The 144,179-nt window shown below is 44.0% G+C and overlaps 3 protein-coding genes and 2 long non-coding RNA genes across 7 annotated transcripts; 2 read left to right on the forward strand and 3 right to left on the reverse strand.

Moving 5' to 3' along the window:
- Positions 1-15,110: 15,110 nt before the first annotated feature.
- On the reverse strand, positions 15,111-23,860 carry LOC136620133 (translation initiation factor IF-2, mitochondrial-like). Its single transcript, XM_066594852.1, has 7 exons — positions 23,834-23,860; positions 23,203-23,275; positions 21,619-21,759; positions 20,102-20,266; positions 17,105-17,245; positions 16,838-17,023; positions 15,111-15,381 (listed from the first exon to the last, which is right to left on the reverse strand). The coding sequence occupies exons 1-6, from the start codon at positions 23,858-23,860 to the stop codon at positions 16,854-16,856; spliced, it is 717 nt and encodes a 238-aa protein (XP_066450949.1). The 3' UTR covers positions 15,111-15,381; positions 16,838-16,853.
- A 227-nt stretch (positions 23,861-24,087) lies between these two features.
- Positions 24,088-29,584, forward strand: LOC136620134 (leucine-rich repeat neuronal protein 4-like). Its single transcript, XM_066594853.1, has 2 exons — positions 24,088-24,131; positions 28,513-29,584. Exons 1-2 carry the CDS (start codon positions 24,088-24,090, stop codon positions 29,582-29,584), a joined length of 1,116 nt encoding a protein of 371 aa, XP_066450950.1.
- A 26,823-nt stretch (positions 29,585-56,407) lies between these two features.
- On the reverse strand, positions 56,408-92,052 carry MTIF2 (mitochondrial translational initiation factor 2). 3 transcript variants are annotated; one of them, XM_066595683.1, is made up of 15 exons: positions 91,968-92,052; positions 88,445-88,682; positions 87,021-87,138; positions 81,932-82,103; positions 80,604-80,764; positions 78,748-78,924; positions 76,693-76,832; positions 74,210-74,334; positions 72,770-72,974; positions 68,266-68,512; positions 64,066-64,206; positions 62,576-62,740; positions 60,242-60,382; positions 59,972-60,157; positions 56,408-56,677 (listed from the first exon to the last, which is right to left on the reverse strand). In XM_066595683.1, the coding sequence occupies exons 2-14, from the start codon at positions 88,676-88,678 to the stop codon at positions 59,988-59,990; spliced, it is 2,196 nt and encodes a 731-aa protein (XP_066451780.1). In that variant the 5' UTR covers positions 88,679-88,682; positions 91,968-92,052; the 3' UTR covers positions 56,408-56,677; positions 59,972-59,987. The 3 variants fall into 3 exon arrangements, with proteins under 3 accessions (XP_066451780.1, XP_066451778.1, XP_066451779.1); XM_066595681.1 differs by having other exon boundaries at positions 87,021-87,141; XM_066595682.1 differs by lacking the exon at positions 91,968-92,052 and adding an exon at positions 91,875-91,953 and having other exon boundaries at positions 87,021-87,141.
- A 199-nt stretch (positions 92,053-92,251) lies between these two features.
- Positions 92,252-95,901, forward strand: LOC136619752 (uncharacterized). Its single transcript, XR_010791019.1, has 3 exons — positions 92,252-92,513; positions 95,230-95,375; positions 95,620-95,901. It is a non-coding gene; the product is annotated as an uncharacterized lncRNA (long non-coding RNA).
- A 3,859-nt stretch (positions 95,902-99,760) lies between these two features.
- LOC136619753 (uncharacterized) lies at positions 99,761-103,075 on the reverse strand. Its single transcript, XR_010791020.1, has 4 exons — positions 102,839-103,075; positions 100,363-100,508; positions 100,036-100,134; positions 99,761-99,948 (listed from the first exon to the last, which is right to left on the reverse strand). It is a non-coding gene; the product is annotated as an uncharacterized lncRNA (long non-coding RNA).
- Between the last annotated feature and the right edge of the window lie 41,104 nt (positions 103,076-144,179).

The raw sequence follows: 144,179 nt of genomic DNA on the forward strand, positions 1-144,179 counted from the left end.
TGAACATAGCCGAAGCCTGTCGTCCATGAACCCCAGAGGAAAAACTGTAGAACATGAAAAATGAATGAATGCGTCTGGTATTCACCTGCTGAATCTTCTCCATCTTCCCCTGTTATTGCTGGTTTGGCTGCTGGCGAAAATATATATGATGAGAAACCCAATGTTCGAAAACCAAACTAAAGCATTATATTGTGTGGCGTCCATGACGGACCGTGAACTAATGATGTCATGTGCTGTAATAATTACATATATAATATAGTTATATATATCTGTAGTGTAGTGGAATATATGGTGTATTTATACAATAAGCACATTCTAGATGACCCTGTACTTACACAGTGATGGAGTCACATTCTTCTATGACGGAGGCAGTTGGTAGGCCGGTGGGTTGTTCTTCCACCTCATCCTCGTCTTCCTCTCTATTGAACAACGCATAACATATAGATAAATTTAGTTTGGGCAGCTAATGGAAGCAGACAATAATATAACTGGAAGTGTAAAAAGCTAAATCTATAGGTGGCATGGTTAACCCCTTAGGGACTGGCCTGTGTTGTGCTTAAAAGATGCAGTAATTCATTTTAGACTTTTTTTAATTTGCAAGTTCATCATAAATGTTACATTTTGCCACCAGTGGATTCATATAAGGGCTTATTTTTTTTTCTAAATTAATTTATTTTAATGACACCACTTCGGGGTACATGGGGTTTATTGAGGAACCTTCATTCTTTTTTTAGGAGAATAATGAAGCAAAAAAAAACAGCAATTCCAATAACAGGTATATCAGAGAACATTATCTGTATCAGTGCGAATATATTCCTACTTTTATAGACTTACGGTATCGGCTCCAGCCTTGGATGGTATTTCTTGTAGCGGAATTTTTTGCGCCTGGAAGAGAAAATAAAGAACCACTTATAATAGAAGAGACAGACACCTACCAAATACATCCTCTATATACTGTGCTGGTCCTAGATAACCAGGGGGTGAACTTCTGGGGTCTATAAGTATTCCCATAACTTATAGGGGATGATTGTCCTTTATGAGGACATATTAGTGCTCACACCAGGAATACTCCGATATAACTCTGTAGGGAAGACCCTGAGATGTAACACTAGAGATAGGGACATTATGCTAGCAGATACTTACCGGTAAAAGACGTAATGGAGCTTAATGGAATTTCTCCATCTGTGTAAGAGATAAAACAGAAAAAATATAAATATGACATTTACAGCTTAGAAAATGGTCAGGAAAAGGAGAATATATTTAAAAAGATCAGGAACAGACTGAAAAAAAGGAATTTTATGACACAAACAATCAGATTGCAGCCAAGATTTTCTGGTGGTTGTATGAATGATTATTTTATATCACTTGCTTGTCATGGCTGGATGCTGCTATGGGCTTCTCTCCACTCCTAGGAGAGCAATGCAGATGAGCAACCTGATAATAGGGGCTGCTGCGGGTCGGTGATATTTGTATTATATTTCCTTCTTTTATTATTGTGTTATATACGGCCCCTTGTCCCTGGGGTGTGATTTTCTGAGGAGTGTGGTGGACATGTCTGGGATGATTAAAACCAAATATTGGGGTAACAGTCAGTATTGCGGGGCTCCTACAGTGAGATACTTACACCCGCTCCATGAATTTTTCCACTTCTTCCTTCGTCATGCCACCATCAGATGCTTTAATTTCCAGAGGTGCAGGAGTCACTTGTTCCTCTGGGATCCTGCAAGAGAGTAAAGAAGATGGTGACAATCTAGGACATTGTCTCTCTACTATAAGATGTAGGAACATCAGCGCCTGCCATGAATGTGTCCCGTGTACCAACCCAACACATCATCTATTAACTATCTATAATGTAGTGTGATATATGGTGTCTATATATAATAAGCACATTGTAGATGATTCTGTACTTACACAATAATGTCATCAGATCCGCTGATGGTGTCATTGATGATTTCTGTCGGTTCTTTATCTCTGTCCTCATATTGATCTCTGTTGAACAACATATCATTAGTGATGAGTGAGCATACTCGCTACGGGCAATTGCTCGAGCGAGAGAAAAGGTTCGGCTGCCGGCGGCTGGCAGGGAGCGGCGGGGGAGAGCAGGGAGGAACGGAGGGGAGATCTCTCTCTCCCCCTCCCCCCCCCCGCTCCTCCTGCTCACTGCCGCAACTCACCTGTCACCCGCGCCGGCAGCCGAACCTTTTCTCTCGAGCGGGCAGGTACTGGCTATGGACAATGCTCGCTCGGGCCATTGCCCTTAGCGAGTATGCTCGCTCATCTCTACATATCATGTATAGAAACTTAGTTCTGGCAGATAATGGGACCGGAGGATAATATGATAACTGGAAGTATAAAATGGGAAATCTATAGGTGGAAGGGTTAACCTCTTAAGTCCTGGTGGGTTGTGAGCTTCAAGATTGCAACGTGTTTTGATATTTTTGCATCCCCACATTCTAATAGCTATAATAGGCACCATATGAGGGCTTATTTTTGTGGGATAATTAAATTACTTTTACGAGCACCATTTTGAGATACATGGGGGATTTACAATTGAACTGTCTTTTTTTAAGGAAGAGAATTAACAAAAAAAACAGCAATTTCGAAAAACTGTAGAGAAATAGGGTCATTCTGCTGGAAGATAATTACCTATAGTAAACTACAGGGAACCAATCAATAGTCGGGCGCCACCTGTGTAAGAAGGGAAAGAAGAAAGATGGTGACAATCTAGGACATTGTCTCTCTACTATAAGATGTAGGAACATCAGTGCCGGCCATGAATGTGTCCCGTGTACTGACCCGGCAGATCATCTATTAACTATCTGTAATGTAGTGTGATATATGGTGTCTCTATACCATAAGCACGTTGAAGATGATTCTGTACTTACACAATGATGTCATTAGATCCATTGATGATGATGTCATTAACAAGTTCGGTTGGTTTGTCACCTCCGTCCTCGTCTTCATCTCTGTTGAACAACATATCATATATAGGGAAATTTAGTTCTAGCAGCTAATGGGACCAAAGGATAATATAATAACCAGAAGTATAAAATGGGAAATCTATAGAAGGTCGGGTTAACCCCTTAAGGCCTGGTCTGTTGTGGTCTTTAAGGAAGCAACAAGTTTTGATATTTTTGCATCTCCACGTTCTAATAGCTATAACTTTGTGATTTTGCCATCAGTGGCACCATATGAGGGCTTATTTTTGTGGCATAATTAAATTATTTTTACGAGCACCATTTTGAGGTACATGGGAGATTTACCAATGAACTGTCCTTTTTTAGTAGGAGAATTAACAAACAAAAAGCAGCAATTTCCAAAAACAGTAGAGGAAAAGGGTCATTCTGCTGGAAGATAATTACCTATAATAAACTACAGGGAACCAATCAATGGTCTGGCGCCACCTGTGTAAGAAGGGAAAGAAGAAAGAATTATAAATATGACATTTAAAGGCAGAAATACAATATTTATATACAAAAATCTAAAACAGACAACACTAGGTATTTTCTCCAATAACCAATCATATTGTAGATGACACATTCTAGTGATTGTATGAAGTATTATTTTGTATTATTTGTCTATACTGGGCGGCTGTTGCTCTCGGCTTCTCTCCACTTCTCGGAGAGCAATGCAGGTGAGTAACCTGATAATAGGGGCTGCTGGGTTGCTGATATTTGTATTGTATTTCCTTCTATATTCCTACTCTTTGTATTGTGGTATATATGGCCCCTTGACCCTGAGGTCTAGTTTTCTGATTAGTGTGGTGGTCATGCCACCAGATACCAACAGATATTGGGGTAACAGTCACTGTCACGTTGGTCCTGCAGTCAGATACTTACATGCCTTCCAAGAAGTTTTTTAGCTCTTGCTGCGGCATTTCATCCTGAAGATCCATTGAGACACCCTCCACCTCCTCCTCCTGGGTCCTAGGAGAGAGTAAAGAAGATTGTGACATTCTAGGACATCGTCTCTCTACTATAAGATGCATATTTCAGGAACACATTGTATATTAGAAGGGATATAGATAATCTTGAAGGTGTTCTGTGGTGACATCATCATTCAGGATATTCCATAAGGAGCTTTTTATCTTAGATTATTAAAATGTATTTTCTAAATGTGGGTTGGAGTGCCTGTGTATACCTTCTTTTATCTTTATTTTGATAGTTTTTGAGTAATGATTGTAGGATGGCCCCGTAATCATCAGGTATTTTTCCTTCCTCAACCTTTTTTTTCAATCATCTTGGATAATTCCACAAGGGGACTTGAAGATCATCCGATCGTTTCCACAATACACTGCACTACCTAGGTATTATTATCTCTGTGTAGCTGTAGGGTGGGCCCCTATAATTAGTTTCACTGGAGGGCCCGAGGTGCTCCAGTTCTACACGTGTGAAATACCTTCTTCATGTTAGTTTTGTATGACTCTAATAACATTTAATATGTTTGTCACATTTAAGTGCGCCGGGATCATCCTTATGGACCTGTTTTTGGCTCCATTATCCTGGTTTTTGTAATAGGTTGGTTGCACCTTGTTACATTTTGTTTTTGTGATATCCTTCCATTAATCTAAACATCATCCTGGGGTCATACAAAAGGTTACTTACATCTCATCTGGATATTTGTTCTCGAACTCTTCCATAATCTCTCGCTCGCTAATGCGTGCCAACTCTCTTGCCATACTATTAAAGAGTAAACAGGTTAGTGAGAATCTAGATGTCTGGCTCAGCCATTATTATATATAGGACTCTACGTTATACATAAGACCATTATATAATAATACATTATGGGCTCTTATCATTTGTGTGTGGCCCTGCCAGATATTGAGGACCTTTACATTTTCCAAAACTCCCCACCTAGCATGTACAGATAGCACAAGCATTAATGTACTTGACTTAACGCATTAACCCAACGCTCCGACTCAGTAAGGAAAATTACAGCAATGCATTATGGGCTTTAAAAAGAATGGATCGGGTGTGATATCCCGCTTTCACCACAATAGCAGATGAAGTCAGATGTTCATCCTGCAGTCCAACTATAGATTATAGTCAGCTAAACTGTAATCAAGGAACAAGAAACATTTGTTTCATTGGTTCCAGCAATACGAGATCAAGTTTATTTGTTCTATAAGGCCCCCCTCGAACAGGCGCTTCTTACCAAGATTAGAGAGAAAAAAGAGAGCAATACTCACCTAGCAGGCGCTGTCTGGGTCCCTGCTACTGCTCATTGAATGGCTATGATTGGTTCATCGAGCGCTGACTCTGATTGGCTTAGCCGGTGCTCAAGAACCAATCAGAGCAATCTCTTGCTGGAGGCGAGGTTTTCAACCCTGTTACCAGCAATAGATGCTCTATCGCCACTGACAAGTGCATGGGAAGCCTGTAAAAGCACCTGAGAGCAGCGGTATGGAACCAGGCGGTGCCTGCTAGGTGAGTATTGCTATTTTTTTCAGTTTCCTTGGCTGCAGTTTCATCTTTGCTAAAAACACAGCCAAATCGTTGTCAGAAACGCATGACAACGCTGCTGAAACCGCGGTAAACGCAGCATTGAAAAACGCAGCTTTTCTGCAATCGCCTGTGTGAGGGCGGCCTAAATCTGCCATTGTAAGTTAGTTTAGTAACCAAAGCCGAATAACAAGCGGCTTGACGAGTCGTGTGATCAGCCGCTGGGTCGTGAGCATTGGAAGTGCTGGAGACAAGTGTTACATATGATCATTAACATGTGGTTTGTTAATGATTGCAGAACTAAACCTGTTGCTCCCAATGAGGCTTCATTCAGTTCTAGTAGCTACAATGAAGCCATTAATTTGCCTTAAACAGCGAGGTATAGCGGGAAATCTGCAGCAAAATCTGCGCTATTTGATGCAGATCTGCAGCTGATTTTTGCCCCTTCAATTGAGTTACGGAAGCAATGACACCAAATAAGATTTTTGTTTTATTACTTAGATACTGTTAATTATTATAAATACAGCAAAAAAAAACTTTTATTACTTTTCACTTTTTTTAAATAATTAATAAAACTTTTGAAACTATTTTTTACATTTTTTTTAGTCCCCATAGGGAGCAAGAACATGCAATGACTTGATCGCTCCTGCAGTATGATGGATGCAGTATGATCGCTCCTGCATTACATTATACCGTGATCTGACAGGCAATCTATCAAGCACACCATGGCTTGATAGGCAATCTGCAATGGCAGCCTTGGGGCTTTTCAGAAGGCCCCAGGGTATCCTGGCAAACATGGGGCAACCTGCAATCTTATCGTGCGGGGCAGTGCTGGACTCCTGAATATCAACCGGGGCACTTAAATGCCACTGTCAGTATTATCGGCAACATTTAAAGGGTTAACAGCTCAGATCAATGGCGCTGCTTATCAGAGCTGTTGTAAGTGGGTGCTGGCTTGGGGCTCCTGCACACTTGTGTTTTTTTCATGTGATATCGCTGCGTTTTCTTCACGCGATTGTCAATGGGACTTTCTAATGTTAAAAACGCATCGCACAAAAATTGAAAAGCACAAACTTGCGATGCGTTTTTAACATTAGAAAGTCCCACTGACAATCGCGTGAAGAAAACGCACAAGAAAAATGCAAGTGTGCAGGAGCCCTTACCCCGAACCTTCAGGACATAACTACACCCCCTCTAGCGGATTTAATGTGCATTTTCTGCTGCGAAAAATTTGCCCTAAATCTGCCGTGTGTGAATGTAACCTAATGGAATCTGAAGCAACCGTAGTATAATAATACAATAAAGGATGTTAGAATTAGGGGACGTAAAAATAAGCAGACTGGCACAATACCGTATTCTAGACATAGTGGACTGCTGAATACTGTATATGCCACAAACCACAGCCTGCTCGGATCACTAAGCAGTTACTCGAGAAGAGCGATGCTCGCTCGAGTAACTGCCTTACCGAGTAGGCTCGCTCAACTCTAATGGTGACATTTGCTACATCAGCCCAACAACCTTGTACCGCCACCTCATCACATCACATTATACATTTACAATACAGATTTACTGCAGAAGTAAAGAAGTGATCAGGACTGAAGAAGAGGAGACAGGAGAGAAGATAGTGAAAGACACAACAGGAGCTCCACATACAGCGGACTTACCTCCAACGGCAACTACAACCCTCAACGGAATGTTGGCGCTGCAGCTGCTTATATAACCTGTGACATGTCATAATCTGATGATGTGAGGGGGAGGAGCCAGCAGCTGCAACATTCCGTGACATCACCTGCTGCAGCCGTTAGAGACCAGATGAGGATGAGCAGCCAATCACATTTCATATAGATAAAATGGCCTGTAAATTTTCCCAGCAGACCCCAAAACTTTGTACAAGGGGCAATAATGTCATTATTTCTATACAGTGTAATTGTGTCATCATTTCTAGTGATTCTAACACTAATAGATCCGCGACAATCACTCATATATGCCGATAACACAGAAGCCACATACAGCAGAACATGGGATTGTATGTATATTAGATGGGGCGCAATGCACATACGCCCGTGTGACACTGCCTTTAGGATGGCTTTACACGGCACAACTATAATCTGAATAGTCGCTCAAAATAGTCACAAAAGCGTCCAAATGACTGTAGATAAATTGTCACAATTTCCTTTTAGAGGGATAATATGAGTTCATTAACCCCTTAGTGACAAAGCTATCTTTTGCATTGAGGATCAAGTGATTTTCATTGTTGCGCTGCAAGAGCCATAACTTTTTTACCCAATATTTGAATTGTCTTAATGACATGTTTCAGGCTGTTGGTGTCCGCCTGACACTTATATGTGTTCGGCTCTTTCTTCATACGGATTTTTGATTGCTTTTTCTGTCTATTTATACATATGGTTTTGGGATCATACATACATTTAGAAATGGAATTATGGCCATTGTGGCTTTTAAGTTTTTGTATGTTTTTCTTTATGAGAACCAAGAAGCCGCAGTCAAAACTGCCTTTGGAAACACTGACTGGTTTGAAATCAGGAAAGGCGTCCAACAAGGGTGCATTCTATCCCCAGCCCTGTTCAACCTGTATGCTGAAATAATCATAAGGCCATGCAATCCGGAAGAATCCCCAATTGGAGTGAAAATTGGTGGAAGAAACAACAATTTTCGATATGCTGAGGACACAACTCTACTCACTGGAAATAAAAATGACCTTGAATACCTAATTTGATGAGTCAAAAAAGAATGTGAACACATAGGACTGTATTTCAATCTTAACCCCTTAATGACCACACATACAGGTTTTACACCTTGGGTGGCTTGGCTTTATTCTATAGGGCCTTGTAAAAACACACTTGCCCTGTAGAGTAAAGCCCCGGGGGTCTCTGCATGTGACAGCTCCCTTCTAACGGCTGTCGGAGGTAGCCCGTAGCTGTCATCGGGGATCACAATGGATAACGGCAATCCCATAAAAGTAAATAAAAAGTGAAATATAGTTAAAGTTTCAGCTCCCCTCATGAATTGGATCCATGAGGGGCACCGAAAGTACTCACCTCTGTCCTCCGTGGACCTGACGCCAACTTCTGCACATGGGTGCCAGACATAAAATGTCAGGTGCATTCACAGAAGGCCGGGGAGCCTGGGAAATGTAAAATCTACCAAGAGTAGCCGAGAGCAGGGAGATGTCACCGGGTGATCATGTAAAGTGAAAAAAAAGTTGAAAAAAAAGTTTCATCTCCACTCACGGATCGTATCCATGAGGGGAGATAAAATTACAAACCTAAGGCCCCTGGATTTATCCGCAGACCATACCCCGGCTTCTGCACATGTGGTCATTGGCTAAATGGTGGAAACATGAAAAAAAAGCCGAGGATTGGGGTAGAAATCTCCCTGTTCCTGGATACCAAACATAGTCAAGAGCCTGGAGATTTCAAAATGGTTGTCATTGGTGGGGGTTCTCCGTTGTTTTCACCACTCAAGGGCTATACAAGTGTACAATGGGGCCTAAAACACCTTCAAGTAAAATGTCTGTTCTGAAAGCCATCAGCCAAAAAATTAGTGGCCTTTTACTCTTGGCAATGGTGGATATCACAGGGCGAACACCCAACTAAGTTACTTTTATAACTTGTCTGATTGACAGGTCATAAGGCTAAAAAAAAAGGTACTAACATGGAAGGACCCGTTTATGGAATTATTTATGTCTGATTGGCTGAGCGCTGCCTGTGATTGGCTGAGCGCTGTGACCAATCACAGGCAGTGTTCAGCTGTCATTCCGTGCTTTCTGAAAGTGCTGTGACCAATCATAGGCACTTTCAGAAAGCGCGGAAATTCCCACTGGCTGAAAGATCTTCAGTACAGAGTTGGGGTGCAAAGCGGGACGTCATGCCGAGCCCCGGCAGTGGCGGAGAGGTGAGTATATATATTTTTTAATTTTTTACACACGTTTGGGATGATTTTCAGGGAAGGGCTTATTTTTCATGCCACACACACACACAAGTCCCAAAAATCATCACCGTGGGGAGTCCCCTCCCTAGTGAACAATGTGACAGTGCTTTCACAGCGTTCAGTGATGAGGGGACTCACCACGGGGGTGAAGGTATCCTCTACCACTGCTATTACAGCAGTGGCAGCGGATCTCGATCATCGCCTATTGATTTCAATTGGGCCGGAGACGCTCTCGCACGTCGCATGTCTTGCATTGGAGGCTATTTTAATTTTTTCCTTCCGAACGCATGCCTGACGGTGGTTAATACAAATACACATTTTACGAGTGAATTGTGTCTCATAATTGTTTATTGCAAAGAAAATAAAAAGATTTGTAAGAAGATAATTTAAAAGGCCGCGCCGAGGACAGCTCTGTCTTGAGATGGTGGCGTTTAGATGGCTCGGCAGTGTCCTCCACTCTGTGTGTAGAGGTGAGTTGGCACTGCCGGAGAGGAGGCTCACGGGACATCACCTATACACACTGTACTTACCTATAATGTATAGATAAGTGGGTATCTAGTGAGTATATAAAGTCACACTGCGTCGGGTCTCCATTCGTGGAGCAGGAAAGGGGAATTCGATGATCAAACGGGATCAGTCTTATAATGGAAGCGAACAGCGCCGAACAGACACCAGTGACTATAATGGCATCCTTTCTGCTTCCGCTCAGCTGCCTGGCATTTTACCAGAAGAAAAAGCGCTGCATGCATGACTTGCTGTATTTCGTGCCGGATCTGAGATGGAATCTCTGAATGGAGGCTCTAGCGCAGGTGTGAACCCGGCCTCAATTAGTTCAATATGTGCTCTTTTCGTGCGCAAATTCGCAGAAAAAAGGGATCATGATGCGATTATTTTTTTGTGTCTGTGAATGAATTGTGTGCATAAAAAATGTGTATGAGATGAACCCATTTAAATTGATGGGTTTTATTAACTGCATATTGCGTGTGTAAAACACTGCACAAATATGTTCTTCGACACAGGCCTCACACGGGACAAGGACCCATTTATTTGAATGTGTTAATGCACACAAGTGATTTTTCTCTCAAACTGAAAGTACAAAATCTGCTGCATTTCCTATTTTTGTGTTGTTCTTCTTCAAGAACCACCTATTATTTTCTTTGGGAGCAGTAAAAAAAAAAACACATTGCAATCACATGCCATGCGAGTGCAATACTTAATAACGCAGGTTGCTGTGGGGACCGCATAAGAAAAGAGCCAGGAAGTGCGAGTAGAGGTAACTCTATAGAAAATAGTCGCATTTTTCACTGACCAAAATCACACTCGCTTGTGTATACACAGCCTAATAAAGGGGCCGTCCTATTGTACATTTACCCTTATAGGGTGTAGAGGGGTATACAAGATGAACCAGCCCCTCTATTGGGATTATGCATCCTTTAAAGATTGATAACTTAGGGTCCATTTAGACGGTATAAATGTCGGTCAAACAAGGCCTGACACTCGTTCCTGTGTGTCCTCACTCTCGTGCTCCTGCACCGGAGCTAGTAGTGCTGGTCTTACTCACAGAGCGGCCAGCAGGGGGGCAGGAAGGCTGTAGGAGATTTCTCTCCTCGTGCTCACCTGCTCCTCTCTATTGACATAACATAGCGATCAGCTCATCGTCCATTGTTTATGCTGCATAAACGATGGACAATGAGCTGATCGCTATGTTATGTCAATAGAGAGGGGCAGGTGAGCACGAGGAGAGAAATCTCCTACACCCTCCCCGCTGAGAGCGAACGATACTAGCTCCCATGTAGGTGCACGGGAGCTAGTATGTGCAGGGATGAGTGTTAGTGATTGGTGGGGGTCCGACACTCAGGATTCTTGGTATATCCTCGGGATAGGCCCTCAATATTTGATCGTGTGGGTCCGACACTCGGGATTTTTGGCTCATCCCCGGGATAGGCCCTCAAGACCTGATCGTTGGTTGTCCGACACTCAAGATTCTTGACTCATTCTCAGGACAGGCCCTCAATGCCTGATGGGTGGGGTCCGACACTCGGGATTCTTGGCTTATCCTCAGGACAGGCCCTCAATACCTGATTGTTGGGGGCCTGACACTCAAGATTCTTGGCTCATCCCGAGAACAGGCCCTCAATACCTGATCGGTGGCATCCAACGCTTCGGATTCTTGGCTTATCCTCAGAATAGGCCCTCAATACCTGATTGGTGGGGTCTGACACTCGGGATTCTTGGCTTAGCTTCAGGACAGGCTCTCAATAACTCATTGGTGGGGGTCCAACACTCAGGTTTTTTTGGATTATCCTCAGTATAGGCCTTCAATACCTGATAATAGGGGTCTGGCGCTTGGGATTCTCGACAATCAGCTGATTGCACAAGCGTTGCGGTTCCTGCAATCACCACAGACCTGACATCTGAGCATGATGCAGTTACTGCTCACCCGCCATATTTTTAGAGCAGTCGTACTACAGGCTTGTCCCATTCTCTTTGAATAGGATTTTGCTTAGACATAAACATAGAAGAGGCTGCAGAGCCCTGTAATCCTGAGAACAGGCAATCGATATTTAGGGTCCTCCTCCTCGACTTTCTTTTAATGTTTCCTATGTGAACAGATCAATGATGATCAATGTACTTTCATTGGCTCCATTCACCGTATATTATGCGCATGTACATTGTTCATTCCGTAAGAACGCAGCACTCAGGCATGCACAAATACAGGTACGCTCGTGTGACGCCGGCTGTAGGGTCAGTTCAGGGTTTCCGCTTTGTTTCTGGAGGAGAGAAACTAAAATAAAACTGAAAAAAATACATCATTTAAAAAAAAAAAAAAAAAAAATAGGAAAGCAAACAGAAAGCCTCCCGCTCGCTTCCATTCCATCAGGTTTCCATTCTTTTGGATGGAAAAATAGCGCAGTCTGCGGCAAAACTGCGTTGTGTGGCCATAACCGTACTTAGATTGTTCCAGACACTATTTTTATTGAAAACCAGACTGCTTTAGTAAATCCCTGTGTTTCCCATAGAGTAACAATTCTGGAGCTTCTGTTCCTAGAGCTCCGCCCACTTGCTGCCTGCAAAGTGCAACATTGTAGCAATAATCTGCTGCAAATCACAACATAGACAGCTGAGCATTCCCAGCCGCCTCCAATCCCAAACCTCCTTCACATGTATTAGGGCTCCTTCCCACGAACAGATTTCCGCCGCGTAATACGAGTCGAGAATCCGCCGCATTGCCCGCAGCTATTAGGTTCTATTAGGTTCTATTTATTCCTAATAGCTCAATGCTCACGGTGCGGAATTCCATTGCGGAATCCCTTCCCCCCAAAAAAACCCCCACAAAGTGTAGATTTCCTCTTCCTTGCTGTGTAAATATGCAGTACAAATGCATGTATCATTTGTACTTTTACCACTCAGATAGACTTGAATGAGCTATTTTGGTCTACAACACGGACGAAAAGAGATCTTCTTTGATTTTTTTTTATTACATGTGTGAAAAACTGATGTTTAAAAACCCCAATGGAACTTTATGGTCTTTCAGAACTGCTTATAAAAAACAGAAAGCAGCAATATACTGATACAGTAGGGCAGGTAGAACCACCACATCCCAAACATGCAGACAGCCAAACTGATGGAGGAGCAATTGCACAGGTGCAATGATCAACAGCCACTTACACACTTTCCTTGTATTGGGAGGGGGTGGAAGTTGCTTAACAGTATTTCTGCAGAAAAAAGGGCATGTACAGGGTGTCAGGCCACACAGTACGTGTAGTGCACCATGTAGGCTTACAACCCATTAATGATGCCATATTTCAATCCGGCGGGTTGCCCTGTACCCCCATAGGTGACCCACACTAAAACCAGCACCCACAGCGTTCAAAGCCGCATTGCATGTTACTAATACAAGGTATTGGTTAATATTTTGGACAAAATACATATAAGCTCACAACCCACGTCAAGGGTCCTTGCTTACGGTGAATCCCTACACGAATATCAATCAAAATTTATATAAGAAAGGTATGTGAGTGGTTGTTCATCAGTACCTTGCACCTGTGCAACGCTCCTCCATTTAGCAGTTTGGCGGTCTGCATGTTACATATCTATGCTGTAAGGGAACTGAGCGCTCCCTTTTCTTGAGAGCTTGGGTTATACACAGTAAGCAACCTAAACGTGCAGAGCTGCAACCTAAAGTATAGGTGATGAACAGAGCAGCCTACGGCTTCATGCACACGTGAGGATTTTTGCTGCAGAATCCAGAGCGGGCGTCCACCTCCGGATTCCGCAGTCATAACCCTCCATAGCATGCTATGGAAAAACAATTCTTCATGCACATGAGCGGAAACCAATTGCGGTTTCCACTCATGGATGTAAAAAAAAGAAAAGAAAATCGCAGCATGCTCCATTTTATTGCGGATCCCGCACGGATGTCTCCCGTAGCAGTCAATAGAAGCCTTCCGACCCACCGTCCGTCTGCAGTTGACACTGCGGACGGACCACAGATTCCGCAGGAGATTTAAAAAAAAAACAAAACTGTACTACGCACATGTGCTGGTTCAACGGCAGGCACATGTGCAGTACAGAAGAAAGAAGACACGGACAGGTACCCAGGGGACACCGGCATGGGCAGATTCCGTGCGGGATTCCCCATGCAGAATCCGTGCATGCCATGGACATGAGGCCAAAGGCCGGCTTTACATGGACATATGTGCAATTGTGCATGCCTTAGTGTTAGGCCTCATGTCCACGGGTTTAAAATCTGCAGCGTTTTTCTCACACGCAGATCCGCGCCCCATAGGCATGCATTGGACACCCGCAGGTAGTTAAATACCTGCGGATATAATTTTTCCCGTCAGGCGCTGATCCGTGTGGGGGAAAAAAAAATGGACATGCGCCGGAAGATGCGGTTCTTCCCTTCTTCGCGGCCGGATATACTTTCTTCGGCCCGGCGGATGTGCCCGACACGCCGCCGATGTGCCAAGCACATCCACCGGGCTGAAGAAAGAAGATCCGGCCGCAAAGGAAGGAAGATCCGCATCGTCCGGAGCAGGTGAGTTTATTCTGATTTTTAGGCTTCATGTCCGCGGGGCAGGAGGGACCCGCTCCGGATTCTACATGAAGAATCCACGGCGGCCTTGATTTTTCCAGTGGACATGAGGCCTTAGATTTTTGTGCTATAAACAAATTTTTAGCAGGGAGCAGAACACACACCCCAATTGAAATTGCTAATTTGTCTAATGAGTTCCAGATGTGTTCATTTTACCGCGGAATTATACAGTGCTTCACACATCTCCTTGAGGCCTCATGTCCACAGGGAAAATCAGGCCTGCTACGGATTCTCCATGGAGAATCCGCAGCGGGTCCCTCCTGCCCCGTGGACATGAGGGCTGAAAATAAGAATAAACATAAATGTGAACGAACCCATTGGAATTCTCTGTGTATGCGCAAATTTAAGTGAGCACAAATACGGCCATTTGAACCTGGTTTATGCCTTGCATGTACTAGAAAATGTTTTTTTTTTCTCGGATTCCTAATCATGGCCGTGCCAAAAAGAAATCATACAGCAGTGACATGTTAAAAAGGACAACTCCAATGTAATGTTAACGATAGCACATTCCATCAATCCGTTCCCAGGATAGATTCATAAGGAGACAAGTAGCAGAAATTAAAATCACAGGAGCGGTTTTATTTTTATATTCTTCAATATTAATTTACAAGTTTTTTGGGGGGTTTTTTGCACAAAAATAAATATAAAAACCTGTCAGATTTTACAGCATATTTATACAAGACCGTGACGTAGGCGCTCATATATAAACCAAAGAGTCCTAAGATGCAATGCAGAACATGGATGTCCATATCATGTACTGAGATATAAATGACGACCTCGATCAGGGGGGGTATTTGCCACCATAAAGTCCATTTCTTCTTTTTTTTTAAAAATGCGTAAGGTTTGTCTGAACCAGATACAAAACCCAAGAAATGTGAGAGTGGTAAGAGTTCACTGTGAACAGAAAAAACAGACATGCAAATGAGAAAGGTATGACTTACCCGATCCTGAAATATGTCATACATACAAACGATATACACCAATCAGCCATAACATTAAAGAGGTACTACCAAGACAGCGATCTATCACCTATCCATACACTTCATTCGGACGACTAGAGATTGCATCGCTCAAGCGCTCGGCTATCTCTATTGGTCCCACTACAGTGAATGACCTTGAGGCGTGTATCTGCAGCCTCTGCTGCCAGAACTTCGGGCAGTGCTGGAGGTGAATTCTTTGAATTGGTAGGGGTCCTAGTGGTTGGACCTGCACTGATCAGCAAGTAATCCTCTATCTGGTAAATAGTGGATAACTTGATGAGATGGGAATACCCCTTTAAACTAAAGATGAGCACCTAATCCTTTCATCGGATTTAACTTTTTTTTTTTTTAAAGCATAATTAAATCATCCTGTCCACATATCCTATAAAAGGAAGAAGTCTGGTCCTCTTTATATAAGCTAGTGAGGACAGTTGCAGAGAGTTGCTTCTTCTGTGGAAGACTTGGCACAGCCATCTATTACATGGTCACTCATCAGTTTAAATGGGTGCCAAGTCATACGGCTTTTCCTGTGGAGCGATCTCTGTAAGGGAAGTGTGCAAATGTTCCTAATAGTCGATCACTGGGGATTGCAGATCTGCAGCGGTTAAACAGGTATGCTTGGAGATTAGACATTTTTTAAAGTTTTCACCCATCCACTGGAACTAACACTGATGCAAAGAACAAAGGCCCCATTCCCCCTAGTTGTAGACTCGCTGTACCCCCTGAAGGAGATTGAATGGAGCCACCCCGTTCATTTTCAATGGGACTGCTGGAAATAGCCGAGTACAAAGCACTCTATCATTTCCATTAGAAATGAAAGGAGTATGCACAGCTAGCGCTCCATTCAATCTGACATGACTGCAGGTTGGAAAAGCCACCCGAAAGTGAAGAGCAATGAGGAAATGGGACCCTCGTTCTCAGGATGCATTGATTGCCTGGGTGGGCACATTGTGAAAGGGGGTGATCCAGCTGGCACAAGTTCTTTAACCCGTTTAGGACCAGGCACTGTAATTTACGGCATCTGGTCCCGGGCTTAAAGCCCAGCCGTATGTAAAATTACAGCAGGGATTTAAGCCTCATGCTCTGCAATCAGGGCAGATCGGAAAAAAAAGTCAGTGAAAAAGATATTAAAAAAAATAGCCCCATATGTCACGAAAAAAAAACAAAACAATTTTGGTAGCTGAAGGAAGAAAAAATAGGGCAGTGAAATCCCTAAAAAGTGTCTGGTCCTTAAGGTACAAGACAGCCTGGTCCTTAAGGGGTTAAACATCCTGAAGACGTTTCAACTGAATTTATCACTTCTAATACCTACAATGTATTGCCCATGTCTACCAAACTGATGGATCAGGACTGTAGAAGGTAATACACACCTAATGGACATTGAAATTAGAAGCCGGGATCCCATGAGATTTTCTGAGGTACTGTGTTTTCTTCAAAGCATATTATTTCATCTCCAGCTTGAATCTCCACATCTTGATCCAGACTCAGGCCACACTCCACCCCTGTTTTTACTGTAGGCACATCATTCTTGTGGTGCTTCAGAGACGTTAATGATCCTGTAGAGGGAAAGGATTTCATATTTCGGAGGCCATTATCCAGAAACTGAACAAATGAAAAACAGAAACTGCACATCTCACCTTCCCACAGAACATTGTTGTTACGGATTAACCTAAACTTCATTTTCTTATCTAGAAAGCCCTTCTGCACCCGGCAGCCCGCCACCTGCAGAGTCTTCTTTCCTTCGGTGACATCAAATAAAGCCAGAACAGAAGCCGTACCTGCAAGGATAAGAAATAGTTTATGTTGTTAACGAATTGTGATTGTTCTCAGCAGGTCAAACCAAGTGATCTTGTAGATATGATACCCTTTAATACGTGATGCTTTAGCGAGCTTCCGAACCAACGCAGGATTCTTCTTCAGACTGTGAGAAGGTGACCGGCAAAGTGCTGGAGGGCAGATATATCTCGCCTAGGATGCTCTCCTATGAGGCTTTGGGGAGTGCTTGGGCAGATACGTGCCACCGAGCAGCCTGGGCTCGGTGGAGGAAGCCGGCAGTATAGTGTTAGTAGCATTAAGCCACTAACACGTTGTAGTATGTAAGTGGCTCCAAGCCACATAATCCGGGCCGGCTTTTCCTGGAGTGACCAAAGTGAAGGGTGGGATGGACACTCCCACGTACCAGGTGGGGCTGGTACCAGGCCATATAAAGCCTGGGCCTACAGGGCCTAAGAGGAAGCTGAGACCTCTGCAGTTCTGAGAGTCATGGCTGGCTGTGTGCAGGAGCCATTTGTTTACCAGTACGTAGTCAGGGACGCTACATGTATAGTAAGTGCTCAGACGAGCAGGATTTATGTTATATTTGCCTGATGTTAAGGCCTGTATTTTGCTTTTGTTTGCTTGGAAATAAACCCAGGCAAAGCCTGGACTAAAGACTTTACCGCAAGTGTCACTGTCTCTGACTGCTTATGCCCAGGTTGCTACCGATCCTAAACGCTAATCCCTCACAAGACATAATGAAATAGATCCCGAAGAGGCATGTATATTTATACACACCTACTTATGACAAGGCACAGACATGGATGTGATTAATTTGCACTTAAAGGAATACTACAACAGAAATACAAACTTCAAATAGTCACTGATAATGGAGTGACGGTTTTATGGTCCCTGAATTACTGTTGGGGATTTAATCTTCGGATTTATTCCATTTAAGCCTGAAGAACCACCCTGCATTGGTTCAGAAGCTTACATTATAATGTATTTTTGTTAGCCATTAAAATAATATCATATGTACAAGATTACTTGATTTCTCTTCCTGGGAACAATCACATTTTGCTCTACTGGTTAACACGGTACCAAACTTTTTTTCATGTTACCAATGTGTATCAAGCACCATCATAATCAGTACCATAAGCTGAAAACAAATTCTATTGTTAAATGCCATATAATCTATTTAAGTGTACCTGTACTTCCAGCTGACTTTTCAGAAAAAGCTGTCATGCGTGTGTACATGAGGAATAACACTATTTCTGGCCATTATATGACATTTATTACTAGTTCTCCCCTCTACAGGCTCCATCACTAATTTTCAGTCTTCCCTGAGCTGATGGGTGTAGACTAGCTGCTATGATAAATCCTATACATAGCACACATTCTGTAGTAGAGCCAGTGCCCTAGACCAAAAAAAAAAAATTAATATATATATATATATATATATATATATATATATATATATATATATATATTGCCTCCAAGGCAGCAATTCCAAAGCTGAAACATTTTGAAGCCAAATTAAATTTTTAGTCGCCAACTTTAGAAACATACAGCAGCAATCAAAATTACTACTTGGCAAATTTACCTAATTTGCAATAATTTAAAAAACTTTCAGTTGTTTGCAAAATACCAATCAAACAAGAACAACTTAGAAGAGTTCTACATTCTTACACTGAAGCGCTCGTGCTCTATCAGCTGAAATGGCCCCGTACTGCGGTATTATTGTTTTTTGCAAACAGCTGTAAATTTGGCAACTAAACCTAATTTGCAGCGGGGTTTGAATAATTTTGACTGCAAATGTATATAATTAAGTGTGGTTCACCTATGAGGCGCAGGGCAGCCTGGTGGAATGAAACAGGGCATTATTAATAGGTGGTGAGCCTGCATGGTGCACTACACATACTATGTGGCCCGATATTTTTCATATGCTTTATCTATGTACCAGTATAGTACTAAGCAGCCGCCCCCATCAGTATAATGGAGGGGTGCGAGTGGTTGAAAGGTTGAAGGTAATTTCCCTCAGGGTGGTTTTCTGAGGCTGTGCCACATTATAGGGACTTCCAATCCCTTATTTGAGTCCAGCAATTGCTCGGATCTCTTCCGGTCACTGCGACCACACGTCGAACTTTGGTGGCGTGGTGCCTGCTTCCACTTCTGTTGCCCGCACTACTTTGATTGCCTCCCCTATCAGTTTGGGGTGGGATTTTCGCTATTAGAGATCGATCCCATCCCCAATTTAACGCCCCTCTCATCCTGGGTGCCATTTTCTACAGCTCTTCTGCTCCTGGACCCGGGTAAGATCTGCCCTGGGCAGCTCCTTGCCACCATAGCCTACTGTAGATCTCAGCCTTTACATTGTGCACACGTTGCAGCGAGGTAATTTTTTCCCTGCACACACAGCTACAATGTTGGAAAACCAAGTCATCAGAGCCCAACCTGAAGAGGTGTTGGCACCCAGTGTATCAGCGTGACTCTTTTCTTTAGTCAGTGTGCACGCACTTCTCTCCATGGGACTGTGCATGCACTGAATGAAGAAGAGTCAGACATAGTGCAGAATTCCTGGGAACGGGGAGCCTGGTAAGCATGGAAAGTACACCCCTGACCTCTCGGCCCCTGTTCTATAAGCCCCATAACTTACGTTTATGGTGCTTATAGCATGTGACGGGGTCTTTTTAAATGTGCTAGGTGTGCAAAGAATGAATGTACTGGATCCCCAAGAGGGAGAGATCTGTTGCAACTCTCGGCTATGCATGAAGGTTTTTAAGTTTTTTTTCTCTTCTCCTAATCAAAGCCAACAATAGATACTAGAAAAGAAGGAAAAGGCAAAGCTTTAAAAACTTGTAACACATTGTACTGCATACCTTTCACAGTCTCTTCGGTTAATTCTGGTATTCTACCACTGAGTTCTTCTTTCAAATCATCAAAGAGTTGGTAGATGACCTTGTGAAGTTTGATTGGGACTTCACCCTTGGTAGCAATGTCTTGAATGGATTTGCTAGCATTAACATTGAATCCGTATATGGAAGCTGTGTACAAAGAGCAAATAGTAAAGTCAGAAGCATGTTTTGATCACTCACACAAAAACAACCAGATCATTAGTTCTAGTCTTTGTCTGCTTTTTTTCTTAGCCGTACCTCTTTATTACATAGCTACAGTAACTGTCTACAGCTATGCTGCATTGTCTAAAAGTCTGAAATCTAGCTCTGCTTCACTCATAGTCTCAGGCTTCTCCTCCATCTTTAAAGCAACCCTCCAGGTCAGTTACAAAATTCTGAGACTGGACCGGAGGGGGTATATTACCTGCACTTGATTTTCACTTCCATCCCTCGGTTGCGCTGAATCCGCTCACGTTTTCGGGTGGCCATTTTTCTAACTAGACTGCTTTTTGATTGACCAGTGCTGATCATGTGAGCAGCACTAGCCAATCATAGAGCAGGTAGAGAGCGTTGGAATTCTTACATTACCAAAGCACTAGGAATCATGTAGTCTAAAGATGGCGGCGGGCATCTTGTCAGCCTGCAAACAAGACTGGAAACAGCGAAACAGGAACGGAGATGATCAAGTGCAGGTACTATAGAATCATAGAATGGTAGTGTTAGACAGAACCTCCAGGGTCATGGGGCCAACCCCCTGCTCAATGCAGCATTCACTAAATCGTCCCAGACAGATGTCTGTCCAGCCTTTGTTTGAACACTTCCAATGAAGCAGAACTCACCACCTCCCGTGGCAACCTGTTCCACTCATTGATCATCCTCACTGTCTAATATCTAATCTGTGTTGCCTCCCTTTCAGTTTCATCCCATTGCTTCTAGTCTTTCCTTGTGCAAATGAGAATAGGGCTGATCACTCTGCACCGTGGCAGCCCACTTCCACCCTCGGGTCCTGGGACAAAATTTAGCCCCAAAACCAGAGGATCACTTTAAAGCTGTGTTCACACCACGGCTATATGTTGAGTGTATTCCCTAACGTATGCCACTATATAGCCATACAGTGGCATACAGTGGCTATTAGCCACAATGTTTCAGGTAAAAAAAAAAAAAGAAGTAAAATAATTGTAGTCTGCTGGGCTCTTCTATATAGGTAAAAAAGGTGGTCAGCACATATAAAAAAAGGCACTCTAGGCCTATAATAGTCATATGCATGATGTAAACATAGCATAACACTGCAGATCTGCCTCTTCAGACTCTTATGTGTATAAAGTACAGAGCACCAGGACACCAGGGCATAGGATAGGTATGGATATCATTTGTTCTACCGTTTCATTTTTCGGGCCCCATACTTACTACTGCAAAAAAAGTTAGCCACTTGAGATGGCAAGAAAATCCAAGTAAAACAAAGGGTGAAATAAGCAGAATAGGTTTAAACTAAGTTTCCTTACCGTTAAATGTTTTTGCAAGAGCAACATCACCCTCACTGATGTCCCCAACTCCAAAATGGACCAAATCCAGTTCACAGGTGTCATCTGCATCATATGTGTCCAATACATCAAGAATAGCTTCAACTGACCCATCAACATCACCTGAGCAGAAGAGAAAAAGTTCCAAAACCTCCAAGGCACAGTCATAGATTTGCATGAACTGGTAACATAGGTTTTGTGACCCTGTCAGGTGGGGCCCCCGTATGGGTCCTGGCGGCGAGTCTTTCCCGTATTCCACCCTTCCTCATTCTCCATAATTCCTCTTTCCCTTTCCGCACCTCCTCCTCTCCCCTCTACTCCTCCCTTCCTCGACTCCCTGCCAGTGAGACACGCATGGACTGCCTCATACTCTGACCATGGGGTCTATGGTGCAGTTCCCCATTCAGGTTCTACCCTCCCAGATTACTTTCATCCTCCATTTCAATGTTCCAGAGACACTCTCATTAACAAGCACATCCCTTGGGCTGAAACCCTCTATTCAAAGATTTCCGCTATGGGGGAATTGGCCCTTCTTGTTAAATATTATCAGCTGTACTATTAGTCATGTATTAGTCATGCTTTTGACTGTTTCACTACGTTACAAAAGATGTCGTGATTTACTTTTCAATAAAACGAGTTTAAATAAAAATAAAATAATCTGCAAATGCACCAGTCCTGGCTACTCACCCCCTTACACATCCCATCCCCACTCCAGGACACATTCTCCGGTGGCTGTCCACACTGGTCGTGCATGACCATTAGTGCCTGCCTTTACTTCTATGTAATCTCTGAGCGGTGTTTCTGCTTTCTCTGTCCCCCGCACTCAGTAAGCACAACTCAGTTTCCTATTCCAGGACAAAAAGTTAACCCTTTCATATGCACAAGTACAGTTGTATGGGTCTTATCAAGGCTGTGAGACATAAAGGGCTATAGCTCTGCCCTCTGGTTGTTTACAGCTTATTAAAAGGTAAACAGACCACCCCTTCTATGGAAAGACTAGCTGACATACCGGACTTCGCCCAAGTAAATTTGATACAGGTGTTTACGTGTTGTTTGCACGGAAAAGGTTATGAAGTCAAGGTTACTTTAGAGTAACCGAGAAATAAAATATGTATACAAATAAAGGAGCGTTAGATTCTCCTCAGGCTGCATGCACTGATGTCCCTCTTAAAAACGTGCCACCTCTCCCACTCTGCTCATTTAGGACCTAAAGAATGCTTGCGCCAAATTTCACGCTTGTACGATACCAGGAGGTTACATTACATAGGGGTGCACTTACTTTGAATAATCTAGTTGTGACCCCTTTACTTTTCCTATTCAGGACCTAAAGAATGCTCCTGCCAAATTTAATGTTTGTATGACACGGGAAGTTAGAGAATTAGTGGCGAGTCAGTCAGTCAGTAAGGGCTTTTTTTTAACCTTATATACTTATCTATGTAGATATCGCTCTGATGGATGGATGGATGGAGTGCAATGGTAGCTGGTGGCCGGGCCGAAAGCTAGTATGCATGCCCTCCTGAGATCTTGGCCATCAGATTTAGATGAAAGAAGTGCACAAGCGCTTACCTCCTCTATGGTCAGTTTCCCGGGCAACAAGCAGTGAACAACCAGAGGGCAGAGGAATCAATATCTGCAATATCTGGAGAATGGAGCATTCATAACAATGAAGAAGCCGGTTCTAGGCTGTGTAACGCTTAGGAATGTTTTGGGCAGTGGCGACCACTATAGCCAGCTATATGATGTCACAATTTAGCCCTCAGTCCCCTTTCACACCGCCGCTTCCGGCTGGAGCAGCGCAAGCTTTTGCGAGCTAGGGACAGTGTGCATTCTCTTCAGTTTTACATTCAGCGGGCAGCGATAACCACCCCAAACGAAGTTTGTGAGAAGTAGTTTACACCAGACTTCTCTTCAGCGGATGCAAAAACAGGACAACACCACTATACAGGACTTCTTTGGAAGGGATCTCCCTGCTGACTGACAGGTTCCCTGGTATTTATGGTGAGTGTCTTCAGTCCACCAGTTGCTGGTTTGTACATATACGGTTTTGTTTTACATATAAAATTGGGATGTTTCGGTATTACTAGTTGAGGTGTTGCTTTTTACCTCTTATTAATCCTCATTTGTTCTTCTGTGCGCTGTTCTGTCACTGAAGTAAATGATGAGAGTTGTGGTGTGATTAGATGAACGGTCTTGTCACCTGAGACCCTAAAACTGGTTCCCCCATGGCCTATAAAAGTCTCCACTAGTGTGTAGTGACCTCTTTTGGAGACAATGGAAGCTGTCCGATCTGCGGTCCGTCTCCAACTGACATTGTGGACGGGCTGCCGATTTTGGCACTTCTGTACACATCTGCTGTACAGAAAAAAGAAGATAGGCACAGGTATGCAGGATCGCTGGCAGGGTCTGATTCCACTATGGGTTTCGCATGCGGAATCCGACCCACCCGTGGACATGAGGCCTAAGTCTGGCATTTCATACACAAGTCTTGAGCAAAAGTTTGTTAGAGTAAATTGCGCCAAAATGACAAACCCTTCTCAAATTTAGAGCATCTTGGACTGCCCTAAAGACTAGAAAGGAGTTCTACACCTGCTGTGATCAGTCCTAGATCTGCTCTAAACTTTGGGCCATTTTACATCTTTACTAATACTAATTAAGTCATAAAGGTGCAGCCCTTGTGCCTTCCAGGTTTTTTTCACCACATTACAAAGTGACCTGAAAAGCTGTTAATTTTAGTGTAAACCTAGCGTGTGGAGATGAGCGAATATACTCGTTTCAAGTAATTACTCGATCGAGCACCGTGATTTTCGAGTACTTACGTACTCGGGTGAAAAGATCCGGGGGGCGGGGGAGGCGTGGCGGAGCGGGGGGTAGCAGCGGGGAACAGGGGGGAGCCCTCTCTCTCTCCCTCTCCCCCTCAATCCCAGCTGCAACCCCCCACTCACCCACGGCGCCCCCCAAATCTTTTCGCCCAAGTACAGAAGTACTCGAAAATCGCGGCGCTCGGGCGAAAAAGGGGCGTGGCCGAGTAGGTTCGCTCATCTCTACTAGCGTGCACCAAAATCAGCACTTTTTCAGTTTTTTTTTTTTTAAATACATCAGAAAGCTGGTACAAATATGGCTTGATGAAATCCTACGATTCCAGATTGTTTGCCGCACTTTATTCAAATTAAATACTAAACTATTAGAGGGAATCGGTCAGCTTGAATATGCAGCCTTCCTTTTTCCCCAATTTCCCTACAAATTTTTTTACAAAAGTTATGCAATACATTATATACACCCAAAAATGATGGCATCAAAAAGTACAAGTTGTCCCGCAATAAACAAGCCCTCATATGGCCGTGTCAGTGGGGAAATGAAAAAGTTATGGCTCTTGGAACACGACCGCAAAATTCGTTGAAATTAAATAATTAGACCATTTAAAAAACCTGCCCTGGTGGGTCTGACAGGGTGGTAGGAAACCCGCCACTCAAGGGGTTAAAGTGAGTCCATCAGCTTGAACATGCAGCCTGAGCTGCATGTATGATGTTATAGAGCCGGAGGAGCCGAGCAAATTGATATATAGTTTTATGGGGAAAGCTTCAGTAGAACTTTATTCATTTATATCTCTGCACATTTTGGGTCCAGTGGGCGGTCCTAACAGTGATTAAAAACTAGCTTTGTATGTATGTTCAGTCATACACAGATAGCTGTCAATCACTGATAGCTCCGCCCATTAGACTGTTCATCTCAGAATGTGCAGGGATATAAATGTAGAAAAGTCCTACCGAAGGTTTCCCCATATAACTATGTATCAATCTGCTCTGCTCCTCCTGCTCTATAACATCATGCCTGCAGCTCAGGCTGCATGTTCAAGCTGATGGACTCACTTTAACCCCTTGAGTGGCAGGTTTCCTACCCCCCTGTCAGACCCACCAGGGCAGGTTTTTTAAATGGTCTAATTATTTAATTTCAACAAATTTTGCAGTCGTGTTCCAAGAGCCAAAACTTTTTCATTTCCCCACTGACACGGCCATATGAGGGCTTGTTTATTGCGGGACAACTTGTACTTTTTGATGCCATCGTTTTTGGGTGTATATAATGTTCTGCATAACTTTTGTAAAAAAATTTGTAGGGAAATTGGAGGAAAAGAAAGAAATTCTGCCATTTGTTTTTTTCGATTTCATTTTTACAGCGTTCAGCGTGCAGAATAAATAACGTGATAACATTATTCTCAGAGTCAACACGCTTCTGGCGATACCAGGTTTATACAGTTTTTTTATGTTTTTTGCTATTTTTGTACATTTAAAACATTTTTTTTCTTTGCTTTTCTGTCGCCACATTCCAAGAGCCGTATTAATGTTATTTTTCCATTGCCAGAGCTCTAGAAGGCCTTGTTTTTTGCAGGATGAACTCTAGTCTTCATTTATCTAATTTTTTGAAACATGTAATATTTTGATCGCTTTTTATTCCATTTTTTCTAGAGGCAAGATTAACAAAATCTGTAATTCTGGCATGTTTTTTATTTTTATTTTTCACTGCATTCTCTTAGCAGTATAAATAATGTATAAAAGTCATTCTGCAGGCCAGTACGGTTATGCCAATACCAAACTAATAGTTTTTTTTCTTTTTCACGACTTTTTCACACTTAAAAAAAAAAAAGTTATAAAAGTTTAAATCACCCCCTTTTACCATATCTATAATAAAAAAATCTAAATCATAAAAGGAAAATACATATTTGGCATCGCCGCGTGCGTAAATATCTGATGTATCAAAGTAGTGCATTATTTACCCCGCACAGTGAACGTAGTCTGAAAAAAAATAAAGAACGCCACAAATGCACTTTTTCAGTCACCCTGTCTCCCAGAAAAAATGCAATAAAAAAGTTGTATGTATTTTGGATTGGTACCAACGTAAACTACAATACATCTTGCAAAAAATGAGCCCTTGCTTAAGTACGTCAATGGAAAAATAAAAAAGTTATTGCGCGCAAAAGATGCAGCAGAAAATAATTTAAAAAAATTTAATGTCTTTGAAAAAAAATACAAGTACTACAGCAAAAAAAAACTATACAAGTTTGGTATCATAGTAATCGTACTCACCCAGAGAATAAAGTTAGCATGTCGGTTTTGTTGCAGTTTGTGTGCCGTAGAAACAAAACGCACTGAAAGATGGCAGAATGTCTTTTTTTTCATCTTATCCCACTTAGAATTTTGTAAAAGTTTTTCAGTACATTATATGGTACTTTAAATAGCACCATTGAAAAATCCAACTCGTCCCGGAAAAAAACAAGCCCTCATACAGCTACGTCGATGGATAAATAAAGGAGTTATGATTTTTAAACGGGGGGAGGAAAAAAAGAAATGGGGAAAAAAGAAAAAAAGGGGCTGTGTCATTAGGGGTTAAATAATGTACTAACTTCTTTCTCTGGGTCATTACGACAGGGATACCACATGTGTAATTTCATTTTTAATTTTTTGCAAGGTAAAGGGAGACAAGTGTTTTTGTTTTTATTTTTTTTAATTATTTTTTTACTTATTTTTTTGTCCCTTTAGGGGACTTCCACAGAGACCCATCAGGACCCCCTGATCACATTCCGGGGGTCCGATGGTGACAGCCCTTTACATGCCGCAGTCACATAGACTGCAGCATGTAAAGGGTTAACACAGAGATCAGAGGTTTTCTCTGATCTCTGCTGTAAGAGCTGGTGCCTGGCTGTCCTCTGACAGCCAAGCATCAGCTCTCCCTGCCACAGAGACCATCGGCTTGCTTCTGACAAGCCGATGGTCTCTATGGCAACCTGTAAACAAACCAGTGCAGAAGTTTGAATTCAGAAGCGGGAGATTGCCAGCAGATCGGCAATATCTCCCTGCTTCTGTTTTCTGGTTCTCCTGCACTGGTTCTCTGTGGGACTGTAAAGGCAGAGCATAATGCCACAGCTTGTGGCATTGTGCTCTGCAGCTCACATAGTGATACATAGCCCAGAAATATTCCGGGCTATATCGCTATGGGCAGTGGAGCTCGTCCCGGAAAATTTATGGGTGTGCCACTCAAGGGGTTAAAAGGTCTGTCTGGCTTAAAAAGCCTTTAGAGATCACGTTTTTTCTAGATGCATAACTACCCAAGAGAATGCTTTCAAATTGCACTGCAAAACCATTTGCCTACCAACGAAATGATCTAACATTTATTCTGGTTCTTCCGACTTGTGTTGGCGGTGTGGGCAAGCACTGAGCACCTCATAGATCATATATGGTGGGGGGTTGTCCACTTATTACCCTCTCCTTGTCCCAGATAAAAAAAACAATAAATGCAATTTGCGCTGCCCAAATTAAGCTAACCCCTGAATTGATACTTTTAAACTCGTCATCCAAGGATTGCCCTTTGGGTAAAAATTATCTTCCAACCTTCCTAATCATGGCAGCTAAACTACTAAATAGCTGAGCAAAAGCCCACCAGACTCTAAAATGTGGTGAATAGAGCATTTCTGATCTCTCGTCCGGAGGAAACCTCAAGTTGGGAATCCTGGACACGGTAGGTTTTCTTTTGTACGCGCCCCTTGGTCAGCCTGGTGTTCATCCAGCCCTCTTGCATAGTGAACCTGACTGTACCTTGCTAAACCTTCTATTATGAAAGGCGTTTGTGCCATGTTTATGGGTATAAATCACGCAAGCATTACCTTCTTATCCTGTCCCCCTTTTCTGATATTTCCTTACATCGCTATTTTCCAAGATGGCCATGTTTTCCCTGCTGACATTCAGCTTGAAACTACATTTAGCACTATTCCCCGCTCTGTACTTTCTTCTCATGGATGTCCCCACTAAGCGCTGCCCAATAAATCTGATTATACTCTATTCAATGTTTTATTAGATCTGACGTTTTACTCCTACTTTTATCTTTTAGACCAAATGAAACTTTCTGCAGTTCCTTGACGGGAGATGGATCAAGAATCTCAATACTTGAACTATATAACCAATGCCAGTCAGGCCAGAGTGAACCAAGTGATGAAGCTCAGGATTCTGTCACCTCCACAACGGAAGTAAGAAAATCTGATTTTATACCAGGAACAACAGAAGACTCTTTGAACTCAGCATTATCACTGCATACAATAAGACAAAAAGATCTTCTACTTTCTCCTACAGATTTTCTGACCACGGTTTTTGAAAATGACCCAACAACTTCCTTCTCCATAACACAGTCTAGTATTGTTACTCCAAAAACAAGTTCAAGCAGTGACGTATTACCTAAAGAACTCACCGATTTACCAATAACTAAACAGACGTTTCCAGAGAATGGAAGTTCCAGTTGGAACCAATCAGAAATCCCAAGAGACTACCCGGAAGACTATGACGAGCAAGAGATTCAACCTATTGTAACAACAGTAGGGAGCAGAATCACAGCCTGTGACTATGACCATTGTAGACATCTTCAAACACCTTGCTCTGAGCTTCAACGCCTAAAACCATGCATGTGCCCAGGTCTTTCAGGAGATCATCTCATTCCAGACCCACCTCACCTACAAGGAGTTTTTGAGATAACAGACACCTCAGCACAGATACTTTGGTGTTCCCCAAATTCTATAGTGGAAAAGTACCAGCTTGTTTATGATCATGAAAGTGATGCGAATCAAACGGTTGATAACATTTATATGACAATGAGACAGTTCACTCTATATAACTTAGTGCCTCATACAACATATAAGGTTTGTGTAATGGCCTTTAATAAGAAAGGGCATAGTGCGCCAATAAACAATGGATCAAGAACCCCTTGTGCTGAATTCAAGACCAGACCAAGCTACATTCTCATCCTTTCCATATTAAGTGCTCTAGGCGGGCTGTTTTTAGCGACCATCGCAGTGCTTTCTATCTGCCTATATAAGGCTTGTAAAAATAGTGTTAGCAAATATGATACGCATCTCGTGTCCTATAAGAACCCCGCATTTGAATATCACTGTACTATTCCATCTTATCATTAAAATCTTGTTACAAATCCTGTCTGGAGTCAATCCTTTCTTTATCCCTATGAAACCTCATGGTTAAGCATAGGATGAGAAGCTTCTGGCTAAAGATCCTTTTACACAGGCAACTGTCCGGTGCATTAAAATAAGCATAAAACATTGGAAGAAAGAAAGTAGAACTAATTAGAGAGATAGCAGGTTGAGAAATCTCTCATAGGACAATCACAACAAATACTCCTAATCAAATATCGGTATAGCAAGGGTGAATTACTGGTAAAACTTAAGGCCTGTTTGACACGGGTGATGCAATATCACCATGAAAAAAATTGCAGCAATATCGCATCAGTGCCGCTGAATTTTCTTGTGTTGCTAAAAAGTTGCACGCAGTGCTTGCTTGTAGATTTCTCTCAGCGCTTCTTAGTCAGGGGTTCAAATTCCCTGCCTCCAGGAAGCACTGGCTGGGATTGGTTCTCGAGCACCGCGGCTCAGCCAATCAGAGCCAGCGCTCGATGAACCAATCACAGCCATTCAATGAATGAATGAATAGCTGTGATTGGTTCATCGAGTGCTGGCTGATTGATTCTCACGCGCTGTGGCTCAGTCAATCACAGCCAGCACTTCCTGGAGGCGGGGATTTTGATCGTCCAATCCAGGAAGGGCTGGCAGAAGACTAAAGACAAGTGCCAGAGGTGAAGAGGAGATGCGCCCCGAGATGACAGCGCCTCTTAGGTGATGTAATATTTTTTTGTTTTTTGATGCAGCTAGGGCTTATTTTAGGGATTTGACAGTAGGATTTCCTACTGTAAAAGTTGCATCGCACCGCACAAAAACCACATTTTCGTGTGATGCGATGCAACAGAAAGAAAGCTCCATAGGGAAACATGGCTACAAAACATTGCAAGTCGTGAGCATATCTAGCAATAAAAAGGAAGGCTCCATAGGGAAACATGGGCTACAAACCATTGCAAGTCGCGAGCCGATCTAGCAACCTGCGATTTTTTTTCTTACAATGTCACAGGCTAAGAAACATCGCTAATATGAAGGAACTCATAGGAAAGCATGGGATTCACATATATGCGATTTGTCGCATTGCGAGAAAATTGCGCGTGTGAAACAGGCCTAATGTATAATTAGATAGTAAAATATCAATATCATAAATCTTAAGGTGCCTCCACAGACATTAGATAAACATCACCTGAACCTGCATTTTACAGTGCACTCAGTTGACCATCTTATGTGGATGGGGGTGAACTGACTTTTCACCAACTGCAGTTGACAGTCTCTGTGAGCATGCCGGTACACCTCTCCGGATCTGCTGCGAGTGTCTTGCCCGGCAAGTTGGGGCACATGCGCAGTGCAGCGCATGACGTGCCGGCGTGGATTCTCACGGTACTTCCGCTGTGCTCACACAGACAGCTTCCATTGACCGCAATGGAAGCTGTCCGTGAGATTTACGGCATAGAATTCAACATGCTGCGATTCTTCCACGCAAGCAGAAAATTGCAGTTGATTTCCCGTTGGAATGGGAGAATCATTTACCACAGCATGTCTATGGACTGATATTGCTGCGGCATTCGCGGCGGGTGTCTTTTCGTGAATTCCGCAGCAATAATCCTTCTGTGGGCATTAGCGCTAAGGCTGTATCTATTCGCCAAGTAAGTCTATCTGTCCCTTCATACATACAGAGGGAAATTCAAATAGAAGTTGGTGGGTCAGCTTTATGCCACTAGTCTGTTTAACTTACTTTAATACAACATTCATATTAGTATTACATCATTGACCCCAGATGTATTGGATCACACTAGAACATCTCAGAATATTAGAGATAGAAGCCGCACTCAAAATAACTTAGGAGCCCTAAGCTATCAATAGTAATTGCTGGGGCAGGATACAGACTCAATATATCCAGCCTCTACGTAAAGGACATCAAGGATAAGGCTATGTTTGCTTAATTTCTTCGATACATTGATTATGTTTCTTTAATATAGTTGTTCAACGTGTTTCCCTGATAACGCAGTTCATCAGGAACGTAAATCATTAGAGAACTAATATCAAAACCAGGGTATAGGGAATAAAGACCTTATCCCATCCTATGTTTAAATATACAAATCTGGATATCTGCATCAAATGTAGGATCTACCTACAGCAAAAGATCAATCCTTGCCCAAGGGTCTGCATAGCACTACCTGAAGCTGCTAGTCCACCATTAGGGCTAGTGGCTACACTACTTTCTCTCTGTTTTTGTTTTTTTTTTCATTTTGATTTGCTTTGTGGTGATTGGACTGTGATTGCTAGGCAGGGAGTTCTGGGGTATTGATCACCAATAAGTATTAAGCTTGTAAAGAGGCCAGTATGACATAATGAGATTTAGCGTTTGAGAGTTTTGAATTTGTTGTTTTTAGCCGTTTAGTTGTTAACGACCCTCAGTGACCCTAAAGGCGAGCTCCCTCCATGTTTTTCGGTTTTGCCGGAGTCGGAGTCGGAGTCTGGTCATTTTCGCTTCTAGTTATATATGGGGTCTTATACGATTCAGGACTTCTCTGTTACTCTCGCCGTCCTGGGCATACGCAGCAGCTTTCGCCAGCATCATAATTCGAATGCATTAATCCTCCTTCTATCAGCATTTTTCGCAGGCCAGCTTTCACATCCATACATGGCTAAGGGGAGAACAATGGTTTACACTATCCTGCATTTAGTTGCGATACTGATAGCCCTACCTTTCTAGATTTTGTCCATATTTAGCATCGCACTTCGCCTCAGTGCTATCCTATGTTTTATCTCTGGCATAGATTCTCCAGCCTGGTCAATTTTCAAATCAAGGAAGATGAAGTCTTGCATGCATTCTACAGCCTCGTTGTCGATTTTGGTTTGAACTTGGCCATTTTTTGTAGTTGTCATAATTTTAGTCTTCTTTAAATTCAGATATAGGCCTATGTTTTCACTTTTTAATCTTACATATCAGCTGCTTCAGACCTGCTTCTGTTTGTGCAAGCAGAGTTGTATCATCTGCGTAATGGAGATTGTTGATGTTTCTGCCACCTATTCTCACTCCAGTTTCCAATTTGTCTAGGTTCATTTTCCTCATGATCACTTCTACATATAGGTTAAACAAGAAGGGTGAGAGGATGCAACACTGTCAGACACCTTTGCCGATCCCAAACCAATCTGTGTCCCCATCTGTGTTCTCACAGTGGCTTCTTGATTAATATAAAGTGATTTATTCGCTTGACTAGATGTGCTGATACGCCCAGCTCTTGTACAGTGTGCCATAGCTTGTCATAGTCAACGTAGTCAAAGGCCTTGATGTAGTCGATGAAGCACATGTAGATATTCTTTTTGTATTCTTAAGCTTTTTCCTTGGTGCCATCACAGTTGTGTCCTTGCCGGAATCCTGCCTGCACATCAGGGAGTGCCACTTCATCTACTAATCTCAGTCTTTCCTGTGTAATTTTGAGAAGGATCTTGCTTGCATGCGGAATGAGGGCTATTGATCGGGAGTTGGAGCAATTCTGGGAGTCGCATTTCTACGGTAGAGGGATGAAGGCAGATCTTTTCCAGTCCTGTGGCCATTATGCGGATGCCCATACTGCCTGGCACAGCGCTGTGATGGTTTGCTAGGGATTTAGAACTAAAAAGGAGTTTACCCATTTATTGCTAGTATCAATTTAAGTTTTTCTTTAAAACTCTGATGGTCAAACTCATTATCGGTTTGTCAAATTTCACTGTAATAGGAGTAAGCCATATTAATTTGTTGATATTCACACTTAAAGGATAACGTTTCAGGTCAACCCATCATTTACTATCTGAAGAGTGGGCTAAGTCAATCATGTGATTTATATGTGTAGCATTCTTATATAATTCAAAATGTGGGAGACTGATTCCTCCCCGTTTCTAGGGCTTGATTACAGTCATATATTCAACTCTGAAGCCTTTACCTTGGCAAGCAAAATCAGTTTTTTTGTTTTATTAGGGTTAAAAAGCTAAAAAAAAGATTTTTTTAAATGTATAGTTGTTTTTTTTGTAATATTATTATATATACACAATATAAGAAAGTACAAGAATGGGTTCCTCATTTTGCTTCAGATGCTTTGATACATAATTTGCATTGTTATGGATTACACATATGGAGGGCACATACGGTGACGGTTTTGCTTGGCATCGGTGGTGGGTCTTTTTTTTAAAATATATATATTTTAACTATTTTTTTAACATCTAAATCTCCCATGACATCATATAGGACCTCTGGGGGTCAATGACATGGTCTTTTTTATTTATTTATTTTTTATTTCACAGTTTTCCATTGCAGCTGCAGCATTCATGGGAGTTACAGGTGAAAATATTACCCAGTAGTGACATCAGTCAGTAACAGAGCTGATCAGTTTTTCTTAGGACCCTGTAGCTTTGCTGTGGCAGAGGGCACCCTGCAGTCACATGGGTCGCAAAGCAGAACTAACACTTCAGCTTTCACTTTTTAGTACATAGTGCTCATTGAAAGCTATGTAGCATGGAAAGGAGATGGACGAAGTGGTTAAAAATGTCTTCTACCTTCTCCTCTGGGTCCTCAGCTATGTCTGACAGCCGAGGACTCAACCTGCCCCTACTTAATTGCAGGAGCAGAGGCTTTAATCCTGTGTCGTAATTTTTTCCTATCAGCCCGGATAAAAGCTCAGTCATTAAAGAGTTAAAGGGGTTGTCTCGCGCCGAAACGTTTTTTTTCTTTCCATAGGCCCCCCGTTCGGCGCAGGACAACCCCAAGGGATGTGTTAAAAAAAAACAAAAACATATTACTTACCCGAATCCCCGCTCTGCGACGTCTTCCTTCTTCCTTCTTCTTCCTTCACCAAGATGGCCGTCGGGATCTTCACCCACGATGCACCGCGGGTCCTTTCCCATGGTGCACCGTGGGCTCTGTGCGGTCCATTGCCGATTCCAGCCTCCTGATTGGCTGGAATCGGCACACGTGGCAGGGCGGAGCTACGTGATGATACGTAGAAGAGGGCGGAGCCAGAACGCCGCTCGTGCCAGACCGAGCAGAAGGGGAGAAGACCGCACAGCGCAAGTGCGTCTAAAAAAGCAAGAAAACAGCGAAATTAGACGGAGCCATGGAGACGGGGACGCTAGCAACAGAGCAGGTAAGTGAATAACTTCTGTATGGCTCATATTTAATGCACGATGTACATTACAAAGTGCATTAATATGGCCATACAGAAGTGTATAACCCCACTTGCTGCCGCGAGACAACCCCTTTAATATCATTATTAATCAGTGAGATAGGCCTATAACTACCACAAAGGGTAATAACTTTCGCCTCTTTAGGAATGAGAGTTAAATGAGTTGATAAAGCTCCTTTCTGGAAAGGATTGGATTTATTTATATGGTTACAATATTGCAGAAGATATGGAGCTAGAATATCCTTAAGACCCAATGCCCACGGATGGATTATCGCTACAGAATATGCGGCCAGATGCACACAGCAAATTCCGCAGCAATGTCCATCAATAGACATGCCATGTTAAAGGATTCTTCCCTGCCCATGAGTGGAAATCAACTGTGATTTTGTGCTCACGGGGCAGAATCTCAGCATGTTCTATTCTGTGTGGAAAATTGCATGGACAACTTCCATTGCAGTCAATGGAAGCCATCCGTCCAGCGGCGAGTCGCTGTGGATCTGCATTATTGCCGTCGCAACGGCAGCATCATTTCCTGCACTACGCATGTGAGACGTCCGAGACTCTCTCCACGGATCCAGGCAGGTGAGTATAGGGTTTCTAGGGGGTGCCGGGTCTGTTTCCGCTGTGAGATTTTGCAGTCGGAAGCCAACTCGGCCGTGGGCATGAGGCCTAAAACTTTTATGATTTAGAGAGTTAAAGCTATTTGCATGGGGAAAGCTGGCCAGCTACCGCCTCAGTGATGCAGGCGGCTGTCAGCTTCGTGCCGCCTGCCGCCTCTGTGCCCACTTACAGCCACTCCCCCGCTGACAGCTGGCAATTCTGGCCCACTCTCTGCCTGTGGTCCACCGCCAGGAAAGCCCCTTCCAGCTGCGAATCCTTAGTGGGCTTCCAGGACCTACAGGAAAACCAGGTGTGTAGTCTATCACATACAGGGGGTGTCACTCCCCCTGTCTATCTTGGCTCCACCAGGTCTTCCTGGTGGCATCAAGATACAATAATACCCCACAGGGGTTGGTTTTGGTCCCTATTCTTTTTAATATATTTACCAATGACTTGGTAGAAAGATTGTGCAGTAAAATAGCAATATTTGCAGATGACACAAAACAATGTAAAGAAATAAACACTAGAAAGGATGCAAAGAGATTGCAAGAGGATCTGGATAAGTTGGGGGTTTGGGCTGAAAAGTGTCAGATGAGATTTAACACTAATAAATGTAAAGTTATGCACATGGGCAGAGGAAATACATGTCACCATTACATACTAAATAGGAATGGATGCCTTTCTTGAGTGAGGGGGGGGGGGGGGGGGGAGGGATAGGCTGAACTGGTTGGACATATGTCTTTTTTCAGCCTTACATACTATATAATTATGCAGATCACAACTCTAGGACACCTTCCTATAAGATGAATGGTTGGCCAATTACCCTTATTTGTCATTTTCAGCTGATTGTGCGCAGCCCCTTCAATTGAAGACTATGGGTGTTACAGAGTAAGCAAACTAGTTGTGCTGTGGAAATGCCATAAATGCACATGATGGCATTACACCTGTATAGACCTAATTCTTCTCCTAGCTGATTCCTTCAAATCAATATACAACTCTTTAAACAAGTCTTTAAAACAATGATTGTAAATAGGAAAGCAAGCCAGAAAACCACGCAGAGACAGCTGTTTTGGGGTGTTTGCCTAGAGACATGATAAATATATTTCTTCCATATAGTTATTTGACCTGAGGTCAGTGACATAATCACAATATCACATATCTATCTATCTCCTATCTATCTATCTATCTATCTATCTATCTATCTATCTATCTATCTATCACATATCTATCTATCTATCTATCTATCTATCTATCTATCTATCTATCTATCTATCTATCTCTCTCTCTCTCTCTCTCTATCTATCTATCTCAGATCTATCTATAGCAATTATTCCTTCCTATTAGTAAGTGAGGACTTCGCTCCACGAGATCCTGGAATATCACCTTGCTGTAACTCCTGTAGATAAAAGGTGTATTATAACCAAGAAATGGACAATTCCTTGCATTTCGGTTTCTTCTAGATAAATGAGGATTTGGACACAGAAAGCCATTCATACTTACATCCAGGAAGATGGACATGCCTTTAGTCATGTGCAGGGATGAGCTGATCTCTTCTGAAGAGTCAGTCGTGAAAGGAGAACCCATCTCCAGAGCATCCATCCTGGAATCAGTGCAGACTCGCCCCGCTCAGGTCCTGGATAGGTGAACTACTTGTCTACTGAGGGGTGTGAGTCAGAGATGGGCTCAGCTCCTAACAATCTGCTGTGTGCTGATCCCCCCCAAGTGTGCTGATCCCCCTGATCAGTAATACTGTACAGACCCCTACTCACTGGCATAACTATAGGGGATGCAGGGGATGCGGTTGCACCTGGGCCCAGGAGCCTTAGGGGGCCCATAAGGCCTCTCTTCTCCATATACGGAGCCCAGTACTATGAATAAAGCATTATAGTTGGGGGCCCTGTTACGGGTTTTGCATTGGGGCCCAGGAGCTTCAAGTTACGCCTCTGCCCCTACTCTACACTTCCCATTGCTGCTACTGTAATCCCTTATTATCGTGCAGTATTGTCTATATCAGGCTGCCACTACTTGTATCCAGTATGTAAAATATGGACATCAGTCAGTAATAAAGAAAGCTCTAAAATTGTAACAATTGTTTCATTTATTTGGAAAAGCAAACAAACAAATCCAGAGAGCTAAAAATCATGTATAGAGTGTGTGCGCCACCTAGTGGTCAGAAATTGGTGATTTCCAATGACTGTTTCTAAAATACAAAATTTCTGCAGAATGTGAATCAGTGTTAGTCCCTGTTGCGGGAATGTATTTACCAATATGTATAATGAATGGGAGTCTTGCCATAAATTTGTTATTAAATGTATAGTGCAGAACTTGATCCATAATTAGTATTGTCAGACATAGAACAGATAGAGCTCTACAGCAAAGATCAAAATGGGCTGTTATTAAAGTGCTGGATTTTGGCCATCAGGACAGAGGGGTCTGGAGTCTGTTTTTCCCTCCATTCTCTTTTGATGACTCTTAAAGGAACCTGTCATCAACTATAAGCATCATAAAGTAAGTTATGGTGCTTACAATTTAGGTGATGTGATGTCCAGGGAGCCTCTTGCCCTACTCATCTGGCCCCCCATTTCTGAGGTATTCCCCCGGGCAAGTCAGCATGCACATAGCCACCTTGACTCTTTTCAAAAAGCTTTGCATGTATGTGCATTCCCATTCATCTCTATGAGCGTTTGCTGCCATCGCTGCATTCAATGTGATGTCACTGCAGGTGGAAGAAGCATTCCCACAGTGACAGAAGAGGGGGACCCCGGTTCTCCAAATTAGTGGTGGCCTCAGCGGTTTGACCACTACAATCAGTCTTTTATCACCTATCCTAAAACTCTTATCTTGGCACAACCCCTTTAATCTAACTAGACTCCAAACTTTAAAGGGGTAGTCTGGGCAAAAAACTCTTCACTATGAGATATGTGTTTAAGCTAAACAACTTACTGATACAGTCGCTGTATTGTGGATTTTTTGTGAGATCTCTATCTCACTCGCCCCGGGCCAAAAGTCCTATAGCTTCTCATTTTTCACAGCGTGTCACTCCAGTACCCCCTGTTCCCTATTGGGACATGGCTTCATATTTCACTGAACCCCGACCCTCCATCTGGGTCTCATCAGAGGTCACTTTTGTGTTAATGCATTCCTGATCTGCAGCCATCTGATCGAGAACCACAATGACCAAGTGTTGTTATGTTCTGGAGAAATTATGGCAAGACCAAGCTCAATGCAAAAAACCAAAGTGCTCAGACTTAGGGCTTTAACGCACTAGCGGCTTTTTAAATGCTGCGATATTGTTGCGTTTTCCTCAATGGGATTTTCTAATGTAAAATCGCATTGCACAAAAATCGCAAGTTTGTGCTTTTGCAATTTTTGTGCGATGGGATTTTAACATTAGAAAGTCCCATTGAGAAAAAACACAGTGATATCGCAGCGTTAAAAAAAACGCTAGTGGGTAAAAGCCTTAAAGGAGAAAGAGGAAGCAGATGATCGGAAGAGAAGCCTGAAGATGTCATGGACAAAGGTGGTCCATCTGAGGGGCAAAGTTGGTGTAACCCCCGGAGCTGGGCTGGCGTCTGCACCTACTAACCCCGTCCTGCGGAGGCAACAGGAAGATTGTTCTCTGAGGAATGTAAATGAAGAAGGAAACACAAAATAATGATGCCAGGCACTGCAATGACTGTACGAGCATTTATTCAATATTGGTTGATTGCCACGAATGTCCCTTCTCTCACACGTGATTATCTGATGGGTGTGGGTAAGGGAAAAAAAGGGGGGTGGGGAAATGAAGGGGATTGGGGAGAGGGTTATGGGGTTGGGGAAAGGAGGGGGATTGTGGAAGGGAAAGATTTATAGAGTGGGGAAAGGGATTGGATAAAGCAGAGTCTTCATCCATGGTCATCAGATGTCTTGGGGAAGCAGCAGGTAAACATCTTTCTGCAGGCTCTAAATAAAGAAGAAAACAAGTGTGAGACTTTCATAAGAGAAGACAAATCCTTAGAGAACATTAGTGACTGGGGAATCAGCTTTATACTGGAGGATGGAGGGTCAAGCGAGGGGTCTGATGGGTGCAAAAGCCGAAGTGCAGGGGTTATATATAAGACTTCAACTCGAGATAATACAACAAACCAATGTGAGGGTACAGGGGGAAATCTAGGGCAGGAAATAAGGCTTTGCTGACACCAGTGGTAGAGGTTCTATTCGGAGCCTCCGGTGCAGATCATGCATGGAATGTTGGACAGAAAAGTCCTCCATGCAGAGCCTTTATGTCCAGTAAAATGCTGGACGGGATAACAGAACCGAACAGACTCATTATAGCCAATGGGGTCTGTTTAGCGCTGTACAGCTCTGTTGTAAGATGGAACATTTTGGCCAGAAGATTCGGTCTTACTGTACTTATAACACAGAAGAAAAGCAGAATCCACAACACAAATGTGAACATAGCCGAAGCCTGTCGTCCATGAACCCCAGAGGAAAAACTGTAGAACATAAAGAATGAATGGATGCGTCTTGTATTCACCTGCTGAATCTTCTCCATCTTCCCCTGTTATTGCTGGTTTGGCTGCTGGCGAAAATATATATGATGAGAAACCCAATGTCCGAAAACCAAACTAAAGCATTATATTGTGTGGCGTCCATGACGGACCGTGAACTAATGATGTCATGTGCTGTAAAGATTACATATATAATACAGTTATAAATATCTGTAATGTAGTGGAATATATGGTGTATTTATACAATAAGCACATTCTAAATGATTCTGTACTTACACAGGGATGGAGTCACATCCTTCTATGACGGAGGCAGTTGGAAGGTCGGTGGGTTGTTGTTCTTCCACCTCATCCTCGTCTTCCTCTCTATTGAACAACGCATAACATATAGATAAATTTAGTTCGAGCAGCTAATAGAACCAGACAATAATATAACTGGAAGTGTAAAAAGCTAAATCTATAGGTGGCATGGTTAACCCCTTAGGGACCGGCCTGTGTTGTGCTTAAAAGATGCAGTAATTCATTTTAGACTTTTTTTAATTTGCAAGTACGTCATAAATGTTACATTTTGCCACCAGTGGATTCATATAAGGGCTTATTTTTTTTTCTAAATTAATTTATTTTAATGACACCACTTCGGGGTACATGGGGTTTATTGAGGAACCTTCATTCTTTTTTTAGGAGAATAATGAAGCAAAAAAAAACAAAACCAACAATTCCAATAACAGGTATATCAGAGAACATTATCTGTATCAGTGCGAATATATTCCTATTTTTACAGACTTACGGTATCGGCTCCAGCCTTGGATGGTATTTCTTGTAGCGAAATTTTTTGCGCCTGGAAGAGACAATAAAGAACCAGTTATAATAGAAGAGACGGACACCTACCAAATACATCCTCTATATACTGTGCTGGTCCTAGATAACCAGGGGGTGAACTTCTGGGGTCTATAAGTATTCCCATAACTTATAGGGGATGATTGTCCTTTATGAGGACATATTAGTGCTCACACCAGGAATACTCCGATATAACTCTGTAGGGAAGACCCTGAGATGTAACACTAGAGATAGGGTCATTATGCTATCAGATACTTACCGGTAAAAGACGTAATGGAGCTTAATGGAATTTCTCCATCTGTGTAAGAGATAAAACAGAAAAAATATAAATATGACATTTACAGCTTAGAAAATGGTCAGGAAAAGGAGAATATATTTAAAAAGATCAGGAACAGACTGAAAAAAAGGAATTTTATGACACAAACAATCAGATTGCAGCCAAGATTTTCTGGTGGTTGTATGAATGATTATTTTATATCATTTGCTTGTCATGGAGAGCAATGCAGATGAGCAACCTGATAATAGGGGCTGCTGCGGGTCGGTGATATTTGTATTATATTTCCTTCTTTTATTATTGTGTTATATACGGCCCCTTGTCCCTGGGGTGTGATTTTCTGAGGAGTGTGGTGGACATGTCTGGGATGATTAAAACCAAATACTGGGGTAACAGTCAGTATTGCGGGGGTCCTACAGTGAGATACTTACACCCGCTCCATGAATCTCTCCACTTCTGCCTGCGTCATGTGACCATCAGATGCTTTAGCATGCAGAGGTGCAGGAGTCACTTGCTCCTCTGGGATCCTGTAAGAGAGTAAAGAAGATGGTGACAATCTAGGACATTGTCTCTCTACTATAAGATGTAGGAACATCAGCGCCTGCCATGAATGTGTCCCGTGTACCAACCCAACACATCATCTATTAACTATCTGTAATGTAGTGTGATATATGGTGTCTATATATAATAAGCACATTGTAGATGATTCTGTACTTACACAATAATGTCATCAGATCCACTGATGGTGTCATTGATGATTTCTGTCGGTTCTTTATCTCTGTCCTCATATTGATCTCTGTTGAACAACATATTATTAGTGATGAGCGAGCATACTCGCTACGGGTAATTGCTCGAGCGAGAGAAAAGGTTCGGCTGCCGGCGGCTGGCAGGGAGCGGCGGGGGAGAGCAGGGAGGAACGGAGGGGAGATCTCTCTCTCCCCCTCTCCCCCCCCCCCCCCCCCGCTCCTCCTGCTCACTGCCGCAACTCACCTGTCACCCGCGCCGGCAGCCGAACCTTTTCTCTCGAGCGGGCAGGTACTGGCTATGGACAATGCTCGCTCGGGCCATTGCCCTTAGCGAGTATGCTCGCTCATCTCTACATATCATGTATAGAAACTTAGTTCTGGCAGATAATGGGACCGGAGGATAATATGATAACTGGAAGTATAAAATGGGAAATCTATAGGTGGAAGGGTTAACCTCTTAAGTCCTGGTGGGTTGTGAGCTTCAAGATTGCAACGTGTTTTGATATTTTTGCATCCCCACATTCTAATAGCTATAATAGGCACCATATGAGGGCTTATTTTTGTGGGATAATTAAATTACTTTTATGAGCACCATTTTGAGGTACATGGGGGATTTACAATTGAACTGTCTTTTTTTAAGGAAGAGAATTAACAAAAAAAACAGCAATTTCGAAAAACTGTAGAGAAATAGGGTCATTCTGCTGGAAGATAATTACCTATAGTAAACTACAGGGAACCAATCAATAGTCGGGCGCCACCTGTGTAAGAAGGGAAAGAAGAAAGATGGTGACAATCTAGGACATTGTCTCTCTACTATAAGATGTAGGAACATCAGTGCCGGCCATGAATGTGTCCCGTGTACTGACCCGGCAGATCATCTATTAACTATCTGTAATGTAGTGTGATATATGATGTCTCTATACCATAAGCACATTGAAGATGATTCTGTACTTACACAATGATGTCATTAGATCCATTGATGATGATGTCATTAACAAGTTCGGTTGGTTTGTCACCTCCGTCCTCGTCTTCATCCCTGTTGAACAACATATCATATATAGGGAAATTTAGTTCTGGCAGCTAATGGGACCAAAGGATAATATAATAACCAGAAGTATAAAATGGGAAATCTATAGATGGTCGGGTTAACCCCTTATGGCCTGGTCTGTTGTGGTCTTTAAGGAAGCAACAAGTTTTGATATTTGCATCTCCACGTTCTAATAGCTATAACTTTGTGATTTTGCCATCAGTGGCACCATATGAGGGCTTATTTTTGTGGCATAATTAAATTATTTTTACGAGCACCATTTTGAGGTACATGGGAGATTTACCAATGAACTGTCCTTTTTTAGTAGGAGAATTAACAAACAAAAAGCAGCAATTTCCAAAAACAGTAGAGGAAAAGGGTCATTCTGCTGGAAGATAATTACCTATAATAAACTACAGGGAACCAATCAATGGTCTGGCGCCACCTGTGTAAGAAGGGAAAGAAGAAAGAATTATAAATATGACATTTAAAGGCAGAAATACAATATTTATATACAAAAATCTAAAACAGACAACACTAGGTATTTTCTCCAATAACCAATCATATTGTAGATGACACATTCTAGTGATTGTATGAAGTATTATTTAGTATTATTAGTCTATAATGGGCGGCTGTTGCTATTGGCTTCTCTCCACTTCTAGGAAAGCAATGCAGGTGAGTAACCTGATAATAGGGGCTGCTGGGTTGCTGATATTTGTATTGCATTTCCTTCTATATTCCTACTCTATGTATTGTGGTATATATGGCCCCTTGACCCTGAGGTCTAGTTTTCTGATTAGTGTGGTGGTCATGCCACCAGATACCAGCAGATATTGGGGTAACAGTCACTGTCACGTTGGTCCTGCAGTCAGATACTTACATGCCTTCCAAGAAGTTTTTTAGCTCTTGCTGCAGCATTTCATCCTGAAGATCCACTGAGACACCCTCCACATCCTCCTCCTGGGTCCTAGGAGAGAGTAAAGAAGATTGTGACATTCTAGGACATCGTCTCTCTACTATAAGATGCATATTTCAGGAACACATTGTATATTAGAAGGGATATAGATAATCTTGAAGGTGTTCTGTGGTGACATCATCATTCAGGATATTCCATAAGGAGCTTTTTATCTTAGATTATTAAAATGTATTTTCTAAATGTGGGTTGGAGTGCCTGTGTATACCTTCTTTTATCTTTATTTTGATAGTTTTTGAGTAATGATTGTAGGATGGCCCCGTAATCATCAGGTATTTTTCCTTCCTCAACCTTTTTTTTCAATCATCTTGGATAATTCCACAAGGGGACTTGAAGATCATCCGATCGTTTCCACAATACACTGCACTACCTAGGTATTATTATCTCTGTGTAGCTGTAGGGTGGGCCCCTATAATTAGTTTTACTGGAGGGCCCGAGGTGCTCCAGTTCTACACGTGTGAAATACCTTCTTCATGTTAGTTTTGTATGACTCTAATAACATTTAATATGTTTGTCACATTTGAGTGCGCTGGGATCATCCTTATGGACCTGTTTTTGGCTCCATTATCCTGGTTTTTGTAATAGGTTGGTTGCACCTTGTTACATTTTGTTTTTGTGATATCCTTCCATTAATCTAAACATCATCCAGGGGTCATACAAAAGGTTACTTACATCTCATCTGGATATTTGTTCTCGAACTCTTCCATAATCTCTCGCTCGCTAATGCGTGCCAACTCTCTTGCCATACTATTAAAGAGTAAACAGGTTAGTGAGAATCTAGATGTCTGGCTCAGCCATTATTATATATAGGACTCTACATTATACATAATACCATTATATAATAATACATTATGGGCTCTTGTTATTTCTGTGTGGCCCTGTCAGATATTGAGGACCTTTACATTTTCAAAAACTCCCCACCTAGCATGTACAGATAGCACAAGCATTAATGTACTTGACTTAACGCATTAACCCGACGCTCCGACTCAGTAAGGAAAATTACAGCAATGCATTATGGGCTTTAAAAAGAATGGATCGGGTGTGATATCCCGCTTTCACCACAATAGCAGATGAAGTCAGATGTTCATCCTGCAGTCCAACTATAGATTATAGTCAGCTAAACTGTAATCAAGGAACAAGAAACATTTGTTTCATTGGTTCCAGCAATACAAGATCAAGTTTATTTGTTCTATAAGGCCCCCCTCTAACAGGCGCTTCTTACCAAGATTAGAGAGAAAAAAGAGAGCAATACTCACCTAGCAGGTGCTGTCTGGGTCCCTGCTACTGCTCATTGAATGGCTATGATTGGTTCATCGAGCGCTGACTCTGATTGGCTTAGCCGGTGCTCAAGAACCAATCAGAGCAATCTCTTGCTGGAGGCGAGGTTTTCAACCCTGTTACCAGCAATAGATGCTCTATCGCCACTGACAAGTGCATGGGAAGCCTGTAAAAGCACTTGAGAGCAGCGGTATGGAACCAGGCGGTGCCTGCTAGGTGAGTATTGCTATTTTTTTCAGTTTCCTTGGCTGCAGTTTCATCTTTGCTAAAAACACAGCCAAATCGTTGTCAGAAACGCATGACAACGCTGCTGAAACCGTGGTAAACGCAGCATTGAAAAACGCAGCTTTTCTGCAATCGCCTGTGTGAGGGCGGCCTAAATCTGCCATTGTAAGTTAGTTTAGTAACCAAAGCCGAATAACAAGCGGCTTGACGAGTCGTGTGATCAGCCGCTGGGTCGTGAGCATTGGAAGTGCTGGAGACAAGTGTTACATATGATCATTAACATGTGGTTTGTTAATGATTGCAGAACTAAACCTGTTGCTCCCAATGAGGCTTCATTCAGTTCTAGTAGCTACAATGAAGCCATTAATTTGCCGTATACAGCAAGGTATAGCGGGAAATCTGCAGCAAAATCTGCGCTATTTGATGCAGATCTGCAGCTGATTTTTGCCCCTTCAATTGAGTTACGTAAGCAATGACACCAAATAAGATTTTTGTTTTATTACTTAGATACTGTTAATTATTATAAATACAGCAAAAAAAAACTTTTATTACTTTTCACTTTTTTTAAATAATTAATAAAACTTTTGAAACTATTTTTTACATTTTTTTTAGTCCCCATAGGGAGCAAGAACATGCAATGACTTGATCGCTCCTGCAGTATGATGGATGCAGTATGATCGTTCCTGCATTACATTATACCGTGATGTGACAGGCAATCTATCAAGCACACCATAGGCATGGCTTGATAGGCAATCTGCAATGGCAGCCTTGGGGCTTTTCAGAAGGCCCCAGGGTATCCTGGCAAACATGGGGCAACCTGCAATCTTATCGTGCTGGACTCCTGAATATCAACTGGGGCACTTAAATGCCACTGTCAGTATTATCGGCAACATTTAAAGGGTTAACAGCTCAGATCAATGGCGCTGCTTATCAGAGCTGTTGTAAGTGGGTGCTGGCTTGGGGCTCCTGCACACTTGTGTTTTTTTCATGTGATATCGCTGCGGTTTTTTTCACGCGATTGTCAATGGGACTTTCTAATGTTAAAAACGCATCGCACAAAAATTGAAAAGCACAAACTTGCGATGCGTTTTTAACATTAGAAAGTCCCACTGACAATCGCGTGAAAAAAATGCAGAAGATAAACGCAAGTGTGCAGGAGCCCTTACCCCGAACCTTCAGGACATAACTGCACCCCCTCTAGCGGATTTAATGTGCATTTTCTGCTGCGAAAAATTTGCCCTAAATCTGCCGTGTGTGAATGTAACCTAATGGAATCTGAAGCATCCGTAGCATAATAATACAATAAAGGATGTTAGAATTAGGGGACGTAAAAATAAGCAGACTGGCACAATACCGTATTCTAGACATAGTGGACTGCTGAATACTGTATATGCCACAAACCACAGCCTGCTCGGATCACTAAGCAGTTATTCGAGAAGAGCGATGCTCGCTCGAGTAACTGCCTTACCGAGTAGGCTCGCTCAACTCTAATGGTGACATTTGCTACATCAGCCCAACAACCTTGTACCGCCACCTCATCACATCACATTATACATTTACAATACAGATTTACTGCAGAAGTAAAGAAATGATCAGGACTGAAGAAGAGGAGACATGATAGAAGATAGTGAAAGACACAACAGGAGCTCCACATACAGCGGACTTACCTCCAACGGCAACTACAACCCTCAACGGAATGTTGGCGCTGCAGCTGCTTATATAACCTGTGACATGTCATAATCTGATGATGTGAGGGGAGGAGCCAGCAGCTGCAACATTCCGTGACATCACCTGCTGCAGCTGTTAGAGACCAGATGAGGATGAGCAGCCAATCACATTTCATATAGATAAAATGCCCTGTAAATTTTCCCAGCAGACCCCAAAACTTTGTACAAGGGGCAATAATGTCATTATTTCTATACAGTGTAATTGTATCATCATTTCTAGTGATTCTAACACTGATAGATCTGCGGTAATCACTCATATATGCTGATAACACAGAAGCCACATACAGCAGAACATGGGATTGTATGTGTATTAGATGGGGCGCAATGCATATACGCCTGTGTGACACTGCCTTTAGGATGGCTTTACACGGCACAACTATAATCTGAATAGTCTCTCAAAATAGCCACAAAAGCGTCCAAATGACTGTAGATAAATTGTCACAATTTCCTTTTAGAGGAATAATATGAGTTCATTAACCCCTTAGTGACAAGCCGATCTTTTGCATTGAGGGTCGAGCGATTGTCATTGTTGCATTGCAAGAGCCATAACTTTTTTACCCAATATTTGAATTGTCTTAATGACATGTTTCAGGCTGTTGGTGTCCGCCTGACACTTATATGTGTTCGGCCCTTATTTCATACGGTTTTTTGATTGCTTCTTCTGTCTATTCATACATATGGTTTTGGGATCCGGTTCTTTACCATACATACATTTAGAAATGGAATTATGGCCAATATGGATTTTAAGTTTTTGTATGTTTTTCTTTATGAGAACCAAGAAGCCGCAGTCAAAACTGCCTTTGGAAGCACTGACTGGTTTGAAATCAGGAAAGGCGCCCAACAAGGCTGCATTCTATCCCCAGCCCTGTTCAACTTGTATGCTGAAATAATCATAAGGCCATGCAATCTGGAAGAATCCCCAATTGGAGTGAAAATTGGTGGAAGAAACATAAACAATTTTCGATATGCTGAGGACACAACTCTACTCACTGGAAAGGAAAATGACCTTGAATACCTAATTTGACGAGTCAAAAAAGAATGCGAATACATGGGACTATATTTCAATCTTAACCCCTTAGTGACCACACATGCAGGTTTTACACCTTGGGTGGCTGGGCTTTATTCTATAGGGCCGTGTAAAAACACACTTGCCCTGTAGAGTAAAGCCCGGGGGTCTCTGCATGTGACAGCTCCCTTCTAACGGCTGTCTGGGGTAGCCCGTAGCTGTCATCGGGGATCACAATGGATAACGGCAATCACATAAAAGTAAATAAAAGTGAAATATAGTTAAAGTTTCAGCTCCCCTCATTTATTGAATCCATGAGGGGCACTGAAAGTACTCACCTCCGTCCCCCGTGGACTTGACGCCAACTTCTGCGCATGGGTACCAGACATAAAATGTCAGGTGCATTCACAGAAGCCCGGGGAGCCCGGGAAATGTAAAATCTAGCAAGAGTAGCCGAGAGCAGGAAGATGTCACCGGGTGATCATGTAAAGTGGAAAAAAAGTTTCATCTTCCCTCACGGATTGTATCCATGAGGGGAGATGAAATTACAAACTTAAGGCCCCTGGATTTATCCGCGGACCTTACCCCGACTTCTGCACATGCGGTCATCGGCTAAATGGCGGACACATGCAAAAAAAGCCGAGGATTAGGGTAGAAATTTAAAATCTAACTGCTCCTGGATACCAAACAGTCAAGAGCCTGGAGATTTCACATCTGTGAGGGGAGATGACATAACGTACCTAAGGCCCCCGGATATGTGCGCAGAAGCTGGGGAGGGCCCAGGAGATTTAAAATCTCCTTGTTCCTGGCTACTAAAGGTAGCTGAGAGCCTGGAGTAGTGATCGGAGGCGACCAGATAGAGATTACAGACTCCATATGCGTCTGACATGCAGTAATATGCGGATCAATCGAATGCATTGGATTACACAATTACGCTCACAGTAGTGGGTCAGAATTATGGAATCCATTCGCAGAAAACAGAATTCAGCACGTTCTATTTTACCACGGATATCTGCTACATAGAGCCCATTGTGCTCTATGGTTGTAGGTACAGTATACCCACAGCCCACGCGCAATTACATTGTATATGGGCTGCGAGTACTCATGTCATCGCTAAGCGACTACGCAGGAAATATACACAAGCAAAAAAAAAGGTGTACTGTGCATGATCACCTGTGTGAGTATGCAGTTAAGCGGACTCCACATACGGTCATGTGAGCCCAGCATTATTCAGACCGCTATCTGTAATACGTATTTTACAAGAAGCCCCAGGAACGCTCGCCTTACTGCAGCAGCTTGTTGAGCGCCTTCTGTGTGAGACCACCTCACCTCAGCAAGCTTACGAAGCCTCACAGAGAGCCACTGTTTACACCCCATCCCTGGCACTAATGTCAAGAAACACACCCAAAAAAGTGTCAAGTTTGCAGCAAGCATGGCAGGAGGAGAGATACCCGTTTTTTTTGCCCCATGTGCCCATCCTAAGCAGGCCTCTGTAATTACCCCTGTTTTCAGACATAACACACAGTTTACTTCAGAATGTATTTTTATTATAGACTTTATACAAAATACACAGTATAACAGACTCGGATCCACAGATATACATCACTGGAATATTCTGGAAACTATAGAAAGGAGTCCTGCATCTAATACACTGAACACTAGATAATAAACCGTTCCATGAAAGTCTCTCGATTTATTGTGTTTTTACCCGCTAAAGTGACGGCTCTTGGAACTAGGGAAACAAAATATTCCACCTCCTGAGTAAGAACCTTGGGGGACAACACCCATGGGAAACTCCCTATAGTTCTAGAGAAGGGAAGAATGGGATAGAAAAAGGGAAAAGAGGAGGGAGAGAACAGAAATAAGACTCAGCCTCGAGTCAAGAAGAGATGGAAAAGAAAAGAGAATAAAGGGTAGAGAAGAAGAAAATAGAGAGAAAGTGCCTCAGTCCCACGCCAGCCTGAAACCCCCCAACCTCTTATTGATTAGGCAGAACCCCGTTTTTAGCGCTAAAGTGACGTCTCTTGGAACTAGGCGAACAAACTATTCGTTCATCAACTAATGAGAATGTATAAACTGTATCTATTCCACCTCCTGAGTAAGAACCTTGGGGGACAACACCCATAGGAAACTCCCTATAGGTCTAAAGAAGGGAAGGACAGGATAGAAAAAGAGAAATGAGGGGGGAGAGAACCGAAATAAGACTCAGCCTCGAGTCAAAAAGAGATAGAAAAGAAAAAAAGAATAAAGGGTAGAGAAGAAGAAAGCAGAAAGTGCCTCAGTCCCATGCCAGCCTGAAACCCCCTCAACCTGTTATTGATTAGGCAGAACCCCGTTCGCCAGCCACCATTCAAACCCAGCAGATTTGCAAAGCATCAGCCAAGCTTCCCATCTGGGGTGAAACGCTGAGTATTTAGCATCGTCCCCAGCCTGTAGCTCTTCCATATGGCCTCTTTCATCCAGAGCTGTCACCCAGTTCAATCTCAACAGGGGAACCAGGGATCTTCAAAGCTAAGGAATCACTGCTCTCATTGCAAGAAAGAATCATTATTTTTATCTAAGATTTAGGGACCGCCAAAAGGGTGGGAGGGGAAGGGGGTCTCTTTTTAGGAAGTACATTTTTTTCTGCACAAGTGTGAAATGGGCGCTGGAATTTATTCAGTTGTTCCCTGAAATCCAATGGGTGTTCCCTCCATTATAAGCCTAGCCATGTGTCTTATAAGGAGATTGGGGCTTGAGATGGTGGAGTTTAGATGGCTCGGCGGTGTCCTCCGCTCTGTGTGTAGAGGTGAGTCCGGCACTGCCAGAGGGGATGCTCACGGGACATCACCTATTCGCTGTACTTACATATAATGTATAGATAGGTGGGTATCTAGGGAGTACATAAAATCACATATGCATCTGTGCTCCGTTCGGGGAGCAGGAAAGGGGAATTCGCTGGTCAAATGGGATCAGTCTTATAATCGAAGCGCCGAACAGACACCAGTGACTATAATGGCGTCCTTTCAGCTTCTGCTCAGCTGCCTGGCATTTTACCAGAAGTAAAAGCGCTGCATGCATGACTTGCGGTATTTTGTGCCGGATCTGCGATGGAATCTCTGAATGGAGGCTCTAGTGCAGATGTGAACTTGACCTTAATTAGTTCAATATGTGCTCTTTTCGTGTGCAAATTCGCAGAAAAAAGGGAGCATGATGCGATTATTTTTTTTGTATGTATGTGAACGAAATGCGTGCATAAAAACGTGTATGAGATGAACCCATTTAAATTGATGGGTTCTATTAACTGCATATTGCGTGTGTAAAACACTGCCCAAATATATATTTCGAAGCAGGCCTCACACGGGACAAGAACCCATTTATTTGAATGTTTAATGCATACAAGTGATTATTCTCTCAAACTGAAAGTACAAAATCTGCTGTATTTCCTATTTTTGTGTTGTTCTTCTTCAAGAATCGCCTATTATTTTCTTTGGGAGCAGTAGAAAAACGCATCGCAATCACATGTCATGTGAGTGCGATACTTAATAACGCAGGTTGCTGTGGGGACCGCATAAGAAAAGAGCCAGGAAGTGCAGGGTAGAGGAAATTCTACAGAACACAGTCACATTTTTCACTGACCAAAATCACATCGCTTGTGTATACACAGCCTAATAAAGGGGCCGCCCTATTGTACGTATGCCCTTATAGGGTGTAGAGGGGTATACCGGATGAGCCAGCCCCTCTATTGGGATTATGCAGCCTTTAAAGATTGATAATTTAGGGTCCATTTAAACGGTTTGAATGTCGGGCAAACGATGCCCGACACTCGTTCCTGTGTGTCCTCACTCCCGTGCTCCTGCACCGGAGCTAGTAGCGCTAATCACTGAGACAGTAGGTTTCCGACTCAACTAAATCAATCACTGTAGAAACCTAATAAAATTTATACTGATTATGAAGCTTAAAACGTACCTTTTATTATTCTTAATGATAAAAAAATCTTATATGTACACTCACAAAAACATAAACTCAACAAACAAGTGAAATACCCTTTTACCTCTATGTGTAAGTTGGGATTGAGGTTTTCGGTATTGTGTATATACCCGCAAAAATATACGAATACCCCTTTAGAGATTATCAACAATACATGCACCCGCAACTGCTCAAATGTGTGGGGATTATTTTATTTTTATTTTTTTGAAAGGGTTAATAGTAGGTCACTAAGTCCAGGGAGTGGCAGTACTTGGACTGCTAATGAAGCTACTTCTCTCCTCACTTATCTGGCCTGATATGCGGATATGTGTACCACTAATTTGTGATTACACGGTATTTCAATTGTAAGTACTTCCACAAGAAAGGCATAGAGTAATTGGTTTTTCAGATCGGACTTATCAGTCTCAGAGTGTTGGCCCAATCGATATTCACACTTAGGTAGATCAGTTAGCGGTTGAAAATAACCCCATAATATAAGGGGTCCATAAGGTGTATCCACCGACCCGTTACGTCTTAATCTTAAGACCACTCTATCTTGTAGTTATCATGTAGGGCCCAGAGTCGTATTGCGATCCTGGGTTGTTGTCCCTGGATGATCTAATTCTTAGTCTAATGCACAGCTCAGATAGTTTTTCTAGCTTTTTTAAGCGGATCTATTGTACAGATCTTATATAGGGATCAACGCGTTTCCTTAGCCTGATTTTTAGGCTAATTCATCAGGAGGATCCATAGCTTGCTTATAGTGGAAAGATGGCATCTGTTTCCACTAGATTAAAGACGTATTTATGTCAACACAAGAATATGTCCTACTAAGGATAATTGAGGCGTGGACTTGCCTTTGTAGTATATGCGGGGGTGAATATTATTAAAACAATAGATCTTTGGCTATACAACTTTACTATTATGCTGGCACTCGTTCCCAGTATAAGCACAATCAGGCACTGAGAGTCCGTGCAGCCTGTTTAGCCGTGGAAGCCGAAAGTAGATGGGCTTACTACCATGTGTACACCTTAGAGACAATAAATTATGTCACATGGGAGTCAGACCATATTTTTCAGAACCCGCTCAGAAGCACCCCAGGGCTTTAGATACAGCGTACTGAAAATTTTGATTCCAGCACATTCCCTGTTAAAGTCGCTAGCATGCTATATTGCTGTAGTCCCACTTTCTAACATTCTGATTCTTATTTGCCAGCCATCACTAGAGCAGTTATTCGTGGTGTCTGCCTACATTTGCATTAACTAGCTATGGTGCTTGGAGCTGGACACAGCATGTGCTTGTGTCAGCTCAGACTGTCTGAGCTGACACAAGCACATGCTGTGTCCAGCTCCAAGCACCATAGCTAGTTCTAAAGCTGGACCCCTTATAGTATGGGGTTATTTTCAACCGCTGACTGATCTACCTAAGTGTTAATATCTATTGGGCCAACACCCTGAGACTGATAAATCCGATCTGAAAAACCAATTACTCTATGCCTTTCTTGTGGAAGTACTTACAATTGAAATACCGTGTAATCACAAATTAGTGGTACACATATCCGCATATCAGGTCAGATAAGTGAGGAGAGAAGTAGCTTCATTAGCAGTCCAAGTACTGCCACTCCCTGGACTTAGTGACCTACTATTAACCCTTTCAAAAAAATAAAAATAAAATAATCCGCACACATTTGAGCAGTTGCGGGCGCATGTATTGTTGATAATCTCTAAAGGGGTATTCGTATATTTTTGCGGGTATATATACAATATCGAAAACCTCAAACCCAATTTAGACATAGAGGTAAAAGGGTATTTCACTTGTTTGTTGAGTTTATGTTTTTGTGAGTGTACATATAAGATTTTTTTATCATTAAGAATAATAAAAGGTACGTTGTAAGCTTCATAATCAGTATAAATTTTATTAGGAGCTAGTAGTGCTGGCTCACTCACAGAGCGGCCAGCAGGGGTCGGGAAGGCTGCAGGTGATTTCTCTCCTCGCGTACTGAACGGACGCTACTTACGCTAAACGATGAGCGATCAGCTCAACGTCCATCGTTTATGCTGCATAAATGATGGACAATGAGCTGATCGCTATGTTATGTCAATGGAGAGGGGCAGGTGAGCACGAGGAGAGCAATCTCCTGCACCCTCCCCGCTGAGAGCTAACGATTCTAGTTCCCATGTAGGTGCACGGGAGCTAGTATGTGCAGGGACGAGTGTCAGTGATCGATGGAGCTCCGACACTTAGGATTCTTGGCTTATCCTTAGGATAGGCCCTCAATACCTGATTGGTGCGGTTCCAACACTCGGGGTTCTTGGCTCATCCCCAGGACAGGCCCTCAATACCTGATCGTTGGGGGCCCGACACTCAAGATTCTTGACTCATGCTGAGAACAGGCCCTCAATACCTGATCGGTGGCGTCCATTGCTTCGGATTCTTGGCTTATCCTCAGAATAGGCCCTCATTACCTGATTGGTGGGGTCTGCCACTCGGGATTCTTGGCTTAGCTTCAGGACAGGCTCTCAATACCTGATTGTTGGGGTCCAACACTCGGGTTTTTTGGATTATCCTCAAGATAGGCCTTCAATACCTGATTGTAGGGGTCTGGCGCTTGGGATTCTCGACGATCAGCTGATTGCAGGAATCGCGGCGCTTGTGCGATCACCACAGTGCTTACATCTGAGCATGATGCAGTTAGTGCTCAACCCCCATATTTTTAGAGCAGTTGTACTATAGGCTTGTCCCATTCTCTTTGAATAGGATTGTGCTTAGACATAAACATAGAAAAGGCTGCAGAGCTCGCACGAGCGTCGCAAGCCCTTTAATCATCTGATCGGCAAGGATCTTGAGCAGCGGATCCCCACTAATCTGATATTAATAGTTTATCCTGAGAACAAGCAGTCAATATTTAGAGGCTGGATAACCCTTTTAATGTCTGTCCGAATACCAACTAAAAAACATTTTCATGTCTGCATGAGTAAAACATCCTGTAGTGTCCTCGTCCTTCAGGAGGCTGGAGGTCTGTCCGTGTCACCTTGTCCGTACGTTCTTCACAGCAAGTCCTTCAGGTATTACTGACATCCTGTAATAATCCAATGTCTCGGCAAACAAGGTTTGGGCAAATTTAATTTTAACTTGTCTGTTTTCCTGGATTTTGCGGCCTCATAAGCACCCGGCAGCCATATGTCTCACCTTTGAGATAATACGCACATGCAGTTGAGCTGAAAGCGCATCTTTAAAGGTAGCCAAAAGGAGAGGTCAGTATGACAATTGGCCTGAACTCTGACTGCATTACTGGAGTCTTGAAGGGGTTGTCCCACTATAAACGATTATCTCAGGCAGGAATACAGTAGTAGCACTTGTATATAGATAACACAGGATTCAACATTCACAGTAGTCACAGCTCACCTCCTCTCCCTCCTTGTACACCAACCATTAATCCTAATAATAGTCTGATACTTACTGATCTGTAGAGAGAACAGCTGGACGGCTCTGTTCTTCATACTCAGCTGTCATCAAGGAGCAGGATACAGCTGAACCAATAGTATCAGCTGGATCCCGCTGTGAATCCCTGAGAAGGCTCATCGTAGTCTTTTAGCATGCTGAAAGACAATGATGAGCGACAGCATAACGAAAACTGCGCGATGACAGTGCAGTGAGACACGATTATCGCTCAAAAGACAGCTTTTGAGCAAATGTTGAGCAATAACCGTTGTGTCTAAATGGGCCTTTAGCCATCATCTCATTACCATCACGGACAGGATTACACTGAGCGGTGACCCCTGTATAAAGAGAACACAGGATCTACCATTCACAATAGTCACAGCTCACCTCCTCTCCCTCCTTGTACACCAACCACTAATCCTAATAATAGTCTGATACTTCCTGATCTGTAGAGAGAACATCTTAAGGCCCATTTAGACGCAACGATTATCGCTCAAAAGATGTCGCTCAAGCGACTTTTGAGTGATAATCGTTGTGTCATTTGCAGCCCAAGATGATCACTCAAGATGGGCGATCACCTTGCGCTGCCAGCAGAGAATGCAGAAGACAAGCGGGGTGTCCCTGCTTATCTTCTGCATCAAGCTGTTCTCTGCTTCGAGTTCCCAGCTGTTATACAGCCGAGCGCTCGGAGCAGAGAATGTAGAAGACAAGTGGGGTGTTCCGGCTTGTCTTCTGCATCCAGATGTTTTCTGCACGGAGAGCCTGGCTGGACCGCTCTGTTCTTCATACCCAGATGTCTTCAGGGAGCGGGATAGAGCTGAAACAATAGTATCAGCTCTATCCCGCTGTGAATCGCTGATAATACTCATCATTGTAACATCTGTATAGATAACACAGGATCTACCATTAGCAAAGCTAAAAAGACATCATACAGCAGTGACATGTTAAAAAGTACAACTCCAATGTAATGTTAACGATAGCACATTCCACCAATCGGTTCCCAGGATACATTCATAAGGAGACAAGCAGAAGAAATTAAAATCACAGGAGCGGTTTTATTTTTATATTCTTCAATATTAATTTACAAGTTTTTTTGGGGGGTTTTTGCACAAAAATAAATATAAAAACCTGTCAGATTTTACAGCATATTTATACAAGACCGTGACGTAGGCGCTCATATATAAACCAAAGAGTCCTAAGATGCAATGCAGAACATGGATGTCCATATCATGTACTGAGATATAAATGACGACCTCGATCAGGGGGGGTATTTGCCACCATAAAGTCCATTTCTTCTTTTTTTTAAAAAATGCGTAAGGTTTGTCTGAACCAGATACAAAACCCAAGAAATGTGAGAGTGGTAAGAGTTCACTGTGAACAGAAAAAACAGACATGCAAATGAGAAAGGTATGACTTACCCGATCCTGAAATATGTCATACATACAAACGATATACACCAATCAGCCATAACATTAAAGAGGTACTACCAAGACAGCGATCTATCACCTATCCATACACTTCATTGGAACGACTAGAGATTGCAGCGTTCAAGCGCTCGGATATCTCTGGCGGTCCCACTACAGTGAATGGCCTGGGGGCGTGTATCTGCAGCCTCTGCTGCCAGAACTTCCGAGCAGTGCTGGAGGTGAATTCTTTGAATTGGTAGGGGTCCTAGTGGTTGGACCTGCACTGATCAGCAAGTAATCCTCTATTTGGTAAATAGAGGATAACTTGATGAGATGGGAATACTACTTTAAACTAAAGATGAGCGCCTAATCCTTTCATCGGATTTAACTTTTTTTTTTTTTAAGCATAATTAAATCATCCTGTCCACATATCCTATAAAAGGAAGAAGTCTGGTCCTCTTTATATAAGCTAGTGAGGACAGTTGCAGAGAGTTGCTTCTTCTGTGGAAGACTTGGCACAGCCATCTATTACATGGTCACTCATCAGTCTAAATGGGTGTCAAGTCATACTGCATTTCCTGTAAAGCGGTCTCTGTAAGGGAAGTGTGCAAATGTTCCCAGCTCCCATGGTTCTAATAGTCGATCACTGGGGATTGCAGATCTGCAGCGGTTAAACAGGTATGCTTGGAGATTAGACATTTTTTAAAGTTTTCACCCATCCACTGGAACTCACACTGATGCAAAGAACAAAGGCCCCACTCCCCCTATTTGTAGACTCACTGTACCCCCTGAAGGAGATTGAATGGAGCCACCCTGTTCATTTTCAATGGGACTGCTGGAAATAGCTGAGTACAAAGCAATCCGTCAGAAATGAAAGGAGTATGCACAGCTAGCGCTCCATTCAATCTGACATGACTGCAGGTTGGATAAAGCCACCCGAAAGTGAAGAGCAATGAGGAAATGGGACCCTCGTTCTCAGGATGCATTGATCGCCTGGGTGGGCACATTGTGAAAGGGGGTGATCCACCTGGGACAAGTTCTTTAACCCGTTTAGGACCAGGCACTGTAATTTACAGCATCAGGTCCTGGGCTGAAAGCCCAGCCGTATGTAAAATTACAGCAGGGATTTAAGCCTCCTGCTCTGCAATCAATCAGAGGGCAGATCGGGTTGTCAGCTGTTAGTAACAGCTGACATAACGGAGGAGAAGGCAGGATGGGTTTTTAACCCTTTCTGTCTTCTCCTCCCCGATTACACAGCGCTCAATGAGCACTGTGTACTAAAAAGTGAAAGTGGAAGTGTAACTTCCACTCCGGGAGGTATATATTTATATTCCACAACACTTTTGCTCGATTCACAACCTGATTGGTTGTTTGGGTTGGCTGAATTACAATCCCAGCAACATGATTGGTTGTTTGTTGTGAATTGAGCAGAAGTGTTGTGGAATATAAATATATGCCCCCGGGAGTCGGGAAGTCATGTGACCGCCGGGATTTCCTGCTACAGCAGAGCTGGAGGGTCGTACTAGACCATGGCCAGCTCTGCCAGTGACTATTGTCCCTAAAGGGGTTGTTTCCCCCTGTAAATGGGGCTCCTATGGATGCCTCAGCTACAGTGGAAAAATGTCAAAGAAAATAAAACAAAACATGTGTATGTCCCCCAGAGGTCTTACATGACGTCATGGGGGCCATAGATAGTAAAATACATAATTACATAAGTAAATAAAAATTACAGAATACAACAATATATACATAACACAGAAAATAAACAAAAGCCGATGCCAACCAAAACCGTCGCTATAAGCGTCCTGTAACCCAAAACCATAGATATTATATATCAAAACGTCTGAAACAAACAAAGGTACTCGTTCCCATCTTTTATTTTTCCGTGAATATACTAATAGAAATATCAATTTTGTAGCTTTTTACCCCCAATAAAACTAAAAAACAGGAAAAAAAAAGTCAGTGAAAAAGATATTAAAAAAATAGCCCTATGCCTGGGTTCACACAGGGCGGATTTGCCGCGGTTTTGCCGCGGCAAATCCGCCAGCGGCCGCTAATCTCGGGATTAGCCAGCCATGTGGACGAGATTTCTCAGAAATCTCATCCACACGGGACGGCCAATCCGCTGCGGTAAGTCTGGCTGAAACCGCGGCTGCAGCCGCCGCAGCTTCAAAAGATGCAGCATGTCTATTTATTGTTTACTTCTGTCGCGGCCGCGCTCTCCTCTATGGGAGCGCTGGGCGCAACGGAAAAGCGAGCGGCCGGGCCGCTTTAAAGCCGCCGCGGGTTTTTCCGCGGCGCTTCTCCCGGCGGAAATCTCTCGGTTTTTGCTGCGGCCAAACCGCGGGATTTCCGGCAGGAATACGCCTAGTGTGAACCCAGCCTAAATGTCACAAAAAAAAAACCAAACAAAAAAAAGCGCAGCAAAAATAATTTTGGTAGCTAATAGAAAAAAAAAAATAGAGCAGTCAAATCCCTAAAAAGTGTCTGGTCCTTAAGGTACAAGACAGCCTGGTCCTTAAAGGGGTTGTCTCGCGAAAGCAAGTGGGGTTAAGCACTTCTGTATGGCCATATTAATGCACTTTGTAATATACATGGTGCATTAAATATGAGCCATACAGAAGTTATACACTTACCCCCTCCGTTGCTGGCGTCCCCGTCGCCATGGTGCCATCTAATTTCAGCGTCTAATCGCCCGATTAGACGCGCTTGCGCAGATGAGTCTTTTCCCTTCGCCTCGGCTCGGCAGCAGCGGCGTTCTGGCTCCGCCCCCTTGTACGCGTCATCGCGTAGCTCTGCCCCATGACGTGTGCCGATTCCAGCCTCCTGATTGGCTGGAATCGCCACACGTGACGGGGTGGAGCTACGTGATGATGCGTACAAGGGGCGGAGCCAGAACGCCGCTGCTGCCGAGCCGAGGCGAAGGGAAAAGACCCATCTGCGCAAGCGCGTCTAATCGGGCGATTAGACGCTGAAATTAGATGGCACCATGGCGACGGGGACGCCAGCAACGGAGGGGGTAAGTGTATAACTTCTGTATGGCTCATATTTAATGCACGATGTATATTACAAAGTGCATTAATATGGCCATACAGAAGTGCTGAACCCCACTTGCTTTCGCAAGACAACCCCTTTAAGGGGTTAAGCATCCTGAAGGCGTTTCAACTGAATTTATCTCTAATAGCTACAATTTATTGCCCATGGAATCGGCGTATGTCTACCAAACTGATGGATCAGGACTGTAGAAGGTAATACACACCTAATGGATATCGAAATTAGAAGCCGGGATCCCATGAGATTTTCTGAGGTACTGTGGTTTCTTCAAAGCATATTATTTCATCTCCAGCTTGAATCTCCACATCTTCATCCAGACTCAGGCCACACTCCACCCCTGTTTTTACTGTAGGCACATCATTCTTGTGGTGCTTCAGAGACGTTAATGATCCTGTAGATGGAAAGTATTTCATATTTCGGAGGAGGCCATCATCCACAAACTGAACAAATGAAAAACAGAAACTGAACATCTCACCTTCCCACAGAACATTATTGTTACGGATTAACCTAAACTTCATTTTCTTATCTAGAAAGCCCTTCTGCACCCGGCAGCCCGCCACTTGCAGAGTCTTCTTTCCTTCGGTGACATCAAATAAAGCCAGAACAGATGCCGTACCTGCAAGGATAAGACATAGTTTATGTTGTTAACGACTTGTGATTGTTCTCAGCAAGACAAACCAAGTGATCTTGTAGATATGATACCTTTTAATACGTGATGTTATAGCGAGCTTCCGAACCAACGCAGGATTCTTCTTCAGGCATAATGAAATAGATCCCGAAGAGGCATGTATATTTATACAACCTACTTATGACAAGGCACAGACATGGATGTGATTAATTTGCACTTAAAGGAATACTACAACAGAAATACAAACTTCTTCAAATAGTCACTGATAATGGAGTGAGGGTTTTATGGTCCCTGTATTACTGTTGGGGGGAGAGGGGGGGGGGGGGGGGGGGTCACCAGGCCAGCAGTGTTATCTGTGCTATTCACGGACCATAAAACCTTCAATCCCTTATCAGTGACTATTTGAAGATGTTTGTATTTTAGTTGTGGTATTACCTCTAAGTGTAAATTTAAGTGTATCTGTACTCCCAGCTGACTTTTCAGAAAAAGCTGTCATGCGTGTGTACATGAGGAATAACACTATTTCTGGCCATTATAAGACATTTATTACTAGTTTTCCCCTCTACAGGCTCCATCTCTAATTCTCAGTCTTCCCTGAGCTGATGGGTGTAGACTAGCTGCTATGATAAATCCTATACATAGCACACATTCTGTAGTAGAGCCAGTGCCCTAGACCAAAAAAAATAAATTATATTATAATTATAAATATATATATATATATATATATATATATATATATATATATATATATATATATATATATATATATATATATATATATATATATATATATATATATATATATATATATATATATATGCCTCCAAGGCAGCAATTCCAAAGCTGAAACATTTTGAAGCCAAATTAAATTTTTAGCCGCCAACTTTAGAAACATACAGCAGCAATCAAAATTATTCAACCACTTGGCAAATTTACCTAATTTGCAATAATATACAAACTTTCAACAGTTTACAAAATACCAATCAAACAAGAACAACTTAGAAGAGTTCTACATTCTTACACTGAAGCGCTCGTGCTCCATCAGCTGAAATGGCCCCATACTGCGCTATGTTTTATTGTTTTTTGCAAACAGCTGTAAATTTGGCAACTAAACCTAATTTGCAGCGGGGTTTGAATAATTTTGACTGCAAATGTATATAATTAAGTGTGGTTCACCTATGAGGCGCAGGGCAGCCTGGTGGAATAAAACAGGGCATTATTAATAGGTTGTGAGCCTGCATGGTGCACTACACATACTATGTGGACCGATATTTTTTATATGCTTGATCTATGTACAAGTATAGTACTAAGCAGCCGCCCCCATCAGTATAATGGAGGGGTGCGAGTGGTTGAAAGGTTGAACGTAATTTCCCTTGGGGTGGTTTTCTGAGGCTGTGCCACATTATAGGGACTTCCAATTGCTTTTTTGAGTCCAGCAATTGCTGGGATCTCTTCCGGTCACTGTGACCGCACGTCGAGTTTCGGTGGCGTGGTGCCTCGCTATTAGAGATCGATCCCATCCCCAATTTCCCGCTCCTATCATCCTGGGTGCCATTTTCTACGGCTCTTCTGCTCCACAGGTAAGAGGAATCTTATGGACCCAGGTAAGATCTGCCCTGGGCAGCTCCTTGCCACCTTAGCCTACTGTAGCTCTCAGCCTTTACATTGTGCACACATTGCAGCAAGGTAATTTTTTTCCCTGCACACACAGCTACAATGTTGGAAAACCAAGTCATCAGAGCCCAACCTGCAGAGATGTTGGCACCCAGTGTATCAGCGCGACTCTTTTCTTTAGTCAGTGTGCACGCACTTCTCTCCATGGGAGTGTGCATGCACTGAATGAAGAAAAGTCAGACCTAGTGCAGAATTCCTGGAAAGGGGAGCCTGGTAAGAATGGAAAGCATGGAAAGTACACGCCTGACTTCTCTGCCCCTGTTCTAGAAGCCCCATAACTTACGTTTATGGTGCTTATAACATGTGACGGGGTCTTTTTAAATGTGCTAGGTGTGCAAAGAATGAATGTACTGGATCCCCAAGAGGGAGAGATATGTTGCAACTCTCGGCTATGCATGAAGGTTTTTAAGTTTTTTTTTCTTTTCTCCTAATCAAAGCCAACAATAGATACTAGAAAAGAAGGAAAAGGCAAAGCTTTAAAAACTTGTAACACATTGTACTGCATACCTTTCACAGTCTCTTCGGTTAATTCTGGTATTCTACCACTGAGTTCTTCTTTCAAATCATCAAAGAGTTGGTAGATGACCTTGTGAAGTTTGATTGGGACTTCACTCTTGGTAGCAATGTCTTGAATGGATTTGCTAGCATTAACATTGAATCCGTATATGGAAGCTGTGTACAAAAAGCAAATAGTAAAGTCAGAAGCATGTTTTGATCACTCACACAAAAACAACCAGATCATTAGGTCTAGTCTTTGTCTGCTTTTTTTCTTAGCCGTACCTCTTTATTACATAGCTACAGGAACTGTCTACAGCTTCGCTGCATTGTCTAAAAAGTCTGAAATCTAGCTCTGCTTCACTCATAGTCTCAGGCTTCTCCTCCATTTTAAAGCAACCCTCCAGGTCAGGTACAAAATTCGGGACCGGAGGGGGTATATTACCTGCACTTGATTTTCACTTCCATCGCTCGGTTGCGCTGAATCCGCTCACGTTTTCGGGTGGCCATTTTTCTAACTAGACTACTTTTTGATTGGCCAGTGCTGATCATGTGAGCAGCACTAGCCAATCATAGAGCAGGTAGAGAGCGTTGGAATTCTAACATTACCAAAGCACTAGGAATCATGTAGTCTAAAGATGACGGCGGGCATCTTGTCAGCCTGCAAACAAGACTGGAACGGAGATGATCAAGTGCAGGTACTATAGAATCATAGAATGGTAGAGTTAGACAGAACCTCCAGGGTCATGGGGCCCACCCCCTGCTCAATGCAGGATTCACCAAATCGTCACAGACAGATGTCTGTCCAGCCTTTGCTTGAACACTTCCAATGAAGCAGAACTCACCACCTCCAGTGGCAACCTGTTCCACTCATTGATCATCCTCAGTGTCTAATATCTAATCTGTGTCTCCCTCCTTTCAGTTTCATCCCATTGCTTCTAGTCTTTCCTTGTGCAAATGAGAATAGGGCTGATCCCTCTGCACCGTGGCAGCCCACTTCCACCCTCTGGTCCTGGGACAAAATTTAGCCCCAAAACCAGAGGATCACTTTGAAGCTGTGTTCACATCACGGCTATATGTTGAGTGTATTCCCTAACGTATGCCACTATATAGCCATACAATGGCATACGTTGGCTATTAGCCACAATGTTTCAGGTAAAAAAATAAAATGAAATAAAATAATTGTAGTCTACTGGGCTTTTCTATATAGGTAAAAAAAGGAGTTGAGCACATATAAAAAAAAGAGGCACTCTAGGCCTATAATAGTCATATGCATGATGTAAACATAGCATAACACTGCAGATCTGCCTCTTCAGACTCCAATGTGTATAAAGTACAGACCACCATGGCATAGGATAGGTATGGATATCCTTTGTTCTACCATTTCATGTTTCGGGCCCCATACTTACTACTGCAGAGAAGTTAGCCACTTGAGATGGCAAAAAATCCAAGTGAAACAAAGGGTGAAACAAGCAGAATATGTTTAAACTAAGTTTCCTTACCGTTAAATGTTTTTGCAAGTGCAACATCACTCTCACTGATGTCCCCAACTCCAAAATGGACCAAATCCAGTTCACAGGTGTCATCTGCATCATATGTGTCCAATACATCAAGAATAGCTTCAACTGACCCATCAACATCACCTGAGCAGAAGAGAAACACGATCAAGGAGGTTAATGCAGGAAGGCAGACTGATGGTTTGGACTTTCTATCTACTAAATGCTTCCATAAACAGCCTACATTAGACAGGAAGTTATGGTGATATTCCCAAGATCACATTGGTGGCTCAAGGTCTATATCTGAAACCATTAAATTCTGCAAATATGCAAGCGTGAACTTAAGTTTAACAATGCCAACATATTCATCGTTCCAGGTTTTTAGGCTGCCTTACAAAAAAAAACAGAGCCACATTTGTTAACAACAAGCACAGGCTGCGAGATGCAGACAAAGTCTCCATGGTGTACCCGGCTCACCTTCGAGTCACCCACAATAACCGCACCATCTTTTTCTTGTCTCTCAGAGTGGCAGAGGACTTGGTTCCAAAACCTCCAAGGCACAGTGATTGGTTTGCAAGAACTGGTAACATAAGTTATGTGACCGTGTCAGGTGGGGCCCCCGTATGGGTCCTGGCGGCGAGTCTTTCCCGTATTCCACCCTTCCTCATTCTCAATAATTCCGCTTTCCCTTTCCGCACCTCCTCCTCTCTCCTCTACTCCTCCCTTCCTCGACTCCCTGCCAGTGAGAGACGCATGGGCTGCCCCATACTCTGACCATGGGGTCTATGGTGCAGTTCCCCACTCAGGTCCTACCCTCCCCGATTACGTTCATCCTCCATTTCAATGTTCCAGAGACGCTCTCATTAACAAGCACATCCCTTTGGCTGAAACCCGAAGCCTACTGACCCAATGTCTAAACTCCTTTTATCTACCTCTATTCAAAGATTTTCGCTATGGGGGAATTGGCCCTTCTTGTTAAAGATTATCAGCTGTACTATTAGTCATGTATTAGTCATGATTTTGACTGTTTCACTACGTTACAAAAGATGTTGTGATTTATTTACTTTTCAATAAAACGAGTTTAAATAAAAATAAAATAATCTGCAAATGCACCAGTCCTGGCTTCTCACCCCCTTACACATCCCATCCCCACTCCTGGACACATTCTCCGGTGGCTGTCCACACTGGTCGTGCATGACCATTAGTGTCTGGCTTTACTTCTATGTAATCTCTGAGCGGTGTTTCTGCTTTCTCTGTCCCCTGCACTGGGTAAGCACAACTCAGTTCCCCATTCCAGGACAAAAAGTTAACCCTTTCATACGCACAAGTATAGTTGTATGGATCTTATCAAGGCTGTGAGACAAAGGGCTATAGCTCTGCCCTCTGGTTGTTTACAGCCTTAACAGGTAAACAGACCAACCCTTCTATGGAAAGACTAGCTGATATACCCGGCTTCGCCCAAGTTAATTTGATACAGGTGTTTACGTGTTGTTTGCATGGAAAAGGTTATGAAGTCAAGGTTACTTTAGAGTAACCGAGAAATAAAATATGTATACAAATAGAGGAGCGTTAGATTCTTCTCAGGCTGCATGCACTGATGTCCCTCTTGAGAACGTGCCACCCCTCCCACTCTCCTCATTTAGGACCTAAAGAATGCTCGTGCCAAATTTCACGCTTGTACGAAACCAGGAGGTTACATTACATAGGGTGCACTTACTTTTGTAATTAGCATTGAATAATCTACTTTTCCTTTACTTTTCCTATTTAGGACCTAAAGAATGCTCCTGCCAAATTTCATGTTTGTATGACACAGGAAGTTAGAGAATTGATGGTGAGTCAGTCAGTCAGTCAGTAAGGGCTTTTATTAACCTTATGTACTTATCTATATCTATCTATATAGATATCGCTCTGATAGATGGAGCGCAATGGTAGCTGGCGGCCAGGCCGAAAGCTAGTATGCATGCCCTCCTGAGATCTTGGTCATCAAATTTAGATGAAAGAAGTGCACATGCGCTTACCTCCTCTATGGTCAGTTTCCCGGGCAACAAGCAGTGAACAACCAGAGGGCAGAGGAATCAATATCTGCAATATCTGGGGAACGGAGCATTCATAACAATGAAGAAGCCTGTTCTAGGCTTTGTAACGCTTAGGAATCTTTTGGGCAGCGGTGACCACTATAGCCAGCCATGTGATGTCACAATTTAGCCCTCAGTCCCCTTTCACACTGCCGCGCCCGGGTGGAGCGGCGCAAGCTTTTGCGAGCTAGTGACAGTGTGCATTCTCTTCAGTTTTACATTCAGTGCGCAGCGATAGTTTGTGAGGAGTAGTTTACACCAGACTTCTCTTCAGCGGATGTAAAACAGGACAACACCACTATATAGGACTTCTTTGGAAGGGATCTCCCTGCTGACTGACAGGTTCCCTGGTATTTATGGTGAGTGTCTTCAGTCCTCCAGTTGCTGGTTTGTACATATACTGTTTTGTTTTACATATAAAATTGGGATGTTTCGGTATTACTAGTTGAGGTGTTGCTTTTAACCTCTTATTAATCCTCATTTGTTCTTCTGTGCACCGTTCTGTCACTGAAGTAAATGATGAGAGTTGTGGTGTGATTAGATGAACGGTCTTGTCACCTGAAACCCTAAAAGTAGTTCCCCCATGGCCTATAAAAGTCTCCACTAGTGTGTAGTGACCTCTTTTTCCGCTTGTGTAGAGCTTGTTGACCAATAGACGTCTCTACAACCTATGAGTTTGTATGATCTAGAGGCTCAGCTACAGCAAATGTGGAGTGATATGCCGCAGGACACCATTAGGAAGCTGTATGCCTCCATGCCCACCCATATCACAATTTTGTATCCAAGCTAGAGGCAGCTCGAAAGGGTACTAGAGCCTCCATGCCCACCCGTATCACATCTTGTATCCGAGCTAGAGGCAGTACTACATGGTACTAGAGCCTCCATGCCCATCCGTATCACATCTTGTATCCAAGCTAGAGGCGGTACAACAGGGTACTAGAGCCTCCATGCCCACCTGTACCACATCTTGTATCCAAGCTAGAGGCGGTACAACAGGGTACTAGAGCCTCCATGCCCATCCGTATCACAACTTGTATCCAGGCTAGAGGCGGTACAACAGGGTACTAGAGCCTCCATTCCCTGCCGTATCACATGTTATATCCAAGCTAGAGGCGGTACAACAGGAGAAATAGTAGAGGAATGGTACAAGGCAGAAATCTATCAGATTTTTCAGAATAGTTATTTCAAAAGGAGGAATACCAAGACAGACATGTCAGGAGTGGTAGTGAGCCCTCCTTAAACAGAGGCACATGCAGTATATGAACAGACAAATCGGTGAGCACTAAGAACATCCACTAAGGAACCCTTTAAAGTCATGTTTGAGGGCCCCTTCACACTATTTTCAGAATGACACAAGTTCTCTAGGTGGATTATCGCTTTAGGCCGGGCTCACACGGGGTCCCGCAGTGCTTTTACAGCTATGGAGCCATCTGTGACCGTGGGGACTACTGCGTATGGCGGCGAAATGGTAATGTGCATGGCCACATACTAACACACGCTGGCACGTGCAGTACACCTGTTCTTTGTTTTTTTGTTCATATTTCCAGCGTCATCGCTTGGCATATGGGCACGCGTACAGAACAACGGTCTCTATTTCGCACACAAAACGCGGCAAAATAGAACTAGCTGCGCCCTTTTCTGGGCTCCCAAACTACACAATTCCGACAAGCTAATGTGATCAGAACAGCGTAAGGCAATGTAATTGGTTGCCTGCCAGTTACTGTGTATCACATGGGCATACAGAGCCCATGTAATATGCAGTAACAAAACATGCAGTCGTGTGAGCCCGGCCTCATAAGCATTTGGTGGATATCCCCGTTTATAATGCACAGGTGCGCTCTAAGCAAGGTAAAGCCTAATGCATGTAGCGTTGTAGACGGTCAGAACGATTATCTGCATGAGCGCTTTTCAAGCCAATCGATTGGTGCTCGCCTAAGAGGACTTCACCCTGGATGAGAATGACCCCCCCAAAAAACAACTACACAGACAATCATTTGCTACATGCGATCACCTGTGTGGCTGCTGATTTCCATGTTTACACGAGTTGATGTGTTGTTGACAAACAAGGATTTTGCCATTATGTTGCAGAGCGCTGACTTAGCGAAAGAAGATGGAACCATTAAACACTAACCTTTTATTATAACGGAGAGTCTCTCTTTATCCAGTGTTGTCTTTTCGGATGGTCTCTGGACACCATACCTAGCCCTGACCGTGGCACGCAATCTCTGTCTCCAGTTCATCCCAATGTAAGCCTCCATGTGCTTGCTGTGAGCAGCTCTTTGTTCCTTTTGCTTGCCTTCAATCACTTCCATATCCTCCTCGACTTTCTCCTGTTGCTCTACGTATTTTCTCCACTCAATAACTTCTTTTGCCCGTTGCTAAAAATCCACAAGAAAGTATTACAAAAAAGAAGATGCCAAAGCGACCGCATCTGTGCTACATAATAGTCTGCATGCAAGTAAGGAGCACCAGGCTAGGAGGAAAACTGGCAACAACTGAAAACGCCGGGGGAGATTAAGGCCTCATGTCCACGGGCGGATTTGATTTGTGCTACCCGCGCAGAAGATCCGCAGTTCAAGCCACCCATAGGGAAGCATGGGTCGCCTGCATTTCGACTTACATGTGCGGATTTGCATTCCAGATTCCGCATGCGGAAAACAAAATTGCAGCATGCTCTATTTTAGTGCAGATTCCGTGTGTACAGCTACCATTGGAGACAAGGGAAGACGTCCGATCTGCGGTCCGTCTGCAACTGACATTGCGGACGGGCTGCCGATTTTGGCACTTCTGTACACATCTGCTGTACAGAAAAAAGAAGATAGGCACAGGTATGCAGGATCGCTGGTAGGGTTGGATTCCGCTATGGGTTTCGCATGCGGAATCCGACCCACCCGTGGACATGAGGCCTAAGTCTGGCATTTCATACACAAATCTTTAGCAAGAGTTTATTAGAGTAAATTGCGCCAAAATGATAAACTCTTCTCAAATTTAGAGCATCTTGGACTGCCCTAAAGACTAGAAAGGAGTTCTACACCTGCTGTGATCAGTCCTAGATCTGCTCTAAACTTTGGGCCATTTTACATCTTTACTAATACTAATTAAGTCATAAAGGTGCAGCCCTTGTCCCTTCCAGGTTTCTTTCACCACATTACAAAGTGACCTGAAAAGCTGGCGTGCACCAAAATCAGCACTTTTTCTGTTTTTTTTTTAAATACATCAGAAAGCTGGTACAAATATGGCTTGATGAAATCCTACGATTCCAGATTGTTTGCCGCACTTTATTCAAATTAAATACTAAACTATTAGAGGGAATCTGTCAGCTTGAACATGCAGCCCGATCTGCAGGCATGATGTTATAGAGCCGGAGGAGCCGAGCAGATTGATATATAGTTTTATGGGGAAAGCTTCAGTAGAACTTTATTCATTTAGATCTCTGCACATTTTGGGTCCAGTGGGCGGTCCTAACAGTGACTGACAACCTTCCTTCTATGTACAGCAATACACAGATAGCTGTCAATCACTGATCGCTCCGCCCATTAGACTGTTCATCTCAGAATGTGCAGGGATATAAATGTAGAAAATACAAGTCCTACTGAAGGTTTCCCCATAAAACTATATATCAATCTGCTCGGCTCCTCCTGGTCTATAACATCATGCCTGCAGCTCAGACTGCATTTTCAATCTGACGGACTCCCTTTAACCCCTTAATGACGTGGCCCCTTTTTCGTTTTTTCCTCCCCCCTTCAAAAAAATCATAACTCCTTTTATTTATCCATCGACGTCGCTGTATGAGGGCTTGTTTTTTGCGGGACGAGTTGTATTTTTCAATGGTGCTATTTAAAGTACCATATAATGCACTGAAAAACTTTAAAAAAATTCTAAGTGGAGTAAAATGAAAAAAAAACACGACATTTTGCCATCTTAGTGCGTCTTTTTTCTACGGCGCACAAACGGCAACAAAAGCGACATGATAACTTTATTCTACGGGTCGGTACGATTACTACGATACCAAACTTGTATAGGTTTTTTCTTACTATACTACTTTTTTTTTCAAAGACATTTAATTTTTTTCAATTATTTTCTGCGGTCATTTTGTGCGCGCAATTACTTTTTTATTTTTCCGTCGACGTAGTTGAGCAAGGGCTCATTTTTTGCGGGATGTCCTGTAGTTTCTGTTAGTACCAATTTGGAATACATACGACTTTTTGATCGCTTTTTATTGCGTTTTTTCTGGGAGACAGGGTAACTAAAAAAGTGCATTTCTGGCGTTCTTTATTTTATTTTTCGGACAATGTTCACCGTGCAGCAAAAATAATGCGCTACTTTGATAGTTCGGACTTTTACGGACGCGGCAATACCAAATACATTTTTATTGTATGATTTCGATTTTTCAATAATAGATATGGCAAAAGGGGGGTGATTTAAACTTTTACAATTAAAAAAAACCTTTATTGATTTTTTTTTTTACATTACTTTGAAGTTCCCCTGGGGGACTTTAACATGCGATACTTTGATCGCTCCTGCAGTATGACGTAATGCTATAGCATTATGTCATACTGCTTTTTGACAGGCAGTCTATCAAGCCACCCCACAGGGATGGCTTGATAGGCAGTCTGCTAAGGCAGCCCTGGGGCCTTTCATTAGGCCCCCGGCTGCCATGACACCTGCACGGCTTCCCCGATCTCAGCGCGCGCGGGGGGGGGGGGGGGGGGGGCGCCGTGCGGGGATTTAAATGCCGCTGTCAGCTATTGCCTGCGAGTGTCAGCTGTTATAAACATGCCTAACTTCCTAAGAGAATGCTTTTAAATTGGACTGCAAAACCATTTGCCTACTAACGAAATGATCTAACATTTATTCTGGTTCTTCCGACTTGTATTGGCGGTGTGGGCAAGCACTGAGCTCCTTATATATTATATATGGTGGGGTTGTCCACTTATCCTAGGTAGAAAAAAAACAAACAATAAATGCAATTTGCTCTGCCCAAATTAGCCCTCATGTCCACGGGGAAAAAATCAGGCCCACTACGGATTCTCCATGGAGAATCCGTAGCGGGTCCCTCCTGCCCCGCAGACATGAGGGCTGAAAATAAGAATAAACTCACCCGCAGGGGGTTCATGCAGATCTTCTCTTCTTCGCGACCGGATCTTCTTTCTGCGGCTGGCGGATATGCTTGGCACGCCGGCGGCGTGCCGCGCGTATGCGCCGGGCATATCCGCCGGGCTGAAGAATGAAGATCCGGCCGGGAAGAAGAGAAGATCTGCACGGTCCGCTGCGGGTAAGTTTATTCTTATTTTAGGTCTCCCGCAGATCTGGACGGCTTCCATAGGTTTCTATAGAAGCCTGCGGGAGCCGTCCCCGCGGGAGACCCGCACCTAAATGGAGCATGTCCATTTTTTTTCATGCTCCATATTTTTTTTATTCACTTTTATTGACCATCCGCGGGTATTTATCTACCCGCGTGTGGTCAATGCATCCCTATGGGGTGCAGATCCGCATGCGGGAGAAGGGTTGAAATCCACTGCGGATTTTAATTCTTCTTTTCCCCGTGGACATGAGGCCTTAAGCTAACCCCTGAATTGATACTTTTAAACTTGCCATCCAAGGATTGCCCTTTGGGTAAAAATAATCTTCCAACCTTCCTAATCATGGTGGCTAAACTACTAAATGGCTGAGCAAAAGCCCACCAGACTCTAAAATGTGGTGAATAGAGCATTTCTGATCTCTCGTCTGGAGGAAACCTCAAGCTGGGAATCCTGGACACGGTAGGTTTTCTTTTGTACGCGCCCCTTGGTCAGCCTGGTGTTCATCCAGCCCTCTTGCATAGTGGGCCTGATTGTACCTTGCTAAACCTTCTATTATGCTTGATCCATATTATTCCATATCCTTGCCCATGCCTGTTGCCTTACATTTGCTTCCTACTGTTTGTTATATACTTGAATCAGCGCAGAGTACGAATTATTTGGTAAACTGATTCTTGCTCATTGGATTGCATATTGTGCTGTACCTCTTTAGTACTTTTCTTGATATTCGCAAAATAAAGAATAGATTTAAAAAAAAAAAAAAAAGAAATGGCGCTGCAGGGAAATCCAAAAGGTTTTCCCACTAAAAGCACTTATCCCCTATTCACAGTATAAGGAAGTTGTCTGAACGCTGGGGATCCAAACGCTGGGTTTCCTAGCAATCCGAGGCAGGTTCAGTAGAATACCCCATGTGGTCATGCTTGACTGCTGCTCAATTCACGTCTATGGGACGGAGGGGGATTGTGGAGTACGCCAAGTGAATGGTGTGCCAGTCTAGCATGAGCACCGCTGCTCCGATGACATGGGATACTGGAGTGTAGGATCGATGGGGGTCACAGGATTTGAACACCCAGCGATCAGACACTTATCTCCTAGCCTTTGCAACGGCCGGTGATAACATGTCAGGGGACTCTAATTGCAAAAAGCAATTGTCCAAATCAGGAACTCCTTGTAACCTGTGAAATTCTTTTTTGGTACTAAAGTCGTCTAGAATAGTGATGGGAATCATGTTAACCAAAAGAAGACTCGAGAAGCTAGTTACTTATTGATTACTTCAGGTTACAGCGGATACATTTCTGGAGTTCAACGGAGAAAAAAAAAGGAATGGGTTTGTACCTCGGATTCCACTTCCAAAATTTCATCTCCGGCTGACGGCAGTTCTTTCCAGCCCACTATTTCCACGGGCATGCTCGGTAACACTTCATTCAGCATAGTGTTGTTTTCATCCAGCAGTAGCCGCACTTTAGCCAGAGCTTTTCCAGCCACCAATACTGCTCCTTTTTTAAGGGTTCCCCTCTGCACAATGGCTGTGGTCACTGGACTGAAGCCCAAAAGAGAGTGATAGAATGGTACATTAAGTTAGAAGACAACATTGCGATGTGGAGACTTTCAAAGTTCAAATTGCCTTTAGGGACTACCTATTCTGCACGGTGAACACCGTTTAAAAAAAAAAAAAAAAACAAAAAAAAAAAAAACACACAAGGAAAGACAGAATTGCTGTTTTTCTTTGTTACCCAGACTCCCCCCAAAAATTGAATCAGGCGTTATCAAAAGTATGCATATGCTCCAAAATGGTACAAATAAAAACTACAGCTTGTCCCACAAAAAACAAGCCTTCTCTCAGCTCGATTGTTGAAAACATAAACAGTTATAGGTCTCAGAATATAGTGATGGAAAGTAAGTTTTGTACAATGGAGTTTCTTTACTTTTTAAAAGTGAGAAAACTCTCAGTGTCTGTTTTCCAGTCGGACATCCTTAACCCTTTCTAATCCACTGTCTGACGTCTTAAGACATTATAATTTAAGGCTGTACAGCTCAGATGTTGGAAGACATCCGTCGGGGTTCTCTTACTGTATATTGCCAGCCTCTCTGCTGTCGGAGCCTATCCAACATGTCACCTCACGCAGTACTGGCTTTAGCCAGCAGATAGCGCCGTTGTATAACGGCAGAAAAAGAGTAAGCCCCCTAGGAAAACCAGGATACAAATTGGATTGGAAAGGGTTAATACCAATCGTGACTTGTCTGTTCATAAGCTTTTTGGAAAAGGTTACCTCCTTCAGGGAGATTATCTCTAAATTGTACCACACGCTCACATATAACACAGAATGCCCATCATATATCAATTGTTGGGACAGCGATCTCGGTATAGCACTCTCACAAGATGAAGGTAAGGCCATCTTAAAAAACTCGCACTCAGCCTCAACAACAATAAGATACCAAGAGCTAAAATTATAAAATAATTTCCAGATGGTACAAGACCCCAAAAAAAAAAATCGATCCAGCATACTCCCCTCTATGCTGGAGATGTCTCAAAGCAGAAGGTACACTCTTAAACATCCTGTACTCATGCTCATCTCTACAGCCTTTCCTGTGAGAAGTGCAAAGGATACTAAGGGCTCATGCCCACGGACGGCGCGGGATACACCCGGGGTTGGCGATGGAAATGGAAAAAATGTATAGCTCTTGAAAGGTGGGACGTAAACTAAACTAAAAAAAATCTCTGGTGTTGATGGGGGCTACATAGTTCCAGTGACAGTCATAAGTGATGTTACATACCCTTTCCCTTTGTCAATTCGACACTCAATGACTGTTCCTTCCACCAAGCCTGTGGGATCCGCCTTCAATGACAAGATCTCTGCTAGTGTGACTACAGCTTCTGTTAGCGCTTCTACGTTTTCTCCCTGCAATAGATGTTGTACAAGTTTTTAAACAGACTATACTACAAAGCTGGATGCCAACATGTGCCTTTCCACCATAAGAGGTATGTATGCATTACAAGCATCAACCAATTCCTACAGGAAACATTTCTTATGACAATAGTCATTCAACAACGACCTGTACGTCCGTGTGTGAGTGAGTGGGTTTGTGAGTGACTTATATGCTCTGCCCCTGATCACATGACAGTGACATCATCAAAGTTCTTTCATCCCCAGTGATGGAGTTACATGCTGAGAGCTCCTGTATGCACATGGCTGCTGTCCGTCTAGGTTAGAATTCCATTGCAACTGATGCCGCAGGGGGTTTGTAGTCCGCCCATAATCTGAACAAGTATGCAGGACCTGCGATGACATGACCATCATGTGATCAGGGCGGAGCATGTAAGTTATTCACTCGGGATGTGTGTCGCTGTCATGTGATCAGTGGCAGACTATGATGGTGAAGTCATCACACGTGCATCTTCAGTGCTGTGCTGCTTCTGCTCCCTGTTGTATGGTATGAACAATGTATGTAGCAGAGCTATGTGGTGCACTGCGCCACTAGAAACACTAGCACTATAATTTCCAATAAGTACTAGTAATTAACTATTAAGGGGTTTCATAATATTCCAAATACATGATATTTTGTTTTATTCAGCTAAATTATCTGAAGTGTACATGGCACTACTGGCGGACTGCGGGCCATTTCAGTGGATTTCAATACATAGCTTACAAATAAGTGGATTAATACACCAAACTTCATACTGTACTGTGCAAACTAGAATTCAATAGGTCCAAAATGAAGTGATGCTCAAACCATATGAGAGCGCTCAATATAATATTAAACCCAAATCACCATTGAGATACATACTTTATTCTGCCATAATTAAAATACAGGATTGGTGTACAAGGACTAATTATTAGAGATGAGCGAGTATACTCGCTAAGGCACATTGCTCGAGCGAGTAGTGCCTTAGCCGAGTATCTCCCCGCTCGTCTCTAAAGATTCGGGGGCCGGCGCGGGTGGCAGGCGAGTTGCAGCGGGGAGCTCGGGGGAGAGAGGGAGAGAGAGATCTACCCTCTGTTCCTCCCCGCTCTCCCCCGCTGCTCCCCACCCCCCGCCGGCCCCCAAATCTTTAGAGACGAGCGGGGAAATACTCGGCTAAGGCACTAGCTCGAGTAATGTGCCTTACCGAGTATACTAGCTCATCTCTACTAATCATTTATCCAATGCCTGAAAGCGCTGCGGAATAAGTTGGCGCTATACAAATAAAGATTATTATTAATCAATCATATCTCAATGAATCAAAGCAACAATGTAACACTAGTGACTGGCATATAAACACTCCCACTACAGCGCTCGTCTGGTTAATGGGCAACATTACTGCTATGACACTAACTGTACTAATATAACAAAAATCTGCAGCTTAGGGTGCTTTTATAAGGTCAGATCTGTCGGGCAACAGATGATGGTTCCTGTGCATCGCTGACTGAATGGAGGTGGAGCGGGCTGGAGATCATTCCGGCCCACCTGCCTCCCTTCACAGTAAGCAAGCAGTCGTCCATAAGTGAAAGACTTCCTGTTTACACAAAAACGATACATCGTTGAGTTTTCGCTGACTGAAAAGTGAACGACTGCTTATTTATCGTTCAGTCGGTGCATGCGTTTACACCGAATTACAATTGTTCAGATTCTCACTGGTTCATAGGAATCTGAACGATGATCGTTCCGTGTAAAAGCGCCCTTACACTCCGATTTCCACTACAGATGTGCCATAAATCTGCAGGAGAACTAGGGTTCTTTTAGACAAATCGATTCCCTTTCGAATGAGTTAGTGACATCACCGCTCGCTCGCACATCGTTCGCTCTCAGGCGGCCTGCTAAGACAGGCAGAAACATCGTTGGCTCGTTCAAACGATAATCCCTCAAGCTTTCGCATTCGCTGTATAAGTGAATTAGAAGGACTGAACGATTGCTGTTTAAACTGAATGATAAGTGAACGAACCAACAATGGTTTTATTGCTTGCAGAAAATAAATGACGACCGACTAGTGAACGATTATAATCGTTCCGTCTAAAAGCGCCATTTAAGAGAGCTAATGCTTGGCATTTCCATGCAAAAAAAATTACAGTAGTTTTTTTCCCCACTGTGCAACAAAAGTGTGTGTGCAAATTCTGTATAGCATGTGGGCGGTATGGCAAACATTCCATTTAAATACATGCGAAGTGGAATATTCTTGGATTTGAGTAAGATGTCATTGTAAAATCTGTGCAAAATCTGACACAGGTAATTAGGACCTAACAATGTAATCACAATTTTCGGTACTTTTACATTAACATTACCTTTAATGCAGAAATGTGAACTGCTTGGACATCGCCCCCAAATTCCTCACATACTATATTATGAGACAGGAGCTCTGTCTTTACTCTTTCTGGATTGGCCTCAGGCTTGTCACACTTGTTTATAGCCAAAACAACAGGAACTGCGGTATAGGTAAGAAACAAAAACCTAACATTATTATACGAAATATGCATCAGACCTTAAGATTGTTTACAAGTCTCCCCTTCATAAGATAAGGGGTGTTTAACCCCTTTGACTTTAATCTGCACATGTAAGCTGACATGGCTTATTGCTTTCAACCCTTTCCAATCCATTTTTGGATTGAGGGTTTCCTAGGGGGCTTGCTGTTTCTGATGTTAAACAACATCGCCATCTGCAGGCTAAAGCTAGGTAACTACAAGATGGGACGTGTCTGAGGAGAGGAGCGGCCAGCACAACCCTGGCTGACATCTTCTGACATCGGAGCTGCACAGGCTTCAGTGGTTATGTCGGAAGATGTCAAACAGTGGATTGGAAAGGGTTAAATCACACTACAATTCTCCAAACAAGGCTGTGATTTGGATAACTTGACCCAAAACCAAATTGTGATAAGGAAATCTCATTAGCAGCCCTGTTAAAGCTTTATCATGGATTGCATTGTAAAAACCTGATGACAAGGGTTGTCCCATGAAGGCAGCCCTTGTACACATGCCCTGTTAAGGAGTATGGAGATCTCTCTGCAATCGTTCAGTTTAAATGGGGCAAACGACGAGTGAGAATTGCGAAGTTTCATTCAGTCGGCATAAAAACAAGCGCTGAATCGGGCACTTATCATTCAGCATTACACATAGGACTACACAATACTCAACAAGAATCATACAGTCTAAATTGGCTGACCGAGTGAGAATGAGCTGGTGATGAGGTCACCATCTCGTTCCATCGGGCAAACGAGACCCGTGCGATTCTCGGTCCGCGTAAAAGTGGCATTACAGAAAAATCCCCAGATTTCTTATCATCCATACAGGACTACTACATGTATTAGCTAAGTACAATACTGGTGTTGCAATATACATATTTCCTTTTTTTTTTTATTTTGGGCCATGGCATAGAAGGAAAAGTCTTGACTTAATGAATAGCAACCTGTAAACTGCAGCCACTACATACAATTAATACTTGGTGGTGTTCGGCATGTTAAAATTGTGCTAAACAGTGAAGCTAATGACTTTGTGAAAGGAGACAAAATCCCAGAAACTGCAGACTATCATAGCTTGAAACTGCAAAGTATCAGGTTGAATTCTCATCAAACTTCTAATGACTTGTCCGTAAGTATGTGTGTGGGTGCTTCTCATGCTCCGCCCCTGATCACATATCGGTGACGTCATCGTAGGTCCTACAGCATATATAAAAGCACAGAGCCTGCCCAACTGAAGAACAAAGTTAGGGCTCTTGGAAGGGGAGGAGAAAAATAACAAAATGAGAATACAACTAAGCCGTTATCATATTAGACACAACTCAGCGGTCCTGACAGGAGACACCGACCTACAGCCATCAAAGAGATACGGCGGCTTGAAGGACCTACGGTGACGTCACTTACACGTGACCAGCGCTGCTTTGGAAGGAGCCATTGTGGAGTTTGGTAGAACGTACTGTATACTGGATAAACACCAACTCAAAGAGCCACCTACAGAGCTGGACAGCAGCTACCAGGACCTGTGATTATGTCTCCGTCATGTGATCATCTATGTGGCTGGAGTCAGGGATCACATGACCAGGGGCTGAGCACTGTATCCAGGAGTTTGCCGTGCTGGTCGTCATTCCTGATGGATAAGCTGAAGGCAACAGGATGTAGCACAGCTGTGTGTGTAATGTGTGGGAATCAGTATGGATGCAGTAGAGCTGTGTGTGTAATGTGTGGGAATCAAGGTGGATGTAGTAGAGCTAATGTGTGATGTCTGGAAATCAGGATGGATGTAGCAGAGCTGTGTGGTGCAATACAGAAACACTGGTACTATAATTTCCTAATAATTACTAGTAAATGTACATGTGCCAGTCATGTAAGCTACTGTATACTAACTTACCTTTAGCATTCCTCGTGTGTTGGATGGACTCAATGGTTTGCTTCATTACACCATCTTCTGCTGCGACTACCAGTACAACAATATCAGTCACATTCGCACCTCTCTCCCGCATTGTTGAAAAGGCTGCGTGTCCAGGAGTGTCAAGAAAAGTGATCTTGTCCCCTGAAGCTAAACGGACTAGAGAATAAAAGTTGAAAATTACAAGAAAAAACAAGAAACATTCAGCTATATTAAAAAAAAAACCAAAAAAAAAAAAAACAGCATCTCTGTTAGACTGCATCTCTTTGGGTGTGTTCCCTGGCACGTTACTACTCTCATCCATGGGCAGTATACATCATGCACTCTCTCTTGTGAGCAATTTTGGAGTCCTAGAGGTTGGCCCTGCACTGATCATACAAGGATAGACACTTGAAGCCTAACTCTGGGGCCTCCCGCTTCCCTTGATCATCTTTGAAATGTTTTTACTCCTTGATCAGTCATCAATGGTAAATTCAGTTGATTGGATATAATTTTAAAGACAAATCCCGGTCTATATAAGATCTCACAGCTCACAATGCGTGAAGGCACAGATCAGGATTAAAAAAAAGTTACAAAAAATTTCACTGAAAGTTCCTGAGAGCACATTCTTAAATAGAAGGCATTTGGAACAACCAGGACTCTTCCCAGAGCTGCCGACCCACCGAACTAAGTAATCGGGGTGAGAAGGGCCTTGGTAAGGGAGGTGACCAAGAACCCAATGGTCACTGTGGCCAAGCTCCAAAGATCCTGTTTGCATATGGGAGAGACCATCCAGAAGGTCAACCATCACTGCAGCCTCCCACCAATTATGGCAGAGTGGTCAGAAAGAAGCCTCTCCACAGTAGAAGACATAGGAAAGCCTGTCTGGAGTTTGACAAAAAGCACCTAAAGGGCTCTCAGACTGTGAGAAACAAGATTCTTTGGTCTGATTAAACCAAGATTGAAGTTTTTGGCCTGAATTCTAACTGTTATGTCTGGAGGAAACCAGCTGCCGCTCATCACCTGCCCAATACCATGCCTACAGTCAAGCATAGTGCTGGCAGCATCATGTTTTTCAGCAGCTGGCATGGGCAGACTGTCCAGGGTTGATTGAAAGCTGAATGGAGCAAAGTACAGAGATATTCGTAATCAAAACCTCAGGCTGGGCAGAAGGTTTAGCTTCCAACAAGATAATGACCCTAAGCAAACAGCCAAGACAACACTGGAGTGGATTACGGACAACTCTGTGAATGTCTTTCAGTGGCCCAGCTAGTGACTGGACTTGAACCCAATCGAACATCTCTGGAGAGATCTGCAAATGGCTGTCCACAGACGGCCCCCATCCAATATGAGAGAACGTGAGAGAATTCTGAAGAATGCCGAAAATCCCCAAATCCCCATAGTGTGCAAGCGTTGTTGCATTATAGCTAAGAAGACTGGAGTCTGTAATCACTGCCAAAAGGTGCTTCAGCTAAGTACAGGGTGTGATTAATGCTGTAAAAAAAAAAACAAAAAACAAATAGCAAAATGTGATCTTTCTCCTTCCCCTCCAAAAAAAAATAATAAAGGTTATGCAATACATTATATGCACTGAAATAATTATACCAATAAAAAGCTCACCACGAAAAAAACCAAGCGCTCATGTAGCCATTTTGACAGAAAAGACGTTGTGGCTTTTGAAAAGTGGATATGAAAATCCCCTAGAAATCATCATGTCCTTCGGTCAAAAACTGGTCCTATCACTAAGGGGTTAAGAACTAGGCCTATTCTGCATGCTTGCTTAATATCAAACTGGGGGAAGTAGCTCATAGTTATACATCGGTTTGAAGCCGTAGCATATCTCTCCCAGCAAGTCTCACCACTAAATGCTCCTATGTGTTGGGTGATCCCACCGGCCTCCATTGCTGCAATCTGGGATTTCCTCAGCTGGTCGAGCAATGTTGTTTTCCCATGATCTACATGTCCCATTATAGTTACTACGGGGTGTCTGGGTACCAGTAGAGAAGGGTCTGCAGGACCTCTGAAATTGGAACAAACGTTTAAACAAAATTACTACTACTTACAAGGTTGTATTTGCGAATGCAACAAGCCATAAAGTTAGCAAATAACTGCGCCGATGCATGCAAGCCAAGGTTGCAACAACTACAGTAACAGAAGCACGTGCTTCAGCACACATACGTATTTAATATCCAGCTAAAACGGCATAACTGTTTTATATACTAACTGCCTAAAAATGCGAGATTCCAAATGGATTCTGGGAAAGTTAAGGCCCATTTACACACAACGATTATCGCTCAAAATCCGTACAAACAATGGCATATAAGTGATAATCGTTGTGTGTAAACGCTGTCGCTGTTCACTTAGGCTGAACGACGATTTTAAGGGGAGTTTAAAAACCATCGTTCAGCTGGAGAAAACCAACAGGGACCTCATGCTGTGTTCTGAACCAGAGCCGGAGATTACCTTGTATTGTGCTGACAGCCCGTACGAGAACATTGGAGCTGTGTGCAGAGCTCAGACTACATGCTGTGCTCTGCAAACAGCCCCCGGAGGCCCTTTTACATGCAAATGAAGCTGACAAAGTGTTAATGGACATTAGTGTCCATTAACACAACCCAAATACGGTCGCTAAAACGGTCGTTTGAAAGATTGTCTGTGTGTAAATGGGGATTTACTGTATTTGTGCAGCCATGGCTTATGCGCACCTGTGCATTTCATCTCCCTGAACCCATAAAGCTTAAGACAAAGAGAGCTGCCCGTTAACATTACAAACCTATCCAAAAGCAGTCATCGTCTGGACGTATCAAATGGGCCTACATGTTTTGATGAAAATATTTGGATTTTGATGCGGTTAGTTTATCAGATATTTAATGTGTATGCGTGCTGAGGGCAGCTTTCTGTTACTGAGGTTGCATTTCCTGCGCATGCAGTTAATGTTCTGACTGGTTTATTTACAGCACGCCTTTTATCAGAGCACGACTTGATCATATGTTCCCATTTGTGAACCATGCACCTGAGGGAACTCTACAAAAAGCTTCCAAAATGTATATGGAGAGAAAACAAAGACCGCAAATGAAGGTGTGTAAACCATTATGAGTGATAATCTCTGTACAACACTGAGGAATGAGCTGGAGCTATACAAGAAACAGAAAATCTATGAAAAGCCTACAACTGATTATGAGAATACCTTTTCACGGCATCTTTATTTTCCATGACTTTTTCTATTTTCTTTTCTGCAAATCTGAACTTCATGCCAGCCTTCTTTACGCTTGCCTTTAGCATCTCATCAGTTAGTACCGAAGATGGTTTTAAATGGTCCACATTATAGTTAGAGTAAATGAGAGTTTCATAAATGTCATCTAAAAAAAAAAAACCCAAAAAACCCCACATCACTAAATGATAAAGATTATTATATTTTAAAGCAGATTTATCATCAAGCTTCATTGCCTTACATGAGGCTATTTGTGCAGGGTGCACTTTCCTTGCCCTCCTCAGTCATTGATAAGCTAATGCGCATGCAGATAATGGCAACTAGTGGTAAGTCACCACTGACCAGGGCAGAGGGAGGCCCAATAAGTGCATTAAGAAGACCACACGGCCAGCATTAACCCCTTAGTGATGGCCCAACAGTGTTTTTACATCCTGCCATTGCAGGATGTGTATGGAGGAAGTTATCGCCGCTATCTCCCTCCATACAGTGCGGGCGTGAGCTGTTTATTACGGCCGATTGAGGCTATTAACCCTTTAAATGCACTGACTGATGTTCAGAGGTCCCGTATGGCCCCTCACGCGGAGAAATCGGGGAAGCCGAGCGGGTGTCATGGCAGCTGGGGGTCTTTTGAAAAGCCCCATGGCTGTCCTGGCAGACTGCCCATCAAGTCGTCCCCGTGGGGTGGCTTGGTAGGCTGCCTGTCAGAATGCAATAGGATGTAATGGCAATACATCACACTGCAGAAGTGATCAAAGCAACGCTGGTTGTGGTCCCCCCTGGGGACTAAAAGAAAGTGTTAAAATAAAAACAATAAAGTTTTACTAATTATTATTTTAAAAAAAGTAATAAAAAAGTTAAAAAAAAACCTTTTGCCATATTTGCAATAAAAGAATCTAAATAATCAAGCAAAAATATGTATTTGGTATCGCTGCAATCGCAAAACTCCGATCTATGAAAGTAATGCATTATTTACCCCGCACGGTGAACGTCGTCCGAAAAAAAGAAGAACGTAAGTCAGAAATGCGCTTTTTTTGGTCACCTATATCCAAGAAAAATTGTAATAAAAAGCGATCAAAAAGTTATTTGCATTAAAAAAAATGGTAACAACGGAAACAATAGAACATACCGCACAAAAAGAGCCCTAACACAACTATGTCGACGGAAAAATGAAAAAAAAGTTATTGTGCGCAGAAAATGGAGACAAAATTATTTTAAAAAATTAAATATCTTAAAAAAAAAAAAAAAAAAAACACAAGTAGTACAGCAAAAAAAAAAAAAACAGCAAAAAAACTATACAAGTTTGGTATCGTAGCAATCATACTGACCCATAGAATAAAGTTATCACGTCGTTTTTGTTGCAGTATGTGCGCCGTATAAACAGAACGCACCGAAAGATGGCGGAATGTCGTTTTTTTTCTCATTTCTCTCCCCTTTGAATTTTTTAAAAGTTTTTCAGTACATTATATGGTACATTAAATAGCACCATTGAAAAATACAAGTCATCCTACAAAAAACAAGCCCTCATACAGCAACGTCGATGGATGAATTATGAAGTTTTTAAAAAGGAGGAAGAAAAAACAAAAAAAAGTTCCGTCACTAAGGGGTTAAAGGGAATGTGTCATCAGAAAATTACCTATTACATAAATCCCATTTTTCTATTACACATATTGTTAAAGAGCTTTTGCAGATTTTTATTTATTTAATTGTCGGTCAGAATCTGTATTTAAAAAACAAATGCGTTGAGTGAGGGCTTACAGCGCCAACACCGGGGTGAGGTAAGTATGACACTCAGCAGGTCACTTGCTTTCAGGCTATAAGCTTACCTTATAGGGCTAAAAGTAGGTGATGGCAGTTTTTTTAACCCCTTAACAACTGCCGATACGCCTTTTGACAATCTGCGAATCGGGGTATGTATGAAGAGAGATTGCGGGGAGATTTCTCTTCATACATCACAGCGGCAACAGCTCCAATAAGCGGTGCGGCTCATCTGAGCTGTTAGCCCTTTAAATGCGGCTGTAAGTTCTGTACTGTCTCCCACGATGAGATTGCAGGGAGCCGTGCGGGTGTCATGGCAGCTGGGGGCCTTCTGAAAAGCCCCAGGGCTATCATGGCAAATTTGCCTATCAAGCAATGAGCATGTGGTGGTTTGCTAGAATGCCTGCCCGATCGCTGTATGATGTAATGCCATGGCATTACATCGTACTGCAGGAGTGATCAAAGCATCGCAAGTTGTTGTCCCCCCTGGGGACTAAGGAAAAAATATTAAAATAAGATCAATAAAGCTTTACTAATTATTTAAAAAATAAAAAAGGAATAAATTGAAAAAAGCAAAAAAAAAACAAAACAACTTTTGCCATATTTAAAATAGAAGAATCTAAAAAAAACAAACAACAAAAATACATATTTGGTATCGCTGCGTCTGTTAAATTCCAATCTAGCAAAGTAACGCATTATTTACCCTGTATGTAAAAATTGTCAGAAAAAAAACAAACACCAGAAATGCATTTTTTTGGTCACCCTGTTTCCAAGAAAAAAAATACAATAAAGAGCTATCAAAAAGTCGTATGTGTCCCCAAATGGTACCAACACAAACTACAGGACGTCCTGCAAAAAAATACAAGCAGTACAGAAAAAAAACCCCAAAAAAAACATATAAATTTGGTATCGTAGTAATCGTACTGACCCACAGAATAAAGCTATCATGTCGTTTTTGATGCAGTTTGTGCGCCGTAGAAACAAGACACACCGAAAGATGGCGGAATTTCATTTTTTGTTTTTCAGTACATTATATGGTACATTAAACAGTACCACTGAAAAATACAACTCGTCCCTCAAAAAACAAGCCCTCATACAGCAACGTTGATGAATAAATAAAAGGAGCTACGATTTAAAAAAAAAAAAACGGTGGTGGGGGGGTGGTGGAGAGAAAAAAAATGGAAGAAAAAAAAAATTGCTTTGTCACTAAGGGGGATCAGCACAGAAGGCACTGCCAATATTAGAATCACTAACATATGTACTAAAGGGATTTTCCAGGATATTACATTTGTAGCCCATCCTTAAGATAGACCATCAGCTAGGACCTGCAATATAATTAGCACTAAATCGTTTACTACAAGATCCAACTTTTTGCTCTTCCTCTTTTGTTTTTGCGACACTACAACTCAGCCCCATTCATGTGAACGATGGACACACAGCTCTGAAAACTCTACTCCACTCAGCCAGAAGCTGTGCCTGCGCAATCATACAGGTAGAACACATGTAATTGTTGTACTGTCTGTGTTCTCCCATGCTTGAAGGGCTGTGGAATAAGGTGGCGCTATACAAACCAAGATTATTATTGTGGCTGGTGGATCCTTTGTCATTTACATACAGGTATTTACCTTTCAGTGTAATCCTGCCTGTGATGTCGAGGCCGTTTTACACGGAACGATTGTTTTAAAAAAAAATTTTTTTCAAATGAGTAAAAAAGGATGATAAATCGTTCACTTTGTGTTTATCGTTCATTTTATGGAGGCATAAAAATCTTTGGTTGCTTAACCAATAAATAGCGATCTTTAAGTCATTCTCATGCACTTATACAGTGAACGACTGAACGATTTCTCGTCTGAATGAGCCAACAATGTATTTGCCTGTGTAAACAGGCTGCCGGAGCGAACAATGACATCGGCAGGTGCAAACAGACCCTTAAGGTGCATTCACACGAACATATATCGGCTCGGTTTTCACGCCGAGCCGATATACGTTGTCCTCATCTGCGGGGGGGGGGAAGGCTGGAAGAGCCAGGAGCAGGAACTGAGCTCCTGCCCCCTCTCTGCCTCCTCTCCGCCCCTCTGCACTATTTGCAATGAAAGGAGGCGGGATGGGGCAGGGCTAAGTTCTGAGAATTAGCCCCGCCGCCATCCCGCCTTTCCTAATTGCAAGTAGTGCAGAGGGGCGGAGAGGGGGCGGGAGCTCAGTTCCTGCTCCTGGCTCTTCCATCCTCTCCCCCCTGCACACGAGGACGACGTATATCGGCTTGGCATGAAAACCGAGCCAATATACGTTCGTGTGAATGCACCCTTAGTGAGATGACTGCTGCAAAACTTCCTCTACAGATCAGGAAGTGTGGGACTATTATTGAGCTCTGTGATCAGTGTGACAGATGCAGGATTTTAGCATTTAACACTGATCACAGAGCTTAATAATAGTGGATTCTGATATTGTCAACGTCTTTTGTGCTGATCGCTTAAAAAGACTCTGCCGCCAACTTTTAGCCATATAAAATGAGCTTATGGGCTGAAAGTAACAAAGTAACATAGTTTGTAAGGCCGAATGAAGACAATGTCCATCTAGTCCAGCCTGTCTAGCCTCCTGTGTTGTTGATCCAGAAGAAGGCAAAAAAAAAAACCAAGAGCAGAAGCCAATTAGCCCTCTTGGGGAAAACAATTCTTCCCGACTCCCTAATGGCAATCAGACTGTTCCCTGGATCAACCCCTAATAGTTCCTACCTGCCTGTATACCCGGATTGACACTTAACCTAATATTGATATCCTATAATGTCCTTCCTCTCCAGAAAGACATCAAGTCCCCTTTTAAACTCCTCTATGGATTTTGCCATCACCACTTCCTCCGGCAGAGTGTTCCACAGTCTAACTGCTCTTACAGTAAAGAACCCTTTTCTATGTTGGTGATGAAACCTGGTGATGAAAGTAAGTGACCTGCTGAGTGTTATACTTACCTCACCCCGGTGTCAACGATGAAAGGCCTCACTCAATGCATCGAGTGGTGCTGCCAAGTAGTCCACCCATGATAAGTTTTGAATGGGTGGACTACTTACCATACTCCTCAACACATTGAGTGGTGGTTTTCAGCGCTCACACCGGGGAATGACAGGGAAGGTAAGTTGAACATTTACACCTCCGGACTCAGCAGGTCACCTACTTTTAGTGCATAAGCTTAGCTTACAGGGCTAAAAGTAGGTGACAGATTCCCTTTGATTGTATTATCTGAATGCAGTAAACCAGCAGTCCATCATCTGCTAAATATATTAAAAAGTGAGGGGGAAAAATAAAAAGGAAAAACTTACCAATCTCTCTACCAATGGCTTTGGCTAATTCGCGGATGGTCATGTTGTGCCTTACTTCCACCACCTTCTTCTGCTCTTTAACCTTAACGGGCATTGACTTCTCTTTCTTGTATTCTTTCTGCTATCAAGAAGTAAAGCCAAAACGAGATAGTTACTACGTACGGAACATCTGCTTTGTGGAAGACAGATAAGACCACCTGTCAATGTCAAAATACTTTGAGTCTTTATGGTCCTGTTCTTGAGTGTAAAGGTACCTCTACATGGGGTGATTCTAGCCCCGAGTAATCGATGGAAACACCTAATTTGGGCGACAGTCATCCCATATACTGGCAACCACTAATAGGGCAGTGAGTGAGAAATTGCTCACTCGTTGAGTCACTTGGTTCTTCGCTCACCTAAAAACCAAAGTGACTACTGACCCTTGTAAACAAGCAGTCGTTCTTCTATGAATGACTGTCTATTTACTCTGAATGGAGGGGATGAGACAGAAGATACCTCTGGCCCACTTTGCCTCCATTCTCTGAACAACTATTACTTCTGTGTGAAAGCACAGGAGAAATAGTTTATGGTACGGCGGTCGGGCACTTATGCCCTTGTAAAGGCACCTTAACTCAATGCAAACTCTAGATCTCTTTGGTGCACAGAACCCCTTACCGGCGTTCACCACCAACCAAGTCTGTGTTCAGAACCCAAGAAAATACTGCATGGTCGAGGACTGTCAAGTCATCGGACCCGGGGCTGAACTTTTTAAAAAGTATACTTAACAAAGCCACTGGAACCAATCAGTACGAGTGACAGATCAGCGAGTATCACTATTTAATAGTCTGCAGCTAGGAGACCATAAGGGTCGCACATCTTCCCGTTCGCACAGCACTTTTATGCTAGCTTAAAGTTAGTGATCAACTAACAAACGAGTGATTGCATGTTTGTCGGCTGATCGTTGGTAGTTTTAAATGGTCTGATTGTTGGGTGGACGAACGTTCAAAAAAAAAATAAAATGCTCATGCCCGATAATCGGCCCGTATATAAAAGGATCTTACAGGGTTTTTCCAGACAACTTTTATTGATGAGCCCTGTGTAGTAGCTGGCGATAGTAATTGCAGGCGCAGCTCTCATTGCCACTATACAGGTAAGAGCGATCTGCTTCCACTCTGTAACCTTTGTTTTGCTGGTGACGGCTGATCGGCTGGGGATCCGAGCAGTGGATCACGCAAATGAAGCTGATAAAGTGCTAATGGACATTAGTGCCCATTAACACTTTATGCAAAACGATCGCTGAAACTATCAATCTTTCAACCGTTTCAACAATTGTCTTTTCATGTAAATGGGCCTTAATCTAACTGTTTCCTTAAATCAGGAATCATGTGTTTGCCCCACCGAATGTTGATATCAATGCTCTATGTAGGGTGTTGGAATAATTGTACCTTCGGGATTAGTATCTTCTTGGCAGACAAAAACCTGCATTGCTGTGCGGTCATCTTCAAGAAGGGACTTGCGTGAGGACAATGGCGAACAGCAGACAAGAAGGACGGAGAAGGGAACTGTGCAGGTCTCCATTGTCTTGTGGACAGACTTCTGAGGCAAGAGAGATTCAACTGTCGGCACACATGGTGAATCTGGACGACTTGTTCTACCCGCTGTAAGATATTCCGGGCCATTTTCCTACATGGGACAGAATTGGTAACAGAAATGTAGTAAAAAACGACATAAAAATCATGTTCATGCTGAGCTGACTTCATTGTAGAAGTAGGTTGTCTTAACGTATAGTCACTATAGGGTGGTTTTACACATAGTGCCTTTACCAAAAACAACACACTGTCATTTTTTATCTTTAGGTCAATAGGAAGTAATGGAACTCAGTTGGTTTTGTTTTGTGTTTTTTTTTTCGGTGAATGTTTTTGAGACAATGTAATTTGTTCAAATGACTGCAATTAGTGATATCATTACATGTAAACGTGGACATCGTGCAGATCTCGTTTGAATGAGGATTTTAAGGTGAACTTAAAATCCATCCTTCAGACACTGAGAGTGTCTCTCAATAGACCACACGCTGTTATCTCCATGGGGGCCGGCAGATAACATTGTAATCTGCCATTAGCTGTGAGCAGAACAATGCAGCTGTGTGCACATCTGGGCTCTGCAAACAGCTCCTGGAGGCTATTTTACATGCATATGAAGATGATAAACTGTTATTAACACTTCATGCAAATAGATCACAAAATATTACAGTTATTTGAAAGATGGTCTTTGCGTGTAAATGGGCCTTTAGTTGCACCTGACAATCTCAACCCACATACAGCCAGTTGACTGCTTACTAAGGTTAATTTGAAAACAATGGGTGAGGCGTTGAGAGGGAACTCCCAAAGATAGGACATGCAGCGAGTGTTAAGGCAGCAGAAATGCAGTCCTAAGCTCTCTCTCACGACCTGAAGGTTGTGGGTTCAATCTCTATGTGGTTCAGGTAGTTGGCCCCAGGTTAACTCAGCCTTCCATCCTTCAAAGGTCGGTAAAACGAGTACCCAGCTTGGTGGGGGTAATAAATAAATTACCTGAAAGCGCTGCGGAATAAGTTGGCGCTATACACATAACAAGATTTTGCTGCAGCCTCTATGAGGTTATGAAGGGGGCTCCGCCACCGCACTGATGAAGCCCTGACGTGACTAGCACATCAGTGCCAAGAAGATCCGGCCCTAGAGGACAAGCAGGAAAGGTTTTGGTGCGATGGGCCCCAGATATGAGATAAGGTGCTGCGTCACAACTCCAGTCTACAGGGAGCTGGGGCAACAGTAGTCCTCAGAGTACCGCATCAACTTGACACGTCGTGGGCTCACGTGACTATAGTGTAAAACACGCAACTCAAATACGTCCGTGTGAGACCGGCCTAAGGGAGTTCTGTCTAAGAGCCCACTGGGTCTGTGTATTATGAGCATAATATGCAATACACAGTAAAATACGCATGCAGCGTGCATATTTACTGCGGTTTTTATCCCCTTATAGGCCATAATGTGTCAGACCTCATCTGGAGTACTGTGTCCAGTTCTGGGCACCCCACTTTAAAAAAGACAGACAAACTGGAGCAAGTTCAGAGAAGAGTTACCAAGATGGTGAGCGGCCTGCAAATCATGTCCTATGAGGAACGGTTAAAGGATCTGGGAATGTTTAGCTTGTGAAAAAGAAGGCTGAGAGGGGACTTAACCCATTAAGGGCCAAGAGCGGTAAATATACGGCGCCTGGTCCTGGGCTTAAAACTCCGCTGGTAGTAAAATTACGGCAGTGCTTTAAGCCTCCTGCTCTGCAATCAATCAGAGGGCAGAACGGGTTACCAGCTGTTAATAACAGCTGATAACCCGGAGGAGAAGGTAAAAGGGGTATTTAACCCTTCCTGCCTTTTCCTTTCCCTAGTACACAGCGCTCAATGAGCACTGTGTACTAGAAAGTGAAAGTGTGTCTTCCACTGCATGAGCCAGGGGGGTCATGTGACCACTGGGGTTCCCTGTGACAGCAGAGCTGGAGGGTCGTACTAGACCCTGGCCAGCTCTGCCAGTGACTGATGTCACTCTAGGAGTTGCTTCCCCTGTAACTGTGGCTCCTATGGATGCCCCAAGCTACAGTGGGAAAGTGTCAAATAAATAAATAAAAAATAAATGTCCCCCAGAGGTCTTACATGATGTCACGGGGGACATAGATAGTAAAAAAAACATAATTACATACATAACTAAATAAAAATTACAGAATAAAGCAATAATATATACATAAGAGAGAGAATAACAAAGCCGACGCCAATCAAAACCATACATACTATATATCAAAACGTCCGAAGCAAATAGAGGAACCCGATCCTATACTTTATTGTAGCATAAATATACTACATTTAAAAAAAAACAAACAAACTATAAAATGTTTTAAAAAAACTACTTTTTTTTAGCATTTTACCCCCAATAGAAGGGTAAAAAAGTTCAGTGAAAAAGATATGTAGAAGAAAAAAATAAATAAAAAAATAAAAAAAAATCGCCCTATATATCATGGAAAAAAAAGGTAAGTGAGGGTGATCAATGAGTGGAACAGGTTACCACGGGAGGTGGGGAGTACTTCAATGGAAGTCTTCAAACAGAGGCTGGACAGACATCTGTCTGGGATGACTTAGTGATCCTGCACTGAGCAGGGGGTTGGACCCGATGACCCTGGAGGTCCCGTCCAGCTCTCCCATCCTACAACCACCCATAATATAGTATTGCAGGGTTACAACCCCATTCACATACACTGCTGGTGAGTTTCAACGCGAAACCTGCAGCAACTCCACAATGTGCACATTCACACAAACAATAGACTTGCACAAGTTGTGTGATGCGCACAAAACTCACGCGAATATGAACTTCATTGTTTTGAATTAACTACTTCACACCAATGACTTTTTTCTCACTGCACCCTCTATCTCCGTGAATCCCCAGGGAACGCTGCGCCAATGTTTTCAACAGCACCAGCAAGGCCATCGCATGCAAGTGTGACACTTCCCATGCAAGTCAATGGGAACCACTTGCGATCCTTTCACGCGGGCGAAAATCACTTTTTTTTAATCCAAACCACTTAAAAGAATGGCACAAGCAGCAAGCGAGCTATTGGGCCAAGGAGCTGGCGCTCATCCGTGTGCTAGCTGAGTTCAGTTTTGCGTTTCCCACGAGCGTGCCGACCAATCGCCATACACTATCTTGGCGTGTATTCACACAAAACCCTTGCATGAAAGCCGCAGTAACAGCCACTGGTGGGAGAGCCCTTATACTACATGCAGATGTGCTTTACTGGCCGGTGCATGGAGCAGAAACAGTACTGATAGGACCTCAGCCTGCTTCCACATACTAGTGTTTAAGATGAACTACTGGAACCAGCATGCCTGCTACAGAGCCGGCACTCCCTCCTCTCAGGAGTCGCAGCCGCCAACACAAGCGTTACCTCTGCGGCTTATAGAAAGCACGCCGACCTCTGCCGGGAGTCACGTGACACACCGCGACCCCCTACGTCACGCCGGAGAAGTGCGGCCACTAGAGGTAGAAGTGTCCTCTACGCCGGTGTCTCCGGCTGCTACAGAGACTAGACTGGTGAGGGAAATAGCTGAGTCCCAGAGCTGAGGTAACGATGTGTTACTGCTACACGGAGACACTGTCTGTCTTGCATTTGTGGGTAGTTTGAGCGTCTACAAAATGGCGTCCGTTGCAGTAAGAGCCTTACCAGCCGCATATTAGTAGTTTACACTGCGGTTATTCCTGCTGCCGATTCCAGCCAATGAGGTGGCTGGAATCGGCACCATGTGACCTCCCATTGTGCACGAGCAGTACAGTTCAGCTGCCGTGCACGATGAGAGCTGTGCCCGCGCCCACGTGACCGGTGACGTCACCGGTACTTGAATTTGCCCGCGAATTCCGAGCCTACAGAGGAAGCTGATGGTTGGAGCCTTTTATACTTTCAACGTGGGAGAGGAAGATTTCTGCGCTGTGTGTGGTGAGTACCTACCTGAGATTAATGCGCTGTGTACCTACCTGAGATTAATGTGCTGTGTACCTACCTGAGATTAATGTGCTGTGTACCTACCTGAGATTAATGCGCTGTGTGCTGAGTACCTACCTGAGATTAATGTGCTGTGTGTGGTGAGTACCAACCTGAGATTAATGCGCTGTGTGGTGAGTACCTACCTGAGATTAATGCGCTGTGTGTGCTGAGTACCTACCTGAGATTAATGCGCTGTGTGGTGAGTACCTACCTGAGATTAATGCGCTGTGTGGTGAGTACCTACCTGAGATTAATGCGCTGTGTGCTGAGTACCTACCTGAGATTAATGCGCTGTGTGTGGTGAGTACCTACCTGAGATTAATGTGCTGTGTGTGCTGAGTACCTACCTGAGATTAATGCGCTGTGTGGTGAGTACCTACCTGAGATTAATGCGCTGTGTGGTGAGTACCTACCTGAGATTAATGCGCTGTGTACCTACCTGAGATTAATGCGCTGTGTACCTACCTGAGATTAATGTGCTGTGTACCTACCTGAGATTAATGTGCTGTGTACCTACCTGAGATTAATGCGCTGTGTGGTGAGTACCTACCTGAGATTAATGCGCTGTGTGGTGAGTACCTACCTGAGATTAATGCGCTGTGTGGTGAGTACCTACCTGAGATTAATGCGCTGTGTGGTGAGTACCTACCTGAGATTAATGTGCTGTGTGTGGTGAGTACCAACCTGAGATTAATGCGCTGTGTGCTGAGTACCTACCTGAGATTAATGCGCTGTGTACCTACCTGAGATTAATGCGCTGTGTACCTACCTGAGATTAATGCGCTGTGTACCTACCTGAGATTAATGTGCTGTGTACCTACCTGAGATTAATGTGCTGTGTACCTACCTGAGATTAATGCGCTGTGTGCTGAGTACCTACCTGAGATTAATGCGCTGTGTGGTGAGTACCTACCTGAGATTAATGCGCTGTGTGGTGAGTACCTACCTGAGATTAATGCGCTGTGTGATGAGTATCTACCTGAGATTAATGCGCTGTGCGCTACGTGTGGTGAGTACCTACCTGAGATTTAGGCGCTGTGCTGCTATGTGTGGTGAGTACCTACCTGAGATTAATGCGCTGTGTGGTGAGTACCTACCTGAGATTAATGCGCTGTGTGCTGAGTACCTACCTGAGATTTCTGCGCTACGTGTGGTGAGTACCTACCTGAGATTTCTGCGCTATGTGTGGTGAGTACCTACCTGAGATTTCTGCGCTACGTGTGGTGAGTACCTACCTGAGATTAATGCGCTGTGTGCTGAGTACCTACCTGAGATTAATGCGCTGTGTGCTCAGTACCTACCTGAGATTAATGCGCTGTGTGCTCAGTACCTACCTGAGATTAATGCGCTGTGTGCTCAGTACCTACCTGAGATTAATGCGCTGTGTGCTCAGTACCTACCTGAGATTAATGCGCTGTGTGCTGAGTACCTACCTGAGATTAATGCGCTGTGTGCTGAGTACCTACCTGAGATTAATGCGCTGTGTGCTGAGTACCTACCTGAGATTAATGCGCTGTGTGGTGAGTACCTACCTGAGATTAATGCGCTGTGTGCTCAGTACCTACCTGAGATTAATGCGCTGTGTGCTCAGTACCTACCTGAGATTAATGCGCTGTGTGCTGAGTACCTACCTGAGATTAATGCGCTGTGTGCTGAGTACCTACCTGAGATTAATGCGCTGTGTGCTGAGTACCTACCTGAGATTAATGCGCTGTGTGCTGAGTACCTACCTGAGATTAATGCGCTGTGTGTGGTGAGTACCTACCTGAGATTAATGCGCTGTGTGGTGAGTACCTACCTGAGATTAATGCGCTGTGTGGTGAGTACCTACCTGAGATTAATGCGCTGTGTGGTGAGTACCTACCTGAGATTAATGCGCTGTGTGCTGAGTACCTACCTGAGATTTATGCGCTGTGTGCTGAGTACCTACCTGAGATTTATGCGCTGTGTGCTGAGTACCTACCTGAGATTTCTGCGCTACGTGTGGTGAGTACCTACCTGAGATTTCTGCGCTACGTGTGGTGAGTACCTACCTGAGATTTCTGCGCTACGTGTGGTGAGTACCTACCTGAGATTAATGCGCTGTGTGCTGAGTACCTACCTGAGATTAATGTGCTGAGTACCTACCTGAGATTAATGCGCTGTGTGCTCAGTACCTACCTGAGATTAATGCGCTGTGTGCTGAGTACCTACCTGAGATTAATGCGCTGTGTGCTGAGTACCTACCTGAGATTAATGCGCTGTGTGCTGAGTACCTACCTGAGATTAATGCGCTGTGTGCTGAGTACCTACCTGAGATTAATGCGCTGTGTGCTGAGTACCTACCTGAGATTAATGCGCTGTGTGTGGTGAGTACCTACCTGAGATTAATGCGCTGTGTGGTGAGTACCTACCTGAGATTAATGCGCTGTGTGCTGAGTACCTACCTGAGATTAATGCGCTGTGCGCTACGTGTGGTGAGTACCTACCTGAGATTAATGCGCTGTGTGGTGAGTACCTACCTGAGATTAATGCGCTGTGTGTGGTGAGTACCTACCTGAGATTAATGCGCTGTGCGCTACGTGTGGCGAGTACCTACCTGAGATTAATTCGCTGTGCGCTACGTCTGGTGAGTACGTCACCTGAAATTTGCGCGACGCCACCTGACGCAACCTGTCTTTTTTTGCAGATTTGTGCGCTACGTGTGGAGACGCGGCCACCCGAGATTTGTGCACTTTTTTTTGCAAACTTACGTATGGAGATGATCCTGACGTTTGGACGCGTTTTGAGAAGAATTTCGCTTCGCTTGCACACAAGCTGACATAACTCGTCGAGGTAAGCTGCTGCATCTGCTAAAATTTTCATTGCGTGCATCTGCTCATACGTGCTTATTTTGCGCATATTTGCAGGTTTTCGCTTGCGTGTGTGTGTACGCACGCGCGTGTGTGTACGTATATATGATTCTTCTGACCAGGTTGGGGGAGTAGTGGTCAATGTAAGTGGGTGGAGCGGATCTAGGGATCAGTAATACTGGTGTGATGTGACTGTTAACCTGCTGATTTTTCGTCATTTCCTGCAGATCTGACGTCCTTGAGAATGGGAAGGCTGTCCGACAGTGAAGAGACCCTCGACGTTCAGCAATCTTGAAACCCTTCGTTTTATGGACTGCTTTTTGCCGGTGACTCACCTTTTTTTTTTTTTTTTTTTATAAGCTTTTTGGAGTATCCTGAAAAACTGCGCAATATTTTACACCGATTGAGTAAACAGAAAAGATCCCCAAACACAGCGGCCTTTGGTTTATCAGGGAATGACACTTGGTGTAAAATCCACATTTTTAATAAATAATAAAACGTGATTTGAATTTGTTTTTTTGTTTTACCTTATTTATGTTTTCAGGCTCCTGATTACCCCCGCTGTAAAGCCGGCTGCGACGAGCTCCGCCATGGAATTCCGGGGCGGAGCCCATCACGGCAGCCCCAAGAGACCCCAATACCTACCTCTGGTTCCGGAGTCCCGCATGACGCCTCAGTGCGCATGGGTAATAGAGCGTGAGACGCACCGCAGTGGCATGTGACGCGGCTGGCGGTAGGCGTAGAGGCGGTTTCACGCTATTTTCTGCTGTGCTACAGCGGAAAATAGCGTGAATGGACGGCTTCCACAGACTGCAATGGAAGCCGTCCGCGCGTATACCCGCGGCATTTTACGGTGCGGAATTCCGCTGTGAAATTACGCACCGTAAGCATTGAGCTATTAGGTTGAATACCGTGTTTCCCCGATAGTAAGACACCCCCCGATTGTAAGACGTATCGGGGGTTTCAGGGGGGTCGGCCAATGTAAGCCGTACCCCGAAAGTAAGACATATGTCTTACTTTCGGGGAAACACGGGGGTATTGCCGCCTCCCTCTCATCTACGGTAGCTGCGCGCCGCCTCCTGCCCACTTCCGTGCCGCCCCCCCCCCCCCCCCCCCCCCCTCCATACGTCACCGCGTCTGCCGCCTTTGGCCTCATGTCCACGGGGAAAATCAGGCCCGCTACGGATTCTCCATGTAGAATCTGCAGCGGGTCCCTCCTGCCCCACGGACATGAGCGCTGAAAATAGGAATAAATCAGAATTAACTTACCTCTCACACGCTCCGGATACTTCCTTCGCTGCGGCGTCATCTTCTCTCGTCGCGTCCGGATCTTCTTTCTTCGGCTCAGCGGATGTGCATGATGACGTCGGTGACGTGCCCCGGACATGCGCCGGGCCGAAGCAAAATGATCCGGCCGCGACTGAGAGAAGATGGCGCCGCGGCGAAGAGAAGAACCGGAGCGTGTGAGTACAATTTGATTTTTGTGTCCCGGGAGACCCGCATGAAAATGGAGCATGGTCCAGATTTTTTCATGCTCCATTTTCCAATATAAGACATACCCCGAAAGTAAGACATAGTGGGGCTTTTGGGGATAAAAAGAAAGACACTGTCTTACTTTCGGGGAAACACGGTAGATCCGTCTGTGGGAAGGAGCCTTAAGGCCTCATGTCCACTAGCAAAATGGAATTGCGGTTTCCGCAGCGGATTTGCCCCTAGGGAATCATTGGCCATCCCGTCCATTAAACTGATTTTTGCACCCGCGGATGGAATTTTAATAGAATTGCGTTTTTCATGCGTGGGAGAAAATACCGCGGCATGCTCCATTTTACCGCGGATCGGCCACATTGCTATCACATTGACAGCAATGTGTGCGGATATCTGCATGAAAATTATACAATTGAAAGCTGATTCTATGCGGATTGTATTTTTCCAGTGGACATGAGGCCTAAGGCCGCCTGCAGACGGCCGTGTCGCATCCAGCTGCTCGCAACGGGACCCGACCTGAGCGCCTGCAGAGAGCAGTGCGGAACTCGCCCGCTCCCGCAGCTCTGACTCATGTGCCAGCAGACGGCACATGCGCAGAGCCGGCAGCCAGCGAGTGGCGTTTCTGTACGGGGCTCTGCGAACCCCGCACAGAATTAGAGCATGCCGCGGTTTGTTTTCTGCGCGTGATTTCGCGTAGACAAACCACGGCCTTCTGCATAGGATTGCGTATTGAAATGCAATCCTATGCAGGCGTGTACAGCCGGAAATGTACGGTGCTGCGTCTGGCATAGACTGAAGTGGCAGCGGTGCGCACTCGTCATCAGCTGATTGGCAGGGATTCTGGGAGGCAGATCACCACTTCACTGCGCATAGATCATCAGTACTGGAGTCCCAGGGAACCCTTTTAACCCCTTGCCACCGCAGCACGTGAATGTATGTATATGTTAGGAAGCAGCTTTCTGGAATGGACTTGCATCTACATCCTACAGATCTGAGCCCACACCATCTACTGCTGAAGACTGTTGCTAATGACAGTTGGCCTCCCGCAGCCACAGAGGGGATGGGTGAGACAACAGATTCCCGCTGTTAACCCTTTCCAGTCCAATGTCGGGCCTGCCCCGACATCATAATTTCCCTCCAATGTCGGGGCAGGCCCGACACTGCAGTGCAGGAGTGGATCTGCAACCGATCGTCAGGCACATCGGGTGCAGATGCACTCCTGCACTGGTCCTCATCGAAGACCCCCGAGGAGAAGGCAGAAAGGGATTTTAATCCTTTCTGCCTTCTCCTTTACACATTACTTAGCGCTATGTAATGCATAGATTCTGGCCGGCGATCATGTGACCGCCGGTGTTACCTGACCCCAGCAGTCACATGATCGCCGAACCGGGAGGCAGAAGGAGAGTACTGAAGACGCCGGACAGGTAAGCAGGTCCCTCCCTGCACCCTCCTGAACTCTGTCAGCTCAGGAGGGTGCAGGGAAAGTGTATTTTTTCTCACCCATTCTCCCCAGAACCAATTTATTTGGAGCTGGGGAGAATGGGTGAGAAAAAATAAGTGGATTGGAAAGGGTTAATGCTTTGCATGCAACGATTGCTCTTATTTCATTAGGTTTTTGTATGTAATCAGATATACTTCAGTCAAAGCCGACCTGAGTATAAGCCAAGGTACCAACTTTTACCCCAAAAACCTGGGGTCAATTATTGACTTGAGTATAAGGCAAGGGGTAATATTAGGTACCTCGGCTAACACTGGGATCGGCTATACTCGAGTATGCATTGTGGCTGCTGCTACAGGCCAAGTGGGCAGTATTGTCCGGGTCTCCTGGACTCATGGTTAGTGTAGGGACTAGCGGTATAACCAGGAGCTTAGAAGTTCGCCCGCTAGCTTCACGTTTTGTCTACAATGTCAAGTAATACCTGTTCTTTATAATCAGCCTGTTAGTAGTGGTTGCATTTTTGGCTTCTGTATGCAGTGTTTTCTATCTCTGTGTATTCTGTTCCGTCTGTTATATGCCATGCGTGTGTCCTGTTCTGTGGCTCCTAGGATCAGCTATGGCCCAGTTCCGAAGACCGCTGGGCCGCCCTCTTATTTGGGGATGTATATGCTTAGGTTGGGCCACTGTCGAACCCCCCCCCCTTTAGCACAGGGTCAGTGGCATGGATTCCATGTGAATTTCCTGTGTGCATGTATACTACTAGACTACTACTCCTTTGGTCACGGTGTTGGCAGTCTGCTAAATCTGCCCACACGATCATAACAGTCTGTTCAGAAAGCCACATAGTACTGATTACATTTTGGGTCCCATTTGTGCATACTAACATAACATTAGGGCCACAATGGGTACATTTCTGAAAACAATACAAACAGGGGTATCCATTTTGGGGTGTCAGTGCACATGAAAATGATGATTTTTGGTGGAAAAAAATTTAGAATAGCACATTAGCCGAAATAAAGCCTTATTATAATTTTTTTTAATCATAATTCCATTAATTCCTGAAAATGTGTGATCTAAATACTCCTCACACCACTCAGTGAACACATTAAGGGGTGTACTTTGTAAAATAGGGCCATTTTAGGGGGTATGTATTCTGACACCCACGAGCCTTTGCAATCTTGGCTCGGTGGAGGAAAAAGGATTTAGCAAAATGAGAAAAAATGAGGTTCAACTTGAATGTCTCCAAAATGGTTCCAAACAAAAGATGTTTTTGCAAATGTGCGTCCAGAATAAAGTGAACAGATGGAAATATATGTTGGCAAAGATTTGTAGAGTATGTTTGCACATATGAGATATAACATTTGCAAATGTTAAAAAATTACAAGTTATTCAAAATGTTGTCAATATTCTTAATTTTAATTAATATACACAACTTCTGACTGCCCATTTTTACCACTTAAACGAAGTACAACAAGGCACAGAAAAAACAATGTAAGAATCACTTCGATTTGCAAACATGCCCATCTTGAAAGCGTCCTACTGAGCCAACATCTAGGACCGCCAGGCTCTGCTGCTTCAACAATGATTGTGAGCAAACGCAGTGTGGTAATCCTGAAATTACTTATCAGCTCACCTGTAAAGAAGGAAAAAAGTTTGCAAGAAAATAAATAAAAGCTTAGTCTATCCAAAAATACCAAAAAAAAAAAAAAAGGTGAGTCACCGGCAAAAAGTAGTCCATAAAACGAAGGGTTTCAAGATTGCTGAACGTCGAGGGTCTCTTCACTGTCCGCCAGCCTTCCCATTCTCAAGGACGTCAGATCTGCAGGAAATAACGAAAAATCAGCAGGTTAACAGTCACATCACACCAGTATTACTGATCCCTAGATCCGCTCTACCCACTTACATTGACCACTACTCCCCCAACCTGGTCAGAAGAATCATATATTATATATACACGTACGCACACACGAAAACCTGCAAATATGCGCAAAATAAGCACATATGAGCAGATGCACGCAATGAAAATTTTAGCAGATCAGCAGCTTACCTCGACGAGTTATGTCAGCTTGTGTGCAAGCGAAGCGAAATTCTTCTCAAAACGCGTCCAAACGTCAGGATCATCTCCACACGTAAGTTTGCAAAAAAAAGCGCACAAATCTCGGGTGGCCGCGTCTCCCCACGTAGCGCACAAATCTGCAAAAAAAGACAGGTTGCGTCAGGTGGCGTCGCGCAAATCTCAGGTGACGTACTCACCACACGTAGCGCACAGCGCATTAATCTCAGGTAGGTACTCACCACACGTAGCACACAGCGCATTAATCTCAGGTAGGTACTCACCACACGTAGCGCACAGCGCATTAATCTCAGGTAGGTACACAGCGCATTAATCTCAGGTAGGTACTCAGCACACAGCGCATTAATCTCAGGTAGGTACTCAGCACACAGCGCATTAATCTCAGGTAGGTACTCACCACACGTAGCACAGAAATCTCAGGTAGGTACTCACCACACGTAGCGCAGAAATCTCAGGTAGGTACTCAGCACACAGCGCATTAATCTCAGGTAGGTACTCAGCACACAGCGCATTAATCTCAGGTAGGTACTCAGCACACAGCGCATTAATCTCAGGTAGGTACTCAGCACACAGCGCATTAATCTCAGGTAGGTACTCAGCACACAGCGCATTAATCTCAGGTAGGTACTCAGCACACAGCGCATTAATCTCAGGTAGGTACTCAGCACACAGCGCATTAATCTCAGGTAGGTACTCAGCACACAGCGCATTAATCTCAGGTAGGTACTCACCACACGTAGCACACAGCGCATTAATCTCAGGTAGGTACTCACCACACGTAGCACATTAATCTCAGGTAGGTACTCACCACACAGCGCATTAATCTCAGGTAGGTACTCACCACACGTAGCACACAGTGCATTAATCTCAGGTAGGTACTCACCACACACACTGCATTAATCTCAGGTAGGTACTCACAGCACACAGCGCATTAATCTCAGGTAGGTACTCACAGCACACAGCGCATTAATCTCAGGTAGGTACTCACCACACAGCGCATTAATCTCAGGTAGGTACTCACCACACAGCGCATTAATCTCAGGTAGGTACTCACCACACAGCGCATTAATCTCAGGTAGGTACTCACCACACGTAGCGCACAGCGCATTAATCTCAGGTAGGTACACAGCGCATTAATCTCAGGTAGGTACTCACCACACAGCAGCACACAGCACATTAATCTCAGGTAGGTACTCAGCACACAGCGCATTAATCTCAGGTAGGTACTCAGCACACAGCGCATTAATCTCAGGTAGGTACTCAGCACACAGCGCATTAATCTCAGGTAGGTACTCAGCACACAGCGCATTAATCTCAGGTAGGTACTCACCACACGTAGCACACAGCGCATTAATCTCAGGTAGGTACTCACCACACGTAGCACATTAATCTCAGGTAGGTACTCACCACACAGCGCATTAATCTCAGGTAGGTACTCACCACACGTAGCACACAGTGCATTAATCTCAGGTAGGTACTCACCACACACACTGCATTAATCTCAGGTAGGTACTCACAGCACACAGCGCATTAATCTCAGGTAGGTACTCACAGCACACAGCGCATTAATCTCAGGTAGGTACTCACCACACAGCGCATTAATCTCAGGTAGGTACTCACCACACAGCGCATTAATCTCAGGTAGGTACTCACCACACAGCGCATTAATCTCAGGTAGGTACTCACCACACGTAGCGCACAGCGCATTAATCTCAGGTAGGTACTCAGCACACAGCGCATTAATCTCAGGTAGGTACTCAGCACACAGCGCATTAATCTCAGGTAGGTACTCACCACACAGCGCATTAATCTCAGGTAGGTACTCACCACACAGCGCATTAATCTCAGGTAGGTACTCACCACACACAGCGCATTAATCTCAGGTAGGTACTCACCACACACAGCGCATTAATCTCAGGTAGGTACTCACCACACACAGCGCATTAATCTCAGGTAGGTACTCACCACACACAGCGCATTAATCTCAGGTAGGTACTCACCACACACAGCGCATTAATCTCAGGTAGGTACTCACCACACACAGCGCATTAATCTCAGGTAGGTACTCACCACACAGCGCATTAATCTCAGGTAGGTACTCAGCACACAGCGCATTAATCTCAGGTAGGTACACAGCGCATTAATCTCAGGTAGGTACTCACCACACAGCGCATTAATCTCAGGTAGGTACACAGCGCATTAATCTCAGGTAGGTACTCACCACACAGCAGCACACAGCACATTAATCTCAGGTAGGTACTCAGCACACAGCGCATTAATCTCAGGTAGGTACTCACCACATGTAGCAGCACAGCACATTAATCTCAGGTAGGTACTCACCACACAGCAGCACACAGCACATTAATCTCAGGTAGGTACTCACCACACAGCGCATTAATCTCAGGTAGGTACTCACCACACAGCGCATTAATCTCAGGTAGGTACTCACCACACACAGCGCAGAAATCTTCCTCTCCCACGTTGAAAGTATAAAAGGCTCCAACCATCAGCTTCCTCTGTAGGCTCGGAATTCGCGGGCAAATTCAAGTACCGGTGACGTCACCGGTCACGTGGGCGCGGGCACAGCTCTCATCGTGCACGGCAGCTGAACTGTACTGCTCGTGCACAATGGGAGGTCACATGGTGCCGATTCCAGCCACCTCATTGGCTGGAATCGGCAGCAGGAATAACCGCAGTGTAAACTACTAATATGCTTACCAGCCTGACGAAATAGCAGCCGCTCTTCCATTTTTTGTTTTGGGCTGGTAGCGGTATCTTTTTAACCCTTTCAAGACACGGCCATTTTTCTTTTTTTTTTTTTATATATACTTTTTCATTTTTTTTCTCTCGCCACTTAAAAAAAATCATAGTTTATATTTTTTTCTATTGGCATAGCTTGGCTTTTATAGCACAAGGTATATTTTTTAATGGTTCTATTTAATCTACAGTAAAGTGACCAGATTTTCCCAGGGTTAAAGCGGGATAAAGGGTGTGTGGTCAGGGGCGTATGAGTTTACCTCCGTCATTATAGGGCCGTTTAAAAAAAAAAGACAGGGAGGAAATTCCGCAGCATTTCTACATCCAAGAAACAGTCAAAATACGCACCATTGGTACAGATTTTGACTGGAAATCAGCTGTGTATCCGCAGCTGATTTTATACTATTCAGCGCTCCCCTTCACCTCCTCCGTGGGCTTCCCGCTGTCGGCGCTCCCCGGCTAATGGTTCCCAGCGGCCTGTAGTGGCCTCACCTGACCAGGCCGCTGGGAACCAGAGTTCAGGGAGCGCTGACAGCAGGAAGTCTACGGAGGAGTTGGGGGGAGCGCCGCATAGTATGAAATCAGCTGTGGATACGCGGTTGATTTCCAGTCAAAATCTGCATCAATGGTACGGATTTTGACTTTTTTGGAGGCAGACATGCTGTGGAATTTGCAGCGGATATTCCACAGCATTTCTGCCATGTGTAAACATGCCCTAAGTTAGCTAGAGGTACGCCGCCACGTGCAGAGTGGTCTCAGTATTATGACTATATCGTCCCCAGTAGTAATACTGACCCCCACAGTGGCCCCAGTAGTATTAGCACTCCGCTATATCAGCCTCAGCGGTATTAGTGTCCCCCACAGTAGCAATAGTGACCACCACAATGATCCCAGTAGTAATAGAGAACCCCACAGTGACCACAGTAGTAATAGTGACCCCAGTAGTAATAGTGACCGCCACAGTGATCCCAGTAGTAATAGTGACCACCACAGTGACCCCAGTAGTAATAGTGACCACCACAGTGACCCCAGTAATAATAGTGACCCCCACAGTGACCACCAGTAGTAATAGTGACCATCACAGTGACCCCAGTAGTAATAGTGACCACCACAGTGACCCCAGTAGTAATAGCGACCCCCACAGTGACCACAGTAGTAATAGTGACCCCAGTAGTAATAGTGACCACCACAGTGACCCCAGTAGTAATAGCGACAACCACAGTGACCGCAGTAGTAATAGTGACCACCACAGTGACCACAGTAGTAATAGTGACCCCCACAGTGACCCCAGTAGTAATAGTGATTCCCACAGTGACCCCAGTAGTAATAGCGTCCCCCACAGTGACCCCAGTAGTAATAGTGAACCCCACAGTGACCCCAGTAGTAATAGCGACCCCCACAGTGACCACAGTAGTAATAGTGACCCCAGTAGTAATAGCGACCCCCACAGTGACCCCAGTAGTAATAGTGACCACCACATTGACCCTAGTATTAAAAGCGACCCCCACAGTGACCACAGTAGTAATAGTGACCCCCACAGTGACCCCAGTAGTAATAGTGACTCCCACAGTGACCACAGTAGTAATAGTGACCCCCACAGTGACCCCAGTAGTAATAGCGACCCCCACAGTGACCCCAGTAGTAATAGTAACTCCTATATTAGCCAATAAAGATACACCAGACTTATCATCCAGCAGTCACTGTGATAAATCTGGCTTATTTAAAGGCTGCCTAGTCTAAGACCGTTTTCACACGGCTAAGAAAATCACAAAATTTGTGCATTGTGAGATGCGCAAATCTCAGATGAATATGAACTGTCAGTGTGTAAATCCGTCTGCGGCGCGGCAGAGTGATTACCGGATGGGGAGCTGCAGGACCCCGGCTGGTAATCACTCTAATGGTGACCCGGCGTCCCTAAAGAAGGACAAATGTCTGTCCTGTTGGGGTCCTATGGAAAGTGGGGCACAGGGTCCCAAAGCAGGACTGTCCCGCCTAAATCAGGACGTCTGGTCACCTTACATTTGAGAGTTTGGGACTTTTTTTTACATCTTCACAAATGGGACATGGTGCTCCATAAATTGTGGCAAATTTTGGTGCAATTTTTGGCCAATTAATAGATGGTATAAGGTTACAGCGGGCACCCGTTCTGCTGATCATCTGGCGTCCTGAGCGTCGGACCCTGGCCGATCAATCATTGATGACCTATCCTGAGAATAGGCCATCAATAATATTTTACCTGAAAAGCCCCTTAAGCACTGTTGCTGTACGAGATGTTCAAATCTGACATAAGCTTCATGGAGTTTGTATATTCTTGGTGTGTTTGGGTGCTTTCACATGGGTGGAAATATTCTACCAAAACGTTGTGGAATTTGCATTCTTTTGAAATATTCAGCACCAAAATCTGCACTGCTAATGTGCAAATTTTGATGCGGAAATGAAAATCGTAGAATTTCGCCTGCAATTCCACATCAAAATTTACATTTAGTCATTCGGATTTTGGTGCGCAATTTTGCAATGTCAAATTCCGCAATGTTCAGTGTTCAGAGGAGAAAGTGTAATAGCCGCTTCAGCATTGATTTCAACAGGAGTGAAGGTAACTAGGTAACTTCTGCAGCATTCTACTATGACGCACCCAGGCGACTGCACTAACAGCCAGGTGATCGCCAGATAGGTCATCAATAGGTTTTGGCTGTAATGTAGCCTTAGGCCTTTTTCACACAGGCAGCAAAGTCATGCGATTTTGTCGCGTTGCTACAATGCTACACATCACATGTGAAGCCCATGCTTTCCTATGGGTTAATTTACATGTGTGATGTTTTGTAGCATGCGACATCCTGACACAAAAACCTTGCGGGTCCCACAATATGACCGGGACTCATGAGATTTTGTAGCCCATGTTTCCCTATGGAGCCTTCCTCTCTGTTGCATTGCATCGCACAAACATGGATTTTTGTTTGTTGGGATGTCACTGTGACAGTAGGAAATCCTACTGTTAAAGACCTAATCTAAGCCCTGGCTGCAGGGAAAAATAAAAAAAACCAGTATACATCACCTTAGAAGGGCTGTCAGCCCGGCCGTGTATTTTCCCCGGGTTCCCAACACTATTCTCTTCATCTCATCTGGCTGGGAATTGAAAAATCCCGCCTCCTGGGAGCTCTGCCTCTGATTGGCTGACACTTAGCAAATCACAGCCAGCGCTCAATAAACCAAACACAGCCATTCATCAAGCATCGGCTCTGATTGACTAAGCGTCAGCCAATCACAGCCAGCACTTCCAGGAGGCAGGGATTTTTCAATCCCCGGCCAGAAGAGATGAAGAAGACCAGTGTCAGGGACAAGGAAGAAGCTGCAGTGGAGCCCCAGACAGCGCTGCTAGGTGAAGTATACTTTAAAAGAAAAAACATTTCTGCAGTTAGGGCCTATTTTCAGGGTAGGGCTTATATTTCAAGCCCTCCCCCGAAAATCCTTGCCTGTGGTGCTACAAAGTCATGCAACTTTGTAGCGCTACAAAATTTTGGTATTGCCGTGAGAAGACGGAGCGGTATCGCATGGACCAGCGATGAAAATAATCGCTGCGATTTTCTCGCGGCGATGCCGTGTCGCCTGTGTGAAGGAGGCCTTATTCTAGCAAAATATCAGATCAGTTTCAATATCTGTAAGATCGGACTGATTGCTTAGAAATCCATACATGTAAGCTTAGCTTTACACATATGTACAGTACCACCGATCTTCTTATTTTTGGTGATTTTGTTTTTGGGTGACTTTTTTCCTTTTTTACTGAAAATCTTCTGTTCTCATGTGATCTGTAAAAAAAAGTAATATTTTAATCATTCAATACCTGAAGTTCTCATTATCTGAAGGCTTTGATTGGGAAGTAATTCCGGTCTGAACAGTTCTTTCACACAGTGTACTAGGCTAATCTAAAAACCTAATCATACCGAGGTGAGAGGACACCGTAGTTCGTAAGAAGCTCAGGATGACCGAAACTCATTTACTTGTTATTTTTTTTCCAACTATAAAGCTAAGAAAAATGACTTGAATGGTGTATCTGTCTGGACGGGGACTGAATGTCATTCCCGACTGTTACTTTTTCCACACAATTCAGTAATAATTATCATGATATAATTTCAATAATTCGTAAAAATATTTCTTTTTTACATCAGGATGACATTTTGGCTAAGTTATTGGATGGGGTTATCGTCTTGTAGCCAAGAAGGGGGGGAATTTGGGTAACATTTTATCTCTGTTCTTATTTAACAGTCATGAGGTGTAACCTACTTGGTCAAAATTAGAGATGAGCGAACACCAAAATGTTCGGGTGTTCGTTATTCGTAACGAACTTCCCGTGATGCTCGAGGGTTCGTTTCGAACAACGAACCCCATTGAAGTCAATGGGCGACCAGAACATTTTTGTATTTCGCCGATGCTCGCTAAGGTTTTCATGTGTGAAAATCTGGGCAATTCAGGAAAGTGATGGGAATGACACAGTGACGGATAGGGCAGGCGAGGGGCTACATGTTGGGCTGCATCTCAAGTTCCCAGGTCCCACTATTAAGCCACAATACCGGCAAGAGTGGGCCCCCCCCCCTCCCAACAACTTTTACTTCTGAAAAGCCCTCATTAGCATGGCATACCTTTGCTAAGCACCACACTACCTCCAACAAAGCACAATCACTGCCTGCATGACACTCCACTGACACTTCTCCTGGGTTACATGCTGCCCAACCGCCCCCCCTCCCCCCCACAGCGCACACCAAAGTGTCCCTGCGCAGCCTTCAGCTGCCCTCATGCCACACCACGCTCATGTCTATTTAGAATTGCGTCTGCCATGACGAGGGACCGCAGGCACACACTGCAGAGGTTGGCACGGCTAGGCAGCGACCCTCTTTAAAAGTGGCGGAGCGATAGCCCACAATGCTGTACAGAAGCAATGAGAAATAGAATCCTGTGCCACCGCCATCAGGAGCTGCACACGTGGGCATAGCAATGGGGAACCTATGTGCCACACACTATTCATTCTGTCAAGGTGTCTGCATGCCCCAGTCAGACCGGGCTTTTTAATTCATAGACACAGGCAGGTACAACTCCCTATTGTGAAGTCCCTGTCGACCCACAGCATGGGTGGCTCCCTGGAACCCACTGGCGGTACACAGAAATATCCCATTGCATTGCCCAACACAGCTGAGGTAGTAATGTCGTGCTTAATGCAGGTGGGCTTCGGCCCACACTGCATGCCCCAGTCTGACTGGGGTTCTTTATAAGTGTACAGATGTAGTAAAAACTCCGTGTGCACCTACAGCATGGGTGGGTGCCAGGAAGCCACCGGCGGTACATAGAAATATCCCATTGCATTGCCCAACACAGCTGAGGTAGTAATGTTGTGCTTAACCCTTTCCAATCCAATTTGTATATGGTTTTCCTAGGGGGCTTACTCTTTTTCTGCTGTTATACAACGGCGCTATATGCTGGCTAAAGCCAGTACTGCATGAGCTGACACGTAGGATAGGCTCCGACAGCAGAGAGGCTGGCAATATACAGTAAGAGAACCCCGACGGACGTCTACCAACAACGGAGCTGTACAGCCTTAAACCCTAATGTCTTCACAGGTCACACAGTGGACTGGAAAGGGTTAATGCAGGTGGGCTTCGGCCCACACTGCATGCCCCAGTCAGACTGGGGTTCTTTACAAGTGGACACATGTAGGTTTAACTCCCTGTGGACCCACTGCCTGGGTGGGTGCCAGGAAGCCACCGGCGGTACATAGAAATATCCCATTGCATTGCCCAACACAGCTGAGGTAGTAATGTCGTGCGTAATACAGGTGGGCTTCGGCCCACACTGCATGCCCCAGTCAGACGGGTTCTTTAGAAGTGTACAGAAGTATTAAAAACTCAGTGTGCACCTACAGCATGGGTGGCTCCCTGGAACCCACCGGCGGTACACAAAAATATCCCATTGCATTGCCCAACACAGCTGAGGTAACGTCAGCTGTAATGCAGGTGGGCTAAAAATTAATTTGATTACACTGTAGGCGAGGGCCCACAAAAATTGCTGTATCAACAGTACTAATGTACATCCCAAAAATTGGCCATGGCCAGCCAAGAGGGCAGGTGAAACCCATTAATCGCTTTGGTTAATGTGGCTTAAGTGGTAACTAGGCCTGGAGGCAGCCCAGTGTAACGAAAAATTGGTTCAAGTTAAAGTTCCAACGCTTTTAAGCGCATTGAAACTTATAAAAATTGTTCAGAAAAATTATTTGAGTGAGCCTTGTGGCCCTAAGAAAAATTGCCCGTTCAGCGTGATTACGTGAGGTTTCAGGAGGAGGAGCAGGAGGAGGAGGAGGAGGAATATTAGACACAGATTGATGAAGCAGAAATGTCCCCGTTTTGGATGGTGAGAGAGAACGTAGCTTCCATCCGCGGGTGCAGCCTACGTATTGCTTACGTATCGCTGCTGTCCGCTGGTGGAGAACAGAAGTCTGGCGAAATCCAGCCTTTGTTCATCTTGATGAGTGTTAGCCTGTCGGCACTGTCGGTTGACAAGCGGCTACGCTTATCTGTGATGATTCCCCCAGCCGCACTAAACACCCTCTCCGACAACACGCTAGCCGCAGGACAAGCAAGCACCTCAAGGGCATACAGGGCTAGTTCAGGCCACGTGTCCAGCTTCGACACCCAGTAGTTGTAGGGGGCAGAGGCGTCACCGAGGATGGTCGTGCGATCCGCTACGTACTCCCTCACCATCCTTTTGCAGTGCTCCCGCCGACTCAGCCGTGACTGGGGAGCGGTGACACAGTCTTGGTGGGGAGCCATAAAGCTGGCCAGGCCCTTAAAGACTGTTGCACTGCCTGGGATGTACATGCTGCTCGATCTACGCACATCCCCTGCAACATGGCCCTCGGAACTGCGCCTTCTGCCACTAGCGCTGTCGGCTGGGAATTTTACCATCAGCTTGTCCGCAAGGGTCCTGTGGTATAGCAACACTCTCGAACCCCTTTCCTCTTCGGGAATCAGAGTGGGCAGGTTCTCCTTATACCGTGGATCGAGCAGTGTGTACACCCAGTAATCCGTAGTGGCCAGAATGCGTGCAACGCGAGGGTCACGAGAAAGGCATCCTAACATGAAGTCAGCCATGTGTGCCAGGGTACCTGTACGCAACACATGGCTGTCTTCACTAGGAAGATCACTTTCAGGATCCTCCTCCTCCTCCTCCTCCTCCTCCTCAGGCCATACACGCTGAAAGGATGACAGGCAATCAGCCGGTGTACCGTCAGCAGCGGCCCAAGCTGTCTCTTCCCCCTCCTCCTCATCCTCCTCCTCCTCCTCCTCCTGTACGCGCTGAGAAATAGACAGGAGGGTGCCCTGACTATCCAGCGGCATACTGTCTTCCCCCGCCCCCGTTTCCGAGCGCAAAGCAGCTGCCTTTATGGTTTGCAGGGAATTTCTCAAGATGCATAGCAGAGGAATGGTGACGCTAATGATTGTAGCATCGCCGCTCACCACCTGGGTAGACTCCTCAAAATTACCAAGGACATGGCAGATGTCTGCCAACCAGGCCCACTCTTCTGAAAGGAATTGAGGAGGCTGACTCCCACTGCGCCGCCCATGTTGGAGTTGGTATTCGACTATAGCTCTACGCTGTTCATAGAGCCTGGCCAACATGTGGAGCGTAGAGTTCCACCGTGTGGGCACGTCGCACAGCAGTCGGTGCACTGGCAGCTTAAAGTGATGTTGCAGGGTGCGCAGGGTGGCAGCGTCCGTGTGGGACTTGCGGAAATGTGCGCAGAGCCGGCGCGCCTTTACGAGCAGGTCTGACAAGCGTGGGTAGCTTTTCAGAAAGCGCTGAACCACCAAATTAAAGACGTGGGCCAGGCATGGCACGTGCGTGAGGCTGCCGAGCTGCAGAGCCGCCACCAGGTTACGGCCGTTGTCACACACGACCATGCCCGGTTGGAGGCTCAGCGGCGCAAGCCAGCGGTCGGTCTGCTGTGTCAGACCCTGCAGCAGTTCGTGGGCCGTGTGCCTCTTATCGCCTAAGCTGAGTAGTTTCAGCACGGCCTGCTGACGCTTGCCCACCGCTGTGCTGCCACACCGCGCGACACCGACTGCTGGCGACATGCTGCTGCTAACACATCTTGATTGTGAGACAGAGGTTGAGGAGGAGGAGGAGGAGGGTGCTTTAGTGGAGGAAGCATACACCTCCGCAGATACCAGCACCGAGCTGGGGCCCGCAATTCTGGGGGTGGGTAGGACGTGAGCGGTCCCAGGCTCTGACTCGGTCCCAGCCTCCACTAAATTCACCCAATGTGCCGTCAGGGAGATGTAGTGGCCCTGCCCGCCTGTGCTTGTCCACGTGTCCGTAGTTAAGTGGACCGTGGCAGTAACCGCGTTGGTGAGGGCGCGCACAATGTTGCGGGAGACGTGGTCGTGCAGGGCTGGGACGGCACATCGGGAAAAGTAGTGGCGACTGGGAACTGAGTAGCGCGGGGCCGCCGCCTCCATGATACTTTTGAAGGACTCCGTTTCCACAACCCTATACGGCAGCATCTCAAGGCTGATGAATTTTGCGATGCGGACGGTTAACGTTTGAGCGTGCGGGTGCGTGGCGGCGTACTTGCGCTTGCGCTCGAACACTTGCGCAAGCGACGGCTGAACGGTGCGCTGAACTACACTGCTGGATGGGGCCGAGGACAGCGGAGATGAGGGTGTGGGTGCAGGCCATGAGGCGGTAGTGCCTGTGTCCTGAGAGGGGGGTTGCATCTCAGTGGCAGGTTGGGGCACAGGGGGAGAGGCAGGGGTGCAAACCGGAGGCGGTGAACGGCCTTCATCCCACCTTGTGGGGTGCTTGGCCATCATATGTCTGCGCATGGTGGTGGTGGTGAGGCTGTTGGTGTTGGCTCCCCGGCTGAGCTTTGCGCAACAAAGGTTGCACACCACTGTTCGTCGGTCGTCAGGCGTCTCTGTGAAAAACTGCCAGTCCTTAGAGCACCTCGGCCTCTGCAGGGTGGCATGGCGCGAGGGGGCGCTTTGGGAAACACTTGGTGGATTATTCGGTCTGGCCCTGCCTCTACCCCTGGCCACCGCACTGCCTCTTGCAACCTGCCCTGCTGATGCCCTTGACTCCCCCTCTGAAGACCTGTCCTCCTGAGTAAGCGTTGCACACCAGGTGGGGTCAGTCACCTCATCGTCCTGCTGCTCTTCCTCCGAATCCTCTGTGCGCTGCTCCCTCGGACTTACTGCCCTTACTACTACCTCACTGCAAGACAACTGTGTCTGATCGTCATCGTCCTCCACAGAAAGTTGTTGAGACAGTTGGCGGAAGTCCCCAGCCTCTTCCCCCGGACCCCGGGAACTTTCGAATGGTTGGGCATCAGTGACGATAAACTCCTCTGGTGGGAGAGGAACCGCTGCTGCCCAATCTAAGCAGGGGCCCGAGAACAGTTCCTGGGAGTGTTCCCGCTCCTGAGCAGGTGTTATTGTAGTGGAGTGAGGAGGCTGGGAGGAAGGAGGAGCAGCAGACAGAGGATTCGGATTGGCAGCAGTGGACGGCGCAGAACTGCGGGTAGACGATAGGTTGCTCGAAGCACTTTCTGCCATCCAGGACAGGACCTGCTCACACTGCTCATTTTCTAATAACCGTCTCCCGCGTGGACCCATTAATTGGGCGATGAATGTGGGGACGCCAGAAACGTGCCTCTCTCCTAATCGCGCAGCAGTCGGCTGCGACACACCTGGATCAGGAGCTTGGCCTGTGCCCACACCCTGACTTGGCCCTCCGCGTCCTCGGCCACGTCCACGTCCACGTCCTCTAGGCTTACCCCTACCCCTCAGCATGCTGTATTACCAGTGATTAGATTTCCCAGGCAGGAAATAAATTGGCGCAAGACTGCAGGCCAAATATAATTTTTGCCCTTTTTGGAAAACGAAAGGCCCCACTGCCTCTAGTGAATGAATAATCTAAGTTTAATAACTGTGCTGTGTCCCTGCTTATGTGTCACAGAACGTGAGGGTAGCAGAGTTATTATAACTCTTGGAGAGCAGGTATTTTTTTTCCCACTTAAGGAAAGCAAATGGCGAACCCAGCAGTAAAGCGTAGCTGGCTGCGTATGATTTAGCAATGTTTTTCACGCAGCTCACACGTCTCCACAGGCGTAAGGACGGACACAGGCTGGACAAATAGATTTCTTTTCAGTTTTTTCCCACCAACAGGCAGCACTGCGTATATTCAATGAACCTGAGAAGTTTAATAACTGTGCTGTGTCCCTGCTTATGTGTCACAGAACGTGAGGGTAGCAGAGTTATTAACTGTGGCAGAGCAGGTATTTTTTTTCCCAATTAAGGAAAGCAAATGGCGAACCCAGCAGTAAAGCGTAGCTGGCTGCGTATGATTTAGCAATGTTTTTCACGCAGCTCACACGTCTCCACAGGCGTAAGGACGGACACAGGCTGGACAAATAGATTTCTTTTCAGTTTTTTCCCACCAACAGGCAGCACTGCGTATATTCAATGAACCTGAGAAGTTTAATAACTGTGCTGTGTCCCTGCTTATGTGTCACAGAACGTGAGGGTAGCAGAGTTATTATAACTCTTGGAGAGCAGGTATTTTTTTTCCCACTTAAGGAAAGCAAATGGCGAACCCAGCAGTAAAGCGTAGCTGGCTGCGTATGATTTAGCAATGTTTTTCACGCAGCTCACACGTCTCCACAGGCGTAAGGACGGACACAGGCTGGACAAATAGATTTCTTTTCAGTTTTTTCCCACCAACAGGCAGCACTGCGTATATTCAATGAACCTGAGAAGTTTAATAACTGTGCTGTGTCCCTGCTTATGTGTCACAGAACGTGAGGGTAGCAGAGTTATTAACTGTGGCAGAGCAGGTATTTTTTTTCCCAATTAAGGAAAGCAAATGGCGAACCCAGCAGTAAAGCGTAGCTGGCTGCGTATGATTTAGCAATGTTTTTCACGCAGCTCACACGTCTCCACAGGCGTAAGGACGGACACAGGCTGGACAAATAGATTTCTTTTCAGTTTTTCCCACCAACAGGCAGCACTGCGTATATTCAATGAACCTGAGAAGTTTAATAACTGTGCTGTGTCCCTGCTTATGTGTCACAGAACGTGAGGGTAGCAGAGTTATTAACTGTGGCAGAGCAGGTATTTTTTTTCCCAATTAAGGAAAGCAAATGGCGAACCCAGCAGTAAAGCGTAGCTGGCTGCGTATGATTTAGCAATGTTTTTCACGCAGCTCACACGTCTCCACAGGCGTAAGGACGGACACAGGCTGGACAAATAGATTTCTTTTCAGTTTTTTCCCACCAACAGGCAGCACTGCGTATATTCAATGAACCTGAGAAGTTTAATAACTGTGCTGTGTCCCTGCTTATGTGTCACAGAACGTGAGGGTAGCAGAGTTATTATAACTCTTGGAGAGCAGGTATTTTTTTTCCCAATTAAGGAAAGCAAATGGCGAAGCCAGCAGTAAAGCGTAGCTGGCTGCGTATGATTTAGCAATGTTTTTCACGCAGCTCACACGTGTCCACCGCCCGTAAGGACGGACAGAGGCTGGACAAATAGATTTGTTTTCAGTTTTTTCCCACCAACAGGCAGCACTGCGTATATTCTATGAATAATAACTGTGTTGTGGCCCTGCCTATACAATTCTTTCCCTGCAGTATCAATGGAGGGTGGAATGCTCTGCAGAGGCGATTTTGAGAAGCCCAAAAAAAATGCAGCACAGCTAACAGCAGCCTGGACAGTACTGCACACGGATAAATATGGCCCTAGAAAGGACCGTTGAGGTTCTTGAAGGCTACACTCACTCCTAACACTCTCCCTGCCTATGCAGCACTTCTGTCCCTAATGCCAGGTGCAACGGTCTGCAGAGGCGATTTTGAGAAAAAAAAAATCCCACTGCTAACAGCAGCCAACACACAGCTATCAGTGGCCCTAATAAGGACCTTTGGGGGGTCTTGAAGCCTACACTAACTACCAATTCTTTCCCTACAGCAGCTCCGGTATAAACAGCACTGTCCCTCATCTAACTCACACCGCATCTGAGGCGAGCCGCGGGAGGGGCCGACTTTTATATTAGGCGAACACCTGATCTCGCCAGCCACTCACAGCAGGGGGGTGGTATAGGGCTTAAACGTTGCAGGGGGAAGTTGTAATGCCTTCCCTGTCTTTCAATTGGCCAGAAAAGCGCGCTAACGTCTCAGGGAAGGAAGTGAAAGTAACCAGAACACCGCATGGTGTTCGTCACGAATAACGAACATCCCGAACACCCTAATATTCGCACGAATATCAAGCTCGGACGAACGCGTTCGCTCATCTCTAGTCAAAATACAAAGGAAATACAAAATGTGCTTCTAGTTAATATGGAATATGCTAATTTTTATAATAAACACAAATCTTCATGAACCATGATGGCACTAGTGGGCATAAAATACATTCATACTTCAATTGTGACATGGAATATGTAATATTGTCAGGCCGGTGCCGGTATTTAGTTTTTTTTTACTGGCCGTATTACAGGCCAGTATTTTCAGAGCCTGCACTGCCACCTAGCGCTGGTTAACTCTCTTCCGGCAGTCCTGACATTAGGGGAAATACAGACCTGCAGAGCCGACAGCTTCCAGGAATTCCGATCATGTCCTGTGATACCCTATGTGGGAGGAGTCAGGGAATCACATGACCATGGAGGGGGCTTAGTAAATGTAAGACTCTGCAGGGTTCTGTGTGTGTGTGTGTTGGAGCTGTGGGGGTCTGGATGGAGGGAGTGGAGTTGTGTGTGTGATGTGTGGGGGTCAGGATGGATGTAGTAGAGGTGGGTGTGTGTGGGGGTCAGGATGGATGTAGTAGAGCTCTGTGTGTGTCTGGGGGTCAGGATGGATGTAGTAGAGCTGTGTGTGTGTGATGTGTGAGGGTCAGGATGGATGTAGAAGAGCTGTGTGTCTGACGTGTGAGGGTCAGGATGGATGTAGAAGAGCTGTGTGTGTGTGTGTGTGTGTGTGCGCGCGCGATGTGTGGGGACCAGGCTGGATGTAGTGAAGCTGTATGTGGGGGGATCAGAATGGATGAAGTGGAGCTGTGTGTGATATGTGTGGGGGTCAGGATGGATGTAGTAGAGCTGTGTGTGTGATGTCTGGGGGTCAGGATGGATTTAGTAGACCCCCATGTGATAGAGCTGTGCGTGTGTGCGATGTGTGGGGATCAGGATGGATGTAGTAAAGCTGTGTGTGGGGGGATCAGGATGGATGTAGCAGAGCTGTGTTTGTGCGCAATGTGTGGGGATCAGGATGGATGCAGCAGAGCTGTGTGTGTGCAATCTCTAGGGATCAGGATGGATGCAGCAGAGCTGTGTGTGTGCGATGTCTGGGGATCAGGATAGATGGCCGGTGCTGCAGTGACAGTGTTGGGACCCGAGGAGGAGAGCGGAGGAGCAGTATGCACCATGTACTGCATGTAATCTTGTATGTTTAGGTGGTATACGTTATACCAGCTGTACATATTATTACATACAGGACATATCTACCTTACATCAGCATCACTATATACAGGGGAGGTATAGCTCCTGTATACAGTGATATGGACCATGCTGGGGTAACCTGGGTATCCCATGTATATAATTATATATGTGTAGATTGTATGTGATGCAAGCGTTTGCAGACTGCAGCGTGTTCTCGTGAGTAGTATGAATCACACTAAACGTCATCTACTCGCGAGAACACGCTGGCCTAGATCCCACACATGTGTACAGCCGCTGGACGGGATCCAGGAGATAAAGGAGGAAAAAAATGCCACGCCCCAACTCACGCCCCTTTTTACCATTGCCGTTTTTTTGCTGTGACAAAGGTGGCAACCCTATGTGCGCCAGCTGGCACATCTGTAATACAGAAGAGACAACTGTGGACAGATACGCAGGGTCACCAGCCGGGGACAGGGTCAGATTCCGCTGAAGGATCACGCATGCAGAATCCGAATCAGCCATGTGCATTCAGCCTTATATAAGAAACATCCTTGAAAATGCCACTCCCAGTATATTGTGACTTGCTGCCTAAGTATCACCCTGTGAAGGGTGACATCTCTTCTATCTATCGGAGTATTAAATACAAATATGAGTGTTGTTTCTTTAGCAACTGAAATCTTTAGGCTGGGTTTGCACAGGACGGAATTGCCGTGGAATCTTCGTGTGGCAATTCCACCCGCAGCTCTTAATTTCGGGAGCAGCCAGCCATGTGGACGAGAATTTGCAAAAATCTTTTCCACGCAGGGCGACCAGTCCGTTACGGCAAAGCCGGGCGTAACCGGAGATGCGGCGCGGAATTGACAGCCGCAGCATGTCAATTCTTTTTTTTTTCGCTGCGGCCTCTCTCCTCTTATTGGGGAGAGAAAGCCACAGCTGAATGCTGGCGGCCAAACCGCTCCAAAACCTGCGGCGACATGCTCTCCTGCGGAAATCTCGTGGTTTGTTTTGGTGCAGCCAAGCTGCGGGATTTCCGTCCCGTGAGAACCCAGCCTTACAACAACTAGTTAATACATATACATTCTTGGTCAAAACAATCAAACACCTAAAAGGAGTTTTCATTTTGCTGCAAAACTCGGCGTGCAGTTACATCTCAGGCAGATATGCAAATGAGTTGTGGCAGGATTTTATGAATGGTCTTGTTACCTGAAGCCCTAAAAGTGGTTCCACGCTTGGTCTATAAAAAGGCTCCTAGAGTCTCTTTATGTGTAGTGATGAGCGAGCGTACTTGGTAAGGACAGATACTCGAGCGAGTATCGTACTTACCGAGTACCTGCCCATAAAGTGAGTGAGCAGGAGGGTGCGGGAGGTAGATCTCCCTCCTGCCCCCCCCCATCCCCCCACTACCGCTCCCCTTTGCGGGCGGGCAGGTACTCGAGTATCTGTCCTTACCGAGTACGCTCGCTCATCTCTACTAGTGACTTCTTTTTCCCCTTGTGTAGAGCTTGTTGACCACTAGACGCCTCTATGACACAGAGATTCTGATAAATTACCTGATGCCTGGGCCGTCCTATACAGACTTTTAGGAGGTGTTGGGACCAGTGGATGCATGAGGGCACACGCACAAGGTGAGTGGGCTCAGGACGCCTTTGAAGACCAGCAGTAGAGAGGATTGTCTGATAGTCCGACAAGCACAAGCAGCTCCAACTGTTTCATTGTTCGCCATCTAGAGACAGGTGGCACCATTGTTACAGGTCCATGTGTCTGTCAGAATCATTTTCAGGCACTTGGATGAAGAACATTTGGTCTCACAGCACCCAATATGTGTAGTCACTTTTACACCTCTGTTTGCAGTGGCTTTTGTGAATGATGAAACTAGATTGCTACGGAGAGGAACTGCGTTGTCTTCAGCAACAAACCCAGGTTTAGTTTGTCCATCTTCATTTCTCAGGATAGGTCATCAGTAGTAGATCTGTAGGTGTCCACTACCCAGGATTCCTGCTGATTAGCTGATATCTGAGCTGGTGTACTCATGCTGTAAGCTGATTTTTGTAGGAAGCAGACAGCTCTGTTCTCACTGCAGTGGCCAAGCTTGGTATTGCAGGAAAAGTTTCTATTTACTTCAGTGGGGGCTTGGCCTGCAATATCAAACCTGACCTGTACAGTGAGAATAATGTTGTCTTCTTCCTGTGGAAATCACAGAAGAGCTGATCAGTGGTGATCCCAGGTGGCAGACCCATACTGATCTACAATTGGTGACCTATTCTAAGGACGGGCCATCAATAGTTTACTACCGGACAACCCTTTAAAGGGGTTTTCTCGCGGCAGCAAGTGGGGTTATACACTTCTGTATGGCCATATTAATGCACTTTGTAATGTACATTGTGCATTAATTATGAGCCATACAGAAGTTATTCACTTACCTGCTCCGTTGCTGGCGTCCCTGTCTCCATGGCTCTGTCTAATTCTGATGTCTTCTGGCGTTTTTAGACGCGCTTGCGCAGTCCGTGCTTCTGCCTGGTGAATGGGGCCGCTCGTGCCGGAGAGCTAGTCACCGCGTCGTCATCGTAGCTCCGCCCCGTCACGTGTGCCGATTCCAGCCAATCAGGAGGCTGGTATCGACAATGGACCGCACAGAGCCCATGGTGCACCATGGGAGAAGACCCGCGGTGCACCATGGGAGAAAACCACAGTGCATCCCTGGGAAAGGACCGGCGGCCATCTTAGGGAGAAGATTTTTAAAACTTCATATTTCGTCAGATCGGTAAGTAGCAAGCAGTTTAAAAACCGCTTTAAATTGCTATTTTATGCCAGGGGGGTGACAGGGGGAATGGGCTAATGTAAAATTTTGATGTTTGCCGCGAGACAACCCCTTTAACATGTTTTTCTTTGACTGTAAATTCTGCTGTAATGCTAAGTTTTTGGGACTTTTTTGTAGAACTGTCTTCTTTTCATTGGGACTTTTGTGACAGTACTATTTAGAAAACAAGTGTCATAAGGTTTAGGAAAATCTGAGCCTATTGTACAGCCTTTTGTTCTCAGAAAATTATGCTTCTTCACAAACTTTCCCAAATATTTTTGGTTTCAGCATCTGTTTCACAGACTAGTTCAAGACACTTTTATGAGGATCTTTTTTCCACATGAATGCATTAATAATTAATTAGAAAAATCCTAATAATATTCAGATGGTTTCTCAGAAACATAGAATAATTTTTGCTTAAAGAGAACATGTCGCTGGTGTGGTTGGACACCAATTTGTACAGCAGCAATGCCAACCATATCAGCTCCTGTTATTCTGATCACTCAAAAAATTGTTTTTGTAGTTAAATGTCTTTGTTGGCAACATCTGGCGGTGTGCTGGGTCCCGCGGTCGGGGCACGCCCCCCACGGCTTGTTGTTCGGCTGCGGGGGGCGCAGTTGCCTGGCCGGTGTGGTGCTGGTGGTGCGTGTTGTAAGGGCTGACGCTTTAAAAATGGACTACAAAGACTCCATTTTGTCTCTTTGCTTGTCTGTTATAATACTAAGCTACATATATATATATATATATATATATATATATATATATATATATATATATATATATTTGTATGGTTTTCAACTCTCACCTAGAAATATCTTAGATCTCAATCTGAATAATCCACCTAGAAATATTAATTGGATTACCACAAGGTTTCTGTCCTGTTCTCATCTTTAGATAATTCTTGTTGAAATTTACTAACGAGCTTACAGGAATGTATCTCCAGATTAACACCTGCAGAGAAGGACATATTGATAAGAAGCTGATAGGTTTTAAATCACAATATGTGCTTATTAATTTTAATTGTATTTGACATAAAGCCACTCGCTTTGTAAAATCTTATAAAGATTGAGTACATTGTACAATAAACCAGAATGCTACACAGATACCACCATCTCTGTGTGTCCCTGCGTTCTCATGACCGGTCATATCACTTTAATTTGGAGCCCAGCAGCATATAAGCATTCCTTTGAATGTCCCTAACAGTGCCCACCTGTGAGTGCAGCTTCCATGCACGAGCTCCCTTTTATTATGTTCTGTTTGGAGTTGGCTGTCTCCCTCTCTCCGCCCCTGGGCGGAGGCTTTTGTTCAAAGGTCAGGCAGAGACTTGCAATCACTGCAAGTTATTGGTTTCCATCAGTGTGCTAGCTAGTCTGCCTCTGTTGGTTTCCTGCTTCTGTCATCTCGTCTGCTATACTTTGCTATTATCCACCAGGTTTTTCCATCTGCCTCAGTTCTGCTTAGTATTGTTCGTGTTAGTTATTTACATCTGCCTTTTCTGTCGGTATTCTACCCTTTCTATCCAGGTATGCCAGTGTCCCTTTTTCGGTCCCTAGTTAGAGTAGAGACCGACGCACAGTTGCCCGCCTGGGGTTAGCCAGGAGTAGAGGCAAGTAGGCAGGGATCGGGGTTATGGAAGAGATCTAGGGCACCCAGGCTGGCGTATCACGGGTAGTATACCGTAACAGAGGGGGAATGGACCAACAGAGAGAGGATGAGAAATAGCTGTATAGTATTTTGTGGACGTGGTTATGCTAAACAGTCTCTTAAAGAGGAGATGGGAGGCAGAGCGGAGCTAGTGTGCATTCATAAAAGAGAACAGCTGATCAGTGCTGGGAATGCGGGACAGGGCGGAGCTAATTTCTGGAACTTAGCCACGCCCTCGCCCCGCCTCCTCTCATTGCAAATAGTGCAGAGGGGCAGAGAGGGGGCGGGAGCTCAGTGCACTGCTCCCGGCTCTTCCAGCCTCCTCCCCCTGCAGAGAGAGATGCCTATACACGGTCGTCTGAATGCGCCCTTAGAGAGTACGCTCGCTCATCTCTAGTCATGTCCTTAAGGGGTTAATCTAATGGTTTAATTATTTTTGCAGTGGAATAAAGACAATCGTAAAGAGAAAGTTCTATTTTAAAACTAATGGAATGTGATTAATTCTACTAATGGAATGTGAATTAATGGAATGTGAATTAATTCTACCAGCTAAGCATTTAGGTTCAGGGTTTTATCCGGGGTATATGACGTACTGGAATATGCAGCCAGTGTTCAGCTGGAGATTGGTCTACCTGAACTCACAGTAAAGGAATCTCCCTGGGATCAATGCTCTAGAAGTCAGTACGATATTATATTAGCCGGGAATGGTTAATTAGGTTTATATATACTGAATACTGACATCTTATGCACTGTGGAGATGACAAAAAACAGGTGTCTGAGGTCAAAGCTGCCACACTGTGTTATTATGTCTTCAAATGAAATCTGCAGAAATCTGTTCCATCAATTACTGTATATAGTCGTGTATAAGCCGACCCGAGTACAAGTCGAGGCACCTAATTTTACCACGGAAAACTAGGTGCCTCGAGTATTAGCCTAGCTAGACTAGGTAAAAAAAAAAACAAAAACACAATACTCCCCTCCCAGCCAGCGTCTGTGTCCCAGGCGCGATGGTCTCCCATAATTACAGCTGGCGCTCGATGAACCAATCACAGCCATTCGGTGATGTCATTCACTGAATGGCTGTTAATGATCGAGCGCCGGCTGTAATTGGCGGGCGCTCGATCTAGTCACAGCGTTTACTTGCTGATGGCGGGGGAATTCAAAGCCGAGCAGAGAGATGACAGCGGGGAGAATTACATAGCAGCTTGCCGCACTGCCGGGAAGACCATCGCGCCGGGGACACAGATGCCGGCGTGGAGGTGAGTATTGCAGTTTTTTTTTTTACCTAGTCCCTCACTCGAGTATAACCCGAGGGGGGCTTTTTCAGCATAAAAAAATGTGCTTTAAAAATCGGCTTGTACTCGAGTAGATACGGTAATATGATCCAACGGAGGTTAAAAAAGTAGTCCAGCCAGCTAGCTTTTACTACTAGGTAACATCTAATAGGAATTAAGACTGTGTACCACTCAGGCTTTATTCTCATGAGCGCATGTATACCACGTTTTGACGCCCGGGTGCATACACGGTACCGATATAAGCATTGGTTTCCAATGCAGCCGTTCACGCGGATGGATATATGGCACTTAAATACGCTGGCGATGCGAAAAAAACCATATACGGGGCCGGTGCATATATGCTCAGCCAAAACATAGTTCTGGCGTATTTTATTTTTCTAAAAACAACGCTCGCGGTTGTGTGAATGGACGAGAAAATGGTGGCCATGATCGCAGGAAAACGCCCATTCAGGAGCTTATACAGAGCAGGCATGAAAAGATAACAATGCCGTCGACGTTTTGGCGCTCGTGGGAAGGAGCCCTAACAGTGTAGAAATGTATTTCATGTTGTCGCTCTTCTTTTTGTTATATTAGTATTATTAGCAGTTTAGCTACCTGACACGTTTACTCCTCTTTCAGTATCAGTTTCAGACCAGTATTCACACTATAGACAAGGTTTTTCTTTCTCTATGGATACATGTTATTTTAAAGGGGTTGTCCGACTTCTAATTGTTTTGTTCCAGGAAGCAGGCAGCTCCATACACTGCGCAGTGGACCAGGTTGGTACTGCAGGCTGTGTCTAAGGCCGCTTTTACATGAATGTCATTTTAGCTCTCAGATAGCCGCGCTAATAAATCCCAGCTATCAGAGCGCTAAATCGTGTGAATGAAGAATAGCTATGACCAAGTCGTGGCTATTCTCCATGAGTTTACATCTCTCCCTCTCTCCCCCCCGCTCTCCCCTGCTGACTGCCGCAACTCACCTGTCACCCGCTCCGGCAGCCGAATCTTTAGAGACGAGCGGGGAGATACTCGCAAAGGACAATGCTCGCTCATCTCTAGTTGCGAGGATAGGACATGCCACAATTTTTTCCCTCAGCATGAAGCGGGGAAAACACGCTTGGTGGCTATAGAACTTGTCAAAAGAAGTAACAGCCGCAATTATGTGCACTTCTCAGGGAATCAGACCAGGAGATGTGTAGTGAATTGTTTGAATGGCACTGGGAGATGGGGTGCCACTTAACAGTTACAATAGGACTGAGTGAAGCACAATAATATGAGCATTTAATAGATGCTTATTGTTATGGCTGCTGGTCATGGTAAGTGGCATCCCCTAACTCATCCTGCATTCGGGCATGGCCAGTGCCATATCTTGTGTGTTGGCTGTGGCAGGTGCCACATCTCCTGTCAGTTCCCTGGTTCTCATAAAGCATGAGCATGCACCAAGTCTGCCAGCTTTCCAGTGCCCAACCAATCCTGACAGGTCCTGGGTTATTTAGGACTACTCTGCCCACTAGAAGGTGCCTGAGCAATCAATCTCTATACTGTGGGAAGGTACAGGTTTGTTTCTGTTTGATTTCCTGTTATTTAATCTGTGCCTATGTAATGGGGAGGTGCTGCCCTGTGTTCCCCGTTTACAGTTTGTAGCTGCTACACTAGGAAATATCACAGGTGCTGGTATTGCATTGCAGATGCAGCATACGATGCAGACAAATATTGTGTATTTTTTTTGTAACTCCTTCATCTGCATTGTATGCTAAATCTGCTCACAATATCACCACCCATGACATTTACTAGCAGAATCAGCAGGATCTTCATAGCAGTGACACACTAGCCACATCACTGCTACATCACTGAGGGAGAGTAGCCTCCAGACATAGCACTTTCTAGCACTTCTTCTTTTCAGAGTTGTCAGCGCTATTATCATCCCCTGTTCCCCTGCCTTTCAACAGGTAGGAGTTCGGACCCGTCAATCAGCCCCCCAGTGCCTTAAACAATTGCCATCTCCACCTGACTCGGACTAGATGTGTGCTGCTAGCTGGTCACTGGGCCCTTTGTCACAGCGGCTGAACCACTGCAAATCATCCAGCTTTCCTGACCTCTCCAGTCCTGACCTTTTAATTTTTATTTGATTACACTTTCCTTGTGTCCTGCTGCCTGCCCTGACCCTTGGCCTGATCTGTGCTGTAAAAGTATTCCACCTGCCTTGATCCCAGCTCTGTTCTACAATTACATACTTGTCTACACCCTCCGGTAGCATATTACAGAAAACCTGACCAAGTGCGTCAGCTGCCTCTATTTCTGGAGGGAGTCCCCATAGAGAAGACCAGATCTCAGTTGATGAGCTGAAAGGGTGAAAACCAGAGAACCCCAGGTGTGGCTCTTTTGATCTAGCCACAAGCCAAATTATTTCTGAGGCACAGAGGATCCAGATCTGCTGCCATGACACTTATGATTAAACGAGGTCTGCTTGGTGATAGATTTCCTTTAATCAACTATTTTTAATTCTGCTAAATTCTGCAGATTTTTATCTAGTTTCGGATAATATGTTAACTCTTCTATTTAAAGAAACTTTAATGTAGTTTTTAGCTTTCTTTAATCCTAACATAAGGAAGATTTTAGGCTATCGACTGCTGAGATCCTTATATCCACTAACACATTTTAAGCATCGCTGCCATGCAGAGGAAATGTTGAATATATTAATGTAGGCATAAGAATACATATTAAACCTACAGAGTATTAGGATATGTCATCTGCTGCTGGGGTGGAATTACTACTGCAGCAGGGATGCTGCAGAACTTAGGTCACATATCACTGTGAAATGCAGTGTGAACTTTGATAACCCACAGAAAACTACAGGAACAGTTTTATGCTCCTGTAGAGAGGGATACACAAAAGATCAACGTTTGCTCTATTTTTCTAACCCTATGTGGAGAAAAAAAGTGGTTTAACTCCAGCTTTGGAATTATTATCGTACTTGGGTAACACTGAAAATAAAAGCAACAAATTGGAAACTTCCTGAGGATAAGTTATCAATAAAGATGAGCGAGCATATTTGCTAAGGGTAAATACTTGAGCGAGTATAGTCCTTAGCGAGTACCTGCCCGCTCGTGAGAAAAGATTTGGTGGCGATGGGGGTGAGCGGTGTATTGCAGGAGGGAGCGGGGGGGGGGGGGGGGGGGAGAGAGAGAGAGATCTCCCCTCCGCTCTCCCCCGCCGCTCCCCGCTTCCCGCCGGCATCCGAATCTTAAATAGGAAAAAGTAAAGGGGTCACAACTTGATTATTTAATGCTAAGTACAAAAGTAATTGAACCCCTATGTAATGTACCTAATCTAATTCTCTAACTCCCCCCATGTTATGTACATAATCTAATTCTCTATCTCCAGGTGCCATACAAACTTGACGTTTGGCACAACCATTGTTTAGGTCCTAAATAGGAAGAGTAAAGGGGTCACAACTTGATTATTCAATTCTAGGTGCACAAGTAAGTGACCCCCCCCCATTCCCCCATGCTATATACCTAATCTAATTCTCTAACTTCCCGGTGTCATACAAACGTGAAATTTTTGCACAACCATGCTTTAGGTCGTAAATAGAACTGAATAATTAAGTTACGATCCCTTTACTTTTCCTGAGTGCAAACGTAAGTGCACCCCTATGTAATGTACCTAATCTAATTCTCTAACTTCCTGGTGTCATTCAAACTTGAAATTTGGCACAACTATTCCTTTAGGTCCTAAATAGAAAAAGTAAAGGGATCACAACTTGATTATTCAATTCTAAGTGCAAACGTAAGTGACCCCCTATGTATATACTGAGGAGAATATAACTGACTTCTATGTGTATATACTGAGGAGAATATAACTGACCTCTGTGTGCATATACTGAAAAGCTGTAAAGCAGCCATGGACTGCAAGGATGGAGCATACCTTTAAGACTAAGAAGGGGCTGCAACCTCCAGTCTGAGGGTAGTTTTGAATTTAAAAAAGTGCGTTACTTTTAAGGGTAAAATGTGAAGAGAGTGGGAGGCGTGGCACATTCTGCAGAGGGACATCAGTACATGCAGTCTGAGGAGAATCTAGCGCTCCTCTATGTGTACACATATTTTATTCATCGGATCCTCTGAAGTAACCATGACTTCATAATAGTTTTTGTGTGAACAATAGGTAACCACTTGTAGCAAATTAAATCGTATTAAGCCAGGTATATCAGCTAGTCCCTAAAAGATGTCTGGTCCTTTATGACCAAAACAACCTGGTCCTTAAAGGGTTAAAGACAACAATGTTCTTGCTTGTATTGCAAGCTTTCTAACTGTAGGACATCACGTCTTGCATCCATAGGTAAAAGGGAAAGTACAAACAAAAAACCTGACAATCTTAGACTCCGTGTGGAAAGTGTGATACCTCATTCCAAGCACAAAAATTGAATCAGAGTCCATTATGCTACTGATATATTACTTTAGTCTTCTAGTGATCCAGACATGGTAATATGGCAAATCGCAAGGCATTTCCTGTTGCGTAATCTTCAGGGCTAGACGGCCTGTTTAAATAATGAAAACTTAGCGATATACTGAGAAACTGCTTTCATGGTGATATACAATATGGCTGCACTTTTCTGCAAACAGAATCTTTTTTTTATTATAAGAGGAAGTAGAAAACGTGATGCGTTTTTTTCTAGCGGATGTCGTTTTTTTTCTATGGGTTTTTATCATTGTTGTGATTTGTATGGAGTCGGTGTACTGAAATTTTCCCTATACATCGCATTTTATTTCATTTATTTCTGTAATTGTAGTACCACAAATAACCAGCAGGTGGTGCTCTTAATCTTTGTTCTTGCTCTCCTTCCACACCATAGTTAGCAGGGTGTTGCCTACAGTGTGATGGGCTTATCTTTTGCTGCAAATGTTTTGTTAAAGGGTCAAATGAAAAACTGTAGATCAGTAAAGAAATGTGGATAAGAAGGACAAAGGTGACAGGACAGAAGTGCATAGTAGTTGGGAGGGAAAGGAAAGAATCACTAATTCATACGCATTGAGATAGTGTACTGTATATTAAACAGGCAGCTATATAATAACTGGATAATCATTGTTAATTTGCTTCTCATTTGGAGTATCAAAATATAGTTAATATGATAGATAATTTCCTGCAGCGACCTGTATGTCTAGAAGTTCCAGTTTCCCATGTCACTTGTATGATGCATTTATAGGTTGGTCATTCAATTATTCACTGTGCTATTCTACAAACGATCAACATTAGTCTGTTTAACTTAATTAATGGTCATACAAGATATTTTAGCTTCAAGTCATAATTGAAAAGGTAAAAATTACCATCACATAGTGTGACTACAAGTCAGATGGTGGCAGACCACATGACTGTTATGGGGTCTGTGGCGCAAGGGGGCCTGAGGCCAAACGGCTCCATCCGTTTCCTACTGTTGACTTGCTGGGACGCCTTAACTCACAGTACTGCCAGTCTGGTTGCCTCATGACTCTATGCAGTCTGGCTATGTTCTGCATGGCACCTAGATCACTAATCCACTAATGTGAATTAGAAAGAGTTCTGATACTTGAGAGATGGAGGGGGGTACTATTAATTTTTTGCTACACAGACAGGGCACTGTGAATTTGTGAAGCCACAGAGAGGGCACTGTTAATTAGTGGGCCACAGAGGGGGCAGTAATAATGTGTGGGGCCATACCTAGGTACTAGTACTATGGGGGTGTATTGTGTTGGGCATTGAAAGTTGCAGCAGGGTTGGGAAAGTGTGCAGAGACAAGTTGTGGCTGGAAGATGACTTTGTGGCAGTTTGGACCCAGGTAGAGAAAAAAAACAAAAGTGGACATCACCAGTCTCAGAATATGTGATCATTGGAGGTAACTGCATGGTAATCACTACCAGGGCCGGCCGTAGGTTAGATGGTAAACTGTGAAAATAATCTTTTGACGTCCCCTTCTACCCCATCATATTAAAGACACACCAGGTAAAACAATGTTAGGGCATCATCTCAGGCAACAGAGGTGAGTTGCAGATCTACCAGCTGGGTGCAACACTGTGCAGCGGCTGGCTGCTTACTTTTAGCATAGGGGTAAGGCAAAACATTGGCCTATGAGTAGTGGCCCACCCTTGGGGCATGTTCAGATGTGGTGGATTTGCACTGAATGCCTCAGCGTCACTGTTGGCATTCCTGGTATCCGTGCTCATATCCTGACTGCCATGATGCCAGAAGTTGTGGGACATGATGAAGCAGCCTCTGATTAGGTGATTCCACCCAGCCTGTCTACCTGAAAGTCACCACTGATGCCAGCGCTGGGTGTCAGATGCATCCTGGGGCATTAGGGGAGGTAAGTATACCCTCATTTGTTATTTTTAGGGCTCAGCTGGGGAATGGGGTCTTGTTTTAATGACAAAACCCTAAGAAAATGCTAATGTAAAGAGCAGGCTATTTGGACGAGTCACTGGTTTCTATTGCTAAATGCTACATTTGTAACATTTAAAACATGAAATTACCAGTTGTATCATTTTCTATTTGACTTGTTCCCTAAGTGACTTTTGTAAATTGCATTAAGCAATCTCAGCTCCAATCCTGTGGAAAAGCTCCTTCCTGCTGCCTTCTCCTTTGCGCTGGTGGGGAATCCAGCTGCTGCCTCTGACTCACACCATCCATGACTCTACCTAACCGGAATGGAAAAAATACAATTATCCTTGGCCAAGGAGATCTCTGCAAATGCAAAGCAAATTAGGCATCTAGGACCTTGTTAAAGTTTATTTTGCATGAACTGTAATGAGAAAGCCTACTGAGACTCCTAATGTGTGAGACTCCTATGGGTTAGACTTTCTATGCTGCAACATATTATTTCAAAATGGTAAATTATGTGATTTCTCTCATCTTTCTAAACGACTTATTGTTCAAAAATGTATCATCAAAAAGACATATTATTCAAATCAAGTTTTTATTATGAACATACAGTATTTTATATATTTTTGGTGTTTTTTTACCGTGAGTATCCATATAAAAATTTAAAGGGACTAGATCACCATTTTTTTTAAATTAATTAATTAAAACCAGATAGAGAAACATATTACTTAATCTAATCTGTTTTTATTTTCTGATTACTTTGGGGGCTGCCCTATATTCTGAGCTATATTTGACAGCATTTAGAGCATTTAGGAAATGTGCTTTACAGCAGCTTCATGGGCCATTCACACAGTGGACAGGAGCTAACCCATTGACTTCTATGGGAGACTGTTCTAGACATGTTCTGTGACCTGTGCAGAGATCATTTTGCAGGGAAAGGAAGGAGGCGAGCTGTGAATATGACCTATCATGACTGGTAAATCCTGTGTTATCTACATAGGGTGTTACCTTTCAGTGTAATCCTACCTGTGATGTTAATGAGATGACTGCTGCAAAGCTTTCTCTTCAGTATCAGACTAGTATAATAATCTGTGGCCAGTGTGAAAAATGCAGAATTTTAGGAATTTTTAAACTACAAATTGTCACAAAAAAAAAAAATCAAATATTCTTAAACAATATGTCTAACGTAAAAATGTGATTTTTGCAATAGGTCATTTTTAATGACCCATTCCATAATAATAGTCTGTCACTTCCTGATCTGTAGAGAATGCTTTGCAGCAGTCATCTCACTAACATTACAGGCAGGATTATACTGAGAGGTAACATCTATATGTAGATAACACAGGATGCACCATTCACAATAGGTAATTACTAATTATCTGTAACTATCTACTCTCCTGCCCGCAAAATTAAATTTACTTCTGCACTGGTCACAGAGACTGAAAGCAGCGGCAGCCCGGGGAGCCTATGCTAGCAGGCACACTTGACAGAAGGAGAAGGATGGTGATCGGAGGCTATACAATGACAGCAGCGCCCTCCCCTCCAAATCAACTCAGCTAGCCCATGTCTTCACCCCTTCTTCCGGTGGAGACAAAATACACCAGTACCCTGTAAAGCATCTCTCTAAATATTTTTAAGAGCAGCTAAGGCAAGATGGAAGCTGAAAATTTTTGCTATGTAGGAAAGATGGCTTTCGGTGGAGAAGACACAATATTAACAAGTCACAAACAGACATGGTAAAGCTGCCACCTTCGAAGATATAGGATAGTCTAGTGGATTCTTTTGATTTGTACATCATAAGTGATATTAAAATGGCAAAAATGTGAATAAGTAGAAATTCAAGCTTTGATGGGACTGCTGATCACTGTAGATCACTTGAACAGCAATTTCTCAAATATCCAGATTATGTGGAACAGAAAATATGATCAATCATGCTATGATGAGTAAGGGAAGATTTGAAAATCTAATGAACTTTTTGAGATTTGATGACAAGTCATCAAGAAATATCCAAATAGCTAAAGACAATTTTGCGCTTATTCGTGAAATATGGGACCAGATAATTCACAACCTACAAAAGTACTACCTTCCAGGTGTGAATCTGACTACTGATGAGCAATTGGCCCTATTCTGAGGTTGTAGTTGTTTTCGTCGGTACATGAGTTCAAAGCCAGCAAAATATAGAAAAAAAGATCTACTGGATATGTGACTCTGGCTACTTTCACCCACAGAAAGGCTTGCCCTACTTGCATAAAGAAGGTAACATGAGGGGAACAAATATTCCATTCAAGGTAGTGAATGAATTGGCAATAGCGTACTTTAGCACTTATCGAAATATTACCATGGCCAATACCTTATACCAAAGAAAAGAAGGTGCCACTTATGTGATCCAAAGAAAGGATGTATGCCAAAAACTGTATGTGATAACTGTAAGAATAATGTTTGTAGTATTATTTATTATTATTATCAATCTTTCAATTGTTTGAAAGATTGTCTTTGCGTGTAAATGAGACTTTAGTGATTACAATGCAGTTACCGTACCTCTAGTGAACACAAATGACATGTCCTCTCATTGGTGACATCAGTTTTGTTTTTTGGGCCCAGACTGCCATGAAGACTTCTTACAGCCATGACTCATACCTCACCATCCTGCCACCACCCCAAATGAACTTTTCAGTAATCACCTTATTGTACTAGTGCCCCCTTTGATGGCCCACAAAGTTATAATGCCCCCAACTAATAATAGTGCCCTCTCTCAGTGGCCCAATAGTAATAGTGGCCCCAATAATAATAGTGTGGAACAATCATGAAAAGCCTGATGTATGGCACAACCTTCCAGTGAAGATCATTTTGACACATGAATAAGGGTTAAAAACTTTATTAACCGAAACGCCAGCAAAGAAATGCGTTTCAAGGCAAACGGCCTCTTTCTCAATCAAGCTCGGATACAGACTAAAACCAGTGACAAGCTTTAGGTCAAAACAAAAGCAGGGGAAGAAACAAAAGAAGAATGGGAACAAAATGATAACCGGACAAAAAAAAAAAGAATTAGGCCATGTACAATAATAAAGTAATACCATTGATAAAAATGAATCCACTATGTACAGTAATAACGAAACAGGTAGGTCGTTACATAAATACAGCTATTCTCTCTAGAACATCAAACAGAAATCTTTCATAATAGAATACATAATAAATCAATGAATAGAGAAATACATAATGTATGTAGAATCCATCATGTATAATAAAATTCATGCTATGAAAATATCATTGTAATAAAAATCAGATAGCAATCTTTAATATTAAAAAAATTATGCCGATTGTGGACTGACCTGCATCAAACCGAAATAAAGAATTTCATAATGTATCTGAAAATATGCTGTGGAAATTTCATAGTATATGAAAAAAATAAAATTGTTTTCTATTGAGGAGATTAGAGCACATTGGAATGGCAGTTACGGCACACCCTTCATGTGGTGCGTCTCTTAATGTGCTGAACGGCTGTGGAGAAACTCGCAAACACCCGCAGACTTTCTCCATTACAAATTCATGCTCAGAACCAACAACTCAGCCCTCCACCATGCCAAACAAGTCTACGTCACCCCTCTCGTCTCCTGACGACCCTAAATGACTTTTTGACACTTTTCACTCCCTTCTTAGCCCCAAACTGCAGCCCCCACAACGGATCTCAGTCCTGAAGAGCTGGCTACTTACTTCAAAAAGAAAATCGACGGCATCCGGCAGGAAATAACCTCCCAATTTCAGACTAGCCCTTACCCTAGTCTCGTTAGTACTGCATCTAGCTTCTGCTCACTCTCTATGCTCGCCCCACCAAGTGCGCTAGCGACCCTCTTACCTTACACCTCCTCCAATCCAGTCCCTCTCCCCAGTGGTTATCTCCCACCTCACCACTATATTCAACCTCTCTCTGACCTCTGGCATTTTTTCCTCCTCTTTCAAACATGCCATCATATCCCCACTGCTAAAGAAACAGACACGACTGATGTCGCCAACTACTGAGCCATCTCAAATCTCCCCTTCATCTCCAAACTATTAGAATGCCTGGTTTTCTCCTGCCTTCCAAGCAGGAGTATCTAAAACTCTCTTCTCGACCCCCTACAGTCTTGCTTCCACACCCTACATTCGACAGAAACCGCCCTTACAAGTTTTAAACAACCTCCTGACAGCCAAATTGAGGGGCGACTACTCCCTACTGATCCTCCTCAACCTTTCCACAGCATTTGACGCTGTTCACCACAAACTTCTCCTCAGTATGCTTTGCTCCATTGGACTAAAGGACACTGCTCTTTCCTGGTTCTCCTTCTACCTAACTGACCGCTCATTCAGTGTCTCCTTTTCAAACTCTATCTCCCCTCCTCTTCCCCTTGCTGTTGATGTCCCCCAGGAATCGGTCCTTGGCCCCCTGCTTTTCTCAATCTACACAGCCCCTAGCCCCTATTGGACAAATTATCAGGAGATTTGGCCTCCATTACCATCTCTATGCTGACGACATCCAGTTATACATCTCCTCCTGTGACATCACAGCACCATTCCTCCAGAACGCTGTCTCTAACACCATGTCCTCTCTCTACCTAAAACTGAAACTCTCAAAATTGACCTACTGTTTTTTCTTCTCTCTACTAACCAACCTCATCCTGACATCTCCATCTCAGTGTGTGGCACCACCATAGCTCTCACTAATCCGCTGCCTTGGGGTTATATTTGACTCTGATCTCTCCTTTTCCCACTATATCCAATCTCTGGCCCAAACATGTCAACTGCACCTCAAGAACATCGCAAGAATGCTGCCTTTTCTCAACATGGACACGCTAAAAACGTTCACTGTTGCCCTCATCCACTCTTGGCTCGATTATTGCAACTTGCTGTTGATCGGCTTCCCCCGCACCAGACTCTCCCCTCTCCAATCCATCCTGAATGAGGCAGCCAGGCTCATCTTCCTGTCTAGTCGCTACTCGGACGCCTCTGCCCTGTGCCAATCACTGCATTGGCTGCCTGTTCAATACAGAATTCTATTTAAACTTATTACTTTCATCCACAAAGCCCTCCACAGCACCACACGACCCTACATTGCCTCCCTCATCTCCATCTATCACCCAGCCGGGCTCTCCGCTCCGCTAAGGAAATCAGACTGAGTATCCCTTTAATTAGAACCTCTCGTTGCCGCCTTCAAGACTTCTCCAGAGCAGCACCAGTCCTCTGGAATGCACTGCCCAAAACTATCCAGGCAATCCCTGACACACAAAAATTTCAGGCGCACTCTAAAAACGCACCTCTTCAGGGAGGCATACCATATCCCCTAAACCAAACCCCTCTGTTCTCCGTCTGATAACATGCTCCCTGTCCTACCAACTGCACGGCTTAAGTCTGACCATACTACACGGCTTAAGTCTGACCATTGTCTATGTGTATAGCATTCCACACTCTCCACTTCGCCATACCGTGCACATCTCAAGCCCCTTTACCTTCTGTATCCACCTCCTCTGACTACATTCTTCTACTCCCCTTCTCTCTTAAGCTCCAACCCCTTGACTACCCAAGACTTACAACCACGTCACTCACGCAGTTAAAGAGGCACACATACACACACAACAGTCATTCACATACATTAACACTACAGCTTTGGGCCAATACATGTTTTAATCCATTTGTGGGCACCCATGCATCTCTGTTGTCAGCTTGATTTGCGGATCTCTCATGCAGATTCCGCAAATCAAACGTGCCCATGGATGTTGGGCCTAATGATAGGAGGGGTGGGGTTGTTAAAAGCACACAGCTAAAGAGACGAAAGGGAGAAGTAGAGGGACAGACAACTGAGAAGTTAAACTTATGGCTCAAGCACCTGTGGAGTTAAAGTGGGAAAAAAAGATGTTAAGTGCTGATTACAGCTACATATGAACAAATGAAAGTGGGTGAATGGTAGCCTGGGAGACTCAACAGTTGTAGCAAATAAAACTGTAGTAGTGCCAGTGGCAAATTAGCAGACTGTAGGAACCACCCCGAAAATGAGTGGCTCCAGTGCAGGATATTGTGCTGGGCGCATGTGTTAATTGTTGCTAGGGATGCCAATGTATGCGCTCAACAGCCGCTAGGATTGCCGCAGTATAGACTTTGTGGACAGGCAGGGAATTCCCTTTCGGCATGTGCGCCAGAAAAAGATGTCAGATAGGTTGGCGGTAACAGAACCGTGGTGCTAGAGCCAATAGAGATGAGTATAGCGTGTTTTATCATTTGGTTGATGGTTGACCAACCATTAAACAAGCAATTGTCTGGTGAACAATCATTTTGCAGATGCAGCCATATACATTTTAATGCCACCATATACATTAGACTTAAGTTTTTCAAACCTGCCAACTCTAATGTGTGTGCAGTTGGCTCAACTTTCTCTTGACAAATGATGTTGGGGGGGAAAAGGGTAAAGGGCATTGAATTTCAACACCTGATCCCTATGTTCACTGGAAGATAAGTTGATTCTAGATCTGTCTGGCTGTGGCTTACGTCCCTAAACACAACGTTTGGCTGAGCCAAATATTTGTGTGTATGGGACAGCTGGTGGAAGAAGCTCTTCGATGGCTCCTTTTAAGAACTAAGTAGTTTATAAAGCTTGCTATTTGTCATCATCTTTTCATATGGACAGAGCCGGTAGAATATTCTTTGTTCCAGAAGCTCCTGTAGTGTTCATGGGCTGGCTCATCATTCACATGACTGCCGCAGCCAATCACAGGCCTCAGCAATCATTTCTGCATGAATGGATGAATGGCACGTGACCACTGCAGCCAATGATCGCCTTTAGTGGTCATGTAAAGATGAACCTACCTGTGAAAGCTGCAGGAGCTTCCTGGACCGGAGTGACAACACTGGACAATAAAGATATTTAAAAGGAGAGTATAGTTTTTGCTTTATTTTATACTGTTAGGGTACGTTCCTACAAAATCTGCACCAATTGTGGAAAAATTTGCACCAAAATTTGCATCAAAATTCTACATTATGATTATGAATTTACTTTGCCTTCATGCAGCCCTTTCCCTCTGGAATTGGCCAAACTAAAGGAAATTACTGATTTATATTTTGAAATTCGTGTTTAATAGTTTTCTAAATGTTGTTTTTTATGTATTTTTCTATTTTGCTGCCCCTGTAAGTATTTCTACAGCACATGTGCATAGTCTTACTGACGAGGGAGCTCTAGCCTTTCCAGGTACATGAATATTCTGAGTAGTGAGATGGCTGCTCTTCTGCGCTACTAGAATGGGATATATAATAAACATATTAGATGCATCTTTAGTAGAAATGGAAAATTATTTCTGTGTTAGACTTTTAATTACAATCTAGAATACAGCATTGGTTATGTGCCGGTACTCTGCCCGTAGGCATGTCTTGTCATTTCCATGACGCTCATACAGAATAATTCACAGAAGCCTTTAAATGGAACGTGTAACCTTGACGGTTAAAGACCGGCTGCACAAATCAGGAATTCTCAGAATAATGTCATTTTTGTTTTCTTTTTAGCCATGTGGAGTAATTGGCATATATTTCCACACCATGTTATTGTGAATGTATATTAAGCACTTAGAACAACTTTGAAGAAATGGACACAATAAAAAACACAGTTGGGAACATTTATCAAGCCACTATTGCCAGTTTTCTAGCATTAAAAAAGTAGTCAATTTTGTAGCATGTCATATTTGTGCACAGATTTGAGACCTTTTTCAGATTTTTCATCACTCTCACTAACCTTAAAAAAAGTTGAAAGAGGCTTGGCTAGATATTCATGACCTCCTATGACCTGACAGATTTAGTAAAATTCACAATAAAAATGAATGTAAACCATAATGCAAAGACAGCTATGAAAGTAAGATTTCATTTTCTAGCACATTACAGCAGAAATTCGGCGCATTTTACTAAAGCGCACTTCAGATAAAGATTGGTATTTGAAATCCATAGTGCTTGGCTATTTCTGTCAGCCCCATTAAATTGAATGAAGCAGTAGTGCGCATAAGCAGTCATCTCCCCATTAAAAGTGACGTAACTCCGGTTGGAGCAGTACTGCAGAGGTGAGCAGAAGTGGGGCAAACGGGACCCTCCATTCTAGGGTTCACTGGGAGTCCTAGTGGTCAGAGCCCAACCGATCAGCTGGTTATCCCATTGATAGACAATACATTTTTGATCAGTTGAGGGGCCGACCCCTAGGTGGGCTGATCAATCCACTGGTTTTCCTTATGAAGCAGTCAGTGGAGGTCCCAGAGGTTGGAACCCCCACCAATTTGAGCTTTTCTTACCTGTCCAGTGAATAGTTAATAAATAGAGATGAGCTAGCACGCTTGGATAAGGCAGTTACTCGAACAAGCATTGCTCTTCTCGAGTAACTGCATTCTAGTCCGAGCAGGCTTGGGGGGGCGGCGGGGGGGGGGGGGAGAGTGAGAGAGATCTCTCTCTCACCCCCACCGCCCCACCCTGAGCCTGCTTGGACGAGAATGCAGTTACTCGAGAGGAGCGATGCTCGCTCGAGTAACTGCCTTATCCGAGCGTGCTCGCTCGCTCATCTCTATTAACCCTTTCCAATCCAATTTGTAGCCTGGTTTTCTCAGGGGGCTTACTCTTTCTCTGCCGTTATACAATGGCGCTATATGCTGGCTAAAGCCAGTACTGCATGAGGTGACACGTTGGATAGGCTCTGACAGCAGAGAGGCTGACAATATGCAGTAAGAGAACCCCGACAGATGTCTTCCAGCATTGGAGCTGTACAGCCATAAATCATAAAGCCGTCACACGTCAGACAGCGGATTGGAAAGGGCTAATAAATTATTTAAAATTATTTTTGATCATTTTTGCTTTGTCGTAGGTAATATGTTATATACTGTTATTTTCATTTAATGTCCTTTTTTGTCCATTTGTTGCCTTTTTGTTGAATTTTGAATGAAAACAGAGAAAAGCCATCTTGCATCAAATTATAGATAATTGTAAAGAAAAAGCATATTGACTATCAGCAAAGCCATAGGAGAGCAGATTACTTGTTTCATACACAGGACTAGAGACAGACAATAGAATGGAAAAGTATGGCATTGGTGACCATGGCGAAATGGCTCACTACAGCCCTTAATTGAGCTTTGAATAACAGCCTCTGCTGTAATTCTTCTTCAACTATACCCATTTAGTGTTATTATGCACTGCATTCAGTATTGATCTTACGCTGTCTTTATCACTTGCCTTCTATAGAATGCAATAAATACCAAAGTCCTTCATAAAAAAAAACCATAATAGCTGAGAAATCACAGGGTAAAAAAATGGAAGTCAGGAAATGAATTAGTTTGCCAGATGAACTACCATTAAAACATAACCTTTATTGTAACCATTAAAATACCTAATTCCACTGTGTGCAATCTAAAAAAAAAGAGGGGGTGGATAGATAAATATTAGGTCAGAACACTGGCGTAACTATAAGTGATGCGGTTGCACCTGGGCCCAGGGGCCCTAGGGGACCCATAAGGCCTCTCTTCTCCACATAGGGAGCCCAGTACTATAAATAAAGCGTTATAGTTAGGGGCCCTGTTACAGGTTTTGCATTGAGGCCCAGGAGCTTCCAGTTATGCCTCTGTATTAAGGGGTTAAGAGAAGTTGGGGGGCCCCAAGGTAAACCTTTGCACCCTGGCCCATGAGCCTTTAGCTACACCCCTGGATCAGAGTATTCCTGTTCTGACCGTACCACACAACCCTCCCTATCAAAGAGACGTCAGCCGTGATAAGGGCGATCCCAACAGGAACCTACTGTATGCATTTTGTTACATCCTATATTCAGGGAATAAGTTAGAATTTGTTTTACAAATTTCAAAATCATTGGGGACACCCATAAAATATTATTAAAAGTTATATTTTAGGTGTGTCCCCAGTGATTTTGCTTATATATTGACACTTTCCTTGGCTATACTGTGACTCTTTTACAAATTCCACATTCAAATGTATATCAATCCAATATCTGAAGGGATATCTCACAATAAACAACCTTCTACATAGGAATTACATAGGTGTTGCCAGTCTTACAATGTAACTGGTTCTCAAAAACACCATACATAGAGTTAGATGATGCAAACTGTCTAAGAATGAAGACCATAAAAATATACTCACAAATAATATAAAATCCCGCTCCACCTGCATTAAAGGGGTTGTCCCGCGCCGAAACGTTTTTTTTTTTTTTTCAACCCCCCCCCCCCGGTCGGCGCGAGACAACCCCGATGCAGGGAGGTAAAGAAAGCTTACCGGAGCGCTTACCTTAATCCCCGCGCTCCGGTGACTTCAATACTTACCGCTGAAGATGGCCGCCGGGATCCTCTGTCTCCGTGGACCGCAGCTCTTCTGTGCGGTCCATTGCCGATTCCAGCCTCCTGATTGGCTGGAATCGGCACGTGACGGGGCGGAGCTACACGGAGCCTGCATTCTGCACGAGCGGCTCCATAGAAGACTGCAGAAGACCCGGACTGCGCAAGCGCGGCTAATTTGGCCATCGGAGGGCGAAAATTAGTCGGCTCCATGGAGACGAGGACGCCAGCAACGGAGCAGGTAAGTATAAAACTTTTTATAACTTCTGTATGGCTCATAATTAATGCACAATGTATATTACAAAGTGCATTATTATGGCCATACAGAAGTGTATAGACCCACTTGCTGCCGCGGGACAACCCCTTTAACTCTCAAGTAGCTAATTAGCTACTTAGAGTTATGCCAAGATGATTGCTCAAAACTGTCACTCAAACTGTCGTTTGGGCGATTATCCTTCAGTGTAAATGGGGCTTTATTCAGACAAGGTCAGTTATTAGAACAGTGTTTCCCAAAAAATATCTCTGGAACTCGGGTATTCCGTGTGACCTGGTCAGGGGTTCCCCAGAAGACAGCAGCAGCAAAAAAGACCTGTCACTTTTACAGCAGGGATAGCAAACTGATTTTAATCTGCTAAAAGATGTCAAAGCATTTAAGGCATAATACAGCTCTTGGCAAGAAGTACATAATGCTTTACCCCTTGTTGCATCAACTTTATCCGCCTCTTCACAAGGCCTCTTTGATATAGCAGTGTGAGTAGGGGTATCTCAAAACATTGATCAGAGGTCGCCTCATGGTAATTGGTGTGTTAGAGAGAAATCACTTTGTATTTTGAAATTTGTATCCATAACCTCAATGCTATTAGGTGAAAGGGGTTATCCAGCCTTTAAAAATTGATGGCCTATTCTCAGGATAGGCCATCGATATCTGATTGGTCGGGTTCCATCCCAAATGATCAGCTGATGGAAAAGGACCACTGTGTTCGTTTGCTTGCCGCAGCCTCTTCAATGTTTTCAATGTAGCCTGTCCAACCTCTTCTCCTGACTATCCATAATCCCATAACTAGTTTAGAGGCATCTTGCATGTGTTTCCTTGTGACACTGCTGGTATGAAGTTAAATGGCACCCAGTGCAGAATTTTTGGCACACCACCCAGAATAAGAAAAAGTATACATATTGCACTGATAGTCAGCCTGCCTGTATTCTGCTTGTGCAGAAAGCAGAAAGATAACATATCCTCACCAGAACAGCTCAGTGAATAAATACTGTACCAGAACCAGGCAAGTAACATAAAAACAGTAGAAGAACTAAGCTCATAAAATAAATACAGGGCCAGAACTAATGTCAGTACATAAATACAACATCAGAAACAACTTCAAAATATAAGTACAGCCTGAACCAAGCTCAGTATATAGATACAATACTAGAACTAAGTTCATAACATAAATACAGTAGCAGACTTAAGCAATTGTGTTGTGGGGGCACTAATGAGTGGATAGTGGTGCATCGGACAATCGGAAGGGAGGAGATAGAACCAGGAGGAGGATTGTTCATGTAACCTCACAAGAAGCTGCCACATGGATTTAGAAGATTATCTGCCTAGGCAGACCTAAGGTGAGAGATCACCTCCAAACTACATCCACCTGGTGCCTCACTTCAAGCTGGTGGCTGGTGCCATGTGCGACCGCCTTGGCCCACCTTGCATAGTGATACCAGAAAAGAGTTTCCCAATTAGTTTTTTTAAATTGAATGATTACAACTAGTTCTATTTTGAATAAACAGTCAGACATGGAAAATACATCATATTGAAGATTTACATTTAATGCATTGCTCATTCCAATAGTGTTATCTTACCATTGTGTATACAGGGTAGTAATAATCAAACCACTAAGCTGAGATTGAGGTAATAGCTCTTATCATCAACTTTATTACTATTACCTCTCAATGCAACTTTTCAGTCATTAGAAACCAAAAATAGCAAATACGTTCATACAATATAAGCCAAACAACTAATGAATGACGGAAGATTTTATCTCCATTGCTTGGAAATAGTTCTAATCATTGAGAGAATGCACATTATTTAATGGATGGAAAATATGCATTTTACCCCGTATTTTAATGGTATCATTTTGGGGTACATGTAATGTATTGTATAACTTTTATACATTTTTCTGACTGGGAAAAAATAAATAGTTTTTTTGGATTCTATTTTTTATGGCATTTACCATACAGAAAAAATAATGCAATAACTTTATTCTCTGGGTCAGCACGATTCCGTCAATACCAAGTTTATATAGTTTTTTAAAAATCTTTTGCTATGTTTGAACATAAAAAAACACCTTTTAACCCCTTAATGCTCCAGGGCGTAAGTTTACGTCCTGGCAGCGGGGTACTTCCCGCAACAGGGCATAAACTTACGTCCTGGGGATAGCGCGAGATCACTTATGATCTCGCGCTATCCCGCAGCGGGAGCCGGCTGTCAGTCATAGCCGGCCTCCCGCTGCAACAGCGGAGGTGCATCAGAGATGCGCCTCCCACTGCAACAGCGGAGGTGCATCAGAGATGCGCCCCCCGCTGTTAACCCCTTCCCTGCCGCGATCTATGTAGATCGCGGCATGGAAAGGGTTCACAGAGGGAGCGTGCTCCCTCTGTGACATCACCGGGCTCTCGCGATATAATCGTAGAGAGCTCGGCCTCTTGCCATGGCAACAGGACACCAGACACTGGCGTCCTGTAGTGCCATAGCCTATGATCGCTGTATAAGCGCCTTATCACAGCGATCATCAGTGCTGTGCTGCAAGTCCCTCAGAGGGACTCACATTGTGTAAAAAAAGATTTAAAAAATGAATAAAAAAGAAAAATGTAAAAAAAACCCTTTTTTATGTTTTTTCTCATATTAGCATAAAAAAAGGTAAAAAAAAATTAAAACCCCACATATTTGGTATTGTCACGTCCGTAACGACACGTACAATAAGTTGCACATGTTTTTGACTGTGCACGGAAAAAAGCGTTAAAAAAACGCTAAACAACTGAGGCAAAATGCTAATTTTTAGCATTTTGCCTTCCTAAAAACGCAATAAAAGTGATCAAAAAAGCCATATGTAACCCAAAATGGTACCAATAAAAACTACAGCTCGTCTCGCAAAAAAAAGAGCTCCGTACATAAAAAAAAAAGTTACAGGATTTTGAATGCATCGATTTAGAAAAAAAAGATTTCCAAAAAAGGGTTTTTATTGTAGAAAAGTGAAAAAAAGCTAATAAAAAATGTAAGAATTTTGGTATCGTTGTAACCGTACCGACCCACAGAAAATATTGATTGTGTCATTTATGCTGCATGATTAACGCTGTAAAAAAAAAAATCTATGGCAGAATTGATGCGTTTTCTCTCCCTGCTATTATAAAAAAAATAATTAATGTTTTACAATATAGTCTATGTACCCAAAAGTGGCACCAATGAAAACTACAGTTCGCCACGCAAAAAACAAGCCCTTATACGGCCATGTCGATGGAAAAATAAAAATGTTAAAAATGGAGAAGAAAATTCGCCAAAAATCGTTGTGTCCTTAAAGGGGTTGTCCCGCGCCGAAACGGGTTTTTTTTTTTTTTAAACCCCCCCCCCCGTTCGGCGCGAGACAACCCCGATGCAGGGGTTAAAAAAACCACCCGCAAAGCGCTTACCTGAATCCCGGCGGTCCGGCGTCTTCATACTCACCTGCTGAAGATGGCCGCCGGGATCCTCTGTCTTCATGGACCGCAGGGCTTCTGTGCGGTCCATTGCCGATTCCAGCCTCCTGATTGGCTGGAATCGGCACGTGACGGGGCGGAGCTACACGGAGCCCCATTCAGAAAAGAAGAAGACCCGGACTGCGCAAGCGCGGCTAATTTGGCCATCGGAGGGCGAAAATTAGTCGGCACCATGGAGACGAGGACGCCAGCAACGGAGCAGGTAAGTATAAAACTTTTTATAACTTCTGCATGGCTCATAATTAATGCACAATGTACATTACAAAGTGCATTATTATGGCCATGCAGAAGTGTATAGACCCACTTGCTGCCTCGGGACAACCCCTTTAAGCCCAAAATAGGCCATGTCCTTAAGGGATTAAAGATTTGCTTTTGTGTCGCTGCATTCTAAGAGCCATAACATTTTTATTTTTCCATTGACGGAGCTCCATAACAGTTTATTTTATGCAGGATGAGCTCTAGTATTTAATCCTATTTTTGGGAATATATAGCATTTTGATCACTTTTTATCCCATTTTTTTCTAGAGGCAAGATTACCAAAACCTGCAATTCTGGCATGTTTTTTTAAATTTCGCCCTTTACGGTGCACTATAAATATTATGTTAAAGGAATTCTGCGGGTCAGTACAATTGCGTGATTGTCCAATTTATAGTTTTTTTTAAAGTTTTGCTATTTTTTCACATTTTTAATGTATTTTTTTCATACGGCTTTTTAATCACTTTCTATGCACATTTACCTATTTTGCCAGTTTTTAAAAAATATACGGTATTTCTTTTCGCGGTGTTCACTGTGCGGGTTAAACAATGTGCTAACATTTTTTACGTGCGTCATTATGAACATGTCAATATCAAATTTGTGAATTTCTCTTTACATAGTAAGGGAAGAAAGGCTGTTTTTTCACTTTTTATTTATTTTTCATAATTTTTTTTACAACTTTTTACACTTTTTTCTTCACTTTTTATTTTTGTCCCACTGGGGACTTGAGTTTTATTACTTCTAATCAGTTTTATAATACACTATAAGGCCTTAGTTAGACAGGCGTTTTTTCGCGCGATTTGCGCATGCGTCCGGCGATTTTATAAAACCATTGCTTTGCATGGTATCGGACACATGAGTGCTTTTTATGCGCTCATCCGATAAATTATAGAACAGAAATCGCAGATCGCACCTATCTGCGATCTGCGATTCCTGTTCCCTTCTCTATATGCGCTCAATAGGGCCGGCGGCAGCAGCGCCGACCCCATTGAGAACATATAGAAGACAAATCATTCTTCTCTGCCACAGCTGTAACAGCTGTGGCAGAGAAGAATGATGTTTGCCCATTGAATTCAATGGAGCCGGCAATACAGCCTGCTCCATTGAAAGCAATGGGCTGCCGGTGATCGCGGGATGAATTTTCGGGAAGAGCTTAAATATATAAGCCCTTCCCTGCAAT

Source organism: Eleutherodactylus coqui, chromosome 3 (genome assembly GCF_035609145.1).
Source record: "Eleutherodactylus coqui strain aEleCoq1 chromosome 3, aEleCoq1.hap1, whole genome shotgun sequence".
NCBI classification, from domain to species: Eukaryota; Metazoa; Chordata; class Amphibia; order Anura; family Eleutherodactylidae; genus Eleutherodactylus; species Eleutherodactylus coqui.

Excerpts from the sequence above, each read along its gene's own strand:
- LOC136620134 (XM_066594853.1), top strand. The coding sequence starts at position 24,088 with ATGAGGCCTAAGTCTGGCATTTCATACACAAGTCTTGAGCAAAA. Across the intron at positions 24,132-28,512 it reads TACACAAGTCTTGAGCAAAA|ACCAAATGAAACTTTCTGCA; the intron begins GTTTGTTAGAGT and ends TTTATCTTTTAG.
- LOC136620133 (XM_066594852.1), bottom strand. The coding sequence starts at position 23,860 with ATGGGGGAACCAGTTTTAGGGTCTCAG. Across the intron at positions 21,760-23,202 it reads GGAAACTGACCATAGAGGAG|GTGATGTTGATGGGTCAGTT; the intron begins GTAAGCGCTTGT and ends TCTTCTGCTCAG. Across the intron at positions 17,246-20,101 it reads AACCGAAGAGACTGTGAAAG|GTACGGCTTCTGTTCTGGCT; the intron begins GTATGCAGTACA and ends TTATCCTTGCAG.
- MTIF2 (XM_066595681.1), bottom strand. The coding sequence starts at position 88,678 with ATGGCCCGGAATATCTTACAGCGGGTAGAACAAGTCGTCCAGATTCAC. Across the intron at positions 80,765-81,931 it reads AATAAAGATGCCGTGAAAAG|AGGTCCTGCAGACCCTTCTC; the intron begins GTATTCTCATAA and ends TTCCAATTTCAG. Across the intron at positions 78,925-80,603 it reads ACACATAGGAGCATTTAGTG|TCCGTTTAGCTTCAGGGGAC; the intron begins GTGAGACTTGCT and ends TTTATTCTCTAG.